At 35.7% G+C, this 144179-nt stretch overlaps 1 protein-coding gene across 2 annotated transcripts; it reads left to right on the plus strand.

Moving 5' to 3' along the window:
* The first annotated feature begins 29521 nt into the window (after positions 1-29521).
* Positions 29522-94049, plus strand: MES11 (methyl esterase 11). 2 transcript variants are annotated; one of them, XM_089807509.1, is made up of 5 exons: positions 29522-30522; positions 36434-36673; positions 46518-46661; positions 46828-46962; positions 92979-94049. In XM_089807509.1, exons 1-5 carry the CDS (start codon positions 30202-30204, stop codon positions 93258-93260), a joined length of 1122 nt encoding a protein of 373 aa, XP_089663635.1. In that variant the 5' UTR covers positions 29522-30201; the 3' UTR covers positions 93261-94049. The 2 variants fall into 2 exon arrangements, with proteins under 2 accessions (XP_089663635.1, XP_089663636.1); XM_089807510.1 differs by having other exon boundaries at positions 30001-30504.
* The last annotated feature ends 50130 nt before the right edge of the window (positions 94050-144179 follow it).

The following is a 144179-nucleotide window of genomic DNA, read 5'->3' on the forward strand; positions in this document are numbered from 1 at the left end:
AAAATGTTCAAATAGCTACTCAAAATCATGGTTGCAATTTTGAGTCCCAACACTAGATTCTCTATTATTTTCATCTGATTTTTTCAAAGGTACACATGATATTGAACTAAAACATTTTCGCTTCTCTTGTATATGCATTCTTTCTAGCATCTGGGGTTCAATTTTTTGCATTGTGGGGGGTGATTTTATTCTTGTTTCTATCATTTACATCAATAAAATGGAACTATATAAAAAATAAACACCTTCTAAAAAAAAGGCCAAGACCTCTTCTTGTCTAGTTCCTCTAAACCCACAACTATCACACATGGATAGCTACCATGACACAACTTCTCTATTCAAAGGGTTTGTGGTCTTGTTTAGATGAAAGGAAACCAATTTTTTATAGTTTCTATAAGACCTTATAGCATAGGAATAAGATGGATAAGGCCGTTGGTTTGATTTCTTTGAATGTTTTAGACAACTTGTAGTTTCATCTTGATGGTTGTGATACTCCTTAAGAGATATGGGCCAAGTTCGAGGACTTGTTTGGTATCATCAATGAGTTCAGAGCCCTTTAGAGTGAGGCAAAGCTTACATCACTTGTACCTCATACTTTTCCCTCTATTGAGGTCTTTATGATGATCTTTAAACAACAAATATCTTTGTTACATGGTTGTGGTAAAGCGAAGACTAATAAGGAGTGCATTTATTTGATTATGTCAAAGCTTTGAGGAAACTTTCATATTTTCTCTTCTACCTTCCATTCTACGATAGATGCTTTTGGTCCTTGATTTACCATGACCACATTTGAGGTATTATGTAACACTTGACTAGAGAGAAGGTTGAGCTTATATAGTTGGACTCTTCAACATGATCAAACAACCAGGTATTGGTTGCTTATACATGTATAGGGAAGATGAAGTTGCAACTAAATCCCAAAATAGATTCAATTGGTAGTGAGAGTTTCTCCAAGCCATCTCCTATATCAGATACATGGAAATCCACTCTAAAAGGCAAACCTTCTAAGTTTGGTGAGTCTTTCTCCAAGACTAAGAAGTTTATAAGTGATTCATGCAGGTTATGTGGCAAGGAAGGAGACCTGGTTTCCAGGTGTTGGAAACATCTTGAGGCTTTAGATTAGTCCATGCAACAACATAGTATTACTTCTCTGAAGCCCTCACCTCCTCCTTCAAGGAAAGGACACAATCTTTCTGCATGAGCTTTGTCTTCTCTTACTACTTGGATCATTGATTCAAGTACTTTGCACCATATGATAAACTTGCCTAATTTGGTCACTTCACTTGCTCAAAATGTTACTATACAGATTGTAGTTGGTGACTTTGTACAACTTTTAATTTTAGGTTCTCACATTATTTCTTTGGAGGGTGGTTCTCTATAATATGTTTTATTGGTTCCAACCATTTCTATGAACCCCTTGTTTGTCTATCAAATTTGTTATTTTGGCTCTGGTAAGATAGTTGAGTTCTCACCACATGATGCGGTTATTTAAGACCTCCATGATCCTAACTTGGTTGTTGCTACTAGGAGTGTTGATTTATAGTCTCACTTATATCAGTTTGATGGCTTCGAGAGCTCTGATTCTATATGTATTTCTCTTGTTTCTCATACAAACACAATGAGCAATGTAATGCCCTATTTGAAAACCCAAAAGAAATAAATCTAATACGTTACAAAGTTTACTAAACTATTTTTTTTCTAAAGCTTATACAACATCAAAGTAACAATGTGGAAGCAATATACACAAGCACAACATTTACACATGCAATTGCAATATAGATTTGATTTCTCAAGGGCTCCTTCATGTTGAGTCACATTTAAGATTTTTTTATTAATTGTTTAAGTCTTAAGTACAATGTCCATAATCATAAAAATATAACATATGAATCTCATAATCAAATGAATGAATACAACTAATGCAATGAAAAACATCTAATGGATAGCATCCAATGCACATGTCTCAAGGTATGCGAGAATAGATACAAGTACATCAAAATACAAGATACATGATAACATATAAATAGATCAACTGAAAAAGATGTTTCCAAGATAGGGATAAGAATGATAAAGGTACAACTACATCATTGACCTTCCAACATTTGTAAATATGAGGGGGGTCCAAATGGCAAGAAGTCACTACCTCCTGACCACGTGGTTACCTAGTCAAGCTTCCACCCCACTATGTAGGGAAGGTAATGAACAATCCACATACAACTAATGAAACCATAAAACATTCCTAGGCAAGGAATCCTAATAGCCAAATCCACTCAAGAAGAAAAGATAACCAAAGTTGAAAGAACACTCATCCAATACCAACACCACATACCAACTCAACATACAAAAACCAAGTATATATCAAGTACCAAAATTATGAGATCAAGTCCACAAAAGATATTCACCTCAAACACACATCAAAAGTACAATCACTAAGAATCACCAATCACCATCAATGAAAGTAAACAGCAACAATAAGTACAACATCAATAACTGCACCACTAGAGGCAAATAAAAAAATCTATGGAGGAGACTCAGGCTACATACTAGGGAGTTGTCATGTCCCCTATTCAAATAATTAAAAAAAAAAAAAAAACTTTGTTAAGGCAGGCAGGCTCCAAAAAGGTGAAATTTTGGAAAAAGGGGTTAATCTTTGGAAACCAATGGACTAATAAATAAAAATTATTATTAAATTATATTTTATTAACCCCTCTTGGACTTGAGTTAGGGTTATGCCCTCTTTAAAAGGGGTTTGGAGGCATTTTGGGCTCATTCTACATCTTGATTCTTGCTAATTTTCTTGTTGTTCTTCAGAGGCTGCCAAACTTGTGGAGAAGGAGACCCAAGAACGGGAGTTTGCAGGTTTCTAGGAAGGCTAAGGATGGGAGTTTGAAGCCATTCTATGTGCATGCTCATACAGAGTTTGCCTTTGTGCTGAATAGTGTCGATTTGGGTGTTTGCGGGGTTGTTTTTGGTTTGAGTTTGGGTTTTCAGTTGAGTGTTTCATATCAGTTTGGTTTCCTGCTGTATTTCAGACTTTATGATGTTAAAATAGAGCTAAATATATGTATTGGATCATGATTAAACTTCTGAGATAGTTTATGAGTGTTTTGTGGTGTTTCCGGGCATTTTTGTGTTAATTTCGGGAGCCCGATTGAGCATAGTTTTGCCCTACATTTGTGAGCTATTGTGTAAAGGCTATACAAATCTGGAAATGTCATTTTGTAGGCTGTTATGCTACTGAAATTTTTGTAAAAATGTCCATTTTCAGATTTATTAATAATTTGTGAAGTTGGGAAGTTTTTGGCACTAATTTGGACATACTCGATTTGGGTTTTATTGGGAAATTGGCAGATCTTTGTAATATTGGTTGTTTGATTTTAAAGTTCTGATTTGAGGCTGGAAATATCAATAAAAATTAGTAAAGGGACATTTCAGTGGTATCAGAGCCGTGATCTTGCCAGCCTGAGGGTTTGTAGAAGTTGCATGTCAGTTTTAACAACTACCCAGATCTTGCATGTCAAGTTTTGATAACTACCCAGATCTTGCATGTCATATTTTATGATTGCATGCAACTAAGTGAAAGAGAAAAAAAATATTTGCAGTGAGAAAAGAATAAAGAAATTTTGATCAAACCCCCAGTTGAAAGCAAAAGTACAAAATCCAAGGAAGAAAAAAGTATGGCTGATCCAAATGAGATGGCAAAGAAATTCTTCCAAGACATCCAAAATACTCAGAAGCAAATAGTGGATGGTTTGGCGGAAACTAGAGAGGCTTTGCAAATATTGACAGAAAAATTACAAGGAATTGCATCTATTAATGAGAAAGGGAGCACTTCAGAGGAGCCGAGAAATGGGAGATCCACACCATCTAAATCAACCAAATCTATTTTCTTGCTTGCAGATGAGCCACCAGTACCAAATCCAGCCATTAATCCAGTGGAAGAGGTTACAGGTAATTTGATTACATTAAGAGCTACTTACAATGGCTTAGATGATGACTTTCGTAGTTCAGTTCCTTTTAGAGAATATGTGGATATGATGAACGCTTTGATGCCCAAGAAAGAGAACAGGAGGGAGCATGACACAAGTGGAAGAGAGCTCAAAAATAAAATAAGCAAGTTTACAGCACCTACTTTTGATGGAACAAATAAAATTTCAGCTAGAGCATGGCTACAAAAATTACAAACTTTCTTCACACTTAACCCCATGAAAGAGAGTGATGCTATTCAATTTGCAAGTCTACACTTGGAAGATGCAGCCTATGATTGGTGGTATCATGGAATGACTACTCAAGGTCACGATCAGGTAACTACATTTGAAGATTTCAGTCAAAGGGTGATAGATAGATTTGACCTCAAGGATGATGAAGAGTACTTTAAAGAATTGTCAAAGTTGAAGCAAACCAAATCAGTTAATGAGTATATAGAAGAATTTCAAAAAGTGGCTGTTATGGTACCTGATATGAGTGAAAAGAGGATCGTTTATCTTTTTCTTGATGGTTTAGAAGATTCTGTTAAGGGTTTGGTTAAGGTTTTCTCACCCTCAACCTTACAGGAAGCTATCAAAAGAAGCTTGCAACTTGAAACTTGCGTGCCTATGAAATCAATCACTAAACAAAAACCCCCAAATCTTTGGCAACATAAGGGAAATTTTCAAAAAAAGACTTTCCCAACACTACCACCAAAAGATGTGACAAATGTGGCAAAAAAGAAGGTAGATGAAGAGACTAGGAGTGAATTACGAAGGAAAAAGCTTTGTTTTACTTGTAGAGAACCATGGGTTCCAGGACACAGATGTTTGGGAAAAGGTCAAGTGCACTATATTGAAGTTGCTTCAGAATCTGATTCAGATGAGCATGAGGAATTTCATGATACTAAGGAGGAGGTAGAAGAAGAGAAAGTAAAAGAAATCAGCAAGGATGGCACTTTAGCAGCATTATCAGGAGTCCCAAGATACCATCCCTTCCGAATTCGAGGGGTACTAGCAGGGCAAAGGTTGACTGTTCTTCTTGATAGTGGGGCAACTCACAATTTTATTGATGAGGGATTTGTCATGAAAAGAGGGCTTAAAGCAGAAGATTTTAAGGGATTCAATGTTACTATAGCTGATGGATTCACTATGCCTTGCACACGGGTGGTGAAACAACTCAAGATGACCTTAGGAGATTATGAGTTATGTGATGACTTCTATGTGGTTGCTATTGGGGAGACAGATCTTGTATTGGGTGTTCAATGGTTGCACTCTATCGGAGGGTATTACATGAACCATCAAACTATGGAGTTTAAATTTCATTCCAATGGGAAAGAAGTCATATTGAGAGGGTTATCGAATGGAGCACCTAAGGCGGTCTCTGCAAAGAGGATGGAGAGGACTTTTCGAAGAGGACAAGTAACATGGGCAGCAGGAGTCATAATCCAACCAACAAGCTCTCCAAAGAATCAAGGTAATTTCCATTTTGAAATTCAAAATATTCTTGATAAGCATAGTATAGTTTTCAATGATTTGCCTCCAGGATTACCACCAAATAGAGGTTTTGAGCATGTTATAGAGTTAGAACAGGGTGCCAAACCAGTTATAACAACCCCATACCGCCATCCAAGAGGTTATAAGGAAGAAATTGAAAAAACTATTAAAGAACTCCTGGACATGGGATTCATAAGGCCTAGCTCTAACCCATTTGCATCATCTGTGGTACTTGTCAAGAAAAAGGATGGTACAATGAGAATGTGTATAGACTACAGGGCTCTAAACAAGAAGACCATAAAAAATAGGTATCCCATACCACGCATAGATGAACTCATTAATGAGTTACATGTTGCTGTATACTTCTCAAAAATTGACTTAAGATCAGGCTACCATCAAATCTGAATGAGGAGTGAAGATGTGGAAAAGACTGCTTTCAAATGTCACTATGGGCACTTTGAATTTCTTGTTATGCCATTTGGACTCACTAATGCACCTGCAACATTCCAATCTTGTATGAATAAGGTATTCAGTCAGCATCTTCAAAAATTTGTTTTGGTATTTTTTGATGATATCTTGATATACAGTAAAACATGGGAAGAGCATCTAAAGCACATAGACACTGTTTTGGGAATCTTGGAGCAGCAATCCTTCTATGCTAAGCTATCTAAATGTGAGTTTGGTTTGACAGAGATCCTATATTTGGGACATATTATAAGCTCTAAAGGAGTACAGGTTGATCAACAAAAAATCCAGGCAATTTTGGATTGGCCTCCACCCACTAATCTTACACAGTTGAGAGGTTTCTTCGGGTTGTGTAGCTACTATAGGAGATTTGCCAAGGGTTTTTCTCAGCTTGCTGCCCCCTTGACTGATTTGACAAAGAAAGGAGCTTTTGTTTGGACAGAAGAGGCACAAAAAATATTTGATAAGCTTAAGGAGGTAATGAGTTCATGCCCTGTGCTTGCAATTCCAGATTTCTCTTTACCTTTTGTTGTTGAATGTGATGCTTCGGGAGAAGGTATAGGGGCTGTCCTAACTCAAAGGGGACATCCAATAGCATTTGAGAGTCAAAAATTAAATCAATCAGAGAAAGGGTACTCCATCTATGATAAGGAAATGTTGGCAATCATGCATGCACTTCATAAGTTTAGACAATATTTGGTATGTGGGAGATTCATTGTAAAGACAGACCATAATAGCCTCAGGTTCTTCTTGAACCAAAGGGATTTGAATGATCGTCAACAAAAATGGGTAAGCAAATTGCAAGCTTATGATTTTGATATTGAATACATGAAAGGAAAGAATAATGTGGTTGCTGATGCTCTCTCAAGAAAGCCCACTTTGTGTTCCTTATCATCTATCTCTGCTGATTGGAAAGTCTCCATAATTTTAGAGTATGCTAAAGATTCATTTGCCACCAGGATTTTGGATAAGTTAGTGGATGATAACAGGTACAAGGTTGTTGATGAATTGATTTATTACAAGAACAGGATCTTCTTAGTGCCAGGGTCAAAAACTAAGGAGAGGATATTGAGGGCCTTTCATGACACACCTTTGGCTGGTCACCAGGGATACTTCAAGACATACAGGCAAATTCGAGAGTGGTTTTCATGGAAGGGTATGAAGGAGGATGTCCTTAAACACATTAAGGAATGTATGGTATGCCAACAAAGCAAGAGTGAGCAAAATTTTCCTGCAGGGTTGTTGCAGCCACTTCCTATTCCCAAACAAAAATGGAAAAGTATTTCCATGGATTTCATCACTGGGTTGCCCAAGGTTCAAGGTAAGGATTGCATATATGTGGTGGTAGATAGACTAACTAAGTATGCACATTTCTTTCCTATCACATCTGATTTCAAGGCATCACAAGTGGCCGAATTGTTCTTCAAGGAAATTTTTAGATTACATGGTTTGCCTAGAAACATTGTTAGTGACCGGGACAGTAGATTCCTCAGCTCTTTTTGGAAGGAGCTCTTTCATTTGGCAGGAACTGAACTCACTCCCAGTACTAGCTATCACCCTCAAACAGATGGACAAACAGAGATAGTTAATAAATGGATAGAAGGATATTTGAGAAACTATGTTTCAAATCAACAACATGCTTGGGTGAAATGGTTACACCTAGGGGAGTATTGTTACAATACATCTCATCACATGTCTATTGGTATGCCTCCTTTTCATGCTCTTTATGGTTATGATGCCCTTTCCTTTGTTGATCTAATACTTTTTGATAGTAGAGTACCCGCAGCAAGTGATTTCATCAAGCAAAGCCAAGACATAATAAGGTCCCTCAAGGAAAATCTACAACATGCACAAAACCAACAAAAGATATATGCTGACAGGAAAAGGATTGAAAGATCTTTTGAGGTGGGAGATTTGGTATTTGTTAGGTTGCAGCCATATAAGCAAAGCACCTTGAAGAGAAGTGGGGCAGAGAAACTCAAGCCAAGGTTCTATGGGCCTTATAAAATCATCAAGAAGGTAGGAGAGGTAGCTTATGAATTGGAGCTCCCACCAAACAACAAAATACATAATATTTTTCATGTATCTTGCTTAAAGAAGGTTCTAGGCCAGCAAACCATAGTATCTACAGAATTACCACCTCTTGATGATGAAGGGAAATTAGTTTTGATACCAGAAGAGATTTTGGATACAAGAGAGAAAAGGTTGAGAAATAGGAGCATCATAGAGCATTTGGTCAAATGGAAAGGATTACCACTAGAGGATGCAACTTGGGAAGGAGAACATATTCTTGAGAATTCCAACCTTCATTGCTTGAGGACAAGCAATATTTGGGAGGGGAGGACTTGTCATGTCCCCTATTCAAATAATTAAAAAAAAAAAAAAAAAAACTTTGTTAAGGCAGGCAGGCTCCAAAAAGGTGAAATTTCAGAAAAAGGGGTTAATCTTTGGAAACCAATGGACTAATAAATAAAAATTATTATTAAATTATATTTTATTAACCCCTCTTGGACGTGAGTTAGGGTTATGCCCTCTTTAAAAGGGGTTTGGAGGCATTTTGGGCTCATTCTACATCTTGATTCTTGCTAATTTTCTTGTTGTTCTTTAGAGGCTTCCAAACCTGTGGAGAAGGAGACCCAAGAACGGGAGTTTGCAGGTCTCCAGGAAGGCTAAGGACGGGAGTTTGAAGCCATTCCATGTGCATGCTCATACAGAGTTTGCCTTTGTGCTGAATAGTGCCGATTTGGGTGTTTGCGGGGTTGTTTTTGGTTTGAGTTTGGGTTTTCAGTTGAGTGTTTCATATCAGTTTGGTTTGCTGCTGTATTTTAGACTTTATGATGTTAAAATAGAGCTTAATATATGTATTGGTTCGTGATTAAACTTCTGAGATAGTTTATGAGTGTTTTGTGGTGTTTCCGGGCATTTTTGTGTTAATTTCAGGAGCCCGATTGAGCATAGTTTTGCCCTACATTTGTGAGCTGTTGTGTAAAGGCTATACAAATTTGGAAATGTCATTTTGTAGGCTGTTATGCTGCTGAAATTTCTGTAAAAATGTCCATTTTCAGATTTATTAATAATTTGTGAAGTTGGGAAGTTTTTGGCACTAATTTGGACATACCCGATTTGGGTTTTATTGGGAAATTGGCAGATCTTTGTAATATTGGTTGTTTGATTTTAAAGTTCTGATTTGAGTCTGGAAATATCAATAAAAATCAGTAAAGGGACATTTCAGGAGTGTCATCGCATAGTCAAACTACTTGAGTTACCTTGGAATGGTCTCTCATCAGACCCCAGACCCTCAAGTGTTGAATTACCCTGGACTGGTCACTCTAGACCTTGGACACTCAATGTGATACATGCAGAACTAGAACACCTCTCATGAAGATGAGGAAAACCAGTCATACCTCTCACTAGGTATCATCTCATTCCCATCCTTAGCTTGTACAGGCACTCAAGTCATGGGTGAGGCACATCTCTAACTTATATTTTTATTGTTGTGGTTTCACAATGGGGACCCCCTACTTTATATTTTAGCTTTCCAGATCCATAGTCTTAGGTTTGAGTCTTTTTTAGGGTTTTTCCTAATGTCTTTGGCCAATTTGGGTCCTGACCTAAAAGCCCAAATTCTAGAAACCAAAATTCTTAGGGAGAAAGTCATTTTTTGCAAGTAAAATGCGCACTAGCACACTTAGCGCACCTCACTAGGTGCATTAGTGCACTAAGGTAATGAAGAGAAGACTTCCTTCTTAGAAGTGTGCAACAATAAAACTATGCACCTCCAAGAGGTGTGCTAGAGCCCTCAGTCTATAAAACCTGAGACTCTGCCCCTCTCCCCACTTCATTCTTTCCTCCGTGCTCCTTGCCTCACACCTGTGCAACTCTTTAGGTGCGTCAATGCACTCTCCCCACCCTCGCACCTACATAACACAACCTTAAAAACAACACCATAAGAAGGTGCACAACTGTGCATCTTTTTTTTTTGCACTAATGTAAAAACTAAAAAATCTAAAAAATAAAACTAACACCTAGTTGAAGGTGCACAGTTGTGCACCTTAGACTAAGAATAAGCATCCCTTAGGGAGGTAAAGGGTGTGCATTTAGCACATCCCATGAGGTGCGCTAAATGTGCACCCTTTTGCACTTACAAGTGTTGTAAGGGTGTGCACCTAGTGCACCCCATGAGGTGCACTAAATGTGCACCCTTAATAAAGTTGGTGTATAGGTAAAGTGCACTTAGCACACCTCTAAGGTGTGCCAAGTGCACACTTTTTTGCTTTTCAAGGTTTGAAATGAGGTTTTTAGATGTTTTTTAGCATATTAGGGTTTTTGGGTTATTTGTTGCCATCAATAGGGTTTGTATTAATTGAGTTTTTTCAAGCTCTAAACTAATAGATCTTGATTTTGTGCAGATTCGGTGACTTCTTCATCATCCTCCCTTGCTACAAAGATGGTCCCAAAACTAGTAATTTTCAAGTTTCAAGGTGTTTCTACAAAATCAGGCTTCCACGATGACTATTTGGAGATCCGAAACACTAAACTTGGTCATACAAATTGGAATGCATTCCTAGTGTTGTGCAATAAAATTATAAAGAGGTCCCCCATGATATCTATTCTTATCCAATTGAGACTAGTTAATGTAGCATCACACCCGATATCAGTACAATCCTTAGAGTTGATCATGGTATTGGCAAAAAACTATGTCTCCAAGGAAAGGGTCGTAAAGAGTATAATTGGAGAGATCATGCTAGATCTCCAACCTAAGAACATAGAAAAGGTATTCCATCCCTCGAGAGTAGATCAGTTTATCAGATTAACCTATTACTAGGTGGAAAGATGGTATAGAGAACATGTAGAGGAAGCATCTGAAATCATTCAATCCACATACCTCATTGAGAAAACTCCTCTTGGGTGCAAAGCAGGAAAAGTGGATATGACAAGAGGTTATATGAAAGAGGACACTGGATATTCTATAATCCTTTTGAGTAGAGTCATGGGGTTACTAGCATCAGGACACCTGCACTTATGGATGGTGCCTTTCATTGAGACTATCAGAACAACAAAGATGCCAATTGATTGGGCTTCGATTCTTAGTGAGAACTTGGATGAGCAACTAGTGGTAGTTAAGAACATTCGTAAGTTCTATATGACATCCTATTTGGTGTACTTGTTAGCTGCAAGGGCAATGGACTATCTGAGATTGTTTAAAAAGGGCAACATGCAAGATCCAAACGCATGGTCGTATATAGTGTATCCCCAATTGGTGAAGAAAAAGCTTCCAAAGCACAACAAGGAATACATAATAGTGAATGATGCTTTTATTTTCACAATTATCTAGTTCATTGAATGGGGTTATGCGAAAAAGATGCCAGATGAGGCAGCGACAAAGATTTTAGAAGTCAGTGCCAATTACATCCAATTTCAGACATTTACTTATTTGAGGGTAGCAGGTATGACTATCAATCCCAAGAAGCTCCCTAGGTACCCATTTGATAGACTCATATTGTTGGAGATTGCTTGACAACTCTTGTCTGCATATGACAGAGTAAAGAAGCAACACAAGATAACATGGGTGTGACCCATTGCTATAGGATTGTTTAGTGTGGTTTAGAGACATGATATTCTTGCTTTTGAGTTTGAGTGGGATCAATATCCCTTGGATGAATGTAACTCTCCTCATCCCTATTTTGATAACATTAGAAGAGTGCAATACTTGGGGAGCAAAACATTCCAACATGAAGATGTGATTGAGGACCATTGGATGAATGCAGTAGATAACTACGATATTTGTATAAGGGATTATTATAGGATGACTCTCTATTTGGCAAGTAGTGCTTTGAAGATAAATGTTCATTTAAAGGTGGTGCAACAAGATACCGAAGATGTCCTAGATCCATTGTATAATAGAGATAATATTTTTAATCGACCCATTATGAATGCGAAGATTGATAAGGAAGAAAATTCATGTATTAATTATAGGGCTAGACACATCACCAAATTGACCAAGGATTGGATCAAAAGACCTTTCAAATTGGATCTGATTCCTCAAGCAGTAGTCTTCCACACTATAGCCCACCTAGCCAAAGGTAGAGGAACCAAGGTAATAGTGCCCACTTTTATAGCTTAGTCTCTAGTGACACTGGAAATAGTGCACCAACTTGATAGAAAAGTTGAATATTATAGGGTTCAAAAGGGTAAAGGAAAGAGGAAAAGAACTTTGCCTCAACAAGACAAGCCAGAAGAAGTAACAACTCAAGCAACACCACAACAAGGGGCTAAGAATGTAAAAGGGTCAAAGAACATAGAAGGTACATAGGCCTAGGATAATCCTCAAGTGCCACTGCTAGATCAAGGGCAAGGAGGAACTGAAACATAAGTACAAAAAATGTCTCCTCCTCAACAAGAGGTGCAAGCGTCCCCATTAGCTCCTAAAATAAGAAAGATCAAAACTCCAGTCAACAGGAGATAAAAGGTGATTAGAAGAGTTATTCCTTCAGTCCCAAAAGTCATTCCAAAAGGGGAAGAAGAGGATGATGAAGACGAAGAAGATAACCTTCCTTCGAATTGGAGGACTCATCTTGCTAGAGCAACAGAGTTAGAATGGAGAAGAAGCTCCACCATTACACTACCATCCATTCTTGAGTAGCCCATTCAGTCTAAAACTTATGAGGATGAGATGCACTAGTGGATTGATAAACAGGAGGGTGAAGGGGCTTATGTCTTTCAGATGTCATATTTTGATTTTATGTTGATTGGCACTGAACTATTGGGAGATAAAATAAGGGATGCTTTGACTAATCAACCCCAACAAGAAGATTGGAGTCAGTTGCCATCTCAGCCCCAAGAACCTAAAGTAGCTCCACCATCACTAAATCAAGTTACATTGAACAAGAATAGGTCCAAGTGTAATAGGAGGAAGAGAAACAATAAATACCCACTGATGAAGTATCAAATGAAGGAAAAATATGTGAGGAACCTTAACGAACTTCCCAAGATATAGAGGTAAGAACTGTGGACTCTACAAATACAAAGACTCCTGATGTGGATCTCTCACAAAAGGAGAAGACTTCAGAGAGGAGTGATAAGGGAAAGAGCATAGAAAAAAAACTCCTTCTTCAAAAGGTAAATCTCCAATAGAAAATTCTTTGAGATGGTTGAGGAAAGAGGTGTTTAGAAACAAAAGGCAACAGTATGACACTGAGGAAGAAGGAATGAGAGAATTGATTAAAGTTTTTAGGAAGCCTGAATCGCCTCCAAAAGATGCATGAGCATTGGCCTTTGTGATGAGTGATTAGAATCAAGACTTTTTTTCACATGTTGATATCCCTCCTCCACATGCAGATATCAAGGAATTGACTCCAAGAGATTATCAAATCAAAGAGGTTGTTCTTGGAAACCCACTGTGGACACTGCCAAATTAATGGTGACAATGAGAATCAAAGCAGTGTTTAGGCACTTAGAATAGAATGAGATGGAATTGATGACACTTAAAAAGTAGAATGAGATCCTAAAGGGATATCTGAATGAAGTAGTTGGTCCATTAGATCCTGAGAATCTTGAGGGGACTTTGAATGTAGCACTTGAGAAGAGGGATAAAAAGATCATGTAATTAGATCCATTTTTGAAAGCTTGTCAACAATGGTGAGAAAGTTTTGAAGAGAAAGGTGTGTAGATTATATAGGGAAATCTTAAACTACTACACCATATGTAGGATAATGTAGATAAGTTTTAAATTAAGGTAAAAATAGGTTTTGAAGGGACTTGCCACCCTTAATAGAAAAGCAAAAGATATTCAAGTAAGCACAACCAGGTTTTACAAGGATCTGAAACCTGTAGTATAAAAGTTACAAAACCAGGTTTTATAGGGACCTAAAACCACAAAATATGACTAGTAAATGAAACCAAGTTTTATAAGGACTTGGAACCTAGAGTTTGAACAAAAAGAACAAAAACTAGTTAAGAAACCCAAACCAGAGACTAGTTACCAGAACCACAACCAGACTAGAGACCAGTGGCCAGAACCACCACTAGCAACTATTGCAGCTCCTTAATCATTTTCACCACCTCTTTGCCCACCTTCGCAATGTTTTGGATAATGTCAGCAACAGATACCACAGTGGCCTCAACCACCTTCTTCCTTGAACTTTATCTTGTTCTTTTGCTTGGCCTACCAGGAGACATGATTTCCTCATTATTCCTCTTCCCTAAGCTAGTAGCAGTCACACAGATGCTTGAGGTGACATGTTCCATCTTGTTGCCACTCTCTTTGATCAAAAGATAGAGCTTATGTTCATATTCCTTTAAATTCTCTAGGATATTGCCAACCTAAACTTCTAATTGAATGATCTTAGCTCAATCAACTTCCTGGTCCTGTTGCATCTTTCTCATTCTTCTTTTCAAATTCGTTAACTCATTGTACACCTAGGAATCACCTTGGAGAGAGGAGTTTGCCTTGAGCTTGGCAATGTGAAGGAAAGAAAGCATTGCATCCTTACCAGTAGAGTCATCCTTCTCCTTCCCCGTATCTTCCTCCACATTCATAGCACCCTTACTAGTGAGATCATCCTTCTCCTTCCTCATTTTTTCCTCCAAATTTTCCTCCCTAGCTTTCTAGGGTTGCTCACTCAGGTTTTTATCTTCTTCTCTAACATTTTTTGACCCTATATTTTTCTCATAACTTTCCTCGGCCTCATCCTTTCCAGTCTCACCTTTTCTATCAGGGTAACCCTCTAGATTTGAACTAAAGTCTCCCATACCCGTATTCTCCTCATTTTCCATATTCATTTCATCATTTTTGTTTGAATTCTTAGACTCAGTAATTTCCTCTACATTTTTTTGAGGCCTATCTTGAGACTCCTCTTTCTCACACTAACCCTTTCCTCACCCTTACTCTTCCTTGATTAGATTTCACTAATAGAGCCCCTCTTTTTCTTAGAGGGTCGGGAAGATACAATTGACTTACTTTTACAGTAATTCTCAATTAAAAGGATTAGCCTTTCATGTAAAATCAGATAGGAATCTTTTTTCCTATGGGCTTGAAGACTTTGAAGTAAAGAGAACCTCAGATAAAATGGAAATGAGATCTTATCCTTATACCAAAAATGATTTAGGAACACAAAATGAAATTTATGAACTCTTTTTGCCCTACCATCTAAAATGAAGTACTCACGAATGCAAGAGAGGATGTCCTACTAAATAAATTTTATTTGACTCAGCTCGTAAAAGTTTCCATTTTTCTCCAAAAAAATTTCCTCCTCTTCTGTCTTCAAAAATTTCTTAAATGTAGCATTGGAGATGTTGGTTTCCTTGCTAAATTTTATGCCCTCCTTAAGAAGCCCTGTGACTTCGGCAATGAAATCTTCAAACAAATGAACCATAACCCCATGCATGGAAACCCTATCCTCGATCCAATTTTTGAAGAATGCCTTCGTGACATGTGGTTTGTAGCCATGAAGGTGCTCTAGGTAAGTACTGACATTACCCTTCTCTAGAATCTGCCAAATAGAGGCTTTGGCCTTCCATGCTTTATAGTTCTTTGGTTCCTATTTTCTCAGTTCCTTGCCCATTTTTGGAAACTTTGTTTCTCTGTGAGAGGCCAAAGTCGAGCAGACAAGTAGATGTAAATATTTGAGAAAAGCCAAGGTGTTCGTTAGAACAACCAAGGTGCTCATTAAAACACTTACATGCCAAGCAAGGATAATAATCATGTTTAGGTACTTTCTAGGGAATATAACACTATCCTTCATAACCCCACCTCCACTTATCATTAAATTGCTAATCTTAGAAGATCTTGCCTTCCGTCGTGTGAGTTCTATCATAATTAATTAGAGCTTTCAAATCCACGCTCCTGCTTAGGTCATTGTGCCAAGTCATCTTACATTCCCGTTGGATAGCCTCGTTAGCAATCCAGTCAACCACAACATTTCCTTCACAGAAGGAATGAGAGAAAAAGACTTTATCAAATTTATCCATTAAGGATTTAATTTCCATTACACTAGCTTCAAAAGACCATGTGATCAAACTTTTACCATTAAGCATCTATAGGTATAGCAATAACATCTATAATATTACCAATGTAATCCCTCAAAACCCCTCCACAGCCCGCTTTGCCAAGATTTCCTTTAGTAGCACCATCAAAATTCCCTTTAATCCATCCCATAGGAGGAGCCTTCCACTTAGTATTCGGTCTTTGATCTTCTTTCTTCATTTTAGAACCTTTAGTATTCATTGGATTGTCAATTTGGAAATCTTCATTGCACTTTCTCTGGGAATTGAAGTTTTTCTTTATTACTCTGACAATGTTTTAGCCAAGCATCCACTTAGGCATTTCTTTGTTTCTAAAGATTTTTTTATTTCTTTCTTTCCAAATTCCCCACTAGAGATGGGGAAAAGTAATTTTCCAGAAGAAACCAACATCGTTATCCTTAGATGGGCAATTCCAACTTTGAAAACATTGTTCAATATTATTTTGGTGGACCCAAGTAATATTCTAGAAGTTGAGAATAGAACTCCATACTTTTTGACTATAAGTACAATTTAAGAACAAGTAATCACTATCTTCATAACCTTCTTTACATAGGGTACATTGATTAACCACATGAATGCCTCTCTTTTGTAGGTTGTCTCAAGTAAGAATTTTATTCTAAAGCAAGATCCAATAAAAGATATTAATTTTTGGAGTAAGACCTTTTATCCAAGCTCTAGTCCACAAAGGGTGATTACCTTTCTCCTCAAATTTGAACACAAAGGAAACTTTGAAATAGCCACTTACATCAGCACTCCATATCATTTTATCTTCCTTATGGGGATACAAACAAAAGGCATTCAATATAATCTGGATATTATGAAAATCCTGATTAATATCAACAAGGCTAACCCACCTATTATTATACCAGTAATGTCCCATAAGAGTTCCATACAATTGCTTACATTTATCAATATGGGTCCTATCCTCAAATTTCTCAATCAGAGGATGATCTAGGATCCAAACATCTTCCCAGAATTTGACCTTTTGCCCATTTCCAACTTTCCATGAGCATCCTTTACTTAAGATCTTCTTAGCTCCCTGTACAGCCCCCCAAATGGCAAAAGGGGATAGAACATTAGGAGATGATAGAAAATCAGATAAAGAAGGAGCATTAAAAAGGTATTTATGTTTCCATATAGTGTTCCATTCCTTATCATCATGATACACTCTCCATCCCTGTTTGGCAAGAAGAGCTTTATTCATACTTCACACTAACCTTATTCCTAAACCACCTTCCTTGATAGGCTTACAAATTTGATCCTAAGATATCAAAGCCATTCTCTTCCTTTCCTTAGTTCTAGACCAGAGAAAATTCCTTTGGATTTCATCAATAGTATCTACAAATTTTGTTGGAATTCTAAAGAGACTCAAAACATAAGTAGGGATGCTTTGGAGACAAGCTTTAACGAGGGTGATTTTGCCAGCTTGACTCAAAAGGTTACCCTTCCAACCATCAAGTTTCTTATTAAACTTCTTAATGAGATCCTCCCAAAAAGAATCTAGAGCTTTAGGTCCCAAAGGGAGACCCAAGTAAATACAAGGAAAATAAACTATTGAGCACCCTAGAATTTTAGCAATTTTGTTCTATCTTAAAATTGGGGTATTAATAAAAAACAAAGAGCTCTTATTCTAGTTAATCAACTGTCCTGAAGCAAAAGAGTAAAGGCTAAGGGCTTTTTTAAGAATTCTGGCTTCCCTGACTTCAACTTTCCCCATGAAAATAGTGTCATCAAAAAATTTTCCATGAGAGCAAGTAAGAGGCTAAGAAGAAGGCTACAGACCTTTAATATCCCCTTGCAAAACCAGTTTCCCAATATAGCACCCCAAACAATCAGCCATTATATTGAAGAGAATAGGGGATAAAGGGTTTGCATGTCTCAATCCCCTAGAAGGGCTAAAGAATTCAGAGGAGCACCCATTCACTAGAACAACAATCAAGGTAGTAGAAATTAACTGAAGAATTGCCCTCACTATCCTATAACTAAAGCCAAAGGCCAATAAAATCGTTTCAAGAAAAGCCCATTCCACTCTGTCATAAGCTTTCACAATATCAATTTTCATAATAAAACCCTGATTATTGGAACAAGATAAAGAATGAATATTCTCATGTGCAGCAATAACGGAGTTAAGAATTTGCCTACTTGGGACAAAACCATTTTGTTGAACAGCAATAAGAGATGGAAGCACTAGAAGCAACCTAGAAGTGAGGACTTTTGAGATAATCTTATAGAATGCAGATAAGTCGGTGGTCATTTTAAACCAAGAATTTGGGTTAATGGACAAAGTATATACCTAGGGTAAGGACTTGCAAGCCTTGTAGTCAATCAAGGGTCAAAGGTAACAGATGTTAATTAATGTATACACATCAGAAAGGTTAGATAAAATTGATGATTGGATGAAGAAGATAGTAGATGGAAATAAAGTGATGGAAACATTACATGCAGATATCCATAAGCTCAAGGATCAAACCCAAGAGAAATTTTTGGAGGCAGAGAAACATTATAGTGATGTGTGCTTAGATATTTTTGAAGATGATGCAAGGGATAAATTGATGATTGTAGAAGTAGTTGTTGAACAATTTCGAAAGACTTTGGAAGAAGCTTCTAATGATGATGATATTAGACAAGCATTTAGGACTGAAAAAGCAATACTAGATTTGGATGTGAAATTGGGAGATTTTGTAGAGATTCACATTGAGGTAAGCAATTATAGGCAGAAAATGAAGGACAAGTATGAAGCTTTAGATTTTACAGATGCCACCCAAGTCACTGAGATTATTGAGAAATTCAAGAGCAAATACCGAGATATAGCTTTGGTATAAAAGGGAAGAAAACCTAGAAGCTAGAATTTCATTTTTGACACTTGGTAAAATTTTGCATTTTTGGACCTGTTTTCAAGGTGTGTAGGTGTACCAGGTGCATAGGTGCATTGAATTTTTTTGAAGAAGTTAGAGGTGCGTATATAGTTCATTGCCAATTCTAATTTTAGAGCTTTCCATGCATCAAAAACATATTCTGATGATAGTTTAACTCCTACAAACACCTAGTGAAGATGGAGCTTCTATTGTTGGCACTTTTAGACACTCCAACATCATCTAATGGATTTCTTCTTCTTATTTTCACATGCTTTCTTTATTTTAAGACATGTAAAGGCTCATGCATCCATTTAATGATATAAATCTGGATGGAGTTGTACTAAGCACCAATCAAAGAGTTAGTTTGTACATAAATAGATTTGTTTTATTAGTTGAGAAGCATATGTTTGCATAAAGATATCTCTCAATCTCAACACAAATTGAGGAGAAGATTTCTTATAAATTCAAGAATGTAATATGTATTCTAGGCCGTTATTTTGATGCAATAATATATGCTATTGGTGCTCACATTTGGAGTGTAGTGATTCTTGCCTAAGTGTGTTATATTTTGTGAATATGTGTTCATGGAATGTAATTGAGCCAACAATTTTATTGCATTATTTTGATTGAGCGATCTTTTAATTTTGGTGTTTGCTATGATTTTACAAATTCTGCTAACATACTTAGTTCGAGAAGAGATCATCCATTTTGTTCCTGCATAGCTTTTTGACTCGCATGAGCGCACTTCCTATGGCCTTGCAATCTAATGAAAAGTGAAACATCTTACAGTTACTGAATTTCCATCGACGATTGCATCAGAGGAATTAAGGAGTGCTACTACTATTTTCATCAGTTATCTAATGATCTTTTGAAAGGCTTAACTTGCAGATGTGTTGTTCTGTAGCTTATGTCTGTTACGATTTTACTTTTCATATCACTTGCTTAAAACTTCTTGTTACCCTATCTTCGTTATTTTCTTTCCTAACCTTTGGTTAAATTAGGAATTCATATAGTTGTATTATTAGATTGCATCCATTAAAAAATTAAAAAATACAAAAATATATTTCTTTTTTTTGTGTGATCATTCTTTTGAGATAGCAAGCAGATTCAAATCTTATATGAATTGTTTAGAACCAGCAAAGGCCTCCTCGTAAACATTCACATTTATCTTCATCTAAGCAGATTCTACTAGGTCGCAAGATTGCTTGGAACCTTGGAGTTGATCCCAGATCGACTTTTCAAGAGACGAGTTCGAAAGGATTCCTGCTCTTAAGCATCATGCAAAATGACAACTCAACATGTATCTCAAGGAAAAGGGCTAGGCAAGATATGTTAATTACCATGTTATCACTTATTACACAAATTACAATAGGTTAGCCTAGTACTGACCACTTTGGGTCCCAAACCCCTATTGCAAGCCACTCCCAAAGACATGTACCTAGACAACCTCCCCTAAGCACATAACCACAGTTGTGTCCCATAGCACAACATCCATAATGATAGAACTCGGTTCCTTAACAGGCAACCCAAAAAATAATTTGGTTCTCAAAACCCAACTCATCATATATGCTCACCGAATAAATCTTATAAACATAAGCCTCAATTTTGAATCATAAAGTACATCCTAACATCTAGTCAAATAACCATAATATAAGCAATCTTAAAAGGTGCCTCTAGTGCACATCCTAGTTTGGCCAGCTAAATAGTTCACATAAAATTCATCACAAAATAAAACATCACATTCAATTTTTTAAAACCCATCACAAAACAAATACCACAAAATCTCAAATTAACACACATCAAATAATACAAGGTTCCATCGAATGATTTGGATTATATTATTTTCAAAAGTTTTGTTTGATTATATAAACGCTATAAAATTGTAGATAAATTTAGTATGTTAATTATCTAATAAGCTTAGAATTAATTATTATATGTTAAATCAATAATATTTAACAAAAAAGATAAAACATTTTCAAAGTTCATAACATTGAGTTTTTATGCATTTTCTCTATGTAAATCAGCCGGTAATTTAAATTTTATAATCTCATATGGAATGATACATATTTGTAACCTATAATGATGGAAATAAAATTCAATTTCCCACATTTTTCATTATTACTAGTTCTAAAGAAAAGTTCATTTGAATGGTGTAAAATATGAATCTTCCTAGCAACACTATTCAAATTTGAAGGTTACTAGTTTAGAAGAAATAGCATGACTTTTGTTTGAACTGTTGGATCTTCATGAAAATCAAGAAAATTATTCATAATAGACTTATTTACAATAAAAAATAAGACATTTTCCTAACCATATATTATTCATAAGTTATAAGTGAGTGTTCGTGTGTCTCTAGTTGAAAAATAAGCTCAAATAGGCCCAGTTTTAGCATAACAATCAATATTTGACTATGTCTATACAAAACAATCATATATGATTTTGATGTATGTTAAATAAAATCCAAATGGGTGTCTAAAAGTATCTTTATATTTTTGATAAAATATATAAAATAAAAGTTATAGCAAACTCACATGTTTCAAATCCTCAAACTGACACACAAGTAACTACAAACAAATTTATTCATAATCAATAATATTAAAATATATTTTAATTAAATTTATATAAAATAGTAAACTATTAATTATAAATACCAACACCATAATTTATTTTGAATCTTCTTTCATAAGGTTTCCAAACAAACTTTCTAGAATATCAATTATGTCATAAACATAATTTTTAATAAAATTTTACTAATCTCTATTTGTTAGAATATTGAAGGTCCTCATTCAAATTCAAAGCTAGATTCACAATCAAGAAAACATAGAGAAGACAATATTTCCAATAGAAATTACAAAAAGATTTGAACACTCCTACCTTTAAACACCAAGTTGATCTGTTAAGAAGAAGAAGAAAACCCAATTGTAGACTTCACTCCCAAGCTTTGAAAAAATCTTTTACTTCAAAATCTGAATGCATAACCTGTAACTTGTCTTCTAAAATCTTTGTTCTAATTTATCTTATTGTTCTCCAAAAATCTTCCCTTTTCAAAATGACCACAATGACCTCTTCATAAAGAAAAATAAATAAATAAAACTAATAAAACTAAGGTTTCTAAAATGAGTAAACTAACAAAAGAAGGTAACTCAACTAGAATAAAATAATATTTTTTCTTTATTTTCTTATTTTTTTTAAAAACAATAAAATCACTTTATTTATTTTTAAGAAAAGAAATACACAATTTCTACCTTTTCCCCCATTCTTTTAATATTAAATAAATAAATATTCTTTATTTATTTACTTTCTTTTCACAAAATAAATTTATCTTTTTTTAATAAAATAAATAAATATCCTTTCTTTTAAATTAAATAACTTATTCCCCACTCAAAAATCTTATTTTAATTTAGTAATTAATGTGCAATTAAATTGCATAAAAATTAGTTTAATCATTTATATAATTAAAGCCCACTAATTATGTGCAACTCTAATTTTATTATCACTGATTAAATATTTATGATAAATCAATATTTGGTATTTAATAGTTTAATTTATCTTTTTTCCATCTTTCACATTTAGACTTTTTAAATCAAGTCTTTTAAATAATAAACAAATATTTGATTAATTTAATTTCCCTATTAAATTAAATATCCTGATATTATGATTCTTCTTTTTATATAAAAAATATTTAATAATTCTAATATTGTGTGATTGATCTAAATGTCATAATTAAACCTTTTACCAAATAAATAACATAGTCAAATCCACATAAACAAAACCATTCAAAACTCAAACTCAAACAACATACGCAAAGGTAAACTTGTGGGTCTAAAAAGGGGTAGACAATCAGATACGAGTCTTTCTTGCAAAACAAGTATTTAGGCTATGGCTAGGATTGGACCTAATCATTATCTTCCCATTCTTACCTTTGAGTTATTGTGATAGGGCACACTCATCCTTGCAATTTAGGGAAGTCAATGTCCGGTACCTGCAACCTGCATAAAAGATGAGCATGTACATATGCATATATATAACTAAACCAGACATGCAATGGCAAGGAGTGGTACATTGTGTAGATCCTGACTAGCGAGTGACTATGACTCCCTTCCTTAAACATATCAAACACGTTAGACATAAAAGTAAAATAGACACATGCATCATACACATGCAAGTATGGGGTAAGTACCATAATGAATCATGAGTTAAATCATCAAATGCTCAGATATAACAATACATTACTATAAATGTAAAATAATCATTATTAAAGACATATCATCTAACATCATTATGAAAGCAATCACATTTACTAACTAAGAATCATTAAAGCAACATTAACACATACGTAATTGTAATCACTAGACAACATGTGAAATACAATCGACTATACCATAAAATCATACCATATATCTCTGAAATTAACACATGTATATAATAGGCCTAAAAGAGTTCAACATGTATAATATAGAGCAAACTATAGGCAGGCATTACAAGCAACTCTGGCATGAGTGTTTTGGCCATGTCAACTACATATATCTACAACAGATGAGTACATAGGGGCTAGTGACTAGGCTACCTCAGATCTCTTGTACTAACAATGTTTGTTGAGGTTGTGCGCTTGGAAAATATCATAGAGATTTTTTTCTGGCAGGTAGATCTACACATGCTAAGGTACCATTAGAGTTGATACATAATGATCTTATGTCATTCCCCACTCCATCTTTCTCAAGTGCTTGATAAGTGCTTACCTTCGTATATGACTTCTCTAGATGTGTATGGTTGTACTTTTTGAAGTTCAAGTATGATGTCTTTGATTCATTTTGAATCTTTAAGATATTTATGGAAAATCACTTTGGTCTTTCTATCAAGCATATATGCACTGACAATGGCAGGGAATATGTGAATCCATCTTTTAGAGATTTCCACACTCAACATGGTTTACATCATTAGTTTACAATTCCTCACACCCCTTAGCATAATGGGGTTGTTGAGAGAGAGAGAACAAAAGATTACGGGAGATGGTCAATTGTATGATACAATCTTAAGCTATGAGTCCTAAATATTGAGCTGAGGCTATCAATTGTGCCAACTATATTCAGAACCAGATGCCTATTCCGACATTCGACTCCTAAGGAGGCTTGGACTCATGTCAACCCCGATGCTTCTACATTCTATATTTTTGGTAGTGAGGCTTGGGAAATTATTCTAGATGCTCAAAGGAAGGCCATGGGAGGAAGAGTTGACCATTCATATTTATTAGCTATTGTGAGGATGTGAAAGCATACAGGTTGTTTGATCCTGATTTTAGAGATGTCTTGTTTTGTGAGATGTCTAGTTTGATGAGCACTATCCTCATATGGGTCCTTCATCACCAACTTCTCCCTTGTTTCCTAGTACTTCCTCTCCTCCTCTACATGATTATGTATCCTATGAGAAAGATATTGTTGATGATCCACCTTCCTCAACTTCACTAGATGTTTAGTGGATGCCCAAGTGGGCTTGTGATACTATTGGTGCAACTAGACCTTTCACATGAGATCCTTCAGATACTCGTCACACTTGTGCTTAGACTTCTAGTATTGGACTATTGAGTCATGTTATTTTAAATGATCCACATATTTTTCCATAGGTGACAAGACACTTAGAGTGTGATAGGGCTATGGATGAGAAGTACTCTTCTTTGATGAAGAACCACACTTGGAATCTTTGTCCTCTTCTAAAAGGAAGAAAGTCGGTTTGGTGCAAGTGGGTGTACCATATTGAGTTTGATGTAGATGGTTCTATTGATAGGTACAATGCATGCCTTGTTGCGAAGGTATTTTTAGAGGTGGAGGGTATTGATTACTTTGAGAACTTTTCTCCTGCCACTAGGATGAATTCTATTTGCCTTGAACTCTCTCTTGTAGCTTCTCAGGGATGGACAACATTTCAAATTGATATAAAGAGTTCCTTTTTGCATGGAGACCTACATGAGGAGATCTATATGGAGCAACTTAAGGGTTTTGTACACGACTCTTCTATGGTGTGCATACTTCAAAGGTCTTTGTATGGTCTCAAACAAACCCACAGGGCTTGGTACGAGAAGATGAATTCCTTCTTGCTTGCTTCGTAGTTCACATGTTGTCATTCTAATCCTACATTGTGCATTCAACATTATGGTGATGATCTATTGATACTTGTGTTGTACGTGGATAATCTCATTATTATAGATATCTCACCCTCCATGATTAAGAGTGTTCAACGAGCTTTGAGATAGTAGTTTGAGATGATAGACCTTGGACTTCTGCACTAATTTTTGGGCCTACAGGTTGTTCAATCTTTATATGGGATAACTATAAATAGAATTATGCTCTTAATATGCTTTAGAGATTCAACATGCTTGATTGAAACCTCCTTCCACACCTTTTTAGTCTAGTGTTTTTTATCTACCACTTTCTCTACTCTCACAGTGGATTCCACTTTACATAAACAACTTGTGGGTAGTTTTTTGTACCTGATGTGCACACGTCCCGATCTTTCCTTTGCGGTTATCCTTTTCTCTAGATTCTCGCATGATCCTTGTGAGAGTCATTAGCAAGCTACCAAACATATTTTGAGGTACATCCAAGGTAGTACATGTTATGACATTCACTATACATCAAGGGATCCTCACATTCTTGGTTATATAGACTCAAATTGAGCTGGTAATATTGATGATTAGAGGTCTACTTCTAGCTTTGTTTAATGTCTTGGTTTTGGTCCTATCACATGGTCTTGCAAGAAGAAACATGCTCACACATTATCATCTATAGGGGAAAAATACATGGTAGTTGTGCTAGCTAGTTAAGAGGTTTTATGGCTTTGATGGTTGATGACAAAGTTTGGTTTCCCCTTGATAGTTCCACCTTTCTTTGGTGTGACAATTAGAGTGTTGTACATATTTACCACAATCCAGTTTAGCATCAACCAATCAAGCACATTGAGCTTCATATGTACTTCATTAGACATTTGATTTAGGATGACTCTCTTAGCTTGGAGTATATTCCCACTACCGAGCAAGTTGCTAACATCTTCACTAAATCTTTTGCATCTCTGTAGTATCTTTAGTTGCATTGTATGTTTGCGGTGAAGGAAGTTATCCTTGGGGGGTCTTAGTGATGAGTCCTTCCTTCCTTCTTTATTGTTTTAGCATTCTTCTATCTATTTTTTGAGTAGGAGTTTTCCCACATGGTTTTCCCTATTTCTTAAATTTTCAAAGATTTAGTTGTGCTGGGTACCTCATTAGGCCATGTTGTTAGGACCCATTTATGCTTTCAACATTGTAGTTTCCTTTCTTTTTCATGCATTTTTTTGTATTTGCATTGTTGCTCATCTTGGTGGGGGGGGGGGTGTTGGTGGGTGGGTGTTACAATAAAGGATTAATTTAATTATATTTATTAAAATACTTTTACTCCCTTCTTAAGATTTCACTTTATGCACCTGCATTACCATTTAATAATTAAATAGATTTTACCTCTGAGGGTTTCCCTTTTAGGTTTTACAATCTCCTTTTATAAGGATTGATCCATTGTTTATTTTACTTATTATTTTATCTAATAAATATAATCTTGCATATTTTGAGAGCCAAACCCTTGCCTTCTCTTGTCTTTGCTTCTTTGTGTCAAGTTCTTGCATGCAAGTGCTCTACGGGATCTATGGATTTGATCTTATCAAATCCTTCATGATGAATAATTCTACAACGTGCATTTTCCCTTTTCTTGATTTTTTGGCCATTTTGAGACAATGTTCTTCTGATTTTGTGCAATATTTAAATGGACATTTAAAAAATTAATTTGTTGGTTACATATGTAATAAATTTTCTATTATAAATTAGAATAACTTTAGAATACATGGAAGGTGGGAAAACATGTTGGCTAAGCCGGGTCACAAGAATATTAGTACTAATTTTATTGATTTTAAGTTTAAGATTAGTTTAGTGATTGCATATCCATTCTAATATTATAAGAAACTGTGATTTATTAGTGAATTCTATTAACACCAAAAAGTTAGATCTAAGATTTCCCTTAGTATTTATGTTTCTAAGCTCAAATCACATGTGTGAGATTAGAATGTTTGTTGGTTAATATTATTCATTGTATAATATATAAAGTTAGTAGTTTATACAATGTTTTTTTTTGTGTGTATGCAAAGATTAAGTTGTATTTCCTAACATTTTCATGTGATTCCAACATCAATTGGTATGACGATATCTCTTTATTAGGTTGAACTTGACAGGTTATGCAATGACTTGAGTAAGTGTAAGTAGAAGTCTATTTTGTACAACTCTGTGCAAATGTTGATCTAGTGACATTTTTCATTACTAAAATGAGTTATGACTAGATTGGATTAATATGAATTGAGTTTCCTCGTGTATGATACAACCATCATTATTTTCTCTATCCAAGTTTAGCACATCAAAAGATCATCTCCCCTTAAAATAGGATTGCATGAGGATTGGAGTAAGAGTCAAATATTTCTCTTCTTGCCAAAGGGTCACACCACACAAGCTTTAGTACCCTTATTGGGCATATGATCCACACATTGTATGTAATACTTAATTCCTTTACTTGCTAGAGCTAGGATTTCTCTAATGAAGCATGTGGTGTACAAGATTTTCCACTCATGGTATGCTTTGTGTGTTTCTATCCTTAATATTTTTTAGGTAGGTGGTTTTTGGTACAATGTTATAAAAGTATTTGGAGCTAGCATATTGGTGAGGTAAGGGATTTTAGTATGGGTAGATTGGGAATATTTTTTGTGGAACGATTTTGTGTGTGATGGTCAAGTTGTCTTGTAATATCTTATTTTAGGTGTACTTATAATCATGTACACAAAACCAAACAAACATAGAGATGAGCACATTTATTATGTTTGAGGTGATATCTAATTTGATCTCAGTTAGCTTCATAGGGATTAAATGACATGTATTGATGTGACAAATACATGTTGTGCATTCAAATTGATCTAGTCAAGTAGTTAGATAATATGCTTTCACGTGTATTTCCATGTGTTAAATAAGGGAAAAAATTAATCAAGATAGTCAGTAATGTTGCTAGTGATGAACATAATTTGATTGCTAAATTGATGCTTCTTTTATCTTGACAAATGATTGGGGATAAAATAGATTTCCTCTAACAATGAGTTTAATCCCTTCCTCGATCAATAATTGAGGCTTGAAAATATCATCTTACATAATCTAGTCGAAGATATTTATGTTTTTTTTTATATTGTACCTTTTACTAAGACCATTGTTGTATGTGGCAATTGGTTGATGACCTACTATAACCATTATTTATTATATTGGAGCTTGTAATGCTTGATCCATTATACATTGATTACATCAGGAGGTGTTTAATATACGTAATAGATTGAACTTGATATTCATCATGTTGATTCTTTATTGATTTTACTTGAATAATTTAGTTATGGATGCAATATTTAGTTTTAGAAAAGAAAAAAAAAACAACTTTTTAGGGGTTGTAGCCAATTGTCATTTCTTTCTAAATAAGTGCCTAACACCCTACTTACACTAGGGTCAAACTTTCTAATTCAAACAATTTGTTCGAAAAGTATTTGACAAGTTTTTAAAAACTCTACGATTTATCCAAGCATACATTATCAATGTAGATGAATAAAGGACCTTACATAAAATGTTTAGGCTAATACATTGAATACAATTATTATTATTATTATAAATAATTTAAATAGAAAAGTTGAGTTTAGATACAAAATTGAAACAGGTACATTAAAAGATGTTCAATTGACAAGGATTGATAGATGCTCTTATTAACTTTATGAATGTTAATTAATATTTTGTTGCACATCACATTTAGTGAATCTTCTTAGCAATTGACAATTATACATAAATAAATAATAATTTATGGTACATCACTTTTGTTGAGTGTCTAGTAATTGACAATTAGATCTACATTAGTCAAGCCTTTACATATTGTAGAAGTGACTACTTATCCTTTATCAAGGTTCAAACAATTGTATGCAACCTTGAGCCCACACACATGTTCTTAAATCCCGTGGCTGATTTCTTTGTAAATGTATTCACTTGCAATAATTTCGATAAGGTGACGCTTAAAAGTTTTTGTTATATTTTCCTATTAAGAAGGAGAATCCACATCTTGCCATGATCACAATTACACTCTAATAGACCGATTCAATAGATTTAAAGTATTTTGTAAGATAGTAGTCAAGAGTGTCATACAATCCTAGGCTAAGTTCACAACTATATTTTTCATTTGAGCTAAGACTAGAAACACGAAAGCTAAGTATTGAAATAAGAGAGTCAAATCTAGACATGGCCATTTTGTAAGAATTTTTTCGTTTGAGCTAAGACTAGAAACAAGAAAGCTAAGTTTTGAAATAAGGGAGTCAAATCTAGACATGGCTATTCTCTAAGAAAATAACCCTATCCTACGTTACCTACAAAAACTCAATATTGACATATTTTCAATTGATTGATCCTTATAGTCCACCCCACAATTTTATACAAATATTAAAAAATAGATAAACAAATATTATCCACCCCACATTTCTATACAAATATTAAAAAATAAATAAACAAATATTATTAAATTATAGGAATTTGTATTTTTCTTTGATACCATTTTATCTCAAGAATAGCCAGAGCTGTCAAATTCAACTCCAATAAAAAATCTTCACAAAATAAAATAAAGATGAATCTAAAAAGTGAAAAATAGCAGGATGTGCTTTTCAACCTGACCATAAGCAATGCATGGTGTTTTATAGAAATGTATCCCTGCTATTTGTGAATAGGAGAATAAAATTGCATGCCAGTGTCGGCACCTATAAATACAGTTGAGCTGACAAGGTTGATACGACTGCTGACAACACCCATCACATCGCTCTGGTGGAAGCAAAAACATCAACTTCGCTTTAGCATCTGGAATAATTACTATAACATGGTTTTGATGCACTCTGTATTTAATTCTACTTTCAACATGTGATCTGGTTGGTCAGCCATTTCAAACAACAGCATGCGACATGATCCTTGGGAACTCAGTCACCGCGCATAAACTAAAAAAAATTATACCCATCGAGTATCTTCTGAATTCCTTATGGTCATCTCCAAATTCGTATTTGTGTTTGAATAATACAAGCTTTGACTTTGGAAAATCTGCAGGCCTTTAATCCACGCCGCCCGAAAGTGGGGCATCTTTAACGCTCTGTGGCAACAACCCACCAACTTTGATTCTTTCGGGGAGTCGATCGCGCAACCTCATCATCGTTAAGTCAGGTCTGATCATTCAGAAAAAAGACGTCATGTTACAGCAAAAGCTCTGTGAAACAATCAGAATTTTGTGATTCTTGCAGGGGTCAGGATTCAAACCCCCGACCGGTGAGGACTGGGACTATACTCCATGGGAAACCATGTGGTGTGCTTTCGGAGGAAGCCGAAACCGAAGCCCAAGATGAAGCGTTCTAGTTCGACCAGGTCGGTGCCTGGTGGCAAAGAGAGAACGTCTTTTCGGAAGGATAATGTGCAGCAGCAGGCTCTGGCGTACGCTTTGCAGCAGCAGCAACAGCAGAACGGTCATGCTCACTACGATCGTTCTTTTGAGAGGTCGTCATCCACGAGAAATAATCCCCTAGGGATGCCCAAGGGCCTCCCCCGCAGTGCCAGCGCTCGGCCGAGGTCTACTAATGATCCTCTTCTTCAGCCGGTGCAGCTCCTTACTCAGGTTTTATTTTGCTGCATATTGTTTTTGTCTCGTTTTTTCCTTCTATTCTCCGAGTTAGGGCACAAGTGTCCCTGCTGTGTTAATTTTTCTTTCGAAAAATCTCACAGTTCAATCCAGAAGCCGCGCTTACAATTTTAACACGGATTGTGGAAATTTGACGTTGTTTCTTGATTCTGTATAACTTGTGTTTGCTTTTATGATAAGTTTTTATACAGCTCTGTATAAAGGAAAATGCCCTGGGCCTTTGCCTGCCTGTGTTTGTGATTGACTGAATTAAATATTTATTGCTTTAATTTTAACCTTTTCTGTGTAAATGAAGCTGAAATTAGTATATTATGAAGAATTTAATCCCGATGAGGTTGTGTATTTCCCTGTAGGGCTATCCTTTTAAATATGCTAGTACTTGCACTATAAATAGGGGCAGTGGTTTCGCGTTAGCCAATTGAAAGTGTTTTTCTGTACTGACATAAACAGCTTCCCTATAAGTCGATATAATTCCAGCTGCTGAATCATATTTTCTTGTCTGAGCAATTTCTTTGGCGTTTTTGGCTTGGAAAGCCAACAGGGAAAACCCTATAGGCTAATGCTTATAGTCGGAATTTATTACCATAGGATCGGAATTGGTTCACTATGACGATTTATGCGAAATCTCATTTATCATTTTTTTATGTTCAACGAGACCTGGCTTTCTAAATGTTTTTTAATCAACAAACGATAAATGGTATATACAGCCTTTACCGAAATCTTAATTGAAGCTTAAAAATATTCGTTGTCATTTATGGAATTTTTTGATGACGAGTTTCTCGACACTCGGGTTCTGTGTTTAATCAAGGCTGGGTTTGAGGAGTTCTGAATTGTATTTAGGTTTTATTTCTTAATCTATTGTTTTATAGAAGGAAATGGACGGTTGTAAATTTAAATTTTCTGTTTGGTCTCAATTAAAGCAGAGCTAGAATAGGAGGATTTCTTTTTGATATATCTTTTGAAGAGGTGGGGCGCTCTTTAATTTCTCTCTTCAGTGAGGTCTGTATCAATTAAGGTAGAGCTAGAATAGGGGGATTATTTTTTCCTGTGTATTTTGAAGAAATGGGGGACTGTACAATCTCTTTCTGTTCAGTTAGGGCCGTATCAAATAGTTTTATCATGGTATTTTGATGTCTGTCAATTTGTTTCTTATCCGCGCCTTTTTAATCTATCCTTGTGGTTGATTAGAGTTGGCTTACAAAAATGATCTTTGTACAAAGTTCACATAATTACAGACCCTATTTGTTCTTGTTTTGTTTAATCAAATTGAATTATCTGTTGCTTATTTGAGCTTAACTAGAGCAATAGTGCTTTATTATGGTGACTTTTCAGCACATGAAATATCTTTATCTATGTTTGTTTGTGTTTACCCTTAATTGGTAATTTGAGTTGTCCTCCTAATTTTTATATAATTCCTTCTTTTAATGTGAGGTGGATGCGTGTCTTTTTTTTGATGAATTTGCTCAGTGCAGTTCTGTTTTACTTTGATTTATTTTTGTATTTTATCACCGTAAGTTTTCAAAGAAGTCTGTAAGACATGAATTTAACGTCTGAGGAGCTTTATATGTGTGATTAAAATCATACGAATGTTGCATTTTTTTGTACCTTATTTGATTTCCTGCTGCATTTAACTAATCAGTTTCCAATTCTTTATATTGTTTATCATCTTTATCTTGGCTCATCTAGGCTTCAGGGGAAGAAGCTGCCTGCTATATTATTGAGCGCTTTTTGATAGTAAAGTGAGAAATAATATTGGGGAAGAACCTTTGAAAATGAAATGGAAAATATACATATCCAACTACAAATAACAAGGATTGTGTTAGACCAACATTGGCACTTAAACTTGATGTGCAAACCCAAAGCAGACCAATCTGTTAAAAAGGAGCAAGCCAAAAAATGAGATTACAAAACGTGGGCTAGGCTCATGACCAATTGAAGAAGAAGATTTGCTCTACTATATTTGTGGTCTGATCAACCATGCTAGACCATTATCTGTCAGCAGACTACTCAGCCTTGCCACCTCTTGCCAATGCTATAAAGGCACCAATAAAGCCTCCAACCTGGTATACCCTGAGTTGGCAATGATCAGAAAGGTCTGTCTATGAGGGGGTCTAGGGGCAACCAGTCATAAACACAGTTGTTAACACTAGCCAGGAAGGGGAGCCTGCTTGATTCCAACATTGATGAGGTGATCTTTCATTGTGTTACACACCCTGAAGAAGTGGGTAAAGAAGATATCACAGAGCTCTTGCAAAGGACAACAACCTCTTCGAAGAGGTTTCAACACTTCCATCTTGGACAGACCATTTTATTTAAATCTGTTATCACAACAGAGGAGTCACCTTCCACTACCAATTTCTTACACCTAACTGTTATAGCCAGGTTTAAACTTTCCACTATTTTCAACTATTTTGCCTTGTTTTTAGTCTCAAATCCAAGGAAGAAAGAACTGCTCTCCATAAATGTTTGTGGGAGTCCAACAAAATACAAACAAGCACCTACGAGGTTAGGGTTCTCTTTCAAAGGTCCATTGAAATTGAGATTGAGAATCTTGTTAAGACTCTGAGAGGTTTCATTCATTTTTAATTTCTTTGAGGAACCGTCATATAATATATTGATTATCCCATGAACTAGGCTGGGAGGAGGGACAAATATCATCTCTGAACAATTTGGAATTCCAAGAGGGAAAGGTTAGTGCAGTTGATGACCAAAGAAGTTTTAACATATGCTATAATAACAACTTTGATCATGACTATATTCACTAAGAAGTCTCTACATCCCTAAAAAAATTATTGCGCTTAAGCCAAATACCCTAAAGTTCACAAACCAATTTGCCATAGAGGGCCCAAATGCTTAGTGCCCTTGGGTCAATTGTAGGGATGCTGAGACAAGGATCTTGATACAACCCAACACTTGTCCAACTTAGAAAATATTTGCAGCCTAATAGAGGAAGAAATTCAGTAGGAGGTGATCAATAAATTCTTATGCAGCCTTGTACATAACATATTGAGAAGGTCTTTAAATCCCCCGCTCTTGCAAGTTGCCAAAAGTCAGATATCATTTGAGTATGTAAGCTATACAAAAGCATTACATTTTGGGCAAGTGTGACTGCTTCAAATTATAGTCACTGGCCAATTATTTAGAAGCAAGTTTGTATTACACTGTAGGGCATACCCTGCTTTTATTTTACAGTTTCAACAGGAATCCCTTACCCAATAAAGAACATAACATCCTCCTGCTTAAGTTAGGGAGCCCTAATGACATTCAATGCAGATGACAAGGATTCTTTCTATCGACAGTAAAGGGAAGAGAATAAAATTTGTTTTAACACTTGAGAAGACTTTCCTTAGTAATGCAAAGCTCCCATAAATCCCAAACTTTGGATGCCTATGTGATGGCAACTACAAATGTGCTCTAGAGAGTAATAGTGGATTTATTATATTACTACAGTTGCAATAAGATGGTTTGTAACAGCACTAGGGATGTGATAGAGCAAGCATCATTCATCGTGTTCCCATTTTAATGAGTGCATATAGAATGCTATAAAGACCTCTTTTGCCATCAAGCCCTTTAGTGGTTCCACATCATACAAGGTACATGTCAATCTAGACATCCCTTTTTTGAAGGCAACATAGAGACAAATGCTGTAGAATCTTAGATAATTAACTTAATCTCGCTTGTTCACACTGTGCTCTTAGTCACTTAACTTTGCCCTTGTAATAGATTCGTTGCAAGGTGGTTAAACTACTCAGTATTCTGAGAGGACCTTGCATTTAAATCGCTAGATGCTTGGAATAGTTTTGTAGAAGCCCTAAAAGAGGCACACTACTCATATGGGGACTGAGAGGATTAATGTATCAAACTTGAACAATTGTTGCAAATTCAGGATCAATTGACACAAGAATACATTGGTTTCTTCTATACCCTAGTTTCCAAACTGTGAGATTGAAGAAACCAAGTAGAATCTCATTTTGCAGTATGGTCTGTCCTTGAAATCATACATTCAATCAGAAACGGATTTCATCTAACTCTCCATTCCTGGAGAAACTGACAGTCTCACCCTCAAAATTGAGGCCGAGGCTAAGGCCAAGCAAAAAAGCGAGAGATAATTGTCCAAGCTTCAGGACAAAGTAAGGACAAAGAACGCCAGGGTTGGAACTCATTAGACCTCGAAACAAGGAAAATGAACCCCACAGCAATCTCAGAAGAAAGATACACCACCTAATGAGCAGAAGAAACAATCATTGTTTAGTTCACAACATTGGCAGTCACTCAAATGAAGAGGTAATGCAAGAAAGCCCTTGCTAGTGCAATTGAATTCTGCTGATATTACCACTGTGGGAATTGAGAAAGGTAAGCAAGCCGACTTCCATGGTTGGTACCAGAAACTTTGCCTCTTCCTCAAACATTGACTCGGAGGATTTAGACAGGCTGATTCACTCTCAAACGTGAATTTTTTTATTGCTGTAAAAATAGTTTCATTATGATCTGTAGCTGTTTGATTTCATGTTTAATTAGTGGGAATAATGTCAGTAGTGGTAAATTCATTTCATTTGCTTTCCGTTCAGCTGAACAAGGTTAGTTGTTGCTTCATTATCTTTCCGTTGTTTTGTCAGTAAATAATATCACTCATGGTGATTGTCTTCTTTCTTTTTTGTGTTTACTTTGAGTTGTATGAGGGTGGGAATTGCTTTATCTTTTTCAGTAATGAGAATCTGTTTTGTCTGCGCTTGTGTGTGCTTAATTAAGGCTAAATTTCAAAGAATTTCTGTAAACATAAAAAATATAATCAGGGATTTTTTATCAGCTAGTCAAAGTAAATATTCTCAGTCATGTACTTTTTAAAAAAACATTTTGCACTTAGTTTTAGGCTTTAGCTCAATGAGGGCAGTAGCTGCTGTTATGAGGTGCAACATGGTTATGTTTCTCCATCTCTGCCTGGAATTAAAGGAAATGACTTTTAGGTTTCTTCATGGCAAAATTTAGTTATTGAGAATACCTTTAGAAGGGCAGTTGTATTTGAAGCTTATTTATTTGTTTCTTTTTAGTAGTTTAGAGGTAAAATTGGACTATGTAGCATAAAATCCTTTGAAATGCTTTTGTTTAGGAGGTTTTACTGTTTTAGTGATACCAGGTCTGGTTTTCAAAGACTTTCTGTATGAACATACAACATTGATGATGTTACAATTACTTGTAGCAGGTTGAGGTGAATTTGGGCTACAATGTATCTAATTTGAATCCATTTGAGGCTTTTAATGCAATTCTATTTTTGTCTGCAATTTGCTGCATCAACATGTGATGTTTTTCAATCAAGAGAATTTCTGCTGAAATTAAAAATAGATTTAAAATAAAATAAAATATGTTTAAATAGGCTCTATTTTGTGTGATAAGTTTCAATATTTATTTTAATATTTTGATAGAAAAACTTCCATCAAAATGGACTACCAAACAAAAGGAAACATGTGGCTCTTAGATTAGATGAATAGTTTCTGAATTGAGCTAAAATAATATGATGATCCTAACTGACATGGTAAGATGGCTTTTGGCTTCTGTGCGAATGAGGATGCATCTCAATATTTTTTATTAAAGCATACGTCTCCTATGGATAATTTCTTTGAAACCAAGCGTTGACTGTGGAGATCCTAGTAATGAGCCGAGAAACCTTACTAAGCAATGATTGAAATTCTTGGGCATAATCACCTTGCAAGGAAATATTGTATTTAAGTGTATTTTTTATATTCTGGATGAAACTTGCCCAAGTGGATTCATCTCTATCTCCTTACAGAAAAGGCCTAAAAAGCAATAATAAATTAGCACTTCTTAGTTGCATCCTGGAGTTCGAGTTTCTCCATGGGTTTTAATGTTTACATTTACCTTTTGTTGGCAGGACGTGAAGTTGCCAGCCGATTTGGAGACAAAACATTTCGTTCTTGTACATGGAGGCGGATTTGGTGCTTGGTGCTGGTACAAAACTATGGCCTTGCTTGAAGACACAGGCTTCAAAGCTACTGCAATTGATCTTACTGGCTCTGGAATAGATTCAGCAGATCCAAACAAAATTACAAGCCTTTCTGAATATGTGAAGCCTCTGACAGAATTCTGTGAAAAGATTGGCAAGGATGAGAAGGTGAATAGGTTTTTCAACACAACTATTTTCCCATTATAATTTACATATGTTTACCCATTCATTCCGTAATTAACAGTGGGCCAGTCTTTAATCCGTGTCTGTTATGTAAGGTGTGATTGAGACCAACTGGTATGCACTTTGATACACATTCAGATTTTTACTGAACCCTCAAATTGAACTAAAATGGGCATAGAGAATCCAAGAAAAACTAGTGACCTTTTGATTTTGAGATTGTAATTATGAACATTTTGAACAGAACGAGAAAAAGTTGTGCTTCTCTTAATTATATGATAAAAAACTTTTGAAAAAAATTCTAATTCATTTTTCAGTGAGTTATACAGTGAACAAAAATGCCTTGTTTATTGAGATTGCTTGAATTGATTGATGCCTCCTTGTGAGATGTGCAAGATGAGTTTCAAGTTTCAGCAAATGCCGTACAATGAATTAGCAACTATGCGGAGATACTATGTTTACTTAAGATTTTATGATAGAAGTGATTCGATGTGTGCAAATGACATTTCCTGTTGGCTAGATCCAAACACTTGAAGACCGTTCTAGCTGGAAAAATGAAAGATAAACTCCATCTGTTAATTGCACAAAAAATGAGCTTGGTAGCTGATGCAAGTTTCCTACCTCTAGAAGCGGAAGTGGATGCCAATCTGGAGGTGGAATCCCTGTGGGTGCCATCTAGATGCAGTCTCTAGGTATCCGGAAGGAGGCATCCGCATGCTTTTGATGCTTGGGAGAGGCTTCTAGATGGCACCTAAAGAGCATTTGGGTGCTTCCGGACACCTCCACAGGATCAAAAGCAAAAAACGCACAAAAGAACTTTTTGCCACTTAAAATTGAATTATATATGTGCAAATATGATTTTTTAATTCTCTATACCTTAAAACAGCCCTAAAAGAAGCCATTCAACCATTGTTCATGTCATTTTGTTTGCTGGTAGTCTCTCCTCTTATTTGGTCTCCATTTTGGCATTTTGAAGGCAAGGTGATTATTTTCAAAGAGTATCCTTCGTAGAGCAAGAGATAGCTTCCACAAAGGAGTTTTAAGCATCTATGTTAAGATTTGATCCCATTGTTGAGTCCATTAATGCATTTTTTTGAGATTTTGATGAATTTTTTCAAGTTTGTGAAGAAATTTTCAAGTTTTTTAAAGAAATAAAGTAACATGTTTAGCTATCTATTTTAGTAGTTTTGTATCATTTTTTCGCACTTGTATGCTTGATGTTCATAGTTTTTGCCTAATTCAAATTTATTTAATTATTTATTATAGCAAGAAATTGGATTGTATTGTGCAAGAAATGGCTGCCGGTGGTAGTCAATGTTTAGTGGGAGGTCAAGGAGCTGATAGTTTCAAAATTGATGTAGGATCTCCTTTATAGAGACATATTAGTATATTACAAGAGTATCACAGGTTGCATGAGGTGGCCCTTATCTTTGGAAGTGTAATTATTGTCAAAGTAACAAAGGCGGACTATTCAATAGCTCATATTCTTTGTTCAAACTTCATTTTATGGGTCGTGTTGGTAAAGGATTTGCAATGTGCAAAGGCACAAAAGTGAAAGGGGTTGTCTAATGCACACATCTTTATTTGTAAAAGAACAAGAGGCTGCTGATAATTTGGTAATAAAATAAAAAAATAGTTTTTATCAATCTCCATCCTCAAAAAAAATAGTGCAATTACACATGGAATCAATTGTATTGTATAAGCACCCATTCTTGCAAGTACCTATACCGGGAATGGAAGAGGAAGAAGTAGTAATTGCGGCCCTCAAAAGAGGTCCATTGGACACTGCATTTAAAATGGAGGCAAGAGAGCTTATTGATCAGGCCATTGCACGTTGCCTCTATGCCAATGGTCTTCCTTTCAACTTGGTAAGATCACCATATTGGAAGGAAATGGTGGCAGCCATAGATAAAGCACCGGATGATTACATGTTGTGGGTATGAAATGACGTAGTACTCTATTGCATAGAGAGAAGACTTATGTAGAAAAATGTATTCAACCAAATAGAAATTCATGAAAACTTTGGGTGTTACTATTGTTTTGGATGGAAGGAAAGGTAAGAAAAGTCAACCATTAATTAATGTGATTGTAGTGTCACCCAAAGGAGCAATGTTTTTGAAGGTAGTTGATTGTGAAGGGGAATTGAATTTTTCACTATTAATTTCCAAAATTCTCATTGAGGTCATGAAGATCGTGGTTGTGGTGAGAATGTGGTCCAGGTGATTACAGAAAATGTCAAAAATTGTAGGGGTGCAGGTGCTTTGGTTGAGGGCCAGTATGACCATGTGCTTTGGTCATGCAACAAATTGGAACTCAAATAGATTGGGTGAAGCAAATTTACCAAGAGGGGGAGGAAATACAAATGTATGTAATGAACCATCACATGTCATAATGAATATTTAAATCATTCTTCGAATTGAAGTTGTTGAAGGTAAATTGTAACAACTAAATTTTAATTGTTTATTTAATTTGAATAAATTTAATGTTATGTTCAATTATCAAATTGTATATAAATTTACGAAATATTTATTGACATATTGTTATGATTAACTTATTTAGGTAGCTGAAACCTAATTTGCATTTCATACTATTGTTACAAGATGACTTGTCAAGGTACAAGGGGCATTAAGCCAATTGTTTATTTCTAGCCAGTGGGGTAAATGGAAGGCTTCAAATTCATAGAGGGCACAAAAGTTCAAGACATGATCTTGGATGAGAGTTGGTGGGCTCGTATGCAATTTGTATTAGATTTCATGGACCCTGTCATGACTATGCTCCACTTTGCTGATATAGATCAACCTTGTTTGGGGGATGTCTATGATGACATGGATACAGTGTTAAAAGAGGTAAAGCTTCCTATACAAACACATTAGAATGATCCCACACAATGTGAAGCCTTATGCTATCAACTAGAAACAATCATTCATCATCGTTGGGAAAAGATGACTACCCTATTGCATCTCCTTGCATATGCCTTATCTCCAAGGTACTATAGTGAAGAAGTACTTGCTATGACAGATAGAGTAGCACCATATGTGGATGAAGAAGTTGCTAGTGGGTGTTACAAAGCTTTTGCAAGACTCTTCCTAGAGAATGACATACTCAAAAAAGTTAGGACAGAATTTGGCTTATTTGCTTTGGGAGCAAAGCTTAGTCCTATTGCAGTGACATGAGAGCTATCACGCAGTGGTACCTCTATGGTCAACCATTTAAGCATCTACATTCTCTTGCAATCAAAATCCTCTCACAAGTAAGTTGTAATTGTTTTTTGTTCACCGCTTGTATTCTACTATTCTTTAAATTGCTTTTCATTTTTTATGTTTTACTATAATTTTGTAATTGTAAACATTATCTAGGTTGCAAGTTCTCTAGCTGCTGAACGAAGTCAAAGTACATTCTCCTTTATCCACTCAATGAAGCGTAACCTATTGGGCTTTAAAAAAATTGAAGGCTTGGTTTACATTCAAATTTCATACCAACTTGCGTCTTTTGTCACCTAAGAAAGAACACGACAAGGAAGGGGCAGCCAAGCTTTGGGATGTAGAACTTGAGCATTCAAACTTGGATGCAATGATTCAAAATCTTATTGCAATCATGGATAATGATGATAATAACATCATGACACATGGTGCATCTAGCACAAGTGGAACCGTTTTCGGTTCAAATGATCTTGAACTTGTAGCAGTTGGAGGAGTTGGTGATGAAGAGATTTTTTTTGCGAATTCATATGATTTGGATTTGGATTGATGAATATTGAATATTGAATTATATTTTGATGTTGTAATTGTGATGATTATATGATTTGCATTGGAATTGTGAACATAGACGTATATCATATGGTCTATAATCTTATAGACTTATTGGATTTTTGAATTTCAATTTGAATGTGTTATTAAAATAACGTACTATCAAATGTTTTAATTTTGTATATTTCTTAACGTTGGGCTCTATATTAATTTTGGAGTACATAATAAATTTGTATATTTCTATGATGTATATGATAGCCACCGCCAATAGTCTAAGTTCAATGGGAGGGCAAGGAGCCGATAGTTTCAAAATTGATGTAGGATCTCCTTTATGGAGACATATTACAAGAGTATCACAATTTGTAGAGGTGGCTCTTATCTTTGGAAGTGTAATTATTATCAAAGTAACAAAGGTAGACCATTCAATAACTCATATTCCTAGGCCAAACTTTATATTATGGGCCGTGTTCGTAAAGGATTTATATTGTGCAAAGGCACAAATGGGAAAGGGGTTGTCTAATACACAAATATCTTTGTGTAAAAGAACAAGAAGCTGCTGATAATTTGGTTACAAAATCAATTTCTTTGTATCAATCTCCAACCTCAAAGAAAACAATGCAATTACCGATGAAACCAATTGTATCCTCCAAGCACCTATTCTTGCAAGTGCCTATACTGGGAGTGGAAGAGGAAGAAGTAGAAACTGCTTCCCTCAAAAGAGGTCCATCAAACACCACATTTAAAATGGAGGCAAGAGAGCTTTCTGATCAAGCCATTGCACATTGTCTCTATGCCAATGGTCTTCCTTTCAACTTGGTGAGATCACTATATTGAAGGAAATAGTGACAGCCATACATAAAGCACCGACTGATTGTACAAGTTCCAGATATGAAAAGGTGTGTACCGCTCTATTGCAAAAAGAGAAGACTTATGTAGAAATAGCTATTCAAACAAATGGAAATTTATGGAAAGCTTTGGGTGCTACTATTGTTTGGGATGGATGGAAAGATACGAAAAACCAACCATTAGCTAATGTTATTGTAGTTTCATCAAAGGAGGCAATGTTTTTTAAGGCAGTTGATTTTGAAGGGGAAGTGAAAGATTCACAATTTATTTCCAAAATTCTCATTGAGGCCATATAGATGGTGGGTAGTGAGATTGTGGTCTAGGTGATTATAGACAATGCCAAAAACCAACCATTTATAATGTGATTGCAGTGTCACCCAAAGGGGCAATGTTTTTGAAGGCAATTGATTGTGAAGGGGAAGTGAAAGATTCACAATTCATTTCCAAAATTCTCAATGAAGCCATAGAGATGGTGGGTAGTGAGATTGTGGTCTAGGTGATTACAAGCAATGCCAAAAATTGTAGGGGTGCTAGGTGCTTTGGTTGAGGGCCAATATGACCATATTTTTTGGACACGTTGCACCATACACTTCCTAAATTTGGTCATACAACAAATTGGCACTCAGATTGGCTAAAGCAAATTTACCAAGAGGGGGAGGAGGTACAAATCTTTGTGATGGACCATCACATGTCACAATTGATATTCAAATCATTCTCCAAATTGGAGTTGTAGAAGGTGAATTGTTATTACTAAATTTAATATAGTTTATTTAATTTCAATAAATTTGATCTCATGTTTGATTATCAAATTGTATATAAGTTTACTTAATATGTAGTGACATATTGTTATGATTAACTTACTTAGGTGGCCGAAGCCTAATTTGCATCTCATATAGTTGTTATGAGACGACTTGTCAAGGTGCATGGGGTTCTAAGCCAAATGGTTATTTTTAGCTAGCGGGGTATATGGAAGTCTTTGAATTCAAAGAGGGCACAAAAGATCAAGGTACATGATCTTGGATGATAGTTGGTGGGCTTGTGTGCAATTTGTATTAGATTTCATGCACCCTATCATGACTATGCTCGGCTTTGCTGATATAGATCAGCCTTGTTTGGGGGATGTCTATGATGGCATGTATACAATGGTAAAGAAGGTAAAGCTTTCTATACAAACACATGAGAATGACTCTATACAATCTGAAGCCTTATGCGATTAACTAGAAACAATCATTCTTCATTATTAGGAAAAGATGATTACCCATTGCACCTCCTTGCATATGCCTTATCTCTAAGGTACTATAGCGAGGAAGTATTTACTATGGTAGATAGAGTAGCACCATATGTGGATGAAGAAGTTGCTAGTCGGTGCTACGAAGCTTTTGCAAGAATCTTCCTAGATGATGACATTCACAAAAAAATTAGGACAGAATTTGGCTTTGCTTTGGGAGCAAAGCTTAGTCCTATTGCAATAAGGACCAATATGACATGTGAGCTATCACATGGTGGCACCTCTATGGTCAACCATTTAAGCATCTACAACCTCTTGCAATCAAAATCCTCACAAGTAAGTTCTAATTGTTTTTTGTATACCACTTGTATTCTACAATTCTTTAAATTGCTTTTCATTTTTATGTTTTACTTCAATTTTGTAAATGTGAACATTATCCAAGTTGCAAGTTCTTCTATTGCTGAACAGAATTGGAGTACATACTTCTTTATCCACTCAGTGACGTATAACTTGTTGGGCTCTAAAAAAGCTGAAGACTTGGTTTACATTCAAATTTCATGCCAACTTCATCTTTTCTCACCTAAGGAGGAACACTACAAACCTTGAGTGTGCAAACTTGGATGCAGTGATTCAAAATCTAACTACAATCACAAATGATGATGATGATGATAACATCATTACACATGGTGTATCTAGCACAAGTGGAACCATTTTCAGTTCAAATGATCTTGAACTTACAACAGTTGGAGGAGTTGGTGATGATGAGAATTTTTTTGCAGGTCCATAGGATTTTGATTTGGGTTGATGAATATTGAATCATGAACTATATTTTGATTTTGTAATGTTGATGATTTAATGATTTGCATTAGAATTGGGAACATAGACATAAATGATATGGTCTATAACCTTATAGACTCATTGGATTTTTGAATATCAATTTGAATATTTATTATTGAAGTAGCATAATATCAAATGTTTTAATTTTGTATATTTCTTAATGTTAGGCTCTATATTAATTTTGGAGTACATAGTAAATTTGTATATTTCTATGATGTATATGATGATTGCCTTATCGATGCTGTCACATGAATGTTTGAAATATTCTATACCTTTACAATAGTCATCCCCGTCTCGTAAACTTGGGGTAACATAGATTTTCCATTAAAATATGAGCCTTATTTATATTTATGCATCATATGGAGTGGGCATTCTAGGGCCTAGGCATTTGAGAAAGGGGACATCCCCTCAAAGTCCCCAAGTCTCAAGTCTTTGTGAAGTCTAAGATGTCACTTGGACACCGGGGATGTGTCCCTATGAAATGCTGGATGGACTGTTCTTTTCAAACATCTGTATGCAAAAACTGTTATTAAATGGATTGAACTTAATCAAAATAGGATGTGAATACTTCTGTCTCTTGCAATATCTAAGGTTTGCATGAGAAATATTTTTGATGATCTGGTTTCAAAATTTCTACCTATATGTTTCTCTACCGACCCAAATCTTTCATCTGCCTGTACTCTCCTATGGCCTATACATTGTGCCTTATTCTTACATTCCACTTTCCAGCTCATAAACCCCATCTTTGACTCCGTGTTGTTGCAAACAGCATTTTAATTCATACCATGGCCTGCATACTTTTCAAATATTATTGGATTGCTGAGGTAAAGAATCTTGTTTCCACAGGGTGACTCATAACAATTCTGAGGTAAAAAATCAGTTCTCAAGTACGAAACAGCAACTTCTAATTTTTTTTAATCAAATTCGTCTTCATCCATGCAACTGCAAGAATTCCACAAAAATGGCCTTGGTACCACATGAATGAAGTTTAGGTCTCCTGGGTTCTTTTTTGTTAGACAAGTTTTATTGATTTGATGAAGAAACATTATACAGGATGTCAATAGGCAATTTAACCATTTAGAAATATTACACTGCATGGTAATGGCAACTTGTGGAAAGCCAACCATTACAACCTCGCACATTCCTTCTCCATTCTGAAGCTCTCTTTTTCCTATATCTCTATTTTTAAATTCTAAATGTTAGTGTCTCTAAATAGATGCATACCTCTATTGAATTAATTTAATGTCTAGAACTAAATTAACTCTCTTTGGATTATATCCAGAAGTTCTGAAAAAATTTAAAACAGAAAAAAAGAGTAATGAGGTCACTAGTTATATATGCGGAAATTTGGAAACAGACTGGATGTCTAAGGGACAAGAGACGTGCAGGAAATGTATCTTTGATGCAGGAGGATACTAGTGTCTCCTGCTGCAGGAAAGCAATTAAAAAGAGAGAACAAAAAGTAAATGAAATAGCCTTTGAAGCTTGAGAGAACCTACTAGGCAGGACTGTCTTATTCAAATAATAAAGTGAACAGGAAATTTGAATCACACACAACAGTTTGGTGGGATTTGAAGATGAAAAGAGATTCATAATCAAACTGTATATTTGTGAACCATAGGTTTGTAAGGAAGACCATGACAGTTCGGAACTGTTGATAATACCTACCTGTTTTCATGCATGGCTCAACTGCATGACAAATGACTTGTACTTTAAACTTACGAAACTGACACGTACACTGGAAACTCTGAGGGAATTGCTAGCATGGTGATGTGGCTATTGTCACCATTTATAAAATGCCAAAAAATTTGTGCTAGTTTTATTTTACCAAAAGCAAGCCTTATTTCAAAGGCAGTGAATACTTAATGATGCTGATGAACATCAGCAAATCAGTGTATCTGTAGGTAAAAGATTGTATTCATTAATACTGTTAAGTATGATGAACTAATTAAAAAGACCGCTCTTGTGAAGTAATAGATGATGCCACATAATTCCATCATTCATGACTAAGTCACTAGGAATTCACTGAATAATAGATTACTGTTGAGGTCCATTAATCTTCTATTCTGGTAGTCAATTAAGTGCAGAGGAGCAATATGTTTCAAATTGCAATGTCTCCATATTCATAATGATGGCACTTTTTTTGTTTCACCAGGGGTATCCCTGTAGCCCTGCCCAGTGCCCAACCCGCCTTACCTTGGTCTTACTTACTGCCATGTTGGGTCAGGAAGGGGCAAGCTGGGGTGAGACTAATCCCCTGGGGATGTACCATGCCTCCCGCAAGCCAGGCGCATTTGATGGCACTGTTACTGTGTATTATTGTCTCATTAAAATGTTTTTATTGACGTTGATGACATCTGTTGATAGGACCTTGGGTTCTCAGTAACAGAGTTTTTGGGGCTTCAGATTATCTCCAACTGGAGTTTGTTAAAATGTCAAGCTGAATTTTTCCATCCTCTTAAGTTACCGATTTAATGGTTTATACCAGTCTATAAGGTTTGTCATAGTAGACAGCTTAGTTGTTCTCCATCATTTAGTTGTTTGTCACAATAAAATTTCAGATAGAAAATCTCTAATCATTTTACAAAGAAGCTTGAACTCTTCTGATAGGATTTACTTAGCAATAGGTTGGCAGATTAAGTAGATAGTTATATGTTGTTCTGTTTCTTGGTATTGTTTATAGATTTTTGGACATACAAAGCCCCAAGAGTCCAGTGTTTGAGGCTTTAAGGTTCCAACTTAATTTTTTGTAAGTTTGCCTATCCAAATCTTTCTGCTGTTTCACAAATTCATATTGCTATTCTAAGAATGTAAATCTGACAATTTGTGTAGATTTTAACCCTGCATTTTTGGGCAAAATAATTGTTCACTGCTTTTTGGATCTTTCATTGAGTCTTTGATTTTCTGGCAATTTGAGTAGAACTGGGCTAGTCATTCTTATTTACTAATTTGGAAAACAGATATTGAATATTCTGTAAGTGAAATAAAATCTCAATGCAATGCATGTAATCATGGTAAGTGGCAAATATCTTATTAACATGAAGTACTTAGGCAAAAAGATTAATGTATCATAAAGTGCATTGTTTATTGATAGCTTCTTAGTGTTTGTATATCTTTAAGAACAAAGAAATTTGGAGGTAAAAATAGCTCTCAGGTTCTTGAAATTCTTGTGCAGGTGATTCTGGTTGGCCATGACTTTGGAGGTGTGTGCATATCGTATGCAATGGAGTGTTTTCCATCAAAGGTTGCTAAAGCTATCTTTATATCTGCAGCTATGATCACCAGTGAACAGAGAACATTTGATATCTTTGCCAAAGAGGTTATTTTCTATCCTTTAATCAACAGAGAGGAAAACAAAAGTTGAGCATTTGAAATGAGTTGTTAATGGAATGCTGTGTATCCGACTGCATCCTTTAGTGAGCTGTGTTCATGATGTCAGATATGAATTTTACTCATTTGTTTCTTTCCATCATTTGAATTATCAGGTTATGGAGCCAGATTCTCTTCTCCGGAAGGCACAGATATTTATATATGCAAATGGAAGTGAAAATCCTCCCACGGCCATTGAGCTTGACAAGGAATTATTGAGGGAGTTGTTATTTAACCATAGCCCTTCTAAGGTATGTGTATGAAACGTGGTGATAAGCAATTTGAGTTGCATGTCTTGGATGAATTTGATACGAACATTATTTGTCTTCTAATTTGAATGTCTGATCTTGGTTGTATCTTTCTTTCTGTTGAGTTTCACATTCTACATGAAAGCTTGATAGTTTAAAATAAAAAAATTTAACCAGGGAAGATGCACTTTCAAGTAAATATAACTTCAACTGAAAACTAATTTAAAACTACTTTTGTCTTTCCCTTGATTGATTAGTTGGTCTTTCGAAGAATCGAAGACAAGAAAAGCGGCTTTCAAACAAATCCTTTCTTGACACATCTGCTCTGGACACCTGCAATCCTTAAACTACAGGCATTATTGAAACTCTGCAAATATTTGCCCAAGTGAAGTTATTGAGGTGACGTGACATGGAGGCTAAGCAACAGAAAAGCAGAAAGAGTTATATTGTTGAAGTGAAAAGTGAGCTTTGTAGCAAGCCCCTTTTGTTGTTTGAGTTATTGAAGAGCTAGAGTGTGTAGAGTTGTGATACACAAGATTTTGATTCTGACTAGGTTGATTGAGTTTGACTCAAGTGAATGTTTGTCTTGTCTAGGGTTACTAGATACACCACCCCCTCCCTTGGCACACGTAGCAGTTTACTTGGTATGAATGTGTAAAATGACTTGGATACAACTTAGATACTGTGTCCATCTATGTACAAAATTATGGCAAACGATTTGTCATGTCAGATGTCCAGATTCAGAAATGTTGTCATTTTTGTTGTGTATAGGTGAATTTTTTTGGAAAAAATAAAATAAAAACCATGAAACATAAAACTTCGACATCTGATTCAACGTAACTTCTCATGAGAATAATGGCCAATGTGGTGAGACAATATTTCATCTTTATTACTGACATGGAGCCAAGCAAGTAAAGGGGATGTCTTTAGATGAGCAAATTGCAAACCTTAACAAGTATGGCAGGAGCTACAATCATTGAAAGAGATTTTCATAGAATTAACAACACAATTGCTAAGTTCACATAATTTCTTATATCCTCTTTTCTAGGGCAAAATGGTAGTGTTAATGGTAATGATACAGTTGAGTAGTGGCAACAATGGGCAGGATAGAGACAATGTGCCCTACCTACAGAGCTGAGGAATATTGTTAAGGTAGAAACTTCATAATATTTATTATTAGCTTTTCATTTTTAAATGTTAATGTATCTATTACTTATTAACCTTTGACTTTTTGAATTTTGTTTATTTGTTACATGGAATATTATCTATTATTTATTTTTTAATGTTTAATAATATTATTATTAACTAAGCTACCGATACAGATAAGTGTACGGATACAAGTATGAGAATATGGTATGTGGATATGTGGATTGTTTTGGGGGTTTGACTATGTGTGTGTGTGTATACACAAAAATACTAAAGAAATATACACAATAGTAAAACTAAATCATTTGATAGTATGAAACTTTATCATTGATTAATGCCAAATGCCAAAGATAAATATTAAATGCCAATTGATAGTTCAAAAATATCAAATGAGCCATACGATATATCATATGTGCCATGTTCATGACTCAAACGAAAATCATTACAATTACAAAATATAGTTCATAAGTCATCAATTATCGAAAGGATTATCATAAAAGTCATCATAACTACGTTTTCAGCTGCTATAAGTTCAAAATCATTTGAACGTAAAGCACTACCACTCGTACTAGATGCACCATGTGTAGGCATGTTATCATCATCACGCATAGCGCATCTAGCAAGATCCTCAATGATTGCATCCAAGTTGGTACACTCAGGGGCTACATCTTAAGGCTTTGTTGCCCCATCCTTATGTGAAAGAAGAGGAAAATTAGAATGAATATATATTATACATCAAGTCTAAAGCTCTTTTTGCAGCCAACTAGTCTTCAGTAAGTGGATAAAGGAGTATGTATTCTAATTCTGTTCATTGGTAGAAGAAACCAAGAGAAAAACCAACAAAAAATAAAAAATAAAAACTGCAAAATCAATTAAAAACTGTTAAGTATTGAATTCTACAATACAAGTGATAAAAAAGAAAACTTGTGAGAGGATCTTGATTACAAGAGGTTGGAGGTACATATAGTCTTTACCATGGAGGTACCACATGTAGTAGCATCCATTTCAGATTGGTCATTCACAACACAAGGACTATGATTACTTCCTTAGACAAACAAGCCAAATTCTCTTCGAACATTTTTCTCCACTTTTGTATCTTGGAAGAGTCTACTAAACTCCCATTTGTACCCATTGCCAACTTCAAAATCTTTATATGTAAGTGATCTCCTTGGGATAGAAAGTATAGTGTTGCTACAGTTCCTTGGAGATAGAGCATATGCAAGTGTTAGTTTTATGGTAGTGCTCGTTAACCACATGCAAACCATCAGATCTGTTGCCTTCCCAATCATAGTACCCCTGAGCACACTACATATTTTGTACATCACATAATTCATTTTCTATTGATGCAATAATGACCTTGTATATATATGAATCAATGCCTCTTGATAGACCTCTAGTTGGCCTTGTACTTTTTGTGTATTAGACCTATCAATTACAAGTTACATTCATATAGGTCTTGCCCAATAACATAATTGCAAGTTACATGAATCACCCAAATAGGGCCAGACCCAATTAAGGATTGAAATGACAAAGTTCATTAGGAACATGGCTAGGGCTGACATGCCAATTAGCCATTAGGTGTACTAGGTTGGCCTTAGAAAGGATTTGATCTAGCTATACATCAACACTGCCTCTTAGCTAGGGAGGATTCTTTCAATATCCAAGTAGCATAGTGACAACCATCACGACTACTCTAATGAAAAAGCAAGTGAACATAATCACCATGGCTACTCTTAGAGGGAGATCCATCATGGCTACTTCCATAAATGGAAACACAAGTGCTCATCACAAAAATGTGATGACGTTCACCATGGCTACTCCGAGAGGGTGAATAAATACAATTGCTACATTATGGAATTTCTTCCACAACATTCACCATACCTACTTGTAGAGGGTGGGTTTGCCATACCTACTCGCAGATGGTGGAACAAGGTTTTTACCTTAAACTTCTCCCAGAGAAGAATGCATTTCCACCAAGCCTACTTGCCAAGGGTGTATCCACCATCCCTACTCGAAGAGACTAGAACAAGTGCTTTCACTCTAACTTCTTTGAGAGAAGAATGCATCTCCACCATGCCTACTCGCAGAGGGTGGATTCACCATACCTACTCGTAGAGGGTGGAACAAGGGCTTTTACCTTGAACTTCTCCCAAAGAAAAATGCATCTCCACGATGCCTACTCATAGAGGGTGGTTCCACCATACCTACTTACAAAGGGTGGATCCACCATACCTACTTGCGGAGGGTGGAACAAGGGCTTTCACCTTAGACTTCTCCTAGAGAAGAATGCATATCCACCGTGCCTACTTGCAAAGGGTGGATCCATCATACTCACTCGCAAAGGATGGAACGAGGGCTTTCACCTCAGCCTTCTCCCGTAGAAGAATGCATTAACAAGGGATTTCACCTCAAACTTCTCTCGCAGAGAAGAGCACATTAACAAGGGATTTAGCCTCGAACTTCTCTCACAAAGAAGATCTCATGAACAAGGGATTCACTTTGAACTCCTCTCACGGAGACCTCATTAACAAGGGATATCACCTCAAACTTCTCTGTAGAGAACTCATTAACAAGGGATTGCACTCTGAACTTCTCTCCGAGAGAACTCATTAACAAGGGATTTCACTTCGAACTTCTCCCACATAGAGAAGAACTCATTAAAGTACATAAGATATCATTTGAATGTTGAGACTCCCTCTCAACAAGGAAAACATTCTTTTAGCTTTTATTGTCACAATGCCAAGAAAGTGGCTCCAGTGTATTTCCAACAATGAGCTTTGCAGTCACTTTGCTACACAAGGTTGTTGATCCTTTGCAAAGGACTTGGCATTCTACATCTTCCACTCAAGCTCCCTTTGTCTCTAATATTTGTAACTGAATAGTTTTCCTTAGAATGTCATTTCTTCCTCTTCGAATAAACTAATTGCAATTACAATGTGAAAAGGTTCTTTCTCTGTAAGAAAGTTACGCACCACCAATTTAGTCCCATGGTTGTAAGCATCATTCCCATGTTCATTACTTTGCATGTAATCTCTCATCATCATGTTGCTTCTCGATCCATCCAAGGGCACATATGGAACTACTTGGCATTTGGAGATTGATTCAAATGAATGAATAACTAACTTGTAAATGAGTTTTTGTTCATACAAAACCATGGTTGCTACGAATCCAACTCCCATGGTGGCTCCCAAAATATCTTATTGAACGCCTCTTAATAGACCTTCAATCAGCCTCGTATTTTTGGTGCTAAGAATAGGATTAGACCTATAAATTACAAGTTACATTCATATAGGTTTTGCCCAATTACATAATTGCAAGTTACATGAATCACCCAAATAGGACTAGACCCAATCAAGGATTAAAATGACAAAGTTCACTAGCAACATGGCTAAGGACGACAGGCCAATTAGCCATTAAGTGTAGTAGGTCGGCCCTAGAAGGGATTTGATCTTGCTACACATCAACAACAAGGAGGTGCAATGGCATGGTCATCTTGTTTGGAAGACGAAGAACAATTGTTTGCACCCTTTTGAAAAAGGTTTCTCTGGTTTCATTGTCTTTTTGTCGTATTCCATTTTTATCATCTCCAACATCTTGTCCATCTTATCATAGACATCCCCCAAACATGGTGCATTTGTATCAACAAACTAGAGCATAACCATGATAGGTTTAGTGGATTCCAATACACATTCCATACAAGCCCATCAATTGACATCTGAGATTAAGAATTTGATGTTTTGGGTGTTCTCTAAATTTGATTGCTTCCATACACCTCATTAGTTGCTAATTACTATTTGACCCAATGCTTCTCCCACCTTCAACAATTTTAATCTCGAGAAACTTTTGAGAAAATAGCTTGTGACATATGGTGGCTCGTCACAAACATCTAGATCTTGCCCTGATGGTATATCTCTTTCACCCACTCTATTTGGGTGCTAATTTTTTGCTTCACCAAGTGGAGGGAGTGAATGGTACATGGTGTCCAAAAAATTTGCTCACATCTTGTGTCAACCATAACTTTTGCAGCTATACAATTTTTTGCATTGTCTGTAATTACTTGGACCACAATCTCATGACCACCATCTCTATGGAGTCAATGAGGATCTTGGAAATGAACTTTGCATCATTGACTTCCCCTTTACGATCACATGCCCTCAAAAACATTATCCCTTTGGGGGACATTGCAATAACACTAATCAATGGACAATTTTTGCAATCTTTCCATCGAGCAAAAACAATAGAAACACTAGATTCAATCCAAGGACCTCTAATTGGTTGTAGTGAAGCCTCTACGAAATTCTTCTCTCTTTGCAATAAAGTGGCATGCACCTTTTTTTATATCTAGGACTTGTGAAACCATGAGGTGCACTTAGGATGACCGACACCATTTCCCTTCAATATGGTGATTCCACCAAGTTGAATGGAAGATCATTGGCATAGATGCAATGCACATTTTTTTGTTGAGCAATATCTCTTGCCTCCATCTTAAATACTTTGTCCAGTGGACCTCTTTTGCGTGTAGGAATTTTCATGTTATCTTCGTCTTCCATAGAGGGTTAGGCAAGAAGGGATGTTTGGAATTTGTTACTCTATACGTGGATATATTTATTTTTTTTCTTTTCAGAAGTATGAGTACTTAGGTTTTCTATTCCAATCATTTTATCAACATCTTCCTGTTCTTTTACTAAGTTACCATATTCGTTGGTCAACCATGGAATTCACAAGTTGATTCAATCGAAATTCTAATGTGGTGTGAATTCAGCCCAAAATCATTTATTGTTGGAGTAATTCGTTGCAAAGTCGCAATGCAGGACCCCCGGCGAATGTTAGTCGAATTTGACCAACTTTTTAACTTTCTAGGGGAGTTGGAATCGAATTTGGCTTTGTTTGGGCGAATTTGGGCCATTATGTGCGTCGGTTTTGTCTTCATTATTGTTTTCAAATATTGATTTTTGTCTTTTCTGAAACACGACACATGGCACTTGTATTATAATTTCTAAACAATACACGGCAATACACTATTTTGCATTCTCAATGCTAAAAAACATGACATCGAGGAAAAGTGAGGGCAGTGAAGAAAAATCTCTTCGTGGATGCTCAACACTTCTTGGGTTATTAGAGATCATTTTTACAGAAACCGACAAGTTTCGACACTTCTTGGAGCAGGCACGTTTCGGTTGTCAGTATTTAATATTCAATGTTTGTGATCCTGGTGCCAAACATTGCTATTGAGAGCAAAGGCGTCAATTCCTTGCTTTGTGCAAGTCAAATCTTCTGCTTGAGGATGTTAATCTCTGATTTATTAAATGTATTCTTTTGGCATGATCTTATATTATTATATCAAGTTTATTAATATTTAGCATTTACTAATGTATAATTAAAATATTATATTATATTTAGTTTTCTATTACTATTATAATTTAATTGTTTATTTTTTAATTATTTGTTTATATTACGATACCTTCCAACAAGGATATCAAGCAGAGAGAAATAAATGGAATATAAAGTTTAGTTGCCCGCCTGATATAAAGAAGTTGAAACTAATCTCAACTATCACCCGACAAATATCTATATATCTTGTATGAACGAACCCAAAACAAACCAAACCTAGCCAAAAAAAAAAATCGAGCGAATGTTGAACCCGAATATCAAACCCGCATACGAACTAGAATCCGAACCGGCAACTTAGTTCTTCAATGAGTGCCGCTATTTGTGTTGGAGACAACCCCTTCTTATTTGGGCCCTCACATGTTGAAATCCCTTTACCAATAGGGCCCATAAAGTGAAGTTTCACTTATGAGCTATTTTTTTGTTTTAAATTAGTAATTATATAAATTACACTTCCAAATATATCCCCCACTTCTTGCCGTTTGTAAAATCTCTGTGTATGTCTCCTTAAAGGAGATCTTTTATCAATTTTGAATCTTTGGTTTCCTTTCCCACCCATTGAACTTTGACTACTAGCCATTATTCAGTATATTTTTCTGCTATTATAAGAAAGTACATAATTTTGAATTAGAAAAATAATAATAAATACAAGCATACAAGTGCAAAATAAAGATATAAAAATATTACAACAAAGAGGTAAACTTGTTAATTCTCTCTAAAAAGAAGAACAAAAAAAAACTAAAAACAATTCTTTAAAAGACTGAAGCAGAGGGTCAAATGCTTAACCTCTGATGCTTAAATCTCCTTTGTGGAAGCTATTTGGAACTCCATGAACAATGTCCATTGGAAAAAACACCCGGCCTTCAAAATGCCAAAATGGAGACAATGAGAAGATAGCAAATGAACAAACAAAATGATATGTTTATAGGCTAAGTGGTCTCATAAAAGGGCTGTTTTAGGGTTTTAGAAAAAGCATAAAAATAAAAAAATATTTCTCTGTTTTTAAGTAGCATTTCAAGTCTAGGCTGCAGATGTGCTTGGGCGTGTTCTGATGTGCATCCAGACCCAGTTTGCACCTCCAAGATTCGAATCAAATAACATTTAAATTTAAATGATAATTAATTAACTTTATAAATTGGGTTTAAGATAATTAAAATATTAATATTAAATTCCCATTCATGGGATCTTGAGTTTTCCCATTTCATCATTGATTGTCCAAAACTCGTGGAATCCACATTGGGAAGGCTTGTGGAATCTAAATTTTGATGGAGCTTCTTGAGGCAGTCCTAGACCATTTGGTGCAAGTTGTTCCATTGACAACTCTTAAGATAATTTGATAAAAGTTGCTACCAAGAAATTTAATCCAAGGAAATTCTAAAAAGTAGAAGTAGAAGCTTTACATCGTGGTTAGAATTAGAGTATTGGAACTGTGAAAAAATCAGATGTCCATTACTCTTTGCTTAAGTAACAAACCCTTTACAAATTGGCAGGCTATGAATATATTGAATGAAGCTTAAACAATACTCAATGGCCTTTTAGCTTTCTCCATAAGATATTGCTATATGAAGAAGCAAATTTGTCAATTGCCATTCTAACCAGGGTATTAAAAAACAAGAGGATTTAATTGTTGCTGATAATATAGAACAATGGCTATATGATTGAAGAATATTGGAAGATGAGAAAAAATATGAGGCAATCATTGCCAATGTTGAGTAGCATTGGCAATTACTTTTGCTCCCTTGACTCTTAATTTTGATATGGCTTTAAGATGTTTTTACTCACAATGTTGTCTTTTCTCTGCATACAATATGGAGACACAAATATAATTAGGTTCAAGAATCTGACATATGGTTTTCATAGGAGAAATCTATATGACTAGGATAAGATGTGTTGTGAGGTTTTCACACATCGCCCCAAATCTTGGGGACCCCCTTTCTTTTTTTAATCACCTCGGCAAATTTTTGGATTGCCCAAAAATTTTGAATTTTGAAAATGTCACGCCTTGGCACCTTCAGGACAGATATGGGAGGCTTAGCTTATTTTCACCCGGTTTTCTTAACTTGATTTTCTAGAGCTATCAATTTTATCCCTAGGCCGAATAATTTTCTAAGTTAATTTCAACTTGGCAGGGTAAAGTTGTGAATTTTGTACTTAGGCGTTTTCTTTTGAAAATTTGGTCTTAACTCTGTAAATTTGGATAATTCTCAAAAGAGAAATTTTAATTAGACTTAAGTTTTTGGAAAATCTCAAATTTTTCTTTGGTGAAAATTTTTAATTTTGTTGAAATGAGGAAAAATGCAAAAAATCGATTTTTGGTTCTAAATGCAATTTTAATTTTTTAATTTTTGGCTTGGCAAAATCGATTTGGTAGAAAATTGCAAAAAATTGGCTTTAATTGGATTAATTGCCTTGAAAACTTTTAAGTTTTTAATGAATTTAGTAATTTAATATTGAAAAAATGGCTTTTGGTTAGCCAAAATCCAAATTTAATGACGTATTAATTACTAAACCCTCATTAAATGGAAATATTTAACACCCTCAAGGCCATTTAATTTCGTTTTGCAATTGGAGCTAATTGGTAAATTTAAAAGTGCAATTTTCTTTTGGCAAAATTAATTTTTTTGAGCTAAGTATTTAACTGTGGGCCTTAACTTGAATTTAATTTTTGTTTTTTTGTTTTCTCCTAGACCATGTAGGCCAGCTTTATGGAGAAAGAAAATTGGCTATAAAAGGAGTCTCCTCCCCATCTCATTTTCACAAATCATTTCTTCCTCTCCATGTGGGCGAATTTTGTGGAGGAGCAGATTTTTTCCAGACTTGGGCGAATTTTGTGGAGCCGAATTTAGTGGAAGGCAGTTTTTTGCATGCTTGGGCAATTTTTGCTTGCATTTCTTCATTTTCAGACCTTGGCGTTTTTTTGTGGGCAGAATTCTTGCATATTTTGGTGGTTTTTTCCTCCATTTGTGGGCTGCGATTTGTGCCCTAGGTAGATTTGTGGGCAGATTTCAGACTTCATGCATGGGCAAATTTGAGACGAAGGCAAAATTTTCCATTCTTGGCATTTTATTGAGGAAGATCTGATTCTGATTTTTGGGCAATTTGTGGTGAAGGTCTGATTTTTTTTCTTCTATTTAGGACTGCTTTTGTTTTATCAGATTTTGGCAATTTTGTTGGGAGAAGAGATACATATGAAAGTTTGATTTTTGCATAGAAGGCAAGTGTTGGATAATTTTAGGAGTGTAAATTTCTAATTTGCAAGGGGATTTGAACTTCTTGAAAGTCATATCCTAGGTTCCGAAAAGTCGTCGTAAGTTTATTGGTTAAGGTGAATTTTCATCATCTAGAGTTGCAAGGAGTGCTTAAGCTGAGATATCCATCTTTCGTTCTAGGCTAAGGATTGCTCCGCTTGGTTCTTCTTGCCTTTTGGTCCACCACTCTACCATCCTGTAATAGGGCGACGAGCATGGAGGATGATAGTACAAGTAAGAATCCCAAGCCGGCGAACACTAAGAAAGACAAAGAGGATATGACGCCCAATACTTCCTTCTTCTCGAAAATGAAGAGAATAACTGACACCAATATCTGTACAGTGGACATGATACGGATGAGGGACAGACTGAAGGAAGGACAATCCCCCTTGGCAAAAAGGATTTACAAGAGTGGAATTGTACACGCAGCAGCCTTTCCTCCCACATTGCCCTGTCCAGAATTGATTATGGAATGTGCATCCAGATTTGATCTAAACAGTAATTCCATCATTTTTGATGAAGGGAAGAGAGTGTTGGCCAGCATTGGCGAACAAATAATTGAAGAAACATTTAACATTCCCCAGCACAAGGGCATGACAATTGTAATGATGGATCAAGCAATTAAGTCATTTCAAGATAACCAAGAGGCCTATTACACTCATCTAAAGCAGAATTGGATACGCGAGGGAAGAAAAGGAGTTAACAGATCATCGAGGCTTACAGTGGCAGATTTCAAACCAGAATATGGTGATCTCGTTGTTCTGCTCAGTCGGATCATGGGCCTAGCTCAAGGGATGAGATTTGAAAATTGGATGTACTTCTTCATTGATGAGATTGAGAAAGGGAAAAGAAGGTTTGATTGGGCCAAAATCATAAGTGAGAACTTAGAATTGCAACTCAGAACCGTGCAAAACCAAAGGCAATTCTACATGAGCTCCTATCTGTTCTACCTAATTGCTAGATTGTACAAAAGTTCGGGACTTAAGGCCTTAGGAGAAGTTGGCAGCGGACCGAGGCAATATTTGGTACATGAATGCTATCCGCAGCTCCATTTGCACAATAACAAAGATTACAAGATATTTTGCGGTGCCTTCGCCATGAAGACAGTAAGGGTATTACAAGGGACACCTGCTAAGAGACTTTCATCGGAAGCAGAAGCAAGAATCAAGAAGTTTGGGAGTTGGTTCATCCAATTTCTGTAGTTTACATACATTAGAGTGGCAGGAAGTATAGTTTTTCTCAAGAGGCTTCCAAGGTACCCACCCGACAAGGTAGTTTTATTAGAATTGGCTAGACAACTTGAGCACTATGATAGAATATTGAGAAACGAAGAGAAAACAGGCATTTCATTCTCAATCATAATTGGCAATAATAGTTGCCCAAATCGGGCCTCCTTTGAAGCCGCAGCAAAGGAATTGGAATGGTATCATCTAGGATGGTACAAAGCAAGGCAAGGGTTTGACCCTAATGGTCTAATCAAGGCATCTCATGGAAACGAATTCAAGCATGTTCCCACCATAGAAGACTTTTGGGCCAACGCCAAAGATGACTTTCATGTGAGAAAGCTAGCTTTCTCAAGGCTGACGGTGAACATGATGAGGGCTATTAGATGGAGAGGCCTTGATATTCCGGATCAACTAGAGGATGATGGAAATGTGTTGAGAAAAGACTATGATACAGTAGAAGGAATAGAATTGAATCCAGTGGATTGGGATGACCATCAGGATCCTTCCTTGGAAGCAGTCACAAGGGTAGTGGATCTACATATCGAGTCGTGGTATAATGAAGGACTAAAGAAGCTACAAAGACAAAGGATTCCCATTACCTATGAGATGATGAAGCCAAAAGAAAGACAAGCAGAATCAGTCGGGCACAGGAATGAAGGAAATAGTCAGCAACGGGAAATAATTAGAAATGGCAAGAAGAAGGTTTTGGAGGTAGAGAAGGGCAAAGAACATCCAGAGCCTCCAGCCAAGAGACAGCATGCAGCGCCATCGAGAGAGAGTATAATTGAGGCTAGAGGCCAAGAGGTCAATTCGAATGATAAAGGGGCCGCGGTGGAGGTGAACTCTGATTCGGAATCAAGTGGCTATAGTGAAAGCACCGAATACTCCCCTCTCTCGGAGAACCAACAGGGAAATGATATGGAAGAAACTAGTAGAGAAGAAGATGGACCAATCGACATCGAGGCAATAAGTCAGGAACTTGAGGTCGTTGGTGATGCTTTGTTAGTCGAAACAAATCCATATTTGGGGAGATGCACTGCACCACTATGGTTAAGACAAATGCTTATGCCAAGAGGTGAGGTGATAATGACCCATACAGCTGAGGACATCCAAGGGTTAATGGAAAAGGGTGATAGCGAGAACCAAAAACAAATGACAAGAATGGTGGCAAGGGTAATTAGGAGCGATAATGATGATCACTGAAAGGTTCAGATTGCTATTCCAACAGTCAACAAGGCAGTGAATGAGATTGTGGCCCAAGAATACGAGATAGTAGAACATAACTTGGGAAGGAATACAGATGATATGGAATGTGAGGAGGTCTAGGAAGGTATAGCATCAATCAGAGAAAGGTTAAGGAAGGCAAATGAAAGAATAGTGAAGTTGGAGGCCGAGAACAAATATTGGAGCGATAGTCAGCCCATCCAACAGCTGCATTAGGTAGCCCTTCTTCAAGATAGCAGAAGCAATTCAGGAGAGATATCAGCTCAGCTACATGAAGTCAAGGATTGGATCCATGATACAATCCAAGACGGGCGAAATTTCTTGCCTTCCTTCATCTCGACATTCCAGTCATTAGTGGCCATTAGAGACAAGTTCAGGTTATTTGAAGAGGAGTGGAAAGGTTTCCTTCCTATCAGAGATTTGGCTATTCGTACGCTACAGGCGTTCATTGGGCTACCAGAGGCACATTTGCAAAGGGCCAGGTTGGTTGATGAGAGAGGATTGAGTATAGTTGAATCTTGGTTTGTTGCATTGACTACCAAATTTAGAACACTTGAAGAGATACATAATGAGATTGCACGACACAGTTCAAGTGTCGACACTTCTATTTCAACCATGATGAGTGACGTTGGAGTGGCACTTGATTTTGAAGATATTAGAGAAGAGGATGTCAATGAAATAGATTTTGGATCGAGATTGGATGAGTTAGGAAAGGTTGCTATTAAGAAGAAGCATTTGGGCACCCTTTTCTCTCTCAGTGCTTTTATTGGATTTGCAAAGGAATATGAGAAGGATCACGAAAAAATACTACAAGCAGCGAACAACGTGGCAAAGTCAACGGAACTCAAGGCGAAGCACACACTTTGTCCTCCTATGGAAGAAGTTAACGAAAGGCTAGCTAAGTTCATTTCCTTAGCTAAGAAGATGAAAGAAAAAGGAAGATTTATATTAGAAGATCATTTGATGTAAGACCAAGAGGCAAATTTCCCTTTCTTCTAGAATAGGACAAGTGTCTATTTTTGATTGGCCACCATTTGGTGCCTTCTCATTGGTTGCCACTTTCTGCACTTTTTTCATTGGTCCATTGATGAGGTGGCAGCTTCTCATTGGCCAATGGGGTGGCAACCCTAATTAGGGTTTTGAGGATCCAATTTGGATCGTTGATCTTGTTTTTATCTCCACCGTCCATTGTATTTCTGGCCTTTATAAAAGGCCATTTGCTCTCATTTGTAAGAGGGTCGGAGAAATTGTTGCGAAAATAATACCAAAATTGCTCTCTTTTTCATTGTTGCGATTGACATTTTGATCAAGAACATTGGATGTTATTGCATGTTTTCTACTTCCACTTAGTTAGATTTCCTTTCAAATTGTTAAAGTTTGTTTCATTTCAAGTTGTTTAAGCAAGAGTAGAGTAGATGGATAGTTGTATGGTAGCATTGGTAAATGTTTGATAGGGGTCAATACTAGGCCACTAGCATCCTAGCGGCTAGTTGGGAAGTTTTGTGTGGTAAACTAGTTTATTTTTCCTTAGAATCATTGCACCTTTGGAAGTAAGGCCGCTGGTCAGCTCTCATTAGGTTCGATCCCCGTCCATTTGCTAACCTTCCATTCATAGGAGTAGGAGTAGAATAGTAAGTAGCTGGGTAGTCGAAGCTTAGAGAAGCAAGATAGAGTAGATCAAGTGATAGAACTCATCCATTCACCTTCCACAACCATCGCTTTCCCATCAACATCATCATTGGCAGACACACCCTCCATCATTGTGACCATCAACATTATCCGCCTCCGCACATTTCACAAACCGAGTCACCATCACTTTCATTCCACCAAAGTCCAAGTCATCCTTGAATGAATAGCGTGGCCGCCTATGTGATTATCAGCAAATCACATCGATAAAATTGAGCGAGTATCCAACGGTGTAAGGAACATTGGAGTTATACTCATGTCTCATGAGCATTAACTTTTCAAGAGAGGAGTTGTATGTTTGATATCCTGTATTGAATATTCAAATCCTAATATGTTATGTAAGTGATACAAAACTCGCATCAACAAGATGCTAGTAATAACAATACACATCTCACAACTGAGAGGAAGAAGAGGAAGAGGGGAGGGGGGGGGTGTCGGGGGTGAATCAATTGTGTGCAATAATTTTAAAATCCAAACTTCTTAAATTAATCACCAATTAAAAATATAACAGTGCATAACAATATAGAAGCCAACACCATAACACAAGGAGTTTTGTTCTTGAGGAAAACCCTGCAAAGGGAAAAACCTTGGTGGGGATGATACCCACAAGATCATGCACTAATATGAAAATGTCCTTTTTAGAGGACCTGATCCTGTTGGGAGTCGATACAATATATTTAGTACAACTTTCCTCGTTAAAGGACAAGTCCCTATTAAAAGATTGAACCCTTGTTAAAAGGTTCCAACCTTGTTAGGAGTTGATGATAACAAAAGGTTCACTGCTAGAGCACACTGCCCAAAGAGAGAAGGTTAAATCCACCTTCAACTAGACTCACTGTCTAAGATGTGAAGGTTAAAGCCACCTTCAAGGATTTACAAATCCAAATACTGAATTTTGACTGATGCCAACACAATGTCTTAACAGTTCCAATGATGCTCACTAGGAATGATAGGAAATTCTACTCGTACCTTTTCTCAAAGCATGTGACAATCCTTTAGCTCTGGTTTGATATCCAACATCAAGGCTTGCACCCATAATTTCACTCCACTCTCGTTCATTCCACACATTTAGACCCATGCTAAGGCATATGTAGCTTCTCAAACAAATATACAACAATGAGATAAATCAAATTGCATACCATGATCCGTAATTCGTGCTTGCCACATTGATCAACATGCTACATCATTCTTCAGCTACCAAAACAATATTCCATGTGTTACATGCTAGCAATCAATCCAACATGAACCAAATGATCCACAAATCCCAAAGCATGCGCCAATCCAAGTCTTCTACCATGCTCAATGCTCGCAAACCTCAAGTTAATCTCACCAACATGCTATACCCAAAATACAACAACCACCTCTGGCATAATTCTCTGTCATGCAACCGGTCTTCACCAACAATCAAACCAACACATAAAGAGCTACGTCTGTAGATATAAGGTCTACACATCCTGCAACACATATCGAAGCTCACACTCTCAGGAATGTTGTACACTGTTCGCACTGCTCTGATTAATAGATTGTAACACACAAAATCTAAGTTTGTCTAACTTCATTCTGAAACTCCAGAACGTATGTTGACATCATTGACAAAACCTGTGATCAACAACAATTCCAACCCATCATGTCAACAACAATTCCAACCCAACAATCTTTCCTATTCCTGACATAAGAATGGTCCATAGAGATTTAAAGACAAAGTTTAAAGAGCTGGATGAGGTAGGAAATAAGGCCGTTAATAATACTCTAGCATTACAAAGGTATGGAATCAGTATTGGTGCTAAATGTCAAGGAATTCTGCATTGATCTCTTAAGACAGCTATAACATTCAGTAGATAATCCTAGCAACAATTTACACAAAAGAAATGATAACCATCATAGTATTATAATCATATGGGGAAGCCTGATATTGGTGTGATTTATGGAGATATGAAATACAAGGCCTCACTTTGAGCTGACATGTAATCTTGTTGCAAATTGTCATAAAGTATTTTTTCTTGTTCAAAGGATTCTTTACAAACATGAAAACTTCTAATATCATAGAAGGGCAATTGAAATTCATAACACAACTTAATTATTACTTCAACTACTCCCTCTGGCATCTCTTTCCATTTTCAAGTCCACTGCTAATTTATAGAATTTCTAATATTTTAAATTTCTTGTTGTTTTCACTTAGCCGAAGGTTCTCATATTGGCAACAAAGTACATCTTAATTTTTACTATATTAAAGAAAGGCTCAAACCTCAATAATTTTACTTATATTTTTCTTATTCCAAGTCACAGGAGATGTAGAAGACACAGAGAAATTGCAATCTTCCTAAGTTATCAGAGACTCTTAAACATTATTTATTAACTCATTGCAGTTATATAAAAACAATCACTAGTTGTAAAGTTATAAGGAATTTCTTTGTTTTTGTTACTTTAAGGTTGCATGGGGTGCAAAACCAGAGGATACACATAAGTTGCAAACCTTCTTTGAGTTATTTAGGCCTCATAAGACATTAATTGACCAACCAATTGTGACTGAAATTAAAAACAATCACTAGTTGTATAGACATGAGGATTGTGATCCTTTTTTTTCTTCTTATTTCAGGTCACGTAGGGCACAGAAGTTGAGGATATATGGAATTTACAATACTATTCAACATTTGAGACATTATGAAAATTAAATTTAATGGCTTCATGAATGATTTTATTTGTACATTGAGGTAGAAACATGAAAATAGGAAGATGATTGAGTCGCTATTTTTGTCCTCTTCTCTATTTCCTTCTCTTTTCCTCATCTTATCTTTTGATGATTGCAAAAGAGATGTAAACATTTATATAGGTTAATCAATTCTTTGGTTCATTTTTTAAAGATAGGTAACCTTTCAAAAAATTATGTCAAAAAGAGGGGCATTCCCAAAGATGCATTTTTTTTTGTGGAGACATCATGGCCTCAAATTGTGGCTTAGTCACCGAGGGGATGTTTTGTCCCTATCCTGCCACCCTAGAGATGTCTGTATTTCAAGATACACGTGTAAAACCTTGGGGACACATATCTAGGGGAGGTCATTCCACAAAGTTATTAGATTCCATCAACCAACAGAAAATGATACTGAATGGGTGCTTAGTGTGCTTTGGAAGCTAGTCCTAATGTGAACGAAAACACCTAATTTTAGGGTTTTCTCATCTCAAACCATTATTGGTTTATAACAAGAGACCAAGATTAGATACTTTGTATGTTGTCATTGATGGCAACTACACATCATTCTCTTGGCTACCTATCAAGTTTTTGAGTTACCAATTGTATACTTAGCATTATTGCTAGTATGGATGAATGTGACAGTCTACAGGCAAATACTTTGGATTGTTATGGGCCGATGTTTCCAAGTTATGACTTGCACAGTTAGGATATTATTCTATATGGTATGGAGATCATTAGCCAACGATTGCAGGTTTTCGTGATGTGGTTCTGATATGTTGAGTTTCGGGCAAACAAAGAATTATCTTATGCGGAGTTAAAGGTAGATTGGATTGATTAGTGGTCTTATCAGATTGATGATCTGATCGGTTTGATGATTGTAAGTGACTGAGCCAACTATATAATATCATATTTACCTTTCGGAGAGGTTAGCATGGAGATTTAATTGTTGTATGATCCACAACACATTACATTTTGGAGCGACAGAGGAAATATTTTGGGTTTATGATCAAGTATATAAGATTGAGTTTCTAAGTTGTTTGGCATGCAATGAGTTGAGATGTGTTGTGCAAACTTGATGATAAATTGTAGATATGTTAAATGTGTGAAAAAGCAAGAATTGTATGAACATGATGATCATATTGCACCTACAGGGAACTGTTCAAACATAAGGTGAAACCCATTGATGTAAAAATCGCCTGAGGAGATTAATCGCCTAGGCCTGAAAAAGTTTAATCGGGAAAAATCGGGAAAAATTCGGGGAAAAAATCGAGAACTAAAAAACCACTAAATTTTAATAAAAAAATGCGATTTTTTTTACAGAATTCAATGTTTTTTTGCATCTAATGACTTAATTACTAACAATACATAAGAAACAATCATGTTTAGATATATATCAATGCAAAAAGAGTTATTAATCGGTAAATTACTAACAAGTAAGTAGTGACAAGTTGTAAATTACTAACAACTAACAAGTTCACAACACATGAGAAGTATTCTCATAAATAAAGTGACAAATGTAAAGAGTTCAAATAAGCACATCAACATGACTACAAATAAGTACAAATGTCAAATACAGGACTACATCTTCCTCTTCCCAGTCGCTTTACTAGCGAGTGCGAGAGAGGGTAAAGCTCTAGAACTAGAACTCCATAGGGTTTGTGCCCGTTTCTGTGCCAATGCAGGAGATGGTGTAGCTATAGAACTAGATGTCGGTAGCTCCACATTCGCTGCGCGCAAGATGTCAAGGTCCTCTGCAGTTAGCTCAATGTCATCATCCTCATCATCGCCCTCCTCAATGTCATCCAAATCGATGTCATATCCAGTTCCACCCCCTTCCTCCTCCGCAGCCTCCTCCGCAGCCTCCCTCTCCAAATTGGAGATGTCCTCCTGTGTAAATAAGGGAGCCTGCTCCTTTGCTGTCCAATCGTAATAAGGATCTATCTCATCCAAATCGATTGGCCTAGGAGGATCTTGTTGTGCCTTTTTCATACGCAATTTAAGATTATATTGCACATAGACCATGTCATTCATCCTCTTTTGGGACAACTTGTTTCTCTTTTTTGTGTGGATGGCCTCAAACAAACTCCAGTTGCGCTCACAATGTGATGCGCTGCAAGGCTGTGATAGGATTCTGAGAGCAAATTTTGCAAGATTTGGAGTGCTTGCACCCCAAGCGGTTCACCAAGCCACTGCATCACAAAAATTGTACAAGTTAGAAAATACTAATAGACAGCAAAAAGTGAAACATAAATGTTAATTTAGCATTTGAGATTCAGAAGTTTGCAAATGTATTACCTTTGTGTAAGCCTTGCTCTCTTGCAGAGAGAAGTGGAGAACACCTTGCCCCCTGCTGAAGTGAAGATCTCCTGCTCAGCGATGATTTTATCTCTTGTTTCCTCGCTGTTACCATCTTTTCGACGCACTCACTTAGGCATCTGATGACCTCTCCATCAGGATCTGCATATGTACCATCAGCCCTAAAACCAAAAACCAAAAACAAATAAGTCTTGCAATTTTAGTACACACCCAACACCCTACGAAAGCAAAATGAACTCAAGTCTTCGTTAACTTAAATTTGAGTAAGAATGAGCTTACGGTATACCTAAAACGTGGGTTGAGGAAATATCCTATTGCATGAATGGGTTGGTGGAGCTGATTATTCCACCTTCTATCAATGATCTACCAAATGGGTTCATATTTGATGCTTTCCCCCTTGTAGTAATTTTTGACAGATTCTTTGGCCTTGTCCATGGCCTCATATAGTTCACCCATTGGCGTTTGGTCTCCATCAACCAAACGCAGAACTTTGACTAAAGGCTCAGACACCTGCAATATAAATTTGAAATTAGTTGACAAGTTACAAAATTATTATTTACTTGAGTTACAAACTTAGTATGTTATAAAGTTGTAAAGTGTAAACTAAAACTTAAAGTTTTGTAGTCACCTTTACTATTTCATCAGCCTTATCTTCAAAATATTTATCAAACACAATCCGCACAACATTCTCTCCTTCACTCTTTTTTGAAAATGTGGAAGCAAGCCATTTTTTGGAAACAAACATTTGCTTCAAAGAAGCCAAATTATCGAGAATGCTTTGCAATGTCAAAAAAATCGTTGCAAACCTTGTGACGGCAGGCCTAACAATTTCTTTGCCATCAGTGTGCTCTCTCATTAGGCTAAGGACCCATGGGTGATTGTATATGTATTTTGTCACTCGCCTTGCATCCTCCACAATTGGAGTGACCCACTCAAGTTTGCCCATGTCCTCCAAAAGAAGGCCAAGGACATGTGCTGCACACGGGGTCCAAGAGAGAGTGGGGTGCCTCTGCTGTAGGAGTTTTCCTGCCAATTGTAAAAGCAAATACTAATTAGTTTCCAACTTTTCAAATATATCAAACTATTAAAAATTCTTGTTGTGAAATTCACAATGCACATGCAACATAAAATTACGGTTTACCTGCTGATACATATGCAACAGCATTGCCTGTGATGATTTGCACCACATTTTCAATGCCAATCTCTAAGACCATGTTCTCCAACATCAATGCCAATGTCTGAGCATTTTTTACCTTGTTAGAGGCATCGATTGATTTCAGGAACACCACATTATCATTATAGCAGGCCAAAAAATTAATTATGGTCCTACTCTTCCCATCCGTCCACCCGTCAGAAAGAATGGTGCAACCAAATTTTGTCCATTCTTGTTTCTGTTCCTCAACAAATGCTTTGGCCCTCTCAACAGCATTTCCAATAAGCCTACAAAAACAAAATTTAGTTATGTCTTAGATTCTTAGTAATTTAAAATTGATCTATACTTAAGTAATCAACATTCTAATTTGTAGATAAATAAATTAAAATTTAGAACTAAGTAAAAAGTTAAAAATTAAAAGGAAATTGAGTGTAATAAAATTATTCGCTTACCTGCCACCCAATACAAAACGAGAAGGGGACTTGTACCCCTTTCCTGCAACTGTCAACCCTGTGGCCAAAGCCTCCCAATAGGGACTGTCAACAACACTAATAGGAAGGTTGTTGAAAACCTAGAAATCTGCTAGTGCATTGTCCAACTGGTTATGGACCTCCTTATTCTATCTAGTGGCCTCTAATGAAGGTTGTGCACTAGGTGTGTGCCTCGGCACAAAATAGCTCCCTATCCTAGAAGCACCTGCTGATCCTGATGGTGCGGAAGTGCTAGGAGGTGTAGGAGTGGGAGTGGGAGTGGAACTCGTGAAAGAAAAACCACCCTGTTTGCGGACACGCGGCCCACGATAAGAGCCGGCCATGCTCTCAATGGTTGCCTCCTCCTCCTGAACATCAACGAAACTGCCCTGGGTCTTTGCTATGGCTGCCCTGACATGCAATTTATTCCGCTCTCTTTGCAATTTTTTTTGCTCTCCAGCTGCGAGCAAGGCATTTGCAAACCTTTTTATTTCTTCTGTTGTACTCTCACAAGGATTCGTATCATGTTTTGAGATCCCTGCGATGTGATATTTGAACCGGTAAATGCCCCCGGATATTACTTTTTCACATCGAATGCAAATCACTTTGGTTGGTTCATCGGGTGCTTCATAGGCATATTTCCATGCTTGATCTCTCGCATTCTTTGGCCTGGTGCCAATGTAGCCTGAGGGGCATGGAGTCAATGGCCATTTGTCTGCCATTTAAAACTGCTGCGGGCTGCCTACACATACAAATTTTTAAAAAAAACTATAAATAAATTATAACAAGATCAAAGTTAACAGTTAAACAAAGAATTCAAGCAACATTCCAATAACAGCACCAATAAATTGAAATCCAAATAACATTCAAACAAACTAGCTGCTAGGGTTTCAATTTTTTTTAAAAAGTGCAAATTTTTAACATAAATTCGATCTAGAATGGAAAAAAATGCAAATGAATGCATTTAATCTTGCTTACATTCATCAAGTGCATTCCTCACTAATTAGGAATGTATTTTTATCCATTTACATGCAAGGAAAAAAAATACAATCTCTTGCAAAAACAAAAAACAAAGATTCAAATCACTTACCTAGTAACGAAGAAATCGAATCAAAAGGCCTCCAAATGCACTTGATTCCGCCTGTTTCTTGCTAGGAACTCCTTCTCTATCCTCTCCTCTCCAAAACGCCCTAAGCAATGTAAAAACATAATGAAAAAAATGTGTTTTTTCGTCACTTTATGTGACTGCCGGGCACAGGCGATTTTTTTGCAACAAATCACGATTTTTAGGCGATTAATCTGCGATTTTTTTGGAAAAAATCTGCAAAAAAAATTGTGATTTTTGGGGCGACTAAATCGCCGGCCCCAAAAAATTGCGATTTTATCTCGTATCGCCGATTAATCGGCGATACTCACATCTATGGTGACACCATTATCCAGTTCAGTTTTGGATTGTTGTCCATTTGGGGTTGTATCCCTATTTATGTAATTAGTTGGGTTGCAGTCCACTCATTTTGTAATTAAGCTGCGTGCTCTAGGCGGTAAGCCTAAATGTTTATGCGTTCACCCCTTTTGTTCTCAAACCTTTAATAGGGTTAATTACTTCTGCATAACGATATTTGTGGGTATCATCCCCACTGTGGTTTTTTCCCTTAAACAGGTTTCCACGACAAAATCATGATGCAATGAGTTCTTTGAAGCTTACTTTGTGGATTGACAATTTATTGTCATTGCTATTGTCTCATGGTTTTGCAATCAAATCAACTTAGTGTGTTTGAAAAGTTTAGAACACTGATTCACCCCCCTGTCTCAGTGTTCCTCAATCCTGACAATTGGTATCAGAGCCTTGTGCCTCGGAGAAAGTCTAACCGCTTGAGGAAGGTCTGAATGGGTGAACTAGGCAGAAGCAACACTTGATTGCTCTTGAGGATATTGACCAGTCAAACATGGAGTTGAAAGGAAAGCTTAAGGAAGTTGATGGCTTTATTCAAATTCTCAAAGATCAGCTCAACAAATCCAGATCCAACAGAAAGGTACTTAGTGATCAAATATAGGTAAAAAGAAACACTGGTGATTCATCTAATGAAAAATCAGATCAGTTTAAGCAACTCGTTAAGGAGAGAGACAACTTGAAGCATGAGATGGAGATCATGGTCCTGAAATTGTCCAAGGAGATTGAAGACGGGAAAAAGAATGAAGAAAATCTTGAAAGACCCTTGGAGGAGAAATCTAATGAATGTCATAAGCTAAATTTTCAGATCAGTCAGATGTAACTTGATCTTGACGAGACCAAGCATAATGATCAGGAACTTGGAAGAGTAAATGAGATATTAAGGAGCAAACTCCCTGCAACTAATCAATTCAAAGAAATATTGAAAATCAGTTCAATTAAGCTTGGTGACCAACTGGAAAGACAAAGACCAATTGATGATACACATGGACAAGGCTATGAAAAAGGAAAATGTTCTAAATTTTCTGAGAGTGGAAATTAGACTGAGCAACCTAAGGAGACACCAAGAATGCAGTCTACCGAACAAAGATTCACTGTAAGATGTTTTAGTTGCATCAAGATTTGGTCATGGGGCGGTACACAGAAACTATACCACAATCCAACCGTTTTCACGTTACTGTTTTACATGTTGGCAATATTGGCATAAATCAAATGAATGCAGGATGAAGAAGAACAAACCTATGAATAGGGAGAAGACTCTATGTTTCAAATGGAACAATTTCAGTCACACTGAAGATGAATCCAGTTAACCAAAGGTATGGGAATTCAAATGTTATATGCTGCAAGTGCAATAATTCTGTCATATAGCTAGAACTTGTAGATATAACAATGTTGGAATAAGAAGAAATAGATTGGTTGAGATGAGCAATGCAAGAAATGACAGTAAATGGAAAGCGATTGATAAGAGATGGGTAAGGAAAAAACAAATTGATTCTATAGGTCAAATCACACTTCGCTATCTGGAGAGCGAGCTTGCATACTCTTTTAAGGAAGATTTGAGCAGAGATTGAAGCGTGAAAAGGAGGTTTATCGGCAAATCCTAGTTACCATCAAAAAGGTATTTTTTACTTCATAGTCTTCGTGAAGTGATTGGTAGAGATGGCTACACCTATGGTAATTGATATCAAGGAGAAGAACCCGCTAACACAAATCCACAGAAGGTGTTCCGCATGGAATTGTACATGTTGAAGACATTAGAGCATATATTTATTGCACATTGGAAGAATTGGGAGAGGCAGGCATTTAGTGATGATTTACAACATTGTCTGAGATTGAAATTTTGGAGTATGAGTATAGGAAGGTTGGAGAATTAAAGTTAGCACAGTGTGTTGACTTTCATATTTCCAGTGAACTGGAATGGAAACGAATTGTGTTGAGCAGAATTCATGATCTAGCTTGGAGACATACCATGCAAGATTACAAAGGAGGTTCTAGAAGCAGTTACAGGTTTCAATGCAACAAGAGATGTACCTACTCTAAGAACTACCAAGAAAGATTTTGCTATGCAGTTAACAAAATCCAAATGGGATTGGAGAGCCATGACTTTGGAGGACATCCAACAGCAAGATGTGAAGTTTGCATTTATGGTTCTTGGCCACAAGGTATATAATAGCTGCAGGAAAAACTCTATTTTTGCTACCATTATCTATAGCACCTATAGGATGTTAAAGGAGAGTGCACAAATAGATGTTTGGAAAATCTTGAAAGAACAATTGATGGAGAATTTGAAGAAGATTAAGAAGGACAAAACTCAAATCTTCAAATATGGACCACTGATAATCCATATATTCTTCTACTTTCTGAATTTCTTTCCAGGCAAAGGAAATGTTACATGAGATAAAAATGTACTGGTTACACTTCATATTAGTTAATTCTACCGAATGCAGAAGGAAGAGGATGTATTTTATGGGGATACTTTAAGGTATTTCAGAGACAGATGCAAAGTAGGAAAAGGATTCCTAAGGAGCTTGTTGAGAAGCACACAGACTCAGTATAATTTATGCTAGAAACAAATGCATTTTGTGCAGGAGCAATCATTCCAAGAACATCTTGGATACTGCCTATGGGATATGAGGTAGAGGCAAACCTACTTGGAAGGTATGTAGTGATATGCTTAAAGAACCTGTTGATTCTAGAGAAGAAAGGATTGACACGTTTATAGAGAAGAGTCAAAAAAAAATCTTTTGCCACAAGCTAGTGTGAAGAGGAAAGAAAATGAGCAGTATTAAAGAGCAAATTGAAAAAGTTAGAAAGAAGAAAGGAGAAGGTGAAGCGAGTATGCTTGAGGGGGAGACACCAATTTCTATTGACGATGATGACTCACCACTGGCATACACACCATTTAGTCAGGGGACAACAAGAAGTTATGTTAAATCTTAAGAAGTCTGAGAAGTTGAGGGCAATAAAAACTAAGGCGAAGACACCTTCACCAAAGGTTACTAAGCCTAAATTAGATAAACCAATTGTCAGACCAGAGCCACAGAAGAGGCGAGTAAATGAAAAGTGCAGAGGTTGACAAAAGAGATTACATGACGATGATGATGAATCCACTCAATCAGACGATTCCAAGAAGAAGCTCAGATCAAAAGGAGCTAAGTTAGCAAAGATTGTAAAAGAAAAAGCGCAAGATACCACTTGTAAGCCTTAGTCACTGGATGATGGTATTTTACATAAATTGAGTAAGATCGATATATTACATCCATTGAAGAAAATTTATAACACTTTCAGTGAGGAGGATAAGAGGTCTTACTGAATACTTGAATACATATAATAGGGCATTGGTTGAAATTAAAGGAGAGATCCATGATGATTTGTTTACAAAGATTGAAGAAAGAAGAATGATTACTCTAGAGGAAGATAGGAAGATAAGAGAAGGTGTGATAAACAAGATGTGCACAATTATATCGAATGAAGAGCTGAAGATACTTCTTGAGGAAGCCAAGAAGGAGCTGTTAACAAAAAAAAAATTAATATGCTTGTGTGTGGTAAGATTGATGAATTTATTAAGGAGACTGGAGGAGCAGTGAGTAAAATTCTGTGGGAGATTTGGTGTGGAAAACCACCACTACCATTGAAGAAAGTAACATTGAATTTCATTTAGCAGTGAGAGAACCTGATTTCTTTATATCAGGGATTCCTTTTACTTTAAGTACTGAAGAAGATGATGGGAGTAATATTTCAGCAGTACTAAACCGTAGATATTCTATTGACAAAGGATGAGATAAAAGAGGTTATGAATGAGAATGGTCACACAGGTGATTAACATACTGAGGTTGAGGTTGGGAGAAATGTAGAGGTCAATATACCTGATGTTGAACCAGAGGTTAGTGTTAATTCCATAACTTTATAATATACTGATCTGATTAACAGATCATTCTGATCTGTTCTTGGTTACCAAAGTCTCTATTTATATGATCTTAGCCTCCTAATAGGGATCAGCGCCAATCCTGAAGTAATTATTAGATATCTAACTAATCTCCTTTTGATAGTTTGGAACTAAATGATTCCTCTTGGAAAGTCGCCAATCATTAGGAGAAGGTTTTATTTTGACTTTGGAAGGGACATGTCCTTTGTAAGGACATGCCCCTTGGTTCTATACTTATGTAGGGTGTGGTTGAAGGTAAAGGATACACAAACAATTAGAAGTATGCTCCTTGATCAACTCTGCCCTCAAGACAATTTGCAGATACAGAAATTATATACAGAATTATAAGTATTGATTTACACAAGTCCAAATATTGAAGACTATACTCTGAAGTATAAGAGTAAGGCATAAACTAAATCTGATATATATTACAGAATTTGCAGAAACTTTACATGGTATCAGAGCTTTGGTAGTCGAACTTAGGCTCTGCAAATTAATTAATCAGACTTGATATATATCTAGCATCGTTCTCCTATTTTCAATGGCATACACAATCAGACCCGAAGATAGGTTTGATGGAAAAGCACACTTTGATGCTTGGAAATTCAGAGTCATGATGATTCTTGAAGAAAATGATGTAAAACAATTTGTTGATTCAGCATCCAAACAACCTATTGTTGAACCTCATAAAACTATCTGGGGTAAAGAAAATAGAAAAGCCATTAAGATAATATTAGATGGAGTGAAAAATGATATTGTACCTATGCTAATGAAACATAAAACAACATTTGATATGATGAATGCATTACTAAATGCATATGAGGTCAATAATGCAACTAGAGTTCTCGCATTGAAAAGGCAACTAAATCACATATAAATAAAGAAAGGAGAAATGATTAATTCTTACTTCCTAAGGATTTCTAGTCTAAGAGATGAACTTGCAAGTATAGGAACCATCATTAATGACATGGAACTAACATTGATGGCTATAGATGGATTACCGGATTCATGGGAAACATTCGTACAAGGAGTAAGTGCCAGAGACAAACATCCTGACTTCAATAGAGTTAAAGGAGATTGTCTTCAAGAAGAATCCAAAAAACTTAAGAAAGGGGGAAAGTTGAAAACTGAAGATGAAGAACTTTGTGTTTTTAATACACATTTCTATAAAGGCAAAAAGAAGCACTTCAAGAAGGAAAAGGGCAATCAAAAGAATGAGAAACCTAAGAAAGATCTATCCAAAATAAAATGCTTTAGATGCGAAAAGTTTGGACACTCAGATCTAATTGCTCGGAGAATTCTAAACAAGTAAACTGTACAAACATAACTAGGGAAGAAGATAACTATGATCCCGAGAATCGTGTATTGTATTCGTCACTATCAAATGAAGTCTCAAGTAAAGCATGGGTGATTGATATTGGATCCTCTAGACATATTACAGGATACAAAGAAGCACTGGACTCTATATTAGGAAAGGTTAATGGCGAAGTCACCATCGATGATAATTCAACACATTCCATCAAAGGAATTGGAAATTGCACCTTGAAACTCAAGTTGGGAAATTCTCTTCTTCTCAAAGGAGTATTCTATGTGCCAGGAATAAAAATGAATCCAATCTCAATTACAACACTTGAAGATGATGGACATAATGTTGCATTCATCGACAAGAGTGATAATCTGGGCTAAGAACTCCTCATTTGTAGAAAGCAAATTTGATTGGTCAAAGAAAAGAGTATTTGTATGAATTAAATTCAGAACCTAGTTGACTATTCAAGCCTTAATTCATGAAGCTGCGAATATCAATGAAATATGGCACAGACGGTTAGGACATCTACATTTCAAAACTTTATCAACTATGGAGAAGATGTTTACTAGTTTACCTAAACTGAATAAAGATCACTCAAGCATATGCAAAGAATGCGCTCTGGGTAAGAACACCAAAAGTCCATTTCATGATAGCACTAGAAAAACTATCAATATTTTGAAATTAATCCACTCAGATTTATGTGGACCTATGTTTGTTCCTTCTCTTGGAGGATTTTGGTGCTATATACTTTTTATAGATGACTTCTCTAAGAAAACTTGGATTTACTTACTAAAATGCAAAAAATCAGAAGATATCCTAAAGAGATTTAAAGAATTTAAAACTTTAATTGAAAACTTATCAGGACATAAAATTAGAACTCTTAGAACTGATAATGGAGGGGAATTCACCTCAGATTTGTTTAAAAGGTTTTGTAAAGAAACAAGAATTAAGAGGGAGTATACCGTTCCTTATAACTCGCAACAAAATAGGGTAGCAGAAAGGAAGAATAGAACAATTATAGAAGCTACGAGAGCTATGATATTTGATCAAAATCTAGAATATTATCTTTGGGCAGAAGCGTCTTGTACCGTTCTCTATATTCAAAACAAAAGTCCTCACTCCTACCTTAGAGATAAAACTCCTGAAGAAGTCTTTACTAAGGTCAAACCCAATATAAGTCCTCTTAGGATTTTTAGGTGCCCTGTACATATCCATGTTCCAAAAGAAAAGAGAACTAAGTTAGAACCCTGTGGGAGGAAAGGTATTTGTGTAGGGTATAGTGAAACATCTAAAGCATATAGGATTTTCATACCTGGTTAGAAAAATATTGAACTTAGTAGGGATGTAATTTTTGAAGAAGATTGAGCATTCAAAAGAGCCCTAAGTTTTGAAGAACCCTCTACTTTACCTAGTTTTGAAAGAAATACTGAATCTAAGTCTCAGAGCGAGAACATTGAAGAAATTGAAGATAAAATTCACAATCTTAATCTTGAAGAAACTCAAAATTCTAAGAAAAAACCACTTTGGGCCATTAAAACAGTAGAGGAAGCACAAGACTTCGCTGCACCATCTGAAACAGTTAGAGAAAAAAAAGACCCAAAAGATTTTCTAGTGATACAACAAACATCAATGATTTGTCTAAATCAGAACCAACCAATATTTCAGATGCTATTAAACATACAACTTGGAAAGATGCTACGACAGAAGAATACCAATCTATTATGAAAAATGATGTTTGGGAATTTGTTCCAAGACTTGAAGGAAAATCTGTTGTTTCTTCCAAGTGGATATTTAAAATAAAGCATGCTGTTGATGGTAGCATTGAAAAATATAAAGTCAGATTTGTAGCTAGGGAATTCCCTCAGAAAGAAGGGATTGATTATGAAGAAACCTTTTCTCTTGTTGCTAGAGACACTTGTGTAAGAGCAGTCCTAGCTATTGCAGCATTGAAGGGATGGAAAGTGCACCAGATGGATGTAAAAACAACATTCCTGTAAGGAAAGATTACAAAAGAGGTATATTTGGAGCAACCTGAAGGATTTGAAACTCATGATCCTAAAGTTTTTGTTTGTAGGCTCAAGAAAGCTCTCTATGGGCTTAAATAGGCTCCAAGGGCTTGGTATGAAAGAATTAATAAGTATCTCACCGGCTTAGGATTCTCCAAAAATGAAGCCGATCCAAATCTATATTATAAAAGGGATAAAGATGACATGGTAATTTTGATATTGTATGTTGATGATTTACTAATAACAGGTGATGATCATCTCATAGATCAATGCAAGAGAGATCTAATTAGAGAATTCGAAATGAAAGATTTGAGACTCCTTCATTACTTCCTAGGACTAGAAGTAAGGCAGAATTGTGACAGCATTATACTTAATCAAGGGAAGTATGCATTAGATATCTTGAAGAGATTTGGAATGTGGAACTGCAAGTCTACGTCTTCTCCAATGGAGACTAATCTACATAAACTTAAAGAAGCTGTAGTAGAATCACCCTCCATAGATTGTACCTTTGTATAGACAGATGATTCGGTCCCTTATGTACATGGTAAATACAAGACCTGATATATGCTATGCTGTTAATGCCTTAAGTCAATTTATGTGTGAGTCGAAGGAGATTCACCTAGTTGCAGTCAAACACATTATGAGATACTTACAAGGCACTCTTAACCTTGGGCTCAAATATGAGAAAGTTGACATGGATTTACATGGATTCACTGACTCAGATTGGGGTGGAAGTGTTAAAGACAAAAAAAGTACTTCAGGATGTTGTTTCAGTTTAGGATCAGTAATGATATCTTGGATATGCAGAAAACAGTCTTTAGTAGCACAAAGTTCCACAGAAGCCGAATACATTACAGCAGCAATGGCCTCTCGGGAAGCAGTTTGGCTTAGAAAAGTTACTTGTGCGATTATTTGGTCAAGCCATGAATTCTATGATTATTCATTGTGATAATTAGAGTTCCATCAAGCCTTCGATGGATCCAGTTTTCCATGATAGGTCCAAGAATATTGAAATTCCTTACCATTATGTAAGAGATATGGTAGACAGGAATACTGTAAAATTAGAATACATTTGCATTGCAGATCAGACAATAGGTATTCTCACCAGACCTCTCTCTAGAGTGAAGATAGATCACTTCAGGAAAAGACTTGGTATGGTTGAATTGTAATTCATTTGTATTTTTTAAATTATTAATAAAATAATTTTATTGTCAGACTATTGATTGTTATGGGCTCCACCATTTGTATTCGTTATTTTAGAGGTGGCAATCTTTGAGATAATGAATACTTGTATAAAAGACATTATGAGAGATGACGATCTCTTAGATAATGTGTTAAACAGTAAAGAAATACTGTTAGATCCAGATGAGGTCAAGCTCACATTGTGATATAGACATTATTATGTCTATAAGTCACAATTTGGATGAAGGAAGAATTTCATTATTCTCCAGAGTTTATCCTGTGTTCTGGTAGATCTTAACTTAGGATAATGTTGTGATATGGGAATACCAATACCTATGAGTCGCAACTTGGATAAATGAAGAATTTGATTATTCTCCAGATTTATCCTATAGATTGTATTCTTTGCAATACTGTTATCATTAGAATCAGTGATATGTCATATCACAGGTTTAGTAATATGACATTGTATCATGTGTTCATTAATACCACATGCTAAGAAAATTCAGATAGATATAGAGCTAAGTAGCCGAATCGGTTACGGGTACGTGGGTACGAAACGTTGGTACGGCATAAATTTTTTTAGGTGTTGGGTACGGGTACGGGTACGTCCACATATATATACAAAAAATCTATATATATATATATATATATATATATATATATATATATATATAATATGTATATATGTATGCGTGCTGCTAGAAAACATACCAATATCAAAAGCAAATTAAATTTAGAATTTAAATACCAACACACATGCTAGCAGCTAAACAAAACCATTATAAATTTCAGATTTTGAAACATAAGTACTAATTAGCATAAGTATTTAATTTGAAATTCAGTTTTGGATATCAAAAAAGATCGAGCTAGTGTCATGAAATATAGTTATTGTTTGCAATAGAAATAATACTAGAAATCAGTATCACTGATCAGCTCACTAATCAGAACCATATGGGTCATCATCAATAGAAAGATTGTCATCAACATTGACATTAGATGATTGAATCCCACTGGTATTTGCACTAAAAATATGCTAGCTACTTAAATCCTCCATTGGTAAAGTTGGTGCACCAATACGAAGATCAAAGTCAGTAGACTCCAGTTCTACATCCCATAATTTTGCTGCCCCTTCCTTGTACTCATCGGATTTGTGATTAAGAAGGCGCAAGTTTGAATGCACATAGACTAAATCCTCAATTTTGCTTGATGCCAACTGATTGCGATTCATTGAATGGATGAAGGAGTATGTACTCCAATTTCGTTCAGCTGAAGATGAACTAGCAACCTAATGAAACAAAGGAAGATCTCATTGGAGTCTCTAAAATTTAAGTAAATCAAATGAGTTTGTTAATTTCAAAATGACAACCAGATTTAGAGTTTATGGTATATACAAACTTACCTGTGATAGAACTTTGATTGCCAGAATTTGGAGGTTTGGCAATTTGTGGCCATTGAGGTACCACCAAGAGTGAGCATCCTTCCAATACTTGTCACGAACAGCAGCACGACTATGCCCAGTGGATGATACAAAATCAGCAAATTCACTTGTAACTACATCCTCTATTTCAATATCAGGGAAAAATTTAGCAATAACTTTCCTAACCCCTTCACCTACTTCTACATCACGATATGGTGGCACCCTTGTTGGCAAAGCAAGAATCTCTTCACTATAATATTTGGGACTCAATGAGAAGGCAAGAAGATGGAGTGGGGTGGTCATTTTGTTCCATCGCTCAACACATATTAATTGCACCTCCTTGAAGAAGGTTTCTTCAGGGTCTTGCTCTTTTGCATTTATGAGAGATCTCATATTCTCAATCGTTGAGTCTATTCCATCATAAACCTCCCCCAAGCATGGCTTATCCATGTCAGTAAAGCGTATCATACCTAGGATGGGCTCTGTGAAACTAAGAAGGTATTCTGCACGACTCCACCAAGTTTCATCCAAAATCCTTCTCTTGATATTAGTTGCCCTCTCACTATTGGATTGCCTCCATGTGTTCCATTGGTGGCTGATCACCATACTAGAAAGTCCCTCTTGAACATTCACTAGCCGTCTCAAGACACTTGTATTTGATGCGAATCTAGTTTCAGCAAACTATTTGAAAATTAAAAAAACAAGTAATTAAAAATAAAGAATCTGTACATATATGGTTTTGCTGAAATAAACAAGATAATAAGTTATAACTAACGTAAAACATAAAATTGTAGTATTTGAATTTTGGATTACCTTCAATAGCTCCAGCCGCGAGAATGATCTAAAAATAGCTTGGGAGAAGTGGTGGTTCGTTATGAACATTTGGATATCTTGAGCTTCATCATAAACTTGTTTGATCCAAGTTATTTTAGTACCCAACTTCTATAGCATGAGGTTGAGTGAATGCACAGCACAAGGTGTCCAAAATATATGTGAGAATTGTTTCTCAACTAATATACCAGCTGCTCTACAGTTCTTTGCATTGTTTGTTACAACTTGGACAACATTTTGAGGGCCTACTTCATTAATGCATTCTATAAGAATGTTGGCAATGAATTGTGCATCCTTTACTTTGCCCTCACAATCAATAGCTTTTAGAAACATTGCCCCTTTAGGGGACATTGCAATCACATTAATTAAGGGTCTGTTTTTTGCATCCTTCCACCCATTAGAAATAATGGACACCCTTGTTTCTTTCCATGAGGCTTTAATAGGAGCCAATGAAGTTTTTATATGCTTGACCTCCTTTGTCAATAAAGTGGTACGAACCTTCTCATAACCTGGGTCTGTGTACCCCTTTGGAGCTTCATTTATTTTTCTTATCATGTCTTGCCAATAGGGTGATCTGACAACATTGAATGATAAACCGTTTGCATAGAGGCACCTAGCAATCGCTTCATCTGCAATATCTCTAGCATCAATATTAATTGCCATCTCCAACGGTCCTCTTGCTCTCTTCGGATTTATACCCTCATCTTCATCTGCAATATCTCTAGCATCAATATTAATTGCCATCTCCAACGGTCCTCTTGCTCTCTTCGGATTTATACCCTCATCTTCATTTGTCCTCATAAATGGATGGCTTTCTACCACAATGTCAGTTGCAGCACTAGGTGTATGACTGTGAGATGATGAAGCATGTGACTTCCGTGAGCATCTTCCTTTAAGCAATGGATGTGCCGACCTACTTTGAACCCTTGCATTTGCTTCCTTAATGTATGCTTCTACTTTAGAAACTGGTATAGGCACATGATCTTTTCTTGGACAAGATTTGATTCCCTTTCTAGGAATTGCACACAAATGCCCTTTCACTCGGCTATAGGAACTTTTATACCGTACGCCACACCCAAGACATATCTAAATACATGTCCCTCCACCAGGAACATGCTCTAATATTTGCACATGCCTCCATAATGGTGAAGCTGGGTCAATAGTAAAGGGAGGAGTTGTGCTTGCCATGATGAATTGTTATAGCTGCTAACATCTGTAATTCATACAAATATAACTTTTAGTTTTAAAAATTAAAACAAATAAATTTTAATATCACTAGTAAAATACTAAATTGAAATAAAAAACAGCTAATAATTGTATTTAGTATTTTAGATCTACTAATAGTAATTACAATAGCTTATTAAATAAACTTTAAACTTTAAACTTTACGTTGAAAAATTTAAAACATAAATAAAATCTAAATAATTTAAATATATAATAATATGACAAATAAAATTATAAATATGAAGTTTGAACATTCAAATATAAGTTTACATAGCTATATTAATGTTTCATCATTTAACCTTAATACTACTTAGACTATATTAATATTTTATAATATAATCTTAATACTTAGATTTTATTTTTGTAATACAACCTTAATAAATAAAATCTAAGTAAAATTAATAAATTTAAACTATAGTAATATTTTATTATAAATATCAAAACCTTATTAATAAAATCTAAATAAGGTAGACTATACTATAAACTATAGCTTTGTTAAAAATAACCAAAATAAAAAAATAATAAAAACAATCGCAATGAAAAACTGCAAAAACTTGCAACTTCCGTCGCTAGCCACAAACGCAGGTAGAAGGAGGTTTGAAGGTCGCCGCAAACACTGGTTGAAGGAGGTTGTTTGCTGTCTGTTGGATAATGGAGGTCGTCGGCCGTTTGCAAACTCACACTGGATGATGGAGGTCGTAATTCCAAACGCATAGATACAAACGCTGCCCGAAGCTGCAAACTCACACTGAAATGCCACTGCAAACACGTGCAAACGAAAAAATGATAAAGGAAAATCGGTGGCCGCATAAAGTTAGGCAAAAAAATTAGGTTAAAGTCGATGGTCAAAGTCAAATGGGGTGACGTGGAATCCCCACGTCATCAGCAAAACGAAGGCAAACAAAACGATGGTGAAATCTGTACCTTGTGCGTGTTCACAGTCGATTCGACTCAGTTTCAGATTCCGAATCAACTCGTACTTGGAATCGATGCCTTGGACCGAGCGATTCCGCTACTTAGATATAGAGTATCAATTCTTGCTTGTTCATCTTGATGTTGCTAGATATGATATCTCTCAGTATGATTATCAAGTTAAGAGGGAGTGTTAATTACATTACTTTATAATATACTGATCTGATTAATAGATTGTTCTGATCTGTTCTTGGTTATTGAAGTCTCTATTTATATGATTTTAGCCTCCTAATATGGATCGGCGCCAATCCTGAAGTATTTATTAGATAACTAACTAATCTCCTTTTGTTAGTTTGGAACTAAATGATTCCTCTTGGAAAGTCGCTGACCATTAGGAGAAGGTTTTATTTTGACTTTGTAAGGACATGCCCCTTGGTTCTATACTTATGTAGGGTGTGGTTGAAGGTGAAGGATACACAAACAATTAGAAGTCTGCTCCTTGATCAACTCTGCCCTCGAGACAATTCACAGATACAGAAATTATCTCCAGAATTATAAGTATTGATTCACACAAGTCTGAATATCGAAGACTATACTTTGAAGTATAAGAGTAAGGCATAAACTACATCTGATATATATTGCAGAATTTGCAGAAACTTTACAGTTAGGATAGAAGAAGAACAAGCACAAATGTAAGTTGATGAGGCAGTAATGGATGCTGCTATTGATGCAGCAAGAGATATTGAAAATCTTGTCATTGAGAAGGAAATCATTGAGATGAAAGTCGAAGGTCCAATTGAGCTAGATACTCTTGATGAAGGTCAACTATTGAAGCTATCTTTTATGGCTCATGCAAAGGCCAAGGAATGGTTAATGAGGTCAAATGAGAAGTGCAGCAGACTCTTGACTGGGAATAAAAATGTACTGGGTAAGATTGTTTCTTTGCATAAATCTGAACCTAATGAAGATATATCAAGTCATCTTGATGGACTTTTGAATTCTTTTGAGTCACTTTGATACTTTGGAGAAGGCTGCACTGATCAGTGTACAAAATGAATTTGTACAGGTTATGTATAAATTATTCCATTCATGTTGAAGACATTGATAATATTATTAAGGAAAGTGAGCAGCAATTATGTATTATTGCAAAAGTGTTTAATTCCTTTAAGGAAGTTGCTTCTAGCCATGAAGCTGAAGTTGTTAAATTGAATGATAAGATCAGAACACTTGAAGCAGAGAGGACTAGAATGAAAGGAGGATTCAGTGACTTAAGGAACTTGATTGTTCCCAGAATTGATATGCTGCCAGAGAGGCTTAGAAGAGGCAGTGAAAGCATATGACAATCTGAATCCACCAAGCCTACTTGAGGCTGAGAAATCAGCATATGCCATCTGTGGTAGATTCAGATCGCCAAGAGTCGCAGGAAGACATGGAATGCAGATTTCGCCAGTTTCAGGAATAATTGTTTTGTTCTTTTCAAATTTCTATAAGTATGATATGCCACACTTGTATATATATGTAAATGCGGAGATATATGATTTTGGTAGACAAGTTTTGGATGTGGTCCCTACCTCTGCCATTAATGTCAAAGGGGGAGAATTTTGGGTAAAAATGAGCTATTGAACTTCGGGGGATTTTCCTTTTTGATAAATTTTTGGAGTTTGGCATTTTGATTGACACTTAGTCGTGTTTCATTAACATTGCCATCAATGCCAAAGGGGGAGATTATTAGCAAGACACACTGATAGACACTTTGTTGTCATTGATGGCAACTACACTTCATTCTCTTGGTTACCTATCATGTTTTTGAGTTACGGATTGTATATTCGGATATTGCTTAGTATGGACAAAGAAGACAGTCAACAGGCAAATACTTTGGATCGATATGAATAGATGTTTTCGAGTTATTACTTGTGCAGTTTGGATATGATTCTATATCGTATGGAGATCATTAACCGATGATCACAGGTTTTGGTGATGCAATATGATGCAGTTTTGATACATTAAGTATCAGGCAAGCATAAAATTTTATTATGCAGAGCTGAGAGGTATATTGAATTGATCAACTATCTTATCAGATCGATGAGCTGATCAGTTTGATGATTTTAAGTGATAGAGTGATAGCATAATATCATATTCACCTTTGGGAGAGGTTAACATGGAGATTTAATTGTTGTATGATATACACTTTACACGTTCTGTGTTGGAGCTGTCTAAGGAAATATTTTGGGTTTATGATCAAGCGTATTACATCATGTTTTTGAGGAGTTTGACATGAGATGAGGTGAGACATGTTGTGCAAACTTGATAATACATTGTTGATATGCTAAATGTGCCAAAAGAAAGAATTGTATGAATAGGATGATCGGATTGCATCTATAGGGAAGTGTTCAAGCATAAGGCGATGCTATAATCTAGTTCAATTTTGGATTTTTGTCCATTTGGGGTTGTAGCCCTATTTATGTAATCAATTGGATTGGTGTCCACTCATTTTGTAATTGAGCAGTTTGCTCTAGGTTGTTGTTTAGGGGGAAAATGGCATTAATGAATTCAACAATGTAAACTAGATGAGATAATTAGTTAAACACTTTCACTTTAAGCCATTCAATACAAGGGAAAGAGGGGCTTGCAAACATAATTATCAATGCAATTCAAGTTAGATTGACAAGACCCAAATAGGATCAAGGGATGTCAATACTAACCAGCAATGACACTAAGGAAGCAAGCAAGCAAGGCCTCTTTCATGCAATGTTCATTAACCTTAAGATTGAAAGTGTGATACGATTGAATTGAATTGACTGATTTATCTAGGATAATCAGATATAAACACATGTATAGTCCTAATGAAATGGGAAATCAGATTTGAGATACCTTGCTTCTATTCATGCCAAATGAGGCCAATGATGTCATTTTATGGTAAATTTTGGAGATTACTCCCCACAGGAGCCAACCATAGTGAGCGAGAAACCCTTTGAAATTTGAATTGGAATCGAGGCTCGAAACTCAAAACCCTAGGAGTATAGGCCGACCTGGTCGACCTGTACCGGTATAGGTTGACCAGGTCCACCTATACCTTGAGATGCTAGAATCTCAGGGAGATCCTCTAGGATCTTGGGACTACCGAAGGTCTAGGTCCAAGGAGCATCGGGGATTGAGAAATCAATGCTAGAATTGGGAAATAGGAGCTAGGAAGAGGAGGATGCATAGAAAATAGATCCTACCTCGAACTTTGAATTAGGGAAAGAGGGATATCAAGGAAGATGTGTTAGATCCTACCTCAATTTGCTTAGGAGAGAGAAAGAGAAAGGAGAAGTGTGTGCTCCAAGTGCAAGTGTACAATGCAAACACACTAAAGAGGAGCTAAAAGGTCCTAAATTTAAGTGCGTCCAATTTAAGACAATACAACTATAAGCTTGAATGCTTATGCATTCACCCTTTTTGTACTCAAACCTTTAACATGTTTAATTACTTTTGCAAAGTAATATTTGTGGGTATTGTCCCCACTGTGGTTTTGTCCCCTTAATTGGGTTTCCATGATAATTTCATGGTGTTATGAGTTCTTTGATGTTTACTTTGGATTAGCAGTTTATTTATTGTTGCTATTATCTCATGGTTTTGTAATCAGCTTAGTGTGTTTGAAAAGTTTAGAACACTAATCCACCCTCCTCTGTTAGTGTTCTTCAATCCTAACACTAGTCGCCTAAATTAAAAATAGATAGAAATGAATGGAATTAGAGACAAACACAAAAAAAAATTAAAAATTAAAAATTGGAAGGGTTACCTCCCAAATATGAAATAAAACCAGTAAAACACGAGGATGTGTCCCCCCGCCAAAACTAGGCCGCACCTAAGACAGGTGGATGTTGTCTCAGCGTCTTGGGTGGCACCACTCAGAGCGCCACCTTTGCCGGAGATGGCGAGATGTCCCTGCATTCCCTTTGGGTGCGGGGGGACGCTTGGACTTCAGGGGATGATGATTGATCATTCATTTGGCATTTTTGATTTGGACTCTTGGAGACTAGTAGTTTTTGTTTGCATTATATACTTATTTCTGATATCACGATTCATGGCACATGATACTTATTGTAATCATCTTTATGTCATGACTCATATGATCATTGATTAGATAGTAGATACTCATACTGTTGATCTGATATATTATAAATTTAAAATTATATAATTTGACACTCTTTCATTTGTTGATGTTCAATGTTCATTGTTTGATCGTGAACCATGATGTTCCAGTTCAGAACTTCAATGCAATGTTCAATGTTTAAGTTTTTTACATCTTTATATCTTATATTGTAGTACATCTTTTCATAACTAGCATTTTAAGTACCATATGTATAGTATATACACCCCTACTCCCCTCGCCACCTGCCGTCCCCAAATTAAGGCCCCTTTGTCCCCCCATCTCGAAAACTTGTCCAACCGTCCTGCTGTTCCACAAGGCGGTGTAACTATGAATAAAACACAATTTTAGGGTTTTCTCATCTCAAACCATTATTGTAGCTTATATCTTTTTTAGTCAAGAACAAAAGTGAATGTGGCCAAACCAAAAATATGGAAATATGTTAACTTAATAAATTTCATTGGACGAAACTTCCTTTTGGTGTGGTTTATTTTCTAGCCTTTGCAAGGACTTTGAATCAAGATATAAACTAGTTTCACAACTTCCCAGTGTTAGTAGGGCGTACTCCCATTGTGCAGTATGCAGGGCACCATCTTCATAATAGTTTTATTATTGGTTTGAATCACTACATTTCCTACAATTTATATGTACTAGTTGGTTAGCATTGACTTTCCATTACACAAATTTGTTTGAATTGCGTGGAGGTGTATATTCCTCCACGCCCTCTTGTTGATCTAACACCTTGTGAGTATTTCCACCAATACCTTTAATTTTGTGAAGGTGACACAACAATTAATTTTTATTAAAAAGTAAATAATCCACGAATATGTCATGTCCCCCTAGGGTGTATATAAATCATGGGAATAAGAAGCCAACCTCATTTCCAAGACATATTTAATGCTGGCCGACCTGTGTCTTTTGAGCCCCAATTTTTAAGTTTAAACTGCCTTTAAATAAATGGATTTATAGGCGCCAATCCATGGTCTATAATGCTGGTGGATCATTGGTGTTTAACGGCCCACTTTAGGATAAAAAATTTAATAAACATCTATTTCTTTAATAGGGCAAACCACTTATGGAACACCCAAAAGACACGTTCAAAGGGTATGAAATAGTGAAGGGTCATATCATTTGTCAAGGATCATATCTCTCCAAAAAGGATCGTCTACCTTGGGGAAGATATAAGAAGAGTTTGCAAAGTTATTGAATAAGGGAAAGAAAAGCAAGAATCGGGGGCAGTCCTAGCACAGCGGGCACATGAATACATATTTGCAGCAGACATGAATACATACAACAGACACATGAATACAACCAAATTGAAAGTAAAGTATGCAGATTGATCAAGGGATAATTACATGACCAAGACAAGACATTGGAAAGTATCAACATCTCATATCAGCAATCACGATCAGACCAGAATTTGTTATTGTTTTGCAGGCTGTAATATTCTTGTTTATTGTGGAACTTAACGAGGATCTATCTTGCTTTTATATTCTTTGGGTAAATTTATATCCCTAACTATAGTATGTTCCCTGCTTTTATTGAATTTGTGATTCTAGAACAAATTATAGAGTAATCCCAACAGGGAACATTACAGAGTAGCATAGACTATGTCAAACTATTGACAGAGAGATTTATAGGAAGGCTCACAGAGATTTACATGGTTTATATCCAAATGCCTATAAGCACATTGGACATCTTTTATTTAAAATGAGTTCCTCTTTTGCTTTCTGGTCAAACACCTAGCACATGTATCCTTTTTTTGTGCATGGAGAGCAGCCCATAAACCTATGAGCTCAGCAAAGTTTGGCCAAATATCCCTTGAACCGTAGGGGCTCTACCAAGTTTAGCCAAATATTGAAGATTCAAAATATCATATCTTTCATGTGTATTGTAAAATAATATTTGACAGTAGCATTATCTTTGAGCTCAATTCATTGTACAACAATAGATGCTAGGGTTTCTAGTGAGCTAATAATAAATACTAAGTTACCATATTCAGTCAGTTACCATGGAATTCGAAAGTCAATTCGCCTCAAATTCGAATTCGGTTCAAAGTCGGTTCCAAATTGTTATTTCCCTGTATAATTTGCTGGAAATTCGGTCAAAGCGACCCTAGACTTTTTCAACATCTGCAGCGAATTTTGATTGGGCAAGGCGCACCCAAAATGAATTTCGTGCTATTTGGACAAATTTCAAACGCATCTCAGGGGCTGATGGAAGTGATAGGAACAGAATTTTAACTTATCTCGCATACATGTCAAATGTAGAACAATGTTTATCGCTTAAGTCACAGCATTCCCAAACTTCATGGATGAAGTTCGAATTTTGGCAAATTTCAAATATTTTTATTAAATTCGTTAATTTTCAGCCTTTATTCGTCTAGGAATGTATTGACTTTCTCTACAGTTTTGTCCTTGATTAAACACGCCAAGCGTTGTGCGTGACTGTGCAAGCCATTGTAGGCAATCAAAGAAGAAACAGTAAATAATGATTTAGAACAGGATGTGAGAGTGCGACTGAGGAAATGGCAGGGATTATAAGAAAGAAAGGTGTCAGAGATAAGAATGCCACAACGCACAACAATAAGGTGTGGCTCCTCCTCCGTGGCTGAGCAGGATACCTAAGTCTATGACGTGAGTGAGCAAGACCAGTCTGTAATGATTTTGATTTCGATAATGATTTATTTGTGAAAATTTACATTATACGAAAACCTATTTTTTTTATTACTATATATTTAAATTTTTAATATGATAAATTTTAGAATATCACACACACACACACACACAACACACACACACACTTTTTTTGCTTGATAAGAGGCGGAAGCCAAGATTATTATGTGTTTTAATGAATTATTATTATTATAATTTATTAAGCGTGATCGCTAGTTAATTTTAACCCAAGACCTATTCGATAAGAGGCTCACAATTTACCATTGTGTTGTAGGCTCTTATCTTAGAATATTATATTTAATTAAGTATACGCTACGTAATTATATTGAAAACTTGTTCTATCAAATTTGAAATTACAAGTATTAAATTACTGTCACTTATATTAAATTAAATTATTTCAATTTAAATTTAATAAATGTGTTTTTAAATACTTAATAAAATAGTCTTATTTTAAGATAATATTTAGTATTTTATTACATTATTTAACACTCTTAAATTATATTGTATGAACCATGCATCACACACATAGACACACACGCACACGCACACGCACACGCACGCACACACAGACACAGACACAGACACAGACATAGACACAGAAATAGACACACACGCACACGCACACACGCACACACATGCACGCACACACACTCGCACACACACACAATTAATTATGTAAAAAACAAAGCCGAGCCAACCCCAAAAGTTTTACACAATTATATAAAAAAAAAAAAAAACTTGTTCGGACAAGCCCAGAAAAAACCCAAACCCAACCACAATTTTTTGAAAGAATCTCGAACCCGAAATTTGAACCAGAATCCAAACCGGCAACTTAGAATAAATAGATAGTATTTTTTTGTCCGTGACAGGAATATATCTAAAATTGCATGCATTGTAATTGAGAGAATCACTTAATATAATCCTTGTACCTTCGACCATATGCCATCTTCCATCACCAAGTGAAATTGCATTCATATGGCTAGAATTACTGGCAAACCTGACATACTATTCCTTTATGTTCAAACACATGAAGTGTTTTGGATGCCCTTGATTCAAAAATTTAGTAAATGTTGTGAATTTGAAAGAGATTTCATGAGAGCAACTCACCATTTAAATCATGCTCTTCCTCAACAAAGGCCACATTAACTTCACATCGTTTCTTGTGGGATAGATCATACAATTCTTTTTAATGTGCCCAAATTTGTTAGAGGGTTTTTTTTTTTCACCTTATATTGGTTGAGTAGTGTGGGGAAAGTGTTGTGCAATTGTTTTTGAAATTTGCCCTTATAACTCGCACCTGCCAATTCCTTTGTCATCCTCCTTTTCTTTGCTTTCTTCTGATCATAAGGTACAAGGAGAACTCTCATCTCATTCTTAACCTATTTAGATGTTTCTGTTTGTGGCAAAACTCAGCCAGCGATCTGCAAATGGTGATATATGAGGCAATTAATCTCTCCTCCCATACCCATCCCACAATATCCCACCATAGTAGCATTTTCCCATTCCTTGCTGAATACTTGCTGTCACATGTTTCGAAGCAGGTTGCCTAGGTTTGCTGCCACATTCGCCCTACCCTGAAAAATAGAAATAAATCTAAGCAAAACAAGAAATAAATCAAAATAGCAGCCTGGCAGCAGATGAATGATAAACACCATTACTAAAACCTAGTAGTAAATAAAAAAATAAAATAAAAATGAAACAAAAACCCTAGCGACCTAGCACGAATGATTTTAAAATGGAGGCAAAAAAAATGAAAAAATGTTTTGTAGTTATACACCTTTGAATGACAGTGATAAAGAGCCAAATAAGAGTGGATATGAGTCAATTTGTTGTTCATAAATGCCTGCAAACTCAAATACCACTTACCCGACACTGCTGCTGAAAACAAAGACTTGAGGACAGTTCTAAATAATGATTGTTTTGAGTGAAATATGATAAATTTTGAACCAGAAAGAATAATAATTCAATGAACTGAGATACAAAACACGGAGCAGAGAACACAATTGGTTTATCCTGGAAAACCCTGCATTTGAGGATGAAAAACCCAGCTCACAATAATGATGATTCCTTTATTGAGCTCCCAAAACAAATACACTGAACCTTGCTTATGATTGAAGTCTTCAAAACAATCAATCAGTAATCCTGACTTTAGTCAATTATATCAGTCTCTCAAAGATCAACTGAATACAAATGCTATGATTCTCAGAATCAGCACAATAATCTTGCTCAGAACAATTCCAAATTTGTGATACAATGTATATATCAGACTCGGCACTTCTATGCAGTGCGATAAAACTCAGGACTCAAAAAAAAAAAAAAACTGTGATAACAATAACTCAGAATATAATGCTACTCATCAACTGTCAGAGCCGAATGATTATAAATTCTGCAAAACAGTGACGCTACGGCCTCTCAAAATGTAAAAACATAATTCAAGAGACTGATCCCGATAGCATAGAAGGGAGATGATACTCCAAAACTGAAGGGTCACTTGCCCACATTAAGTGACGACAGTTACAATATACACATGGCAATAATTGATATATGAACTGGCATCTGCATAAGGAGAATTGACAATCTGAGAGAAGAACCGACGACATCCCTAAATGACGTGGGCTCTTTCAATGCTGGCATGGTAAACATACATGCACAAAGATGCCAAGGCAGCAAACACATGGTGCCAGGTGAGATACAACCATGAAGAAACACGAATGCAATAGTATAATAAATAGAGCAATGCAGAAAGGGAATATAATAGACTTGGTGAATCATGAACTGCTACAGCTCATCCGCAGTAGAAACATAGAAGGAAACACAAGAAGATAAAAACATCCCTGCATATGAAGTGCTTATGAAACAAGTACAGAAATGAATAGGAAGACAAAACGAATTTCATCAAAACAAATATTTTCAGAGAGGCTCACTTCATATCATCAGAGGTATGAAAATCTCTATTGCAGCTACTAACGTCAAAAACTTAGACTGTGAAACCTTGAGCATTATTTTGAACAGAAATTGTAGTTAGAGCCAAATTTTTTGTGAGTTACAAATAATTGGCTTAATATTAACTATGGATTGGTGTTTTTCAGAGCAAACATACTGATGCCTGGTCGGCACATTGACTGTAATTTTAGAATACATCAGCTCATGGCTTAAATTCTGTTCTTCTGCCATATATTTGACATCTCTCATTTCTAGTTCATTAGCTTGTGTGATTTTAGAACAGTGATGTGTATATAGTGATCAGCGTCATTGTGTAGATGTAGGAGATCATCTGATCAGGATATTTTGGCACTTAATTGTATCAATGATCTTATCAAAATGGTCTAAAATTAAATTTTCATTTTAGAGCCTAGATGATCTAGGGCCTTGAGCTAGCAACGCACTCTACATATCATCCAATAATGTTATATATCTTCTATATCATAATTTTATCAGTGGTTGTGTAATTTTTATATTATCTTGTTTCAACCTTTTTTCAAACCTTCTCGAAACTTCTGGTCCTTAGGCAAATCTTTTACTTTTTAAAACCTTGAAACAAGGAGAAGGGGGTGGGGCAGTGTATGGCACTCAAAAGTTCCTGTAAGTGCCAAATATCTTCCTTGGACCTTGGTGATGATTGTTTAATATCCCAAGTACCTTATGAGCTGCGGAAAGCAGGAAAGAGAAAAACCCACAAAAAAAAAGCATTTGTACCTTCTAATAATTTCTTAGGGCAAGGTTTTAAATCAAGGGTTACAAATGCAAATGTTGATTGGGCATCACTTCTATATGAACATGTTCATTGTTAATACTGTCTTTTACACCAATGCATGCTCAAGAAAATAGATTGGTTGAAGTAAATTGTTGTTATGTAACTCTTAATATTCATGGGGCTTTTTGTTTCCATATTATCAACTATAGTTTTGAAATGTGTTTCGTCATCTGGGAATCAAATATTGTTCAATATAATAAAGGAGGCCCTTGATTGTATAAAAGGCTTTTAGAAAGCATAGAATGAACTATATGAGATGCACAAAATTTCACAAAGTTTTCTCGTGATCTCTTTTACAAATTACACCTAGAGCTGTATTCCTTGCTTTTGAGGAACCTTTTTGGCAGTGGTAGATGTCAAGTTTGCAGAAAATTGTGATTGTAGGACCTCAAAATTTCCTTTAGACTTGCTATATGAAGCCTACGGTTTTCTTTTTTCCAAAATTATAAGTCACATTCACTATATCAACTGAATTTTTTTGCTCTCTCTCTTTTGCCAGTAAGGTTTTAAACAACATTTGGCTCATGTTCTTATTGTAAATGTGCTAAATCAATTTCTAATGGATGAATGCCTTTTATGCCACTGAAATTTAATGTAATCAAAATTCTTGAGCCACCTTGCAGTGCTAATTTGAATGAAATGTTTTCTTTTTGCATCAGGATGTAGCATTGGCTTCAGTTTCCATGAGACCTATTCCTTTTGCCCCATTTCTAGAAAAGCTGTCTCTTAGTGAAAAGAACTATGGATCGGTACAGAGGTTCTTCATTGAAACATCTGATGATCAAGCTATTACACTTTCCGTTCAGGAAAATTTGATAAAACTAAATCCTCCAGAACAGGTGTATCGAGTCAAGGGAAGCGACCACTCTCCTTTCTTTTCAAAACCACAGGCATTGCATAAGCTGCTTCTTGAAATTGCTCAGATAGGTCCAAAGCAGTAGTCACATATACAGAATTAGGTTCACATTTGTTCCTGGTTAGAATAAGACAGCTGACAAATTGTATTACTGTTGGGACTAACTAATCGGCTGTTTCTTCATGCCGGGGTTTCAACATTGTATTGTTGGATGTACATGCAACAAATTGGGAATGGTTTTTCCTCGAAGTGCTGTGATTTTTGATGGGAATAAGGTAGTTATAGGTTCCAGATTCTGTTTTATATCAATTTTGGAGGCTTGTTACTTCTGAGCCAACTCGCAGCAAGGTTCTTAGTTTTGATGAAAGGGGACAGTTATCGTTCACACATGCCAATCCTAGCATGGATTACGCATGTGAGTTTCTTCATTTTTTCATGCGTGGACAACTTCATTGTGCATATATAGAGGAGAGCTTATTCAATAAAAGCACGAGTGTTTGGAAAACTCTGCTGGCAGTCAGGAGAAAGCAAATTTCCAATGCTAGGATAGTAATACCAAGTTTGGAGCTGTTGTGCTGCTAATTTTAGCTCACCATTAAGTAGAAGCATTTTAGATTTTTTAAGGATATTGTTCTTTTTATAATTTTTAGCCTTTATGGCCTTGTATTGTAGTGGGCAATATATTTGGGTTAGATATAATTTTAATTTTTTCCTTACTAAAAAAAATGACTTTGGCTTCTGGAATTGATAGACATGCTGACCTTCCAGGGAAGGCTTTTGAGAATTTTTATGCTAACCATTTCAGGCCCAAAAACGTTGTAATAGATGGGACTCTGATGAATATAATCAAGAAAGCTTGGTGATGTTTCTTTTACCGTCTTGTTTCATGCCAAAGGTTCATGGCATCTGTGCTTGTGATCAGGCCAATAAATAATCTAATTAGTGCAGTTAAAATATTTATGGATTCTGATGCTCGTGTAAGGACAAATTCATTTAATCTTTTTTTTGGTCAGATACAAAAGATTCTAGTTGATGATAAAATAATTTTCAAAATTTCAGAGCAGATCCTAGAATAGGAATCTGTGTTGCTTGATGTGATAAAAATATTTTGTCTGAACTAGGTCATTTGGATCTGAAAAGGATGCCGTAGAAACCTTATTTTAAGTTCCGTATCTGTTTGCCCGCTTAACCATAATAAACTCATTTGATATTAATGGTCCAACTTGATACAGCTCTGCTCGTTAATATTCCGATATTGGGAAATATAATGAAGTAAGAAAATTAATATTTAAGAAAATGGTATTTATAAATATAACTGAGCCCAACATCGTCTCTATATGGGCACAGTGCAAGCGGTCTAAAGTCTTCTTTTTCGGTTTTCTTTGGAGTGTTGTATAGTTTTACATGTCAAAATTTTCTTGTTATTCTGTGCAGGGAAATATGTTTTCAAACTGTGAGTAGAATTAGCAGTAAAAACAATTCAAAACCACAGAACAATGCAACAGTCAAGATCAGTCTAAAAGAGGTTCAAACCATAGTCCATTGCAATCAAAGTATGGCGTGCTTGTCGTCATGTAGATTTGCTCAATATGATTGGTTTCAATATGAGCTCACAAGATTTCAACATGACAATGCTCAATTGGATTTTGGATGGTAGATGTGAATATGGGAGAGCGAGAGAAGAAATGGAGGACCAAGATTGAGAGATGGAATAAATGGTGGGGGGAGATTGGGTTTTTTGAAGCTATAAAATGTTGTCCGGTGGCAACATGGAAGGGCTAAAGAGACAGACTGTACCCGTGGAGTGTAAGGAAGATATTGCCATAAGCGCAGGTCTTGTTAGGTCACACTCCAAAGGTATGTAGATGAGAGGAATATAAAACATTTTAATTCCTTGGATGCAACCTTTGGTGGAGGGCCTATGTGGGCCTTCCTCCCAAACGAGGAATCTACTTAAAATTGAAGGGACAATATGCATAATCATGTAAGTGGAAAGGAGTTGGCCTTTCCATAATTGTGGGGATTAGAGTATGCAAATGGTAGGGGAGAATGAAGTGGAAATTACATTAGGCTTAGGTGCAAGTGGAAGTGGTTGGAGGATTTGATTATGGAGAGGATTGAATGCATTTAATAAATTCATTTGGGAGAGAAGGGATTTGGAATTGAATTAAATAATTCATTTGGGAGAGAAGGGATTTGGAATTGAATTAAATAAATTAAGGTTTTTTAAAGTTTTCACCTATGTTTAAGGTATTCTTAGTTTATCTTTTGTGTAAGAAATGTTAAAATCCTCTTTTAATGTATTTATTTATTTCCAAACATCTTCAAAGATGAAGTAAAGAAAAGATTCATTATTACATTTTGAATTCAACAATGACAAATGCTCTGGTAATTTTTAATTTAAAAGGACTTATGTAGGTGAAACTATTGTGTTTTCTTTGTTTTTCATTTATTTTGTTAGTGTTTTAGGTTATATGCACATGGTTATTGGGTTTCTATTTTATCAACATAGTCTTTAATGTTTTGAAGTAACTTACTGGTACATTTATATTGTTTCAATTTTCTAACTAGAAACTATTTTCTCAATTGTTTAAGTCAACCTCCCTCTACATCCTTCTATTGTTGCATTTTTTTTTCATTATTTTCAAACCCATTAGTCTGTGGATTTCTATTTTTCCATAATTCACGAATGCTCACTTTTACTGAACTGTTTTTGAATAAGCACATTAAAATTGTTGTTCATTCTATTATGCTTGAATGATACCTTTTTTTTTCATAATAAAATTTGATATATTGTTGCATAATTCAATATTCCTACAAATTGGGATACTTGATGATTCATCATTCATCCTATTAATCCTAAATTGTAAAAAATAACATATTCTATTCAGCCAATTTATTTGTAGTTGTTCACCTTCTATCTCACACATAGGATGGTTTGGGTTACTCTTCAACTCAACTAATAACATTTTAGGTTCCATCTTGCTTTTGCTACCATAAATGATTTTGTCATCTTGTCCCAAGTGGAATCAAATCTTAAAACAATGCATTCTAACTCAAATTGCTTTGTCCACATGGTTGATTTGATATTTTATTTAATCAAATATCTTTTAGTATCTTCATTGGCGTTTGGAAACTCTTGCATGAAAATATCATGTTTACTTGTACATTTCATCAACACAATCTATTTTATGCTTAAATGTTCTCCTATTGTTATTTTGGGACAACATTGAGGCTTCTCTCTAGTGCCACTATCTTGCCCTAAAATAACAAGTTCAATTTAATAAAATATAAAGTTCATTAAAATACAAATTTACCAATTAATAACTTTCTTTTACAACATAGACTTTGGTTTAAACTCTATAGTAATATTAGAATAAGGTCAACTTTTTCTATAAGGATTAGGGTTCCAATAACTTATAAATGCTTATAGATCAATTATAATTGGACTAATAACTAAATCGTATTCTATATCTAAATCTTTTAATATTAGTTGAACTCTTCAATTTCCTTGTCGTGCAGGAGCACCTAGTGAAATCATGCTCCAAAAGGGTAGGAATGGGTTTATAAATAAGTGTGAATGTAATAAGCCCTCAAGGCAACAAACGTAGTCGGGTTGAGCCTAGAGAACAATGAAACAAGGTTGGGAACACTAGGTGTTCATTAGATAGGTCATTTTTACCTTCTAAGCAAAGTTGTTTTGATTGGTCAAAGATGGTCCACGCTTGGTCAAAGGTTGACTAAGGCTTGGAAATGTTATTTTGGGTCAAAATATATCTAGCTTGGAAATGTTATTTTGGGTCAAAATATATCTCCCCATGTGATTTAGAGTGATGAGAAGATTTGAGTATAGTGCAAAATTGCTAAAAGTCGCAAAAATTGCAACTTTGCAAGTTCTTGACAAAAAGTTGTCAAATCGCTCAAACATGGATAAAAACAGTTGGAGGGTGTGTTAACTAACTTAGAAGGCATATAAAACTCGCAAACAATCGACTTTTGAGGGATTCAATCAATTGAGCAAGTTTTTGAGCATTTTCTTGTCTTGGCAATTTACTATTTCGTACTATTTGTTTGCATTTTATGCTTGTAGCAGTTTGACATTGGCCAACTTTGTTTCCCCATAGTTGGTGGATGTCTATTAGACTTGTTTGACTACATTTTATTGTGGTAGAGTAGCTTTGCGTACATTTTGTTTTGTTTTGCAACTTCCTAGCAACTAGGGTTTTGTGGTTAAATGGGACTATCCTAACATTCCACGAGCTAAAAATTTTCATGGCTTTGTGAGATGTTGAAGACATGTATAATAAACATGATTTTTCCTGACCAAGACTAAAATCCATTGTTGGGATGCTCTGCAATCGAGTTTGAGGCTGATCACTTAGAGTGTTGAGCCATATATTTGAGGTTTTGGAGCAGACAAAGTGTCTTGTGGACGTAGCTGAAAGACAAGACTACTTAAATGGCCATGGGAGATGATAACTTAAGTGTTAAAATTGATTTGGGAGTTTCGTTCAAAGATATCATCGTAAAACTTTGTGGACCAAACCTAAAATCAAGGAAACCCTAGGTTTGGGTAGGGTTTTTGGGTTTGGGCATTTAGGACCAAAATCGACATATGAATTTATGATATTATATGACCCATCCAAATAGGTATATGAAATTGTGAAGAAGTTAGTACCTTGTTCAAACCAAATTTGAATGAAGGTGGAAAATTTGGCTTTGGAGGGCTAATTGAATTTGGCCTAATTGAACTAGTTCACTAAGATAAGTAGCTAGTTTGGGGAAGTGACCAAAACCCATTGTTGGGGAATGGAATATTGAGGTAGTAAGGGACTAGTATAGGTGTTCGACATCTTGGAAAGAGAAGATCCTATAGCAGAGGGGTAGAAGTGCTAGTTGGAGTGATAAGGGTTTCTTGGAGAAGCCTAGTATATTTGGAACTTGGGATTGAATTGGATAGTCCTTAGCCTTGGAGGTAAGGAATCGACATCTAGGAGGCTTGGGAAGGTCCTCTGGGGTACTTAACCTTGGGAAGGTTAAGAAGATCCCTATTTGAATCTATGTAATAGACAAGGATACCGCTAGACCCTACCAACAAACAACCATACTATGGATTGGAGAAACCAAAAACATGATGGGATATCTTTGAGATTGTTCACTACAACTAAGTTCAAGGACTTCAAACATCAAAGTAAGTCAATTCAACCCACTGACCCACGAGTGGTAAGAATATCTAACCAAGATAGTTCCATCCAACTTAAGGTGGTTTACTTAAATTGTAGGAGCTTCTCTACTACACTTCTTATAATGCTTGCTTACTAATCCATCCATGATTGTATGCAGGGAAAATTTAAATATTAGATTAATAATTAAAAAGTATATAGAATTATAATTTCACTAATTTTTAAAATTAAAATTATATATATATATATAAAATCCATCCATGATTGTATGCAGGGAAAATTTAAATATTAGATTAATAATTAAAAAGTATATAGAATTATAATTTCACTAATTTTTAAAATTAAAATTACACACACACACACACATGTGTGTGTGTGTGTGTGTGTGTGTATAATTTTAATTTTAAAAATTAGTGAAATTATAATTCTATATACTTTTTAATTATTAATCTATTATTTAAATTTTCCCTGCATACAATCATGGATGGATTAGTAAGCAAGCATTAGAAGAAGTGTAGTAGAGAAGCTCCTACAATGTAAGTAAACCACCTTAAGTTGGATGGAACTATCACATTGCACATATATATCTCATAGCTGATCTCTTAATTTCTTGATGGATTATGAGTATGCTAATTATTGATTACATACTTGCATATTTGACCTTCTCATTGCAGTGCTTTGTCTCAAGAAGAGGCTTGCCTTATGTAGTCCTTAAGAGAGAGTAAAATGGTGAAAACGTTTGTCAAGGATAATCTTTTTCAAAAGAGTTATTTTTTAGCCAGTAGAATTTTTCAATGATAGATGTAATTTTTCTTTCTATTTGATGTTCCTTTCTTGAATTATCATCCAAATGAGTTTTTCTTTCCTCACATGACCCTTCATAAATAAATACCCACCATTTGTTTAAATCGTGCATCCTTAAATAATTAGTCAACAAGCTTCCCTATGTGAGAAAGTGGGTTGGGGAAGTTCAATTTCATACCATTTTTTTCATTGACGACAATCCATATTGAATGAACATAATCTCTCTATACATGGGAGGATGCTTGGTCTCATTTTCAATACACCAATCAGGACCGAGACACATTTGAGATGCTTGTCTCCCTTTGCCACCAGAGTTTTTGCATAAATTTGGAATCATTAGTCATATCATATCGTGGAAAGACTGGAGATGATACCTAGATGCAAGTTTTAAATGCTATCAACCACAACAAAGTTAGTAGTGGATTTCTCATGTCTACTTATGGTGGACATTTTAATCCTTTTGTTTCACACTCCATTGATGACAAGGAGAAAAAAACAAGTTGTTAATCTCTCAAATGTTTCCTTAAGAGTGAAATCTTTGAATTCTTTGAAGCAGGGACTTGGATTTGTGGTGGTACCCCTTTTCATTCCTCATGTGAATTTTCTTGTAGAAATTGAACATCTCATTCACTCCCTCCCTTCAGATTTGTAGAAGTCAAACAAGATTGTGTAGTGGCCTTAAGGCATACCAAACCACCCAGATATAACATTCCTTAAATATAAACATATAGCTTTTAGTCAATTCATAAAGAAAAAGGATTTGGTCATTTCTTGAGTGAACAAGGAGAATGTTATTGTTGTAATGAACAAGAACAACTATACTACTAAAATGCTAAACCTTTTTTCATCTGCAAGTAGTTGTAAAATCTTATTTAACAACTTGTGCTCAATTTTTTTAAAACAAAGTTAAGGCATTGGTTTCTTGCTCATTCTTGGATGATGACACTAAAAAATGTTTTTTACCCTTCCAAAGAAATCCCTCTTGGATATAGGGTGTTCCAAAAATTCATAATATGGGTACTTCCCTCAGGCCCATTGTCAACAGACACCATAGGCTCCCTAATGCACTAATTGGCCTCCCCCCTCACCAAACAACTTGCAACTTTAGTGGGAAATTCTAGCTCTTTCATCAAAGATTCTCCTCATTTTGTTAAATGTTTCATGGGCCAAAATATTGAGCCCTTCAACCTATTGGTGAGTTTTGATGTCATTTGTCTCTTTGCCAAAGTGGTCATTCTTGACTCCATCAAGATTTTTAAGCAAGGTAATGATGGGGTAGCTTTCTTGGTTGAATTTTGTCTAAGATCAACATTCTTTTCATTCCAATGCATTGTTGATGATTAAGTTGATGGTGTTTCCATGGGATCACAATGGTCTCTAATCATTGCAAACTTATATATGGAGCACTTTGAAGATATCACTCTCAACTCTTTTCCACTAAAACCAAAATGGTGGAAATGGTATCTTGACGACACCAATGTTTGCTATCCCCATGGTCTTGATCACAAGTTAGAGGATTTCCATGCTCACCTCAATAAAATCTCCCATTGCATTTCCTTCACCAAAGAAATTGAATTCGATACCCAACTCCCTTTCCTTGATATCTTACTCATCAAAAATTTGCCAGTTTCCTAGAGCATCATATTTTTTGAAGAATCTACCTACATAGACTTGTACCTCTATGCCTCTCCACCACCCAAGCCAAATGTTTGGGGTTCTCAAAATCCTAAGCTTGAGAGCCTTCTATATTTTTTATCAAGAACACTTAAGCCTAGAGATTGCCCATTTATATAATGTTTTCAAAATGAATGGGAACTCTAGAAAGAAGATATTACGATCCATCAAGAAAAATGAGTGTCTCTTCTACTCCAATTCCAAGTCTTCCAAGCTTTCTCCCCCTTCTGGTGCCACCTTACACTTATTTAATGGTATTTCCGAGAAGATCTCTAAATATTTTGCTAAAAAGGCTTATGATGCACCTTACACCCTTCCCAATTTTGAAGCATCACATCCATCCTCTCAAAGACTCTAAAGACCTTTCTAGAATGAGGAGTCTACAAGGTAGAGTACTCATGTGGTGCACCTTATATAAGAGAAATTGCCTTCTCTATCAAGGCTAGGGTAAAAGAGCGTGGTGGTGACATAAAATGTGATAGAACCCTTAAGTCAACTCTAGTTGACTACTTCTTCACCACTCAACATTGCATTTTCCTAGAGACCACTCAAAGCTTGTTTAGAGAAGATAATTCTTTCAAACAAAAAATATGGAAGTTGTTGAAATCAGGAACCACCCCTCTAATCTTAATCATAATGAAGCGTGGTCCCTTAGTCATTCAAGGCAGCCCTTAATCCCCCCTCTCCCTCTCTCCATCTCCCTCCGTCTATCCCTTCCTTCATAATCTTACACCCCCCTCTCTCTCTCTCTCTCACACACACGCGCGTGTGCGCGCCTTTGCTTTATTGTGCATTTTCATTCTTTTCTTTACTTTTTATTATTATTCTTTATTTATTGTTCTCTTATTATTTCTTGTAACTTATAATTTTTACTTTTTTCATTTCTTTATAGTTCTTTTGCATTTGTTATTTTAATTTTCTCTTAATCTTAGTCCTTATTTCTCTTCTTTCTTATTTGACAAATCTATATGTTTTAGTCCATATATTGATGGACATACCAATTTCTATATGTATACATTTTCTTTTTTCCTTTTTATACTTTTATTTTTACTTTTAGGTTAATTAATTTTTTTGGGTGTATTTGTATGTCTTTTTTTTTGGTCTTTTTCTCATTATTGCTAGATTTTTTGTTTTCTTGTTTTATTTATTTGTTTTTCCTTGGAGTATGTGTTGTCATCTTTGTCTTTGCTTGAATTTTTATTTCTTTTTTTGGTATTGGTGTGTCTCTTTCCTCACCCCTCCCTCTTATTTCTTGTTGGATCTGCTATTCATCTTACTTTCATTTCTTTTTCATTCTAGTCATGCTTCAGAGAGTGTGATCCTAATGATTGATATTAAAAAAGAAAAATACAATCAAAAGAAAATTCTAGATCATAGATTGTAGAAAAGTATTACATACAATCAAGTCTTATGACAAACAAGTGTCTAATTGCAAGGCCACAAAGCCAAACATGAAATTGCAAAATATTCTTACAAACAAATAAAACCAATAGATTTCAAAATGTTAATTTTTTATATAATAATAAAAACCATTCATCTTATAATTTTAAAGCACTTCTTACAAATCCATTTGTATATCCAAAATAAAAAATGAGAAATAGCTACTCAAAAGTATTTAAGTCTTCCCTTAAAAGAGACCCATAGACACATATTAAAATGAAATAGAAGACAACAAAGGTAAATTTAAATATCTTTGATATTGCAAACTTTTCTGAATCTAAAGACAAAATTCAAGGCCTTAGATTTTAGAACATAGAAATTTGACTATTTCCTTAGAAGAGATCAATGGACAAACAACACTACCACATACCATACCTGCATATATGAATTGAACACTTGTTTATAAAATTTGACCACTATATTAACATAATCCTATCCCCAACTTGAAACTAGACTCTTCTATTTACATGCTTGAAGAATTAAAAAATTGAAAATTTGTACATTAGAGAGAAGAAGAGAAGGTTCAAGATTTTAGTTTTCTAATAACACATGTTTCTCATTTAAAAATTGACTTGCTTAATCCTTGAAAATTTGATTTTTCTATTGGAACATTCCTCTCCACTTCCACAAGTTGAAAATTGAAAATATCCAACTCATTTTACACGTTTTATCTCGGTCTGACATCTTCTTGCAACTGAAAATATTCTGTCTGATCTTCCTTCTTATTGTATTTTCCGTAGGTAATATACTAGTATATTGCAATCAATTCTATTTGAGTTGTGATTAATTTTATTTATTTCAACTAATTACATTTCAATATTTTTATTTTCGTAAAATTTTAATTCTCATACCTTTGGAGTCTTATAGGGTGGATTTCCAGTAAGCATACACATATTATGAGGCGATATTTTCGATAAGAATATATGAAAATATGAAATAGATCAAACATATTTAATACATTTTCAAAATATTAATACTTTAAATGCTAACAATTGAATGATTAATTTTAAAAATTATAAATTGAATATAAGAATTTTTAACATCTCAAATATTATGAAAATATTAAAAGTATAATTAAACTATATTATACATTATCATTACCAATCAATAATCATAATTATTAGGTTTAATGCACTATTCTATCTAATTAATCTATTATCTAATTAAACTATTATAACTTGACGACAAATACAAGCCACTATGTGGCACTTGTTTGAAATATGATTTCATTTGAAAAATATTCAATTCAATGCACATAAGATATGAAATATTCCGTGTAAGATCATTTTTCTTAAATAACTACCACTTTCTATCCTATGTAGAAATGTTTTCACTCTTAAGAGGAAATAAAACTACTAATGCACTATCACCTTTATTGAAAATATTCCCCCTTCAACTATAAAATATTTTATATTTATTGTGAAAATAATTTCTATCAATCCGTAAAAACATTTCACTTCTCATCAAAAAAAAAAAAAATCACTAATTATTTTGCATGAAATGAAATTAAAATGATTGTACATTTCACTCTAGCTCTTCTTTTCACTTATGTAAAACCTTTTCACTTTACATTCATATGAGATCATACCTCTTTTACTGGTAACTTAAGCCATTTCATGCTTGTTTGCATTTATAGTTCTACTTATTTGACATTCTGTGTAAAATCAAGCCATTTCATGCTTGTTTGCATTTATACTTCTACTTATTTGACATTCTGTGTAAAATCATTTCACACTGTGCATGAGATATTATGGTATATTTATACATGTAAAGATTATGGTATATTATCTATATAATTATTTTCACATGCTTCTAAAGTGCATATTCATCAATTGTGTTAAATATTTTTCTCTTTTTAATAAATTAAACATTTATCAAATGTCTAAAAATTTGTTCATATTTATAAATCATCTATTTATTTTTCTTATTTTTTATTAATTACTTTCAATTAAGTTTTTCTTCTGAATGAATACTAAAAGTCTAAAAGACCCCCTGATATTCTTCCTTAGATTCATTTCATTCTAGAACTTGGTTCTTTTTAATTGTAAATATCGTACACTAATGATTGACTTTTAAAGTACTAAATAGTTAAATTTAGCTTAGTTTTTCCATAATATTATATAATATTTAAAGATGATTTTAATCTTATAATTTCAATCACAATTATCACTTCCACTAGCTGTTAAATGACTTGAATAAATTTCAAATATTAACTTATAAAGATAGTTTGTTTTCTTAGTTGTGTGTGCCCCCAAAACACTAAAAATATAGTCACAATGGCTGCCAAGGAAAGACAAGTTTGAAAAGCTATTGAAAGACCAAAACAAATAAATAAAATAAATCATCATTTATAAGTTGTATACAACCTCAAAATATTACCATATCATCATCATTTACACTGGAGAGATATCATATCATATTTTTGTTTGTCATTCATGATATTTGTGTTTGTCATTCTTGATATTTTTCCCACAAGACAAAAAAAACACTCAAAACCTTATCATTGAAGTTTCCTTAATGCACTCCATGCAATTCATTTCCTTTTTAAACGTTTCTTTAAGAGATACCATCAAACATCTCAAGTGCATGGCTTATGCTAGCCTATTCCAAAATGACTCATTAATTCAAAAATAAATTCAAATCCTTCTCAAAACTATTTTCGGTATAGCTGCAATCATTCCATATTTGATTATGAAATCAAAACATATATCCAGACCACACAACCTCATATAATCACACAAATGCTCCCTCTTTCTATGCACATTCATTAAATCTATAACTTCTTTGTGGAGGCCCCTTTCTTTGACTCCTGGTTTTGTCAAGAGTCTTCCTCATTATAGCAATACAAAAGCTTATGTTATGATGGAAGACAATGGTGGTGCATTGAGACATTATCATTGATGCATTGATATCGAACCTTATCTAGAAGCCCTGCAATTTCTGATTGAGGTACACTTATATGCATTTTCATGGAAGAGGAGAAAAATGTTGTGTTTCTTTTTCTTTGTTTATAACATGTAAGGAAATTTGATTTCCTTGAAATAAAATGAAAATACCCTTGGCGCTAGGATGAGTTATTTGTTAGGAAATCTTTTCTCTATTCCAAATGTTCCAAAACTCTACCCTGAACATGTGCAAACAATAACATAAATCTAGACACTAGTAATAGAGAGAAGAAAACTTGTGAAACACCAACACTTAGTTTTCAAAACCTACACTCTCAAGGCTTGCACTGGGCTCTCCTATCTGCATCCCAGTAAGTCTAAAAATAGATTTGGATGGAAGGAAAATAGCTAATTCTTGTGTCTTTGTCAGTTGTGCTCTGATACACATGTATGCAAAATATGGGAGGATTGAAGATGCACGTAAAGTGTTTGAAGAAATGTCTCAGAAACATGTCATCTCTTGGAATGCTTTGAATGTTGGGTATGTACAAAATGGATGGTGAGACACAATCAGGAGTTGTGAAACTAGATTTTGTTTCCCCTATTAGCATTCTTAAGGCTTATATCTATATATGCTTTTCAGAATTGCATTGTTGTGAAGTGGATCCATGAATTTCACTGACCTGCATTTTTACAAAATCAAATTTAAAACAATTATCATCGAAGTAAGTATATAATGTTGGATACAATTGTTAATTGTGTATTGTCTTTGATGTTACGCAAATGTCATATCAGCCATCAGACAGAGTCTACCGAGCTTAGATGGTTAGCAAAGCAATTTACAGTGACTACCAAGCATTCCTAAACATTACACAATAAGTTAGCTTTTACTGAGCTCACTCGGTAAGTGAAGAAAATTTAGCTTTTACCAAGCTCACTCGGTAAGAAAAGGAAAGTTAGCTTTTACCGAGCTCACTTGGTAAGCAAAGGAAAGTGATCTTTTATCGAGCTCACTCAGTAAACGAAGAAAAATTAGCTTTTACTGAGCTCACTCGATAAACAAAGGAAGGTTAGTATTTACCGAGTTAACTCAGTCTCCGAAGGAAGTTGCAAGGTTTGCAGTATTTACCAAGCTCCATTTGGTTAACACTGGGGAAACCATTCTGAGCAGTGGTCATCGAGCTGGGTCGGGCAGTGAAGAATCTTATTGTTCTAAAAAAATTAAGTTTAATTGTTTTATGCAGCCGATTGATTTATGTTTTTCAATTGATTGAGCCGACTTGACAAATCTATAAGGTATATATGAAAGGTCAAGTTGTGAATTCAAAGATAGAAGTGTGTGGATGCATAAAAGTGTGAATGTATGAATAAGAAAATATACGAGCGAATGTTGAGGAAGAATTAGATATCCGTATGAAGCTGCAAAGTTGCATTCGATCAGTGAGGATCTAGTGAAGTAGAACAGAGATCTGTATTCAACAAAGATAAGTTGCATATATTTCAAATCACTTCATTGTTTCTTTCTAATCATTCTAAAAGTGATTCAAAATCTCTTAACAGAGTTGGTTTGACGACCATTTTGTAAATCCTCTAACAAGGTGACAATTCAGTTGAATTGTTTTAAAGACGTCTGACAAGGTCACTTCTAACAAGGTGATCAAATCCTCTAACAGGGTGACACCTAATAGTGTGTTTTGTAACCTTTAACAAGTTTGGCTCCTAACAGGGCTCACTTCAGAAGAGTGAAAATTGGTAACTAGTTACTTGGTGGTTTTTCCCAAATTGGGTTTCCACGTTAAATCTGGTGTCTCTTGTGTTCATGTTATTTCTTTATGCATGCATTTTATCACTTTAAATGCTAAATAAGTTATCAGAACATCTATCAAGTTTCAAATTTATTTGTGAGATTGTCAGCAGCTATGTTTTAAGACATCTAAGGATCTGTGAAATATTTTTGTAGTAACCGATTCACCCCTCCCCTCTCAGTTACTCCATCTCTATTTCCAACAATTGGTATCAGAGCTTTTGGTGCTTGCAGGATAAGATTTCAAGGATCTAAGCCAAAGATCAGGATGTCTTACAAAAGGGAAATCCCAAGACTTAATAGAAATAACTTCTCAGCATGGCAAGGATTGATGAGACTTAACCTAGCATCCATTGGTGATACAGGACTGAAGTACCTTGATGAAAAATATGCGAAACCAGCTGGTACACTATCTGTCAATGATATTGCTGAAAAGAAGACTCACAACATTATGATGATAGATATAGCATCTGCTCTGAGTCATGAAGAATTTGATGATATCAAGGACTGCAAATCTGCCTTTGAAATGTGGGAAAAGCTGAAAGAGATCTATGGAGGAGATGATAATGTTAGAAGAGCCAAAGCAGAAAGTCTGAGAGGACAATTTGATCAAATGAGGATAAGAGAGGATGAAAACATTGCAAAATATGTTGAAAGAGTTAAAGCATGTGTCAGTGCAATCAAAGCTTCTGGAGGAGATATCAGTGAAGAGACAGTTATAAGTAAAGTTATCAGAACTCTACTTCCCATTTATGCAATTAGAGTTTCTACAATTCAGGAAAGAAGATGTGAAGCAAATCATAAGATAAATCTAGAGGCTATAGTTGGAAGATTGACTGCATTTGAACTGGACAACTTTGATAACTATATTCCAGCTTCCAAGAACATTGAATCAACATTTGAAGCCAAACTTTCACTCAAGGAGAAAGGAAAAAAGAAATCTTAGTCAGAAAGTGAAGATGAATCAAATCAAAGTTCAGACAGTGATCTTGAAGTAATTGAAGCCCTTCTAGCAAGGAAATATTCTAGAGGTAGAAGAAAATACAAAGGTAAAGTACCCCTAATCTGTTTTTCATGTGAAGAAGTTGGTCATATTGTTGTTAGATGTCCAAACAAGCAGAATAAAGATGAAAAGAAAGATAAAAAATGGAATGGAAAGAAAGATTTCAAATCATTCAAGGACAAAGGTAAGAAAACATGCTTTATGGCTAAAGATTCTAATGATTCTAATGATGATGAAGAAGATGAGATTGTCTATATTGTTGTGAAAGATGAATCTGATAATGATGAAGAAATGGCACTCATTTCTCATATGAGAAAAAATGATACATGGATCATAGATAGTGGTTGTTCTCATCACATGACTGGCGACAAAACTAAGTTTGAATACTTTGAAGACTATGATGGTGGCAGTGTAAGATTTGGTAACAATGAACCTTGTTGTATAAAAGGAAGAGGAAGAATCCCTCTAACCAAAGAACTTATATGTGATAATGCCTATTGGGTAGAAGGACTAAAGCATAATCTGTTAAGTGTGGCATAGCTACTCAATAATGGAATCAAAGTAGAATTCATGCATGGTAAAACAAGACTGCTGGATGGGAAAGGAAAGCTGATTGGATTAGGCACTCAAACTAAAGGTAACTTTTTCTATCTTGAACTAGGTGAATGTTCATGTTTCATTGCTCAAGTTGAAGAAAGTTGGTTATGGCATAAAAGGTTGTGTCATGTAAACTTTGATAATCTAGTAAAGATAAGAAAATTTAGAAAAGTAAAAGGCATTCCCAACATAAAGAAACCTGAGGTCGGTCTATGCAAAAATTGTCAAATTGGAAAGATGGGAAAGACTAGTTTTAAAAGTAAGAACTATTAGTCTTAAGACATATTAGAAATTGTGCATACTGATTTATGTGGACCCATTGGAATTGAAAGCTATACTGGAGAAAAGTTCTTCGTTCTTTTGTTGATGATTACTCAAGAATGATGACAGTCATGTATCTAAGAAATAAATCAGAACCATTTGAAAAGTTCAAATGGTATTTGGCCAGAGTAGAAAAGGAAACAGGGAAAAGATTAAAATGCTTGAGGTCAGACAGAGGTGGAGAATTCATTTCACATGAATTCAATAACTTTTGCATTGAAAAAGGAATCAAAAAATAGGTATCAGCACTTGGAACACCCCAACAGAATGGAATAGCTGAAAGAAGAAACAGATCCATCATGGATTGTGCAAGAACATTAATGATTGAAAAGAGCATTGCTATCAAATATTGGAAGGAAGCAATCAGCATTGTAGTCTATACCTTGAATCAAGTACAACTGAAGAAAGACTCATTCAAAACCCCCTATGAGTTATGGTATGGCTATAAACCTAATGTAAGTTATCTTAAAGTATTTGGAAGTAAATGTTACATTTTGAAAGAATCTAGAAAAGGCAAATTTGATGTAAAAGGTGATGAAGGTATATTCTTTGGATACTCATGCACAAGTAAGGCATATAGATGTTTGAACTTGTCTACTCACAAAGTCATAGAAAGTGCACATGTGAAAGTTGATGAGTTTGCAGAAAGGACTGAAGAAGAAAGCAAAAGGGAACCAGAAGATTATAAAAAGTTTGTCTTCAGTAAACCTAATATAGTACCAGTTACATCAGAGAATCAAGAAACTTCTACTCCCAAGTCATCTGTAACCGAGTTACAGGAAGTTCAAACCGAGCCACAACAAACTGAGTTAAATTCAGTATCTACCAAGCAAGTATTTATCGAGCAAATATCTACCAAGCCAAAATAGACAGAGTCTGAAGTTGAAATGCAAAAAGATGATAATGAAATCCATTCAAAAGGCAAGGAACCTGTATTAGCTAAGTATGTCAGGAGACATCATTCAGCAGATCAGATCATTGGAGATAAATCTGAAGGAACCATGACAAGAAATAAGTTGAAAGGTACTTGTTTACTTGCTGATTTTGAACCTAGGAATATCAAAGATGCATTGGAAAATGATAGCTGGATTGAAGCTATGAATGAAGAAATAAAACAAATAGAGAAAAACAAGACATGGACTCTTGTACCCAAACCTAAAGACAAAAATGTGATTGGAACTAAGTGGGTATTCAGAAACAAGTTGGATGAAGATGGTAAGGTATCAAGAAACAAAGCTAGACTAGTATGCAAAGGATATGCTCAAGAAGAAGGAATAGACTATGGAGAAACTTTTACTCCTATTGCAAGATTGGAAGGAGTTAGAACCTTACTAGCATTTGCTACTCACAAGGGATTCAAAGTTTATCAGATGGATGTCAAATCAGCATTCCTCAATGGTATACTGGATGAAGAGGTTTACATTGAACAACCTGAAGGTTTTGTTAATTCAGATAAGAAGAACATGGTTTGCAAATTACACAAGGCATTGTACGGTTTGAAACAAGCCCCTAGAGCATGGTATGAAAGATTGCATAAATATCTTATTCAGATTGGTTTTCAAAGAACTAATGATAACAGTAGCTTATATATTAAAGAAGGACCAGATAATAAGATTGTCTTGGCAGAAATATTTGTAGATGATACTATTTTTAGAGGGAATGATGATCTGTGCAAAGAATTCTTAGAACAAATGAACAAGGAATTTGAAATGTCTATGTTTGGTGAGATCAAATTCTTTGTTGGTCTTCAAATTCAACAGAATAAAAATGGTATCTACATTACTCAATCAAAGTACATCAAGGAGATATTGAAAAAATTTGGAACGGAAGATTGTAAACCAGTTGGGACTCCTATGTGTACTGGATTAGAACTTACCAGGGAAGATGAATCAAAAGAAGTAGATCAAACATTGTATAGATCTATGATTGGAAAGTTGCAGTATGTAGTTCATACTAAACTAGATATTGCCCTTGCAATTGGTATTGTAGCAAGATTTTCAGCAAAACCAAGAGAAAACCACTTGGTGGAAATCAAAAGAATAATGAGATATTTGAAAGGAACTGAAGAGTATGGTTTATGGTATAAGTTTGGAGGAAATTTGGATTTGAAAGTATTTACTGATGCTGATTGGGCAGGAAACCTTGATGATAGAAAAAGTACAAGTGGAGGTGCATTCTTTCTTTGAAAAAGGTTGGTTTCTTGGACAAGCAAAAAGTAGAATTGTACATCTCAATCAACAGCAGAGGCAGAGTATGTTGTTGCAGCAGTAAACTATTCTAACATTGTTTGGTTTAAACAGTTGTTGGAAGGCATGAAGATGGAAATCAAAGAACTAGTTGTTATGTTTTGTGATAATACAAGTGCAATCAACATATCTAAGAATCCAGTGATGCATTCCAAAACCAAGCATATTGCAATAAAATATCATTTTGTCAGAGAATTGGCGCAAGATAAGGAGATTAGATTGGAATATTCATACAAAGGACCAAATTGCTGACATATTCACAAAACCATTACCTAAGGATGCATTCTTGTATCTAAGAGGTAAGTTAGGGGTCACTCCCCTATCTAAAGTTCACTAAAATAAAGTTTTAGTGATGCATCAACTCATACCAGATTGAAGATCTATCGGTTGATGCAGCATAATTAGGAAACATTGCATATGAATCAGTACTAAAGGTACACTGAAATTCATTTGAGTTTGAGTTGTCTTTGGCATGTGTTGTCAAAGAGGGAGAGTTTACTACTGTCTTATCTCTCTGAAATTTGTTCAAAAGAGTTTTCTATGCAATTTCATCACAGAAGGAGATTACTGTAAGAGGGAGAGTTTTCTATCTTAGAGGGAGAATTGTTATATTGACATGTGTTGCCATACAAGTGAAAGACTTGTTTTCAAATTTCATTTCTGCTATGACATGTTGTGTTGCCATCAATGCCAAAGAGGGAGGTTGTTGGATACAATTGTTAATTGTGTATTGTCTTTGATGTTACACAAATGTCATATCAGCCATCAGACAGAGTCTACTGAGCTTAGATGGTTAGTAGAGCAATTTATAGTGACTACCGAGCATTCCTGAACATTACACAATAAGTTAGCTTTTATCGAGCTCACTCGGTAAGCGAAGAAAATTTAGCTTTTATCGAGCTCACTCAGGAGCTCACTTGGTAAGCAAAGGAAAGTTAGCTTTTACCGAGCTCACTCGGTAAGCGAAGAAAAATTAGCTTTTACCAAGCTCACTCAATAAACAAAGGAAGGTTAGTATTTATCGAGTTAACTCGGTCTCCGAAGGAAGTTGCAAGGTTTGTAGTATTTACCAAGCTCCATTTGGTTAACAGTGGGGAAACCATTCTGAGCACTGGTCACCGAGCTAGGTCGGGCAGTGAAGAATCTTATTGTTCTAAAAAAATTAAGTTTAATTGTTTTATGTAGTTGACTGATTTATGTTTTTCAGTTGATTGAGCCGACTTGACAAATCTGTAAGGTATATATGAAAGGTCAAGTTGTGAATTCAAAGATAGAAGTGTGTGGATGCATAAAAGTGTGAATGTATGAATAAGAAAATATATGAGCAAATGTTGAGGAAGAATTAGATATCCCTATGAAGCTACAAAGTTGCATTCGATCAGTGAGGATCTAGTGAAGTAGAACATAGATCTGTATTCAGCAAAGATAAGTTGCATATATTTCAGATCACTTCATTGTTGCTTTCTAATCATTGTAACAGTGATTCAAAATCTCTTAACAGAGTTGGTTTGCCAACTATTTTGTAAATCCTCTAACAAGGTGACAATTTAGTTGAATTGTTTTAAAGACCTCTGAAAAGGCCACTTCTAACAAGGTGATCAAATCCTCTAACAGGGTCACACCTAACAGTGTGTTTTGTAACCTTTAACAGGGTTGGCTTCTAACAAGGCTCACTTCAAAAGAGTGAAAATTGGTAACTAGTTACTTGGTGATTTTTCTCAAATTGGGTTTCCATGTTAAATCTGGTGTCTCTTGTGTTCATGTTATTTCTTTATGCATGCATGTTATCACTTTAAATGCTAAATAAGTTATCAGAACATCTATCAAGTTTCAGATTTATTTGTGAGATTGTCAGCAGCTATATTTTAAGACATCTAAGGATCTGTGAAATATTTTTGTAGTAACTGATTCACCCCTCCCCTCTCAATTACTCCATCTCTATTTCCAACATATAATTAGTACTTGTATCTTTGAAGGGTGCAAGGGTTAAGTCGATAGTCTTGTATATATATATATATATCTTATCCATGAAAATAGACACTCATTTCTCCCTTCAGATCTCTATTTTATCCTACCTCTCTTTATTGTACAATTCTATGTATCTATATCATATTCCATTTATTTCAATTTGATTTATTCTCTATATGTGCTCTATCTATCTATCTATCTATCTATCTATCTATCTACTATCCATTTATCACCCCCCCCTCTCTCTCCCTACTTTTTGTCTCTCCCTTTATAACTATCCTCCATTTTGATATCTAATTATGATCCATCTATCTATACACTATCTTTTTTCCCTATATTACTGATAACAAGGTATCTTTTGTTTCTATCTATATAGAGACTTATGTAAAGCGATTCTCTTAAAATAGAGTATTGGCAATAACAATTCCCAAAACAAAATAAAAAACTAATAAAAAACACTAACATCTAGCAACAGTAAATCACAAGGATAATAGATAGAGACTTACAAAAAAAAATTCTCTTAAAATAGAGTATTGGCAATAAAAAATTCTAAAATAAAAGAAAAACCTAATTAACAATCCTTTCCTTTCAAAAAATTTGCTTTGATCATAATCTATCGGACATAGTCCATCCACAACTCTGCATTTGTATGGCATAATTTATATGGACAATGATGTGACAACCCTGAATAACATGAGAAATTTAATAAAAAGCAAGAACAAAATTCAGCCAAAATCCATGTGAGAGCTTAAGAAAATTATGAGATGGTGCACTATACACAATCAAAAGATTTAGAAATAACACCACACAAAGCCATAATTTTGGCTTTCTTTTCACATTTAAACTTCATATGAAATGATATGGTACTTCCCATGCATTTAATTTAGTCCCACAGTTGAAACAATAAAACTTGAAATTCCAACAAATCATGACCCATCCACATGGTTTACTCAAGCTTCTTATTCCCACATTGACACACCAATTAGAGCACAAGAAAAAGTTGTGGAATTTGACATTAAACTTGCTAATTGCATTTTCTTGGAATTTTCACAAGTCTTGCTAATAAAGCTATCTTTTCTATACCCTAGAATCATAATCGTCCATCAGATTCTATCTCTTTGAGGCATTATGTCAAACAATTTAGGTAAACTATTTATGCCTCAAACATTTTGAATAATGTCTACAGAACATTAGGATTTTACCATATGTGCACATTCAAGAAAAATAACCACTAATTGACATACTAGCTTCACAATTGATTTTTTTATTGCTGGTATGGTAACTGTTAGCATGAATGTTGATGGTATTCCTTTTGGGGAGTATCCTAAGAATTGGAGAACATCTAGCATGATGACATGTTGCATTCATGACTGTGTTTGTCATTGATGTCAATATAGCTATAATTCTATAAAGACTGGCAGAGTAGAAGACAAAGATTGAGGTTGCACGGGATATACGTTTGACGTTCAGGTCAAGTGTGGTTAAGGACATGTTCTACACTATGTCCTGATGGCAAGGTTAAGAGTGTTTCAAGTAAGTCGAAGATATGCATAAGATATGTGTGATTTACAGAGAGCATTATACAAACAGAGTATCTAAGAAGCAACTTATGATGAATGGATTATATCTCCTAAGAAAGATGGAATCATAAAATGTGAAGTTAAACAATGATAAAAGACAACCTAATAGTTACGTTAGTGAGTGCGCAAAGTCTAGAGTCACATGTGTGAGAAGTTGTAAGGATTGTGAGCTGACAATATTGTGTAGTTGCAAAATAATTGGGTAAAAGCACAAATCTGTGTCACCTTTTATAAAGGAGAAGTGATATCAGAATTTAAAGTCTTCAATTTTAATGACATAAAAGTGGCATTTGTGCTTAAAATTTGAAGATGATGTAAACTAATGAAATGTGTAAAATTAGATGAAGTTTATGTTTGTAATTTTTTTGAAAAAAATTGAGTGAAAATTTTATCTATTTTTTAATTTTTAAAGCCTATTTTTAAATTTTTTTAAATTGTTGAAAATATAGAGTTTTTTTCCCGTCAAAAAAAATATGAAAATGTTCATATTTTGGTCTGATTTTGGAATATGTTAGAGTCAACATGTATACCTAGTGTACCAAAAAAGAAAAATTGAAATTCAACTAATAATTTTTAAGTTATAACTGGTCAAAGTCAAAGTTATCAGAAATTGACAGTTTTTTTCTCCCATCAAACTTTTTCCATCAAATCTACATATTTTTTAAAACAAATTACATATTCTTGAAGAAGACTCTCTCCTCTAGTGCGGCATTAAAAAATAATAATGTTTCAACATGATTTACTATTTTTTTCTTATTTTTGAATAGACATCTTCCTGAATCTTAAAATACCTACTTGTACTATTTTCAAATTATAACATATTATCCATAATCAAAACTTTTAAAAAATTATATAATCATAATCTTGACTCCAAGACCTACAAAAATAATTTTTAGTTTTAAAAAAAACTTCAATTTAGCAAGTCAAATTGGCCTTCAAATTGAGAAGTTTGCAGAAGTTCTTATTTTTGCTCATGTGGCTGCCACCTAGGATGCCACATAGGTAGTTTCGGCCAAAAATGTTTTGACCGTAACTGTTTCAGTCGAAAGGGTTTTGGCCGTAACCCCCTAGCGTATAAAATTATCATCAATCACTTTTTGGCCATTTTTATGATATTTTGGGTCATTTGAAACATGGGGGTTACGGCCCGAACCATTTCGGCCGTAAGTGTTTCGACCGTAACTGTGCATGCCACATCGATAGGGAAACTTGCCACATATGTACAGCCAAAACTTGTTCGGCCATAACCATTACGTCCGAAACTATTTCGGCTGTAACCCCTCCAAATATCACAAATGGTGACATAGGTTTGTGCTTTCACCCAATTAATTATCTTAATGTGGTCCTTTATAATTAATTCGAAAAGCCTCAAGGTTGATTAAAAGAATTAATTTAAGGTGATGATATAAAGGAAGGTATTTTCCTTGATTGTATGGATGCATAGTGATTGTGAGAGTGTGAACAAGAGTAGAGTATTTGGTAAATGCATGTAAGCGATCCAATGGATTATTGGATGCAAAGTTAGTGATTTGGCATCAAGATTAGAAGGAGCACAAGTTTGGTTGATATGATAGAGGAAGAGGAAGTACAAGTGTAGTCATTTATATTATTCTACAAGGAATAACACAAAGATCATTTGGACAGTGGGTTTATTGGTCTTACCCTTGAAGTTGTTTCAACAATGGGTCCATCAGCCTTCTTCAACTCCTAATAGGGTTGGTGCAACACTTAACAAGGTTGGAATCTCCTACAGGGACTAATATGTATTGAATGTTTTTATTTACTCCTAACAGGGTCCAACCTCTAACAAGGAATATTTATATTAGCACATCATTTTGTGGGTACCATCTCCACCAGGGTTTTCCCTCTAATCAAGGGTTTCCCTAGTTAACATTTCTGGTGCTATTGTGCATATCTTGTTATGGTTGTTGATTATATTTCTCATATGGTTAAGGATTAATAAGGTTGATAATTGTTGTACTAGTTGGATAACTAATTCACCCCCCACCCCCATCCCCTCTCAGTTATATTGGTGGACTTTACATTCTAACAGTAACATCTATCCCCATTGAATTACAATTAATTTGAGAGTTTCTTTTAACAATTGATAAAAGGTTTCTAAATTGTATTTTCTTGCTTATTTTATACATCATTTGCAAATTTTAAGGGGCACTAATTGTTTGTATTGTTTTAGCCCATGACATATGTAGGTTTACTATCGTTGGAGGATGCAATGAAGCTAATATGTCTAACCTCAATCTTTGAGGTGAGCGAGCTATATATATCTTTATGTATGATAAAAATGATAGTTATGTCAGGTTTCCATAATATGGAAGTTGTATTTCTTATTCTATAATTTTAGGTTTCAATCAAAATAAGAGACTACTCTTTACCAACTTGGCAAGGGAAGGCAATTGTGTTATCATGTAGAGAATGAATGAATAGAAGGTTAATGGTTGCCAAAATTCAAACAAGTAGGGTTTTTATGCTATCCAACACTGGGGAGATATGCAACAAAGAAAACATTTAAACCAATGAATGTTTAAGTTTATAAATTCATCTATTAATTTTCTTGATAGTTTTGGATAATTTTATATATTTATTATATTTGTTCCTTTATAGAAATCAGTGGCAAAGAACAAATTTTATCCATTTATTTGTGTGAATAGGCACATAAGCATTCACAAGAATAAATAAGGATGCAACAACAATTAGTTGTACCATCCCATAACCTACTTTAGAAGACATGTTGATCTATAAACAAAGATGAAGATTCCATGCTATAGTTTTTGAATCACTGATTTAACAGAGGAATACAATATTATAGAAATTAAAAAAGAAATTGAGCATGAGGTGATAAGTGTAAGAAAATACAAAGGAGAAGCCATGAATGGTTATACCTTGGAGAATTAGAGTTTCTATAAAAAAAAAATTAAGAAAGAGAGAGTTTTATGGCTTCTCTATTTGATATATATTGAACCCGATTAAAATCTCAAACAATCTTGGCAAACAAGAAACACAAGTACACAATGTTATTTCCCAAAGATCAAATCTTTATTTTGCACGTGTTTCCTCCTTCCAATAATTTATGATGATGGTTTCATAGTAGAAATATCACATACATAATGCATAACACCAATTACAAGGCCATTTTGCATCCCAAAACCACTACATAAAACATCGATTGTACACCTGGCCTGTATCTATCATGATAATTGTGTAATAGTTATCTTGAATGACAACATAAGTTGAAAGCATGCACGATACCCCAAAAGGAGAATTAAAAAGTTACACCCATCTGCTAAGTCCAAAGTTTTCATTTCAAAAATTGTGTTTTGTGGCACCATTTATTTTTGGTATTTTTGGCATTTCATGGCTATTATCTCTAAAAGTTGCACCTTTGTTGAATTTTAAAAATCGGTCACTTTGAGTAACATGGAAACACTCCTGGGTAGTGGGTGTACTAAGGTTAGGAGTGAATCTCTAGGTTATAGGCTAGTTCCTTATAATGTTTCACCTATTTGCTTCTTCAAACATGAAAATAAACTTGAGAGGGAAAGGGGTAGAAGGATCGCTTGAAAGTAAATGCTAAAAAGTGAACTGGGGTGATAAACCAAATATTAAGATGAAAATATTGCTGGCCTAACATGATGAAACACTTCTAAACAGTTAAGATGAGCGCAATTTTGACCTCAGTAAACTCATACATAAATATTTCATAAAAAGGAAGCACTTCAAATAAGATGCTAAGGGGAATGCTAACATTCACGGTTAACTACTCGAGATAAAGTACAATTTCATGACTTATAACCTGTATGAACATTCCAAAACTTCACTTGTAGATAAAACTGAGACAAAACTCATGAATTCAAAATAAATCACAAAAGTTATATCAAATTAGTAATCTAAGTAGCAAAAGACACAAGAAGGGCTTTTGAACTATTTCTTTATTTAGGCTTCAAAGGTAGTTCAACAACATTCATCAAGGTTGACTACAAAGTTGTCTGGAGAAAAAGCTATGAAGGATTGTTCTAAAATCACCACAACACCATTTTTGCATAAAAACTCCAACGTTCCTAGCCCCCCCTTTTCCACATCTTAGGAATCCTTATAAAGAGAAGGATTCAAACAAGCTTCAGATGGGAGGGTATATGTCAAAAGACTATTGGAAGAATGTAGAGATATTTCTAGAAAGTTACATTTACATTTTACTTGTTTTGTATTTGGGTAAAACCAGGAAGGTGGTCATGAAATTAGCTAGGTAGTATTTGCTACAAAAGTCATTTAATTGATTCTATTTGCTTCTATTGCCTTTAATCATGAAATTATTTGTCTGCATCGACTGATAGAGCCATGACATCTTCAACTGCTTCTACCATGTCCATTCCTTCTTTAGGGTCGTTCAAAATATTTGATCCTTTCTTTCAATTTGTCTGCTCTATTTTATCTAGGATCAGATCTTCATATTTCCTTGTTCTAGCTCTACAATTTAAACTTGAACCTATTATTTTCTATCACCTTTGATCAAACTCTTATTGGTAGGCTAGACTCACCACGATTCACATCCTCATAGCTATGTTCCCATGCTGACCAGGTTAACTTGTGATGATACAATGTTACAACTTACCTTGCTTGACGTAACATCTTATCCTTCCCTTGTCTGTCCTATGATCTCATGATCGTGGTTCAAGTTTCCCTTGGCATAAATTTGCAACTCCCCTTTTCGAACCCTCATGATCTTACGATCATGTCCTAGTTGTTCCATTGAGCCTCTCCTGCTCTGGCTTTATGATCCTACAATCAAGATGAAACCTTACAATATCATGACTATCTGATCGCATGGCCAACATATCATATTACTCAACTTTTCGCCTTGAGATCTCTTGACATACCACATATCATAACATTGAAGCTCCAAGTCTTTATTGTGACACCTCAACTTCATTACTTTCTCCACCTGATCTTACAATTGGCATGAGATCATGACCTGGCATTTTACTCTTTCTGACCACACAGCTAATCATAGCATCTCGAGTTTTATCATTTTATTTTACAATCTTATGATTGGTGTTAGGTCATAACTCCACTTTCTCAGCTGAGTGACATTGAATGAATGCATTTTTCCCTTTTTGATTCATAATCCTTCAAAAACTGAACATTGGGATGGCATGTGATCCTGCAAAACCATGATACAATGAACAAATCCTAGTCACCCTTTCACAAAAATTAATCCCTTAATACTATTTTAGATTGTGACCATGCGACAAGTAGAAACCTAAACTTGAAGCTATCACACTACCCTGACACATTTCCACATCTTCATTCTATAGACTAAAATTGGTCCCACATGTCCACATGGTGGACGCTTGCTTTCTCGCTTTCATTAAACACTATGCATCTTGAGAAAGAAAGAATACGACATCCATTGATCTATTGAGATCCAACGACTAGGAAGATACATCGATCCTTTTTACTTGGAGCTCAATATGGGGCCACAAGACAAAGCGTTTCCTTATTGCTTCTTCAAATGAAGGATGTTTCTTTTATCAATGATATTCATGAAGCCCATTCAAAATGCGACTATACCACATCTTGTTGTCATTTCAACCTTCTTGGAGTGTGTCACATGTCAACCTTTGATTTGTCTCCCTCTTCTCTGTCTTCACCATTTGGTCCCACTAGGACATCTGTCTAACACTCACTTTCTTACTTGCATTAAACATTATACACATTGAGAAAGCAAGAATACGACATCCATTGATCTGTTGAGATCCAACAACTGGGAAGATGCATCGATCCTTTTTACTTGGAACTCAAGATGGATCCCATAAGATAGATGTCACCTCTTCGCACCATCACCATCTACACCCTGATTTAGTATTAACCTTATGCGACTACACAAACATAGATTTAACCACTTGATGACTGTGTTGTACCATCAACACCACTTTAAGAATTAATCCATAACAAGCCGTGATCATACAAACATGAATTTATAGCAAGGTCATGACTTAAACTTTGAGAAAAGCTTGATGGTGTAAGAATAAGACATGTAAATTCAAAGGGTTAGAAAACTTAGGGATATAGGAGATAAAACGTGATCAATCATTTTATGTATCCCTATCATGCATGCATGACATATAATGAATCACTAGAAGAATGTGGATTATGGCTACCAACCCAAATGAAAAGAGACTGATCAACATTTCTACCAATTTTGGACAATGACAGAAATTGGTAACACTTTTGGCGACTTCTAATAAATGGCTGCTTGCTAGACATCGAACTAGTAGCTTTAGGTAGTTTATTGGGCACATAGTCAAATCAAGTGTAATAATGAGTTTTGAAACCAGTCGCTCATGCTCAAATATATGTATTTGGGTGATATATGATGATAAAAATGGCTGTGAATGATGACACCCTTACACTAGCATGTATGCAACATACTTTGCTTGCCCAACTTTTTGGGAACTTGGGAACCTTACTGAAAGCAGGAAAACTAAAAATAAACAAACCTACACTGGAACAAAACTTAGGGAAAACAAAAGAAAGAAAAATATGTACAAGAAAGGACCTACAGATCATACCTCAAAGAAAAGCTTGAGATGTAGCCCGTTAATAGGGATTGGCAAAACTTCTCCCTCCATAGTTGATAGCTGGTAGGCATTGTGCTCTTTGCACTCTAAAATTATGAATGGCCCCGCCCACATGTGATCAAACTTGTTATGGTGGCTTGGTCTATTTTTCAAAACATCCCAACATAGAACTAGATCTCCTTCTTTAAAAACTGTGAGCTTGGATTTCTTGTCAAACACCTTCTTAGTTTGAAACTGCTAGTATTCAATTTTTTGTAATGATTTATTCCTTTCTTCTTCAAGCTCTAGTAATTTAGCATACCTCAACTTCAATGGATCATCCTCTTCAAAAAGCATTAGATTATCAACCAGCTCTAATGAAGATAATTCTAGAGAAGTAGGCAGCTTGACTTGTTTCTTGTATACTAGAACATAAGGTGAATTGATAAGTAGGAGGTAATTTCCACATCAAGTCAAATTGTGATATTGCTATCAGGATTTAACTATGTGATTTTGAGTCAAACTCATTGACCCATATTTCATGAGTATTGATTCAACATGAATCCATCTCTCATGAGAATAAATCAAACACTTAGCTCTCATTGGATCTAGGTGATGCTCACAGGGGTGAAGCACTCATAAAATATGGGTCAATGAGTTTGACTCAAAATCACACAGTTAAATCCTGATAGCAATATCACAATAAGGTGAATTACCAAGAATCTTTATGGGAGTGATTCTATCAAGCCATAAGGCTAATCTCAACTCGGAATGCCAATCACTTTTGTTGTCTGCTGAAGTCCTTTTCAAAATCTTCAACAAGTTTTTATTAGTACTTTCAGGGAGACCATTTACTTGAGGATAATAGTTTGATGAAGTATTGAGGTATACTCCATTTTTAAGGCCCATTCATTTATTCTTGCCCCCACATGCCAAGACATTATAATATATAATGGAGTCAAGAACTCCAAATCTACAAATCAAATCATCATAGAAACTCAAAACAATAGTTTCATTGGCCTCCTTCAAAGCTATTACTTTTGTCTAATGCATGAAATAGTCTATGGTAGTTAGGATCCATTTGTGGCCAGCACTAGAATTTAGATTTATAGGACCCAAAAAATTGATACCCCATTTCATAAATGGTTGGTTAATTAGAATAGGATGTAGGGGTAAGGCCGCCAACCTTTCCTTTCTAGAAAACAATGCACATTGCTTGCATTTTCTTTCCCAGGCATGAGCATCCTCAAATAGATTGCACCAATAATATCCAACCCTTATGATTTTATAGGATATTTTCTTTGGAGAAAAGTGACCTGCATCATGGAATTGCTTCAAAAACTTATTGGTATGGTTATTGCCAATACACCTGAGAAGGACTCCACTCATATCTTTTCTGAACCAAAGACCATCAACTAATATGTAAGGTATAGATTGCAACTTGAAATACCTGTTGTCACTTAGGTTTGCACCCTTGTCCAAAGCCTATGCATGAGGAAAACCTAGTGAAACATGGAAACAAACTCCGAGTTGTGGGACTTGAACTGTGAGGTTAAGTCTTCGGAGAAGGCCAACTTCCTCTTACTATCAGGATGCACCTAACTACTCTTGGAGAGAAAAAGGGAGAAGGAGAGCATGAAAGCAAATCTACCTAATCTAATCTAAAGAGGTGATGCACCAAAATAGAGTGTTCGGACCAAACTCTGCCCATATATGCACTATTGAACCAAAATGAAACTAAGGATATACACATTCACTTGCTTTAATCTAATAATCACATGCAGATTAGAAGACCAAGATGAATGATGCAAGGAAAGAGAGATTCACTTATATTATCATTCATAGGCCAAGGAGATACAGTCATGCAGATCATAGATCTCTACAAAACACCAGTAAGAGGCAAGGAGTTCTTGCACTTTCATACCAAGGGCTGAAGGAGATAAGACAAAAAATCATGTAGTTCAGAGGCACAAGGGAATTTACACTAAGAATCTATAGAGCAGTAATAGAGAAAATAGAAAAAGGTCGACCCCTACAAAATTTACAAAAAATTGCCTTTATAGTTCAGGCATAACTGAGATTTTCCCTCCAAAACTTATCTCGCAACCACCGCCATCAAGGCTCTGCCAAGAACAATCATGGGGATCTGAAGAAATCTGATCTAAGTATAGCTTTAGGTACCACAAAATCTGACTGATAACTAAAACAGGTCCTTGAGAAGACAGAGGTGGCACTATTGATTGTCCTAATCAGGTAGATGGATCAATTGGGGGGGCAGTGGAGTGCTCTTCCTTGTCTGGCATTCATTCTGGGTTGGTTGGGATTGATTATAGAGATTAAATTGCATAAAAATATTGACTTTCATCATTCTTGAGCACTTGAATCAGAAGGGTCAGCAAGTCAACTAAACTCTACATCCAAAATGGGCTACGTGGACCAATGACCTCTTTCCTTTTTGCCACCTCGCAAGGTCTTCCCGAGTTGACCACCCCTTTCATTACAAACCGCGCCATCTTCTCAAACTCCAACTGTGACGGTCACATTAACTGCCAGCGCATCTAATCGTTACTACCTCCACCATACCCACTGGGACATGTGTCACCGAGGCACTATGTCGCTATGTGTAATATCCTCGCAGCTTTCCATAGCGAGATAGCACCCACCGTGAATTTAGACTGATCTAACGATCATAAAGACTCACCATATTACTGCGCTATCTCCTAAAAAGAGACTTGAAAACTTGGGCCCACGAACCACTTGGAAACCACTTGGCACAACTTGGCATCCTCATCTTGGTGAGACCTGGCCCCATTGATCCACGTGGCACAATGGCACTATGTTACTATGGGTAATATCCTCGCAGCTTTCCATAGCGAGATAGCGCCCACCGTTTATTTAGACTGATCCAAGGGTGAGGAAATCTTTGTGCATTTGAAAGGATCATGGGTCCAGGCTACTGCTGACATCAAAAGATTTGCATAGCTGGTGATGAATCAAAATCCTCCTTCAAGCATAGTCACCCTTCCACATTTCCTGAGGTCCCACTGTGTGTGCCAAATTTCATCATTGATATCCGACAGGGCATGCTTGAGACGCACCTTAATTCTGATGTCGCCACAGTATTATTCTCTGTCTGGGTGCTATGTCACTAACGATGAGGAACGTAGATTTTTCGATAGCACCATAGCACCCACCATTGATTCAGCAAAACTTGGTGCCAAAGAAATAACATAGAAAAGGAGGACCCATTAGACATGCGGCCAAAAGGCACTATGTCGCTATGGAAAAACAACGTGCAACTTCCCATAGTGAGATAGCGTCGACCATGGATATTTTGAGATCTGATGCTGGGGACTTGCGGGCCTGCATAAAACTAAGAAATAAGGAATATCATAAGGTTCGACCATTAAATTTTTTCGATATTCCTCGGATGTTTAAAATAACATTAAACCAGGAAGTGACTGTTGGGCGGGCAAGTATTTAAAATTCAAAAAATTTGTGGGGGGGCACAATATGTAACATTTTTGGCGACTTATAGGGGATGCTAGCCCGCTATGCATAAGACTAGTGGCCTGAAGCATCCATTGGGCTACAGAGTCGTAAAGATGTGGATCTTGTGCATACTATGAAACCCTAACCCTACCTCTGAGAGGAAAACCCTGAAACCCCTGTCTCTACAACTGGAACTAGAGACCAAAACCTCCTTCTGTGACCTTCAAAATTTCAAAACTTGATGTCTCTCAGAGACAATCCTATGCTTGTGCACTTCTTGGAAAAGCAGGGAACAAAATGGAAATGAAACTAAGCTAACTATGTACATGGAATCTCAAACCCTCATAAACATGGCTTGAGATAGATCCCGTTGACTGGGATAGGTAGAATCTCACCATCAAGCTTGCTTAACTGGAAAGCATTGGCCTATTTACAACTTTCAATCAGATAGGGACCACTCCACAGTGTGTCAAATTTTGAGTGCCTTCCTAGTTTCGCTCTATCTACATCCCATTTCAGAACCAAATATCCCTCCCTGAAGATTCTGACCTTAGCCTTCCTGTCAAAACTCTTTTTTACTTGTTGCTGGTGTGTCTCTAGGGTCTGCATGGCTTTACTTCTCTTCTCTTCCAGCTCCATTAGCTCTGCCATTCTTACTGTCATGGCATCATCTTTGATCAACTCCAGCTGATGAGGTAGCTCTAGGGATGGGAACTCCAATGAAATTGGAAGCCTTGCTTCTCTATCATAGACTAACACAAATGGTGAATTCCCTATTGACCTTTTAGGTGTTATTTTGTCAGCCCATAGTGCAGTCTTCAATTTTTTATGCCAATACCTCTGGTTATCTTCTATTGTCCTTTTCATGATCCTGATCAAGTTCTTGTTGGAGGACTCAGCCAAACCATTACCCTAAGGATAGTAATTTGAGGATGTGCTCAAATAGATATTATGATCCACTGCCCATGCACAAATATGAGCTCCAACTAAAGACTTTTCATTATCTAAAATAATGGTTGAAGGGGCACCAAACCTGGTAACAATTTCATCAAGGAAGTCAACAACTGAAGATTCAGTGGCATCCTTCAATGCAACTTCCTCTGTCCATCTGGTGAAGTAATTTGTAGTAGCTAAAATCCATTTGTGACCTAAATTAGGAGGATTGATAGGGCTTATGAAATCCAATCCCCATTGAGCAAAAGGATGGTCCACCTGAATAGGATGAAGGGGAAGAGTTGCAAGTCTTTGTTTTCTAGAGAAGAAGGCACATTTTTCACACTTCCTCACATACTTATGGCAATCATGAAACATAGATGGTCAGTAATAACCAACCCTCATGATCTTCATTGCAGTTGTCCTTGTTGAGAAGTGGCCACCATCAGGGCCATCATGAAGTTCTTTGATCATTCTTTCAGCTTGGTCTGTATCAAGGCATCTTAATAGGGCTCCATTAAAATCTTTTCTAAAGAGGACACCGTAAACTATGACATAAGGAATTGATTGTAATCTATACTGTCTCCTTTTAGTGCTATCTAATCCTTGAGGGTATCCGTTGCCTAATAAGAAAATCATCATATCATCCATCCAACTCCTTGGGCCGCTATTTCTTACCTCTTGTTGCTCTGTCAGTATCATAGCAGCTTCCTCATCAGGTTCTTGAGATGATAACATTTGTTTACACAACCCCCTCCCTCTTACCAGCTTGGTAATCTGAATGTCAATATCATATTCCATCACTTTAGTAATCTAGCCAACTCTTTTCTCACTAATATCTTTGCTCAAAAGGAAATCCTTCACACTAGCATGGGGTACTAACAAATGAATCTTATTATGAGACAGGAGGTGTCTAAATTTCTTTAAAGCTCTGATGACTGCAAGGGCTTGCTTCTCTACATAGCTGTATTTATCTTCATATTCTTTAAGCCCTTCACTAAAGAAAGCTATGGGTTGCTCATCACCTTTATCATTTCTTTGAGTCAGGACAGCAGAAATGCTTGACTCACAACCTAGAGTATAAAGGATGAAATCTTTCTCAAAATTTGGATTCATGAGAGTGGGGGCCGAGGCTATGGCTGTCTTGATCTCTTCAAAACTTTCCTTCCCTTCCTTGGTCCATGCAAAGACCATACCTTTCTTGAGCATAGCTGTAAGAGGTTTCACCATGGTAGCAAGATGAGGGATAAATCTTCTCACAAAATTTATCCTGCCTAGGAAACTTTACAGCCCTTTCTTGTGTTTAGGAAGAGGAAGGGCAAGTATTGATTTTGTTCTTTTTGGATCAATGGTTAAGCCATCCTAAGATACAATATGCCCTAATAATTTTCCTTGGTTAGTAGCAAAGACACACTTTCTTGGATTAAGGGAAACCCCAAACTCTCTGCATATTAGGAATACCTATCTTAGATGATCAAAATGATCCTTTTCATTCTTAGAATACACTGTAATATCATCAAGGTAAACTAAGACACACTTGTCAATCAATCTTTTGAAGACCATCTCTATTGCCTTCTGAAATGTAGCACCTACATTGGTTAACCCAAATGGCATCTTACAATAAACATAGGTACCCCATTTAGTGGTAAATGTAGTCTTGTATCTATCAGACTCTTTAACTAGCACTTGATTGTAGCTAGTAAATCCATCAAGAAATGAAAATCTCTTTGAACCACTGACCTTGGACAAAATCTGCTCCATAGAAGGGAGAGGGTGGTGATCTTTAACGGAAGCTTGGTTAAGGTCCCTAAAGTCCACACACAATCTAATGTCTTCATTCTTCTTCCTAACAGGGACAAGGTTTGCTACCCATGATGAGTGTTTGATAGGGAAAATTATGTGGGCCTCAATCAATTTGGATAGCTCCTTTCTCATTAGGGGTTCAATCTTGGGATTCACTAGCCTCTGTTTTTGTCTTCTTGGTTTTACATCATTAATTAAATCTATGGTATGCTGAAATAACATTGTGTCAAAGCCCTTTAAGTCATCATATGTCCAAGAAAATACATTATTAAATTCTTGACATAGATGAATAAAATTCTCCTATTAATTTCAGAACATACCTTCCCCATGTTTAAGGACTTTCCATCAGCAACCCTGACTAGAGTGTAGTCACCTTCACCAGTAGCTAGGTTCATGGCCCTACCTCTTGCTTGATCATCAGGATTAAAAATACTCTCTAGAGTAATGAGACCTTTAGGTAGCTTTTTGGAGTTGAGGTTAATAATTTGGTCACCATACTGATCCTGCAGTCTTGACAGATTTCTCTCTGAAAATTCTACCTCATTCTGCAAGAAGCTTACAATTTTCTCATCAGACTCAAACACTTGCCAATGGATGTTGTTATTAGGGATGGCAAGCCTTACTACCACTTTGACTTGTTGTTTCTTCTCCTCCTCAAGATTCCCTGGCACGTCATAAGATGCACCTATTACTACAAGTCTATCAGCATTTCTGTTTCCTTTTCTAGGGATGCTTTGAATATTAAATGCATTGAAGCCTTCAAGAAAATCCCATACCCTATTTTTATAAGACTTGAACAAACCATTCTTGGTGGTATTATGATTTCTCACTTGATTAACTACCAACTCACTATCTCTATATACACTTAAGGCTTGGATTCCTCTTTTTTGAGCAAGTAGAAGACCTTGAATCAAGGATTCATACTCGGCTACATTATTAGTGCAACTGAATTGGAGCCTAAAGGAGAAATAATACCTTACTTGTGCAGGAGAAATCAACATCACACCAGCCCCTGATCCATTTTTATTCCTTGATCCATCAAAGTACATACTCCATATCCTACTCATATCTTCTTTAGTACCCACAAGATTGGGAACTAGAGCATCTTTCTCCAATATATAGTATGTACTGAGGCCTATCTCAAGGGTTTTTGACATAGGGTCAAATTGATATGCGTTAGCCTACTCATCTAAGAAAAAATCAGGTATCTCTACTAGGGAAGTGGTGGGCTCATTCACTATGTCATTCTCAACCATCTCTAGGATAGGGCAATTGATGTTGATGGAATTAGGGGTGTAAGATTCAGTATGATGGAGGTATTGAGGTTTTTCTCTAATTGAAGCATTGGATCCATATCTCATTTTAAAAGACATATATGACTAACCAAAGGATATAAAACCACCTATTTGGGCAGTAAAGTCTCTTGACAGACAGATGGCAAAATATGGCTTGACCTCAGCAACAGAAATATCTTGGGTTACAGTACAACCAGGGCATGCATGTAAGGCCATCTCCACATTACTAAGGATCCCTAAAATCTTGATAGTACTACCATCCAACTACAATACATCCCTAACAATGGGCTCATATTTCATTCTCAAAGCATTAGCGACACACCTAGGCATCACTGAACTGCTAGCCCCTGAATCAATCATGCAATTATGGACTAGTTTTCCCCCTATAATTAGAGAAACATAGAATGGAGGAGGTCTAACTTTTTTACTTGTTTCTACCTCCCTTGATGGTTGTACTAGGCTTGTGGCACTTTCCATGCTGAGCGTCTAATCCTTTGGTTCAATTCTTTCCAATTCTTGCTGCAGTAACCTCTTTTGTATGGGTATAGTAGTAATAGCATCCCACATAGAGATATTCACATTTTTCTTCTTCATTTGCTCTACCACATTGAATGGCATAGCAAGTGTTTTGGTAGAAGCTTTGGGAGTTGCAATTGTATGAGGTTGAGATGGAATAACCTGAGAATCACTTGTATCCTTTCTGTCATGATTTTGCCTTTGCTACTGAAAGGTACTTGATTGGTTATTTGTTGCTTTCTCATGAGATATCACATTTGAAGTTGAGGCCTAATTGGGAGGAGGAGCAGCATCTTCCATAGCTCTTCTTTATCTTCTAGTGTTATGAGCAATGGAATCCTGGTTTACATTACAATGCTCCTCCATCTGATGATTCATAAAAGAGAAACCACCCTATCTTTGCATATTTGAGGCATCTTTAAATTGGTCCTCCCTGTATGATTGTTTTGCTGCAGGTTCTTGGATTGTCAAAGCCATAAAATATTCAGCCTTCTAACACATACAATAGGCATAGGAGTAGTTACAGGAGGGACAAAAATCTTGATCTTGAGCCATATTGTTTTGAGGGACTATGGCCCTACTTTGGTTTACATTTGAGGTTGAAGCATGGCAACCCTGCCTACTCTGATCATAAGAATTGTTCCAATGATTAGGATTTGGAGGCCTACCACTACTTGGAGTTTGATATTGCAATTGATGAGGCTTACTACCTTGAGCTTGTTGTCTTTCTAAAGTCACCACCTCATTGCTTACTTTCTACATCATAGAGGAGTTATCCTCTAGCTTCTTCCCATAATCTTGCAATATTTTCTCTTTTATCCATGTTTTGCATTAGAGATTACATCATCTCTTTGATTTCATCTATCCCATTTGAGGATGTGGAAGCTTGAGGGACTGGACAAGGGATTGTGATGTAGAAGTTGTGGGAAGAGGAGCGATTGTTGGTTGATGATTTGGAACATCAGGAAAGAAAGGCATAAGAGGCCTTGGAGCTAGCTTACCTCCTTGTATTAGGATGTTCTCTAATTTTATTGCTATGTCATAAGCATTAGGGAAGGTATCTCCTCCCATAGTTTGGATTGTAGTGGCAATATCACTGTTAAAAGCTCTAAGGTAATGCAAGAAGGCATTACCAGGGGTAGGCTTCACTAAAGTAGGTATTCTATCCCATGTCTTTTGAAATCTATAATTAAAATCAGTCATATATTCATGGGGGGCTCTTTTTTATAGTAGTCAACTGCTCTAAAAGTGACAAATAGTCACTTTTATCCTCAAAATGTTTGCATAATACTACTCCTAATCCATCCCAATCTGTTATAGAACCATGAGCTAAACCTCTATACCATTTTAGTGCTTTTCCTTTCAAGGATGAGGCTAGGAGCCTAACCGCAACATCATCCTCTGTAATACCATGGATATTGTAGGCATTTGCAACCTCTTGAATGTGTTCTGAGGGAGAGATAGAAGTTTCACCAGTAAACTTTGGTATACTTTTGAGGGAAGCTACTGGTATGTCATGTCTTTGGGCTAATAAGAGAGGGCTCCCACCATTAAAGGTGGCAAAAGTATGAGCTCTAGGCAACACCATATAGACAAGTGATCTATTGATATGTATTGATGACAGTCTAGGCTGAGAACTAATAGCAAGAGGAGTAGAGATAGATCTTGTAGGTGTATTTGTAACTATTGCACTCCTAACTGGTGATAAAGATATTCTAGTCTTCCTTCTTCTAGGGTTTGAAAATGAAAGCTCTTGATACTAAAACTTACCTCTAGAAGATGCCCTTGTTTCAGCTCTGGGCATGAATCACTGCAACTTTGGTCTAGAACCAGATATGTATTTGAAGCTCAGAGTCGCCAAGTACTTTGAAGAATGAGCCTCTTGAAGGCTTAAACATCGAAGCCAGTACTATCTCCTCGGTATTGATCTTGAAATCTTCCCTTTTGACACCAGTAGGCTTGAAGTTTTCTGAAAAGTTGTCCCATCGGGCGTGCCAAAAATTGTTGTCACTTAGGTTTGCACCCTTGTCCAAAGCCTATGCATGAGGACAACCTAGTGAAACATGGAAACAACCTCTAAGCTATGAGACTTGAACTATAAGGTTGAGTTTTTGGAGAAGGTCGACTTCCTCTTACTATCAGGATGCACCTAACTACTCTTGGAGAGAAAAAGGGAGAAGGAGAGCATGAAAGAAAATCTACCTAATCTAATCTAAAGAGGTGATGCACCAAAATAGAGTGTTCAGACCAAACTCTGCCCCTATATGCACTATTCGACCAGAATGAAACTAAGAATATACACATTTCGACTTTCTTTAATCTATTAATCACATGCAAATCAGAAGACCAAGATGAATGATGCAAGGAAAGAGAGATTCACTTATATTATCGTTCATAGGCCAAGGAGATACAATCATGCAAATCATAGATCTCTACAAAACACCAGTAAGAGGCAAGGAGTTCTTGCACTTTCATACCAATGGATGAAGGAGATAAGACAAAAAATCATGTAGTTCAGAGGCACAACAAAATTTACACTGAGAATCTGCAGAGTAGTAACAGAGAAAACAGAGAAAGGTTGACCCCTACAAAATTTACAAAAAATTTCCTTTATAGTTTAGGCATAACTGAGATTTTCCCTCCAAAACTTATCTCACAACCATCGCCATCAAGGCTTTGCCAAGAACAATAATGGGGATCTGAAGAATTCTGATCTAAGTATAGCTTTAGGTACCACGAAATCTAACTGTTAACTTAAACAAGGTCTTGAGAAGACAGAGGCAACACTATTGATTGTCTTGATCAAGTAGATGGATCAACTGGAGGGGTGGTGGAGTGCTCTTCCTTGTCTCGCATTCATTTTGGGTTGGTTGGGATTGATTACAAAGATTAAATCGCATAAAAATCCTGACTTTCATCATTCTTGAGCATCTGAATCAGCAGGGTCAGCAAGTCAACTAAACTCTGCATCGAAAATGGGCTACATGGACCAATGACCTCTTTCCTTTTTGCCACCTCGCAAGGTCTTCCCGAGTTGACCACCCCTTTCATTACTAATCGTGCCATCTTCTCAAACTCCAACTGTGATGGTCACATTAACTACGAGCGCATCTAACCATTACTATCTCCACTGGACCTATTGGGACATGTGTCACCGAGGCACTATGTCGCTATGTGTAATATCCTCACAACTTTCCACAGCAAGATAGCGCCCACGATGAATTTAGACTGATCTGATGATCATGAAGACTCACCATATTACTACACTATCTCCTAAAAAGAGACTTGAAAACTTGGGCCCACGAACCACTTGGCAACCACCAAGCACAACCTAGCATCCTCATCTTGGCGAGACCTGGCCTCACTTATCCACATGGCACAATGGCGCTATGTCACTATGGGTAATATCCTCGCAGCTTTTCATAGCAAGATAGCGCCCACTATTGATTTAGACTGATCCAAGGGTGAGGAAATCTTCGTACGTTTGAAAGGGGCATGGGTCTAGGCTACTACTAACATCAAAAGATATGCACAGCTGGCGACAAATCAAAATCCTCCTTCAAGCATAGTCATCCTTCCACGTTGTCTAAGGTCCCACCGTGTGTGCCAAATTTCATCACTGATATCGCTAATGGCAGTATGTCGCTAACGACGAGGAACATAGATTTTTTGATAGTGCCATAGCACCCACCATTGATTCAAAAAAACCCAATGCCAGAGAAATAACAAGGAAAAGGAGGACCCACCAGACATGTGGCCAAAAGGTGCTATGTTGCTATGGCAAAACAATGTGTAACTTCCCATAGTGAGATAGTGCCGACCGTGGATATTTCGAGATCTGACGATGGGGACTTGCCGGCCTGCGTAAAACTAAGAAATAAGGAATATCATAAGGTTCAACCATTAAATTTTTTCGATATTCCTGGGATGTTTAAAATAGCATTAAACCGGGAAGTGACCGTTGGGTGGGCAAGTATTTAAAATTCAAAAATTTGGTGAGGGGGCATAATATGTAACAATACCTTCACTTGGCTCTGTCAAGTAATGGAGTACATTCTCCAATTTGTAAAAAATGAACCATCTCTTGTAGCCAACTTTTCAGGGATAACTTTAAGAAACCCCTCCCTAGAAAAAATATGTAAAATGCAGGCAAATTCAACATTTAGTGTAGTTTTTTATTTTTCCTATTTTGCTAGGTTTTTCCTACACTTTTAATAATGTCGCTTAGGTTAATAAAGCATGTCTTATTAGGTGAATGGTTGTGAGGTGTCACCTTCCTACATGTGAGCATCCATTAGCTATCTTGGGAAGATACTTTGCTATCTTTAGTCCGATAGATGGTTGCTCCTCATTGGTTGGTATTGCCACCTCCTCCCTCTTCCTAGCCTATATAAGCATGCTACCTAGTTTTTGCATCCTCGTAATGCTATTTTGCTTTCAGCATTTGCATTACTCTCTTGGAGACTAACTCTATGATGCTATTTTGATTTTGTATCATTTGCATTCATAGTTTAGATATTTACTCTTTGCACTAGTTTTCTGGGTTATTAATCTTATCAGATTCTAACAGTACATTCTCCAATTTGTAAAAAATGGACCATCTCTTGTAGCCAACTTTTTAGGGATAACTTTAAGAAACCCCTCCCTAGAAAAATATGTAAAATGTAGGCAAATTCAACATTTAATATGAAGGAAACTTTTCATATCAAGGGCAATTTTTCTGTTCAAGACAAGGCAAAAACTTATTTTCTATTGGCAAAAATTTTCTTTCCATATCAAAATTTAATAATAATTGTGGCGAATTAAATTATTATTTTTTTGCACACAAATAAATGTAGGCGATTTTTTTTTGGTCATAAACATTTTTGTAATGTAATAGGTGAATTAATTGTTTTATATAACACAAAATATTAATATAGTTGGCTAATTTGTTAGTTGCTACAGAGAGATTATTTAATTTTATAGTGATTTTACAAAGTCACGGGTGGCCCGTGACCCATATGACAAGTGTACAATGGCCAATGTACTTGTAGTCTGTCATTCCATTAAGATTAAATTAATAAAGTGTCATTGCTTATTTCCAACTTGGACAACGTGACAACATCATTTTACATGTTATCATTGTTATCATAAAAGGAATTGATGTAGACCGTTGATGTAAGATAGATCAATGGCCTAAACTCTATTTCGGGCCTAATTTTAAACGCTATAACATAAACTCTAAATCTTCCTAAAATTAAGACATGTGTCCCAAAGTCCAAAATATAAAATAGTTGGCTACACTAGGGTAGTTGGAGACATGTGTTGGTAAGATGGTAGACGAGGCTCGACCCCATGAAATATATTATTTTATTTTAAGGGTGAAATGTCATTATCCAATAAGAAGAAATAAGGTGAAGGCTGGCAAATAGTTTAAAATAAATATGTCCTAAATTTATATTACATTGGCGATTGAACCAGGATTTGGGACCAATTATGAGTAAACTAATAGGCAATTAGCCTGGGATTTGGACACAAATTATTTAATATCTTGGCGACCTATTTGACCCTGTATGTAGGTTTTATTCACCAAATTTTGATTTCCCAAAGATATAGAATAGCCATTTGGAAAAGATTCACCACTAAAAAAATCATTGCAACTTTTTGATTGATCTTGTTGGGGAATATATTGATTAGCTAGGACAACTTCTGCTATATCATCTATAGTCTGAGCCTTCTCATGAGCTAATTGCTCAAATAAACCCTTCCATCTAACAAGCTTGGTCACTTGGATATCTACATCATATTCCATAACTCGAGTTATCCAACCAACCCTTTTCTCATTGAGGTCCTTGCTTAACAAGAATTCCTTCATGCTAGAATGAGCCACCATAAGATGAATCTTTCTATTAGACACTAAACGTCTAAATTTTTTTAGGCTTTTTACCACAAAAAGTACATGTTTTTCAATGAAATTGTATCTTTTTTAATATCCTTCTAAAACATTACTGAAGAAAGAGACAGGTTGTTCTAATCATTGATCATTCTGTTGAACTAGTACTACAAAAATTGTATCCATACCACCATATGCATACAATGAAGTCTTTTGAAAAATTAGGATTTACCAAAGTAGGAGCAGATGATAATGCTTCTTTTATTTCTTCAAAACTATGTTTGACTTCCTTTGACGAACTAAAAAATATATTTTTCTTAAGCATTGACGTTAATGTTGTCAATAGGTTACCAATATCTGGAATAAAACGTCTAACAAAATTGATTCTCCCAATAAAACTTTGCAACCCCTTCTTATGATGTGGCAAAGGTAACTCCAAAATGACTGCAACCCTTTCAGGATCAATAGTAATGCCTTTCTTGGATACAATATACCCCAATAACTTACCTTCATGGACATCAAACACATACTTCTTTGGATTGAGAGATATACCAAATTCCCTATGTCTTTCTAAGATTTGCCTAAGATGTTCAATGTGATCTACAACATGTTTGGAGAAAACTATGATATCATGTAGATAGACCAGCACGAATTTGTATATCAAATTAATGAAAGCCATTTCCATGGCCTTTTGAAAAATTTCCCCTACATTAGACAATCTGAAAGGCATCCTTCTATATGCCATGGTACCCCACTTTGTGGTGAATGAAGTTTTTGATTGGTCTTCCTCCTTAACTAAAACTTGATTATAGCTAGAGCATCCATCAAGAAGTGAAAACCTCTCAGAACCTGATACATATTGGAGTATTTGTTCCATAGATGGAAAAAGGGTGACAGTCCTTCAATGACACTCTATTGAGGTCTCTAAAGTCAACACACAATCTCAGCTCCCCATTCTTTTCTTTGACGGGGACCAAATTTGACACCGAGTTGGTGTGCTTGATAGGAAAAATTATACCACTTTCAATGAGCTTGAAAACCTCCTTTTGCATTAAGGGTTTCATTTTTTGGTTGACCGGCCTTTAATTTTTCCTTATGGGTTTGGAATTAGGTTCTAACTCGATAGTGTGTTGGGCAAGGCATGATCAAAACCCTTAAGATCTGCATATTCCCAAGAAAAAACATCATTGAACTCTTGAAAAAGTTGAATGTAAGATTGCCTTTCCTTAGCAAGAATTGTCTTACCAAATTTTAAATTCTTCCCTTCTGAAATTTCAAGGTCTTCATAGTGATGTTGCTAAATGAGCAAACTAGTTTTATTCTTCTTGACTTGGTCATGTGTGTTAAAGATAGACTCTAGAGTTACCAATCCCTTGGGGAGTTTATTGGAACTCGACTGTATAATTTGATCACCATATTATTTCTTCACTTAATGTTGATTAAAGGATGAATGCATGTCTTCTTCAAGTGGAAAACTCAAATCTATTCATCACTGTCAAAAACTTGCCAATTAACATCATTGTTAGGTACAGAGGGTCTGACCATGAATTTGATATGCTTTTGTAAATCTTCTCTATTAATGTTGTCAACTATATCAAATTGTGCTCCTACAATAGCTAAACTATCAGCATGCTGATTTAATCTTTGAGGGATAATGACTATGTTAAAAGCATCAAAATATTCAATGATATCCCAAACTCTTTTCTTGTAGCTTTTTAATTTGTCATTTTTGGTCATGTGCAACCCTCTCACTATCTCCAGATACTTTTATGCATTTAACACCTCTCATTCTAGCCCACTCTAATCCTTGAGTTAGACCCTCATATTTAGCTTTATTGTTTGTGCATACAAAATTGAAATGAAAAGCTGCATAATATTTATCCTTATGAGGTGAGATCAATAGTGCTCCCCCACTTGAACCATTCTTTCTCCTACAGCCAACAACATATAACTCCCAAACCTCATTTTGTTATTCAAGATGATCAGTTGTATCTTTGACAAGGTTTGGCATTACTAGCCTGACCTCTTGGAAGACATAATTTCCTAAACCAACATCTACAATATCTTCAATGGTAACATCATTGGTCCCCTTTGTTGAGATGTTTTCTATTGCCCACTCATTTAGAAAGACATCATGGATACTATCAACTTGAGTCTTTATATCTTGGGCAACAAGGTCTTCTTCTTGATCAAGCACAATAGAATTGGCATTGATCACATTGGGTGTGTAAGGTTCAATGTGGTATTTTGCAAGTAACTCAGAACTAATTGTTACTTTGGTTCCATATATGGTCCTAAATAGAATATGTGACCAATCTGCAACTAAATAGCCTCCTATCTTGGCTGTGAATTTTCTTGACAAGTAAAGGGCAAACTATGGAGGCAAAACTATCACAAAGATATCTTGGGGAATAGAAAAAGTGGGACATGCATGAAGTGTTAAACTTGCATTCTTTATGAGACCTTATTTTTTAACACATGAACCATCTAGTTGGACTACACCTTTCTCTAGGGGTTTGTATTTTAAACCTAGCTAGTTTGCTATCTTCTTGGGCATAATAGAGCTTGCAACCTCACTATCAATGAAGCAATTAAGAACCAAATTGTTTGCAATAATTAATGAAACATAAAATGGTGGGGATTTTACATCCCTATGTTGGATCTAATATCCTTTCTTGCTGCTATCTTTAGTAACAACTCCTTGATTTGTGAATATAGCCCTGAGAGGCTCATCAACAACTTGATTTGGAACATCTACTACCAAGGCCTCCTTCAACAAGTCAAGTTGTCCTAGATAGCCAGGGAATCCAACATATACATGGTGATGCTCATTCTTTTCATGTTTTCCACAGTATTAAATGGCACAGTAGCATGCACTTTTGTTTAGACTTTAGGGACAATATGATGTACTTCTTGTTGTGACCATTCTTGAGTGGCAAAAAGAGGATTCCTTTGTTTCTCCTTTTGTCCTTGAACTGAGGATGGATTTTAGTTGAAAAATCCTCACTTGTCCCTATGTGACTATCTAGGGCTCTTTTCTTTGCTCTAGTGTAGACACCACTTGTGGTACTATCTCTATTCACACCACAATGTTCTTCTTTTTGGTAGTTCATGAACATAAAATTTACAGGAGGAACCTTTGGTTGTCTCTCAACATCAACATCAAATGTAGGTTGTGCACTAGAAGCACCTTGAACCATAAAGGCATGATTCATCACCCCATTGGATCATGTAGCTTGATTGTGTTGTTGATTACAAGGATAACACCAATTGTAATCTATTACTAGCTTATTTTGAGTAGTATTTGGAGGAGGAGAAGTGTTCAAAGGAGTATGGTTAAAATGCCTAAAAGGTTTGTGATTAAAATTCTACCTATTAGGTGGGTATTGACCTTGAAACTGTTGTTGGGCTAGTTGATTTGAAATCTAATTTTGAGATTGGGATGGTTGCCTATCGTAAAATTTTTATTTCTTAATATTTACTAGCTTGTTGATAAAGTTTTGTATGAGGCTTTCCATCATAAGCTAGCCATTTCTTATCTCTTATGATTCTAGTGAAGGGCCTGCTTCCTTGACTTTTTGGCTTGGAATAGCCAGTAATGGATTAAAAGGTGATACAACTAGGGGTACATTAGGCTCAATATCAGAATATATGGGCATTAGAGGTCTAGGGGAAATTTTACCCATCTGAATAAGACTATTCTTAGCTCTTATAGCGATGTCATAACCTTGTGGTAATTAGAAACCCCCCATAGATTGTATCATAACATAGATATCACTATTTAAGCTCCTCAAATAATAGAGAAAAATATGGTCTACTGAAGGCCTTACTGGGTTTGGTATCCTGGTCCATGTTCTTTTAAGTCTATAATTGAAGTCCATCATCTGCACATGAGGAGCCTGTTTGATGGTTGTGAGCTACTCAACGAGGGACAAGAAATTTGACTTGTCTTCAAAATGCCTTGTCAAGACATCTCCCAATGCATCCCAAGAATTAATTGAACCAACATTAAGGATTTGAAACCATTTTAGAGCTTTTCCTTTGAAGGAGGCTACAAGAAGCTCCACAAAAACATCTTCCTCAATGTCGTGATGAATGTTGCATAATGTTGCAACATCTCTGATATGCTCATATGCTCTCATTTGACCTTCTCCAGTAAATTTTGGTAAACTTTTCAAAGGAGCTAGAGGAATGTCATGATGTTGAAAAAAAATTGGTGGACTCCCTTGATTGAAAGGGATGAATGCAAAATGCCTTGCCCTTGGTGCTTGAAAAATTCTTCTCCCTGGAATAATGACTTGCTTTGCAATAGTGATAGAACTTGCTGGTGGAGTAGATCTAGATCTTCTTGTACGAACAAGGGTCTCTTGGAATTTTTTGGCTATCCTTCCTCTCCTTCTAGATAGGGACAACTCTCTATATTCAAAACTTGTAGAAGTACTTCTTGTCTGCACTTTTCTCATAAATCATATGCACTGATCTTTCTCTCCACATTTTAGAGTCACCAAATGTGTATATTCTTTTTACCTTCGAACATGTCAATTTACTATTGTACACACCAACAAAAAAAAAAATACAAAGAAAAGACTGGAAACCACTTTTCTCAGTCCCACCAGGTGTGCCTGAATTTTTATCTCTAAAAGTTGTGCCTCGACTAAATTCTAAAATTTAGTCACTTTGAGTAACATGGAAACATTCTTGAGTAGTGGATGTACCAAGGTTAGGAATGAATCTCTGGGTTATAGGCTAGTTACTTATGATGTTTCACCTATTTTCTTATTCAAACATGAAAATAAACTTAAGAGGGAAAGGGATAGAAGGATCACTTGAAAGTAAATATTAAAAAGTAAAGTGGGATGATACATCAAATATTAAGATGAAAATATTGTTAACACAATGAAACACTTTTGAATAGTTAAGATGAGCACAATTTTGACCTTAGGAAACTCATACATAAATATTTCACAAGAAAGAAGCACTTCAGACAAGATGCTAAGAGGAATGCTAACATTCACAGTTAAGTACTTGAGATAAAGCACAATTTCATGACTTATAACCTGTATGAACATTCCAAAACTTCACTTGCAAATAAAACTAAGACAAAAATTAGGAATTCAAAATAAATCACAAAAGTTATATCAGATTAGTAATCTAAGTAGAAAAAGACACAAGAAGGGTTTTGAATTATTCCTTTATTAAGGCTTCAAAGGTAGTTCCAAAGCATTCATCAAGACTTACTGCAAAGTCGTCTATAGAAAAAGCTATGAAGGATTCTTCCAAAATCACGATGACACCATTTTTGCATAAAAAATCCAACATTCCTAGCCCCCCTTTTCCACATCTTGGGAATCTTTATAAAGAGGAGGATTGCAATAAGCTTTAGATGGGAGGGAAAATGTTTAAAGAATATTGGAAGAATTTAGAGATATTTCTAGAAAGTTACATTTACATTTTACCTTTTCTGTACTCAAGTAAAACCAGGAAGATGGTCATGAAATTCACCAGGTGGTACTTGCTGCAAGAGTCCTTTAACTGATCATGTTCACTTATATTGCCTTTAATCATGAAATTATTTAACTGCATCAACTGATAGAGCCATGACATCTTCAACTTCTTCTACCATGTTCATTCCTTTGCTCGTGACATTCAAAATATATGATCCTTCCTTTCAATCTCTCTAATCTATTTTATCTGAGATTAGATCTTCATATTTCCTTGTTCTAGCTCTGTAATTTAAACTTGAAACTATTATTTTTTGCCACCTTTGGTTTAACTCTTAGCTAACTTCCAACCAAGAGCCACATGTCATTACTTGGTAGGATGGACTTGCGACCTTTCACATCCTCGCAATTATGTTCCCATGTTGACCAAGTTAACTTGTGATGATATGATGTTACGATGTTACAACTTACTCTTCTTGGCATAATATCTTATCCTGCCCTTGTCTATCCTACAATCTCACAATCATGGTTCAAGCTTCCCTTGGCATAACTTCATATCTCCCCTTTTTGAACCCTCATGATCTTACAATCATGTCCTTGTAGTGCCATTAGGCCTCTCCTGCTCTGGCTTTATGATCCTATGATCAAGATGAAACCTTTCAATATCATGACTATCCAATCACATGACCATCATATCATCTTACTACTCAACTTTCTATCTTGACATCTCTCAACATAATGCATATCATAACATCATAGCTTGAAGTCTTTATCATGACATCTCAGCTTTAGTACTTTCTCCACCCAATCTTATGACTGGTGTGAGATCATGACTTGGCATTTTACCCTTTTCAACCTCATGGTTGATAGTAGCATCTCAATCTTTATAATTTTGTTTTATGATCTCAAAACCAGCGTTAGGTTGTATCTCGACTTTCTCAGTTGAGTGACATCGAGTGAATGCATTTTTCCCTTTTTGTTTCATAATCCTTCAAAAATTAAACCTTGGCATGCCATGTGATCCTGTGAAACCATGATGCTATGAACATATCCCAGTCACCCTTTCATAAGAATCAAGCCCTTAACACCATTTCAAATTGTGACCACACGACAAGAAGAAACCTAAACTTGAAGCTATCACATTGTCCTGACACATTTTCACATCTTCATTCCATAGACTGAAACTGGTCCCATGTGTTCACTTGGCAGACACTCACTTTCTCACTTTCATTAAGCATTATGCATTTTGGGAAAGCGAGAATACAACATTCGTTGATCTATTGAGATCTGAAGACTAGGAAGATGCATTGATCCTTTTTACTTGGAACTCAAGATGGTGCGCACAAGACAAAGCATTTCCTTACTGCTTCTTCAAATGAAGGATGTCGAATGAATTCATGTTTCTTTTATCGATGATATTCAGGAAGCTCATTTGAAATGTGACTATACCACATCTTGTTGACCTTTCAACCTTCCTAGAGTGTGCCACATGTCAAGCTTTGATTTGTCTCCCTCTACTCTAGCTTCACTATCTAGGCCCACTAGCACACATGTCTAATGCTCACTTTCTCGCTTTCATTAAACATTATGAATCTTGAGAAAGTGAGAATATGACATCCATTGAGCTATTGAGATCTAATGACTGGGAAGATGCATCAATCCTTTTTACTTGGAACTCAAGACAGGGCCCACAAGACAAATGTCACCTCTTTAGACCATCACCATCTACACCCTGAGTTAGCATTAACCTTTTATGATTGCATGAACATGGATTCAATTGCTTGATGACTTGTCGCACCATCGCCATTTCTTTGAGATTTAAGCCATAACTACTCATGATCATGCAAACATGAATTTATCACAAGGCCACGACTTAAACATTGAAAAAATCTTGATGGTGTAAGCATAAGACACACAAATTCAAAGGGTTAGAAAACTTAGGGATATAGGAGATAAAACATGATACATATCGCTCTCGTGCATGCATGGCATTTAATGAATCAATAGAAGAACATGGATTATGGCTACCGCCCTAGATGAAAAGAGACTAGTCAACATTTCTACCAATTTTGTATAGTGATAAAAATTGGTAACAACAACAATTGACAATGTCAAGAAATTAGAACAATCTGATTGTAATCTTCATAGGAATAAGCCTACCAGGTTAACTATACACAGACATATGGATTAGGAAAATTAAGCTAATAGACCAACATGTTTTCCCTTGTGATAAAAGATACAACCCAATGGAAAAATAATTTAGAAATATAAATGCCAAAGTTAACCATGGTGGAATTGTCACAACCGGTTTTTTTTGTTACTAAATAAACTAAGAATTTATGCCACCTAGATATTATTAAAGACCTTATCTTTTATAAATTTATTGAAATAAATTATTTATTGTATGTGACTATTGGAATAAAGAATTATTTGCACACATATTAATAAATTTAAATCACCATGGCATCTTGGCATCATGACTGTCTCCACATTACATGTGGTGTAGTTGAGACACCCAAAAATTTCATGAACGATTGTGGGCATGAAAATGGAAGAAAAAGAAATTGGGGAAATCATCCTATGATGGTGGTCCATTTTGGCTCAAGATCATGGAAGCTGGGAAACAATAGGAAATATTGGAAAGAGAACTTTGGGGAAAAGCATTAATCACAACATCCTTGGAAAGCAACTAAATTGAATAAAAAATTTATATTTCTCATTCATTTTGATCAAGGAACATTGATGATTATTTTTCATATGTTGATTTGGCTATCCATGAAATTGGTGAATGGTTTAGAACACAATTTCTTTTAGCCACATAATTCCATTAAACCTCTCTTGGTTTTACCTGTTTATACTTCCTTAATGTGGGATTGGGTATCTTTCATGTTAGGAAAGATTCTAGGGAAGCTTTACAACTTCATGGTAGGGGGTAAAGCACTCTTACAATGATCTCCCTTATGTTTATTGAGAAGGTTTGGAGCTCCTTTTAGTTTGGCCATCCCATCCATACCATATGGTATCTCATATCTAGTATATGTATTTGTTTAAAATTTAATGATAATTAAAAATTAATGTTTACTAGTCAATATTTAAATGACCTTGACTCTCATTGGATTTTTCACTTTTAATGGAAATTATTGACGTGGCATTGGTTTTGGAGGGTCATTCATTACATATGGTATCAGAGCTCTTGGTTCCAGACTAGGGCCTTGAGTTCACTATACTTAGTCATAACCTTATGACACAGAACTGTAAGTCATCCAAGCTTAGTCTATGTATATATGTACTAGTTGTTGAGTTTGGGTGCTCCTTATGTATGTCATGATTTTGGGTTTACCTTGCATTCTTATGAAGATTGTCAAAATAAAATTTTTAGTAAATGATTGGTAAATTGTGTACCTCAGATGGTTATGATTATATTTTTAGAATATATAGTCCACTGATATAACTGGGGGGGGGTGAATTTGTTATACAACTATCATTACAAACATTAACCTTAAACAAACTTAACCATGTGAGTAATATATATTGAAAACACAACAAGATACGCATGCACAATTAACACCAGA

Source organism: Cupressus sempervirens, chromosome 10, assembly GCF_028749045.1.
Source record: "Cupressus sempervirens isolate cs-2001-9-10 chromosome 10, ASM2874904v1, whole genome shotgun sequence".
Classification (NCBI taxonomy): Eukaryota; Viridiplantae; Streptophyta; class Pinopsida; order Cupressales; family Cupressaceae; genus Cupressus; species Cupressus sempervirens.

Coding starts and splice junctions, on each gene's coding strand:
- MES11 (XM_089807509.1), top strand. CDS start 30,202: ATGGGAAACCATGTGGTGTGCTTTCGGAGGAAGCCGAAACCGAAGCCC. Junction 30,523..36,433: donor CGGTGCAGCTCCTTACTCAG/GTTTTATTTTGC, acceptor TTTTGTTGGCAG/GACGTGAAGTTGCCAGCCGA. Junction 36,674..46,517: donor AGATTGGCAAGGATGAGAAG/GTGAATAGGTTT, acceptor ATTCTTGTGCAG/GTGATTCTGGTTGGCCATGA.